This window comes from Ammospiza caudacuta, chromosome 18, assembly GCF_027887145.1.
Source record: "Ammospiza caudacuta isolate bAmmCau1 chromosome 18, bAmmCau1.pri, whole genome shotgun sequence".
Taxonomy (NCBI): domain Eukaryota; kingdom Metazoa; phylum Chordata; class Aves; order Passeriformes; family Passerellidae; genus Ammospiza; species Ammospiza caudacuta.
In genome coordinates this window covers 7603875-7716480 of record NC_080610.1, presented here as the reverse complement: position 1 = coordinate 7716480, position 112606 = coordinate 7603875, and the positions used below count along the sequence as shown (strand labels likewise).

Below are 112606 nucleotides of genomic sequence, written 5' to 3'. Positions count from 1 at the left end.
GTTCAGCCAACTCTCTCATAGGCAGGATCCTGAGCACCAGGACTGGCTGTCACACTGTCCTCCACCCCAGGATAAGGCATAACCTGTCTGCCTCAGTTTCCCTTTCTGCAAAATTAGGGTAATTGTAGTGGACACCTCAAGAGGGAGGGGGTTCAGAGAGATTAATGAGCTCTTTGTAAAGTGCTTTGAATATGAATATTGCTATGGATAGTAAGTGCTAACTATCAATTATTAAGTGGGAGTCAGGTTTCAGGAGCTCTATATCAGGGAAAGGTTAAGGAAGTGCAATAGCAGAAGACATGTAATGAAGCTCAGTACTGCCCCATAGCACTGGCTGTGAGAAGCTAATATCCACAGGAAAATTCCAGCTCTGTAGCCTATGCAGAGTATTTTGCTCTGCTGCTATAATGATGACACTTAGAATTAGACCGACATAACCTAGAGAGCTCTGGGGACTCATCATCTCTGAGATTTCACTTAATTATTGGCAAACTCTGTCATTTAGTATCCCAAGCAGGCTGCACTATGTATAACCAACACATCTAATTTGATTTCATCTTGAATTGCTCCTATGAGTGGTCTTGAATGGGACCGCATCTGGTATCTTGGCAACGTCCCTTCTTCTCGTGGAGAGAGCTGTCCTTGAATCCATAAAATGGATCTCCTGCAGCAGGGGGGGAGTGGGCATGGGGGGGCACCCTCTGGGAGCACACAAAGGGAGGCTTGGCTTACATGCACATTTGAAATGTTTAGGTTTTTAATACATTTTTTTTTTTTGAGATAAATTATATCCATGAATCTTGGTGTAAATATGTTTTTTTTGAGCTAGGGCAGTGGATTTAAGAAGCACTTAGGATACTTGATCCTTAATTTAAGCTTTCAAGAAGGAATTTGTTGCTGCTTTGTGTGGACAAAACATTATTGCTTTCCTCTATGTGATATACAATTAGAAGGTGGTGTGGGAGATCAAGTGTACATTTCAAGGAGTAAAGCAAGCTAATCATAAAAGAATAGTCAGAAGGTGATTTTTCTGTGTAACTGAATGAGGTTCAGAATTCTGGCATGTAGGACATAAGGATCACTCAGCTTCCCACTAACTCAAGATTTCTCTGTCCAGCCAGCCCTCCCTGCTAGCAGCTGTCTTGTGAAGAGGAAAAATCACCCCCAATTTTCATGTACACCATAGAAATGAGAGACAATTCACAACTCGTTTCCTTCTTCAGGGTTTGGATCTTACAGTTTACAGAAGGATAAACCCAGGTGAAAGAATGAGTGGTTTCCATACAGGATGTGTATTCTGCTGTGCTCATGGGGGAAATGTTCAGATAGAGAATATACATATACTTCTGTGCCACAGTTTCAGTAACTTCTCTCAATTTCTATTACTCTGTGATAAAATGACATTTCCTGAATTACAGGAATTTTCTGTCACTTAAGACTTTCTGTTCCTTTTTGCTGCAGCAAACTTAAATCACTGCATTATCCTTCTGGTCAGTAAGACCTAATCCTGTAAAGCTGAAAGCACAAGGACTCTTGTCCTATGTTTCTAGAGGAGGAATATCTTACAACATTTGTGATCTAAATTGCAATACTCTCTCTTTGTGTCACAAACTGAACATCCTTGGGAGTCATGTTTCAAAAGAAGCATGGTCCTTCCAGCTGTGAAAGACAGAGGCACATCAGGAAGAAGCTCAGGACTAAATTGAACAAAACAGTTCAGGTTTTGTTTTATGCTCTGTAACTCAAAGTTACACTTTTTTCAGTCTTCTCTTGGCCATTCCCAGACTACCAAGTTAAAGTTTCAGTAGGATTAAAATACAGATTAGAACCCTGAACATTACCAACTACTTGGTAACTCGGTGAACTACTTTCTTACTTGACAAATTCACAGAACTTTTTATTTTCCCAAAGGAAGATCCAGTCTTATCCTATTCGAAAGAAAGCTTTGGTCATTTCTTGCTTTAAAGACAGACCTTTTACCAGCATCTAGGATTGCAGAAACTCTTATTTACAGTGATAGTGTCTATTTACTCCTTTACCTTGCTCAGTTCTCTCCAGCAGAGTGAAACCACAGTACCACATGCACTTGTGAATATACTGGTTTTGAGTGGTTGGAGTACATTCATCAACTCTAATAAAGTGCTCAGTGCTTCCTGGATGTACAGGATATGAATCACATAATGTGAAGAAGATGACCACATAGCATCCTCATTACTGAGCCGGGGCAGTGCTCTGCTGCCTGCAGAGCAGCTGTGCTGGTGTGTGACTCTGCACACGTCAACAGACTGAGCAGGGAGGGAGGGAGATGGATGCAATTCTCTCCTCAGGCACACAGGAGTTAATTATGAAAAGGTGTGATTTTTGATTGGTATTTTCTTGTGTAATTACATCCCTGACTTAACATGGCTTCTTTCTGACTATTCCTCCCAGTAACAGCATTAAGGTTTCAAGTACAGAGTGATAATTGCTATTAATATTTGCACTTCAGGTTTGGTCAGATGGAGGAACTTCTATGACCTTCCAAAAAATGGATTAAAAAAAATGATGCTAACATCAGGATAGTTGGGGTGATTTATAAGGGGGGCAATGTTTGGAATCAGGATGGAGTTGGCAGTGTTGCTGGGACATCTCTAAGTAACCCCACTGCAGCAGAGCTCCTGCAGCCTGAGACCCACACTGTCCAGTTTGTCCAGACACTTCCAGTTTGTGCACTGGTTCCACTACACTTCAACAAAGCTGGGCTAACTAGCAAAGAAAGCATTTATAAGCATCTATGAAAATAAGTGATGTCAGGATAAAACTAATCAGAACAAAAAGACTTGTGCCTATTTTAAAGTATAAGCAGATCTGGCTTTAATTGCTTTTTTGAAAACTTTTACTCAATGTGGGCCTTTCTTCAATTTAGAGAATAAAATACAATTTTTGGTTACTTTTAGATTCAAACCATTGCTGGCATTGTGCAATGGAACAGTTTTTTAAAAATATTCCAGGGCTGTCCTTTGATTAAAAAACTTGATGACTGCCAGACTAGACAATCTCTCGGGGCCTCTGCCAGGCTTATGGTTCCATGATTTGTCATCACTCTGGAAAAGACTCTGCTCTCATTCCTATCTGTGTAGCTGCACTGTCTTCATTTTACACAATGAAGAGATGTGGAGAGGCTGAAGTAGCTTGCCAAGAACCAAAAGGGGATCAGTGATCACATCTGGGCAGAACTCAGCCTTCTTTTTTCCTCTGTATAAGTAAAGAGCACAGCCTCTGACAGAACTGCCCAGCTCTTGGAACTACCTTCCCTACAGACCTTGGTGCCTGATCCTTCCAGTCAAATGCCAGTTCCACAAGCAATGATTTTCATTAATTCCTTTAGCATTCCTTCATTTCTCCCTCCTCCTTCCCATGTTTTTCCTAATTCCATCTCTTCACACACCCCTGACATCACCTGCATGCCTTCCCAGGCCTCCATTGCCACTCTGTTCCCATCACTTCCTTCCCAATGGCTTTTGGGGTCACAGAAAGAGTGAACACATGTGCAGAGGTGGGAAGAAGAATTGGAGATAGGTTTAATTTGTGGGAAAGGTAAAAAGGCTGAAGAAGAAGATCCAGCCTGTGCTCGCCTTACCATAAACTGCAGTTTATGAAAACTCTCATGAAAGAATTTAACACAGAATTACCAGGAAATGCCAGGAACATTTCAGACTCCCTCCTCCCTTTCACCAACAGGTACAACATGCCAAAGCATATGACACACTCACAGCCGCAAGACTACAGAGTTCCTGTCCTTATTTAAATCAAACCTGCAACAACCCCTCAGTATTTGGCTTCCAAGAAAAATGACTGTACAGTGATTTTGTCTGCCTATTCCTTGTCCCAGTAATGTTTCAATTGGATGGCAAATTTCTAGGAAAATGTTTCAAAGCTATTAAGTTCCCACATGTTTCATGGAAGTGAGTGTCTGGACAGAAGATGAAAGTCTTCGCCATAAAAAGTTCCTATGCCTCATAACAAAGATCTGGAAGAGGTCATGTGGTTGCCCATCCTGCTCTGAGCTAGGCTAAAGCATCTACATTTTCCTCAGTGAAGGATTTTTGAGTCTTTATCTCATCTGGAAAGCCTCTAGCCAGGGGATGCCTCATCACCACCTGACCAACCCAGAACTGCCACCTAAGCTTTTCCTTCACACACTGCTGGCACATCAGCTTGGTATGGAAGACCGTTTTAGGGAAATGTAAAAAAAGAAGGAAAATAGAAAAAGGAAAATACTTCTTGGTAACAGTGGCAATGTCAGCTCTGTATCCTGATACAGATAACACAGCAGCTGTCTGTAGAGGCAGATCCTTTCAAAATTTAAAAGACTATTTGGAGAAATCAGTCCCAATAGTGCCATAAGCACAGAACAAAACAGCAGTGCTGGAAGTTGCCAATTTGTTGCTGACAATGCTTTGTGTCACTACCCTCATTTCAGAACACGAGATGGAAAACACAGTCCTAATACCTACTTATCTCCAATAGCCTCTGCCCCTTGTTCATTTCATTTTTGGTATAAATCTACTCTCCACATCATATCCTTTAGTGAGAGTGAGGGACCTGGGGCTAAGTGCGTGTAAATATCACCCGGACATTGCTCAGCCTTGAATGCAGGTGGGGCAGCGTTGCTCTGTTTGAAGTGTGGGAGGTGAGAGGACAGAGCAAAAACCCAGCTCCACTGAGATGGAGCACACAGCCCCGAACCCACCTCCAGTGAGGAGATGGAGCACACAGCAAACCCACCTCCATGGTGGAGATGGAGCATACAGCAAACCCACCTCCATGGTGGAGATGGAGCACACAGCAAACCCACCTCCACCGAGGAGATGGAGCACACAGCAAACCCACCTCCACCGAGGAGATGGAGCACACAGCAAACCCACCTCCACCGAGGAGATGGAGCCCACGGTGGCCTTGCCCAGGGCTCGGCGGTGCTGAGGGCGCACGGGGCCAGCCACTCACCGAGCTCGCCCCGTGGCCGCCGAGCAGAACCCAGCAGAGGGCACTGCTGAACCAGCGCCTGCAGAGGCTCTCCCAGGGCAAAGCCGCTGCGGGATCTCGCTCCAACGAGATCCTTTCACACACACAGGGGCATCCAGAGCGGAAATCCTGACAGAAAATCCTGAACTTTCTGGGGAAAAAGCAGAGACATTCGCTGGCGCCTTGCTTCCCCGATGAGAGTTTGGTTTGCCAGGGAAAAAGTGATAGTTTTCCATATCCTCCAGCTCATGGCCACGGCTCTGAGTGCAGGGTTTCCGCCAGGTTTTCTGGCAGTGTCTAAGAGCAAGGGGTTGTATTTCAACATGTATTAAAACAAAAGAATATGGGGAGGGGCAAAAAATTATTGTTTTAATGGGAAGGGAGAAGGCAAATGCACAATCTGCAGTCTTTGCTTTTCTTTACATTTTGTGCAAACTTGTCACTTACTGGTTAATCTTCCCCTGTTGCTGCCATCCTGCCAGAGCAGCTCATGTTGCCCTTCCAACCACACTGCAGTGAAAAGGAGGTTTAAAAATCCATCAGCACTCACAGAATGCATTGAGCAGTGCTGCTCAGTCCCCCGTGCCCTCAGCAGCAGCTCCTGTGCTTTGACTGCACACTCTGTGGGCCAAACTGTCCCAGGATAATTTGGAAATACTGAGGGGGTTTAGTTCTGGCTTTCCCATTTCAGAGCTGTCCTCTTCTTGGCTTTCAAGTGCTTATTTTATTTAGCCTGTGTTGAATGCTCTGTGCCTTGACCTTTCACCTTTCCAGGAAAGTTCAGGATTTTGCCAAACATGCCAGGGGAGGGCAGAGGCTGAGCAGGGAGGGAGTCAGGCATTGCCCCTTCTTCCCAGCACCCAGGCTCTGTGCTGTGCCAGCTCACAGTAAATCTGGCTGCCACTTGCCAATGGGCACTGCCTCCACACATAAACATCACAGCAAAGGTGTAAGAAAGATTTTGTTAAACCTTTTGGGAAATAGGATACCATTTAGTGGTAATCCCAAAGATTCATGGAGAGTTGCAGCCAGCAGAGGGGTGTAGGAAAGTGGAGAGGCACTTTTACTTCTGAATGTAGCCTGATTTTATACCTGTGAGAAGAGTTGAAAAACTTCTCTTCCCCTTGTCTAGGAGAGAAGTGACAGGTATTAAAAAACACTCTGTTGACTTTGGGGAAATAAAGGCCCTAAGAATCAACTCTCCATATCCTCCTTTGGTTTCAGGTTTAAGTTAAAATCACTTCTTTCTATCAGTAGGTTTGGTTCTTGTTTAAGTGACAGCAATGTTTATTGTGGCTCAGCCTGGCTGCTCAAAGGCTTGTCCATCTATTGCTGGGTGGTTAAATTCTCAGGTTTTGAATTCTTGCAGGTGACTCAAGGAAATAAGATTTAGTGGCTTTTAAAAAAATTATTACTTCTAAGAGACAGACGGATTGCAAACAAAGGGCTGGTTCCTGCTCCTGTTGAAGGCATGGAGTTGAGGCACCAGAGTTCATTCCTGACTGCCTTAGGTGTTCAAGGAGAAAGAAAGAAATAAGAGAGAGCTGTAAGGCTAAAAGCAAGCACTGACATGCTGTAAGACCTTCATGATTACCTCTGGGGGGAGAAACACAGCCTGTAAAAAAAATTATAAGAGGATAACTGCACCTTCTTCATGAAAATGAGCAAATTCCAGAGTGTTTCTTCTGCCTGCTATGTGATTTGCTTCAGCTTCATTTCACGTGCTGTCTCACACAATAGCCTCCAGGGATTCTCAGGGAAAAAAATTTAGCTGCCTCACCTTCTATGCCCAATTCCTGCCTTCCTGCAAGGAAATTATTTGCTGCTTCCCTAACAAACCTGCTTCAGTTGTCACTGTAGGTAAGGTTATGTCAACACTGCTATTATAAACTCCTCTTGTCAGGAATTTACAAGTCGGCTGTAAAAATTCCCTTTGCACTTAATTCTGGCAGAGATGAAAAAGCCCCAGAAGCACATTAAAAAAATAAAAATCAACATTTACATATTAGATTTTAACACTTTCCAAGAAATGAATACTTCAATGTTAATGCAGACACTGTATGACCAGACAAAGACCTAAACAAATGGGTCCAGTCAGGGAGGGAATTCTCTACTGAAATAAGTCACCTTGGAGTGCCCTGCACACCAGTGCTGCAAATATGGAAATGTCACTCTGAGTGCCACCAGAGGAATAAGAACAAAAGTGCCCTGGAAAACCTCATCTACTTCACTGCAATGATAAAATGCAAGCCATCCTGTTTATTGAGGGACACATCCTGTCAGTTGTACCAAGAAGCTGAGTTTAATGTTTGAAGATTTCACTAGAGGTGAGGAAGGATTTTTTTTTAATCTGTCTGAAGTATTTATCTCACCTTCATCCTCATCGGAGCCCCTTATAATCACCAGCACATTTAGCTTTCCTGGTGCATTACTGCCGTTTATTTTCATTTCAGGAACAGAACAGTGATATGGAGAGAGGTTAAATGATTTGCCCAAGGTCACAGAGGACAAGCCTCTGCTCTGGGAAAGGCACTGGCCCACGGCTGGGACCCCAGCACACTGTCCATCCTCTCGTGGCTTGCTAAGGGGTAAGGACAATTTATTGTGCTTAATACAGCTCTGAGCCTGCAGTTTCTTTTCTCTTCCCTGGGCGTCTACTTGGCAGGATTTAACAGTTACTGGCTTCATTCTCCCTCTCCACTCCCACCCTTGTTTTTTATGGGTTTAAGAGGAACTTGAAATGGTCTGATTTTGGATCTGAGGAAGTGTAGAGAGCCTGAATTGTTTGCATATAAGAAACATTGCTGTGTAGAGGCTGAAACAGAGACAGGGCAGATTTGCTGTGTGCAGAGGTGTGTGCTTTTACATTCTGCCCAGATCCAAATTGAAAAGGAGGACTATATGGCACTAAGCTAAACTCTGGAAGCCTTGAGAGAAAAAAAGGGGAAGGCCAGGAAAAGGAAAAAGAAGATAGAGAATAAGCAGTATGTGGGTTTGATACAGTCTTTAGTTCATTTTCAAATGCTATAGGGGATCAACAACTGAAAGAAATTATAATAATCCAGTTAGAACTAGTGCAGCTTCAATAAGACCACATTTTTAAAAGTATGATTCCAGCTCTCTAAACTCTTCCACATATTTAATGCATGCAAATATCTACACCCATGTGCATGACTGCAAAGTTGTGTTTGCAGCCTTGCAAACCACATTTTAAACAAAGACTCAGATCTCCATCTTTTTCCTCCCCTTAACTGTTCAGGGCACACACAAGGAGTGCTGCTTCCTCCAGTGACACCAAGCAGGACATGCCCTAAGCTGGGGCACCCCAGGCCCAGCTCTGAGTCAACAACAGTGTCAGTCTGCCAAGGAAAGGACCAAATTCTCTGGAACAGAACAGGCCCAAGAAGCACAAAAGGAATTTACAAAGCAAGATTTTGGTAATATGGTCCATTGGCTTTTGATAATAAAAACCACATTGTAAATGGCCAAGAAATTAATCTTTAAAAGGCAGCTGTAGCCCATGTGTATTAACTATTTTTCAAAGACATTTCCTCTGGATTTTTGTAACCTTCTTAATACATGTTTCCAGCCAGCAGAGATGTTATGCTCTGTGGGTGAAATATAATATGCATTTTTAAAACATTTATAAATATGTATACACCCTATGGATTCACACGGCACTGTAGGAGCTGTGCTCTGGTCTGCAGTCTTTAAAAATTAATTACAAATATACTAAGGTGTATATTCAACACAATGCATGGGGATTTAGCCACATAAATTTCATTAAGGCTGATGAGAGGTGTGCAGTTAAAGCCTTGCATATCAAGACATCATGCATAAAGAAAAGCCTGTCTAATTATGTATTTACTTATTAAAGCGGAACAGCTCTGAAGGGCATGCATGTTTATCTAATTTTATTTATTCCTTTTCAAAACAAATGAAATGCACACATGAGTACACACGTGAGCACACACACACACACCCATATTCTGCAGAACACGGAATTTTAAAATTTGATATGTTAATATGTTGAAAAATAAATTAAAATGATTCTTCAGCTATTCTTATTTTTTGTAACAAGCAAGATTAAAACATCCATTGAGGTCACAAACTAGGAACATGTAAGTAACCTGACAATGTGAAATGGTATTTTCCTGGTATTAAAGGCATTGGTGGCACATTTTAGTAGAGCTGCAATTGTGACACACAATACTCAAAGCTGGGAAATTCTCAGTTCCCTTACCTTGTTTCCTCAGGTCTCACATTTGCCATCATAAAACTTCTTTCCTCTTCATAACAGGGGGTAATGTAGATGGCACACAGCCTGCATTAACGTAAAGCCCTGGGTTTAGCACATGCATGTGGGTAGAAACTGGGTATTTTGCATGAATGTTGTTAATTTCTGGACATGAAGGAATGCATTTCATACAACTGTTTAGTTTCTTCTCTAGATTTAAATTCTTCTCTAGATTCAGTAATCTCTAGATTACTGAATGGCTCCAACATGTGTTTGCTGCCAAGTTCAGAATCTGAAGATGTTGCTCCAATGTCTCTTCTGAGCACTTTGATGCCATCTACTAGATCATTGTGTTAGGGGCCAAGTTAAGGCCAGCAGGGTAAAGGCAATTTATAACCCACATAGTGACATCAGTCTAACCTAGCAACCTCCCTAGCAACACTACCAAAGCATCACAATGTGGCCCCATAGATCAGATGATATGAAGATAGCAGCATTGTTAGGGTGGGAGGTTGCCACTTTGGCCTAGCAACAAATAACAGCCTGACCTTGGGATCTATTGAAAGCTGAGAAGCCAAGCAGAACAGAGGGAGAACCACCAAATGAAAGCCCAAGGGTTCCTGTCTATTTATTTTATGTAACCTAAACAAATTCTTCAGAGAAAAATATGGCAATGCTTCCAGACACATTGCATGCTTATATATTCAACATTGCTTTTGCACATGGCTTGTTAAGAGATTTTACATTGTGATTTGGAAATCACAAAACCTGTGTGCAGAAAAAGGATGAATAAAGAAAGCACTCCAGCCAATTCAGAGTGGTGACAAACAGGCTGCATGTTGCTGCAAGTGTGTGCTGATGTGAGGGCTCCCACCCCCAGGTGTCACATGGGGTGATCTGGGAGCCACACACACACACTGGGCTTTGGGCTCACCCAAGAAATCCAGCTGTAACCAGCTTATTTGCAGCATTTTGTCACTGAAAATAATGAAATGGATATAAATCACATCCTCCCCTTCCTTCTCTTTCTTCTTGCTGCCCATTCAAATATGCCCCTTGTCCACAGCATTGTGCCAGCCCTGCAGAGGCAGCTGCTGAGGCAAGGTAACACTTCTGTCTCCCAGATACACATCAGGAGTAGGGCATCCTCCAAAGACACTCTGAGGAGCTGGACCTGATCTGCTTGGTGTTTCTAGTTTCTAGCAGTGATCCCATACTCCTGGTGTTTGTAAGTGAATCCCACGTGCAGCAACCTGACAGTTACAGTGATTCAAAAACAACTGAGACAAACAAATGGCAAGCATGGAAAAAGCAAGTGATGCTTTTGTTTCTGTACTGGTGGCCCTGAGCCAGTGTATGGTGCTGGATATTGCCTGATGCTGAGCTTCCAGGCACCATTTGGCCTTAAGAAAATAGAAAACAATATTAGCCCAACAGTTCCTAGGAGAATCATAACCCTCAGAATTCCAGAGCTGTCCTGTACAGTGAGCACTTCTAAGCCCAGCCAGTGGGGATAATTCACCTCCCCCTGGTTTGCTGGCTCTAAGCTACCAGCTGGCCAGTGCAGAGAGGCTCAAATTGCAGCTGCCTTCACCCTCTGTAGCTGTCAAGATAAACAGATGACTTTGGTTTGCAGCAATGGAACATTGAATATATATTTTCAAAAATGTAATTTCTTTGGAAATATCAATGAAACATGCTTTCACATATGTGTGGCTAGGCATGTGGATGTGTGAATACACACACATTTTCATATAATTACATTTTTTTAGTAGGTATTTTTAAAAATAATTTTAATGCCTTCAATTTTTCTGCATTGTGTCCCCCTTGTATAACACTTGGTATCACTTTCAGTTTATAAGTTCTCTTGAGAGAGGCCACAAATAGCCAATTGTCTACTTGCAGCAGCCTTTTACAAAGGGACTGATAGAGCTGAACTGGACATGGTCTGTCTGTCCTGCCGTCACTGCTGCAGTAACCATAATTGTCATGTGGGTAACATGAAGTCAGGGGCAATTTATCCTATAAAACCTTAGTGCAACTTTCATCACAGAGCACAGCATCTGCCTGTTAGCTCAGTTACTGTTTTCAGCCAAGACTGTGACACATTCAAAGGCATTGTATGAAGTGTGTGAATGTTTACTCCTTTGGATCTTTCTTAAATTACAAGCTTTAAGTACATTGAATTGGGAGAAACCTCTTGTGTTAGTGCCACTTCCTCCATTCCACACTTTTTCAAACTCAAACTGGCAAGCTGAAGCTTTTTTAACTCCTTGGCTTTCCCATAAGAGCCCTTGCTGGAATTGTGTGTATCCAAATGGTGAAGGGGAGGCTGCAGTGGTACCCAAACAGCTGTTCCTACCTCCCAGCAATGCAGATGTCCTGGAAATCCCACAGACATGAGGGAAGAGGAAATTTCAGCTTCTCTCAGTGCTTCCCAGCCACACTGCTCTGTCTCCTTCTGCTGCCACCTCTGCACGAGGTTGTCCCCAGAGGTTAACTTCCAAACTGTAAAAGAATGGAGGAGAATGGGAATGGGGATGAGTTCTTACCAACTGACCATGTTACCTTCTCCATGGATTTCCTGCAAAGCATCTTGGAAAGTGCTGATAAACTTTCTCAAGTCCTAATGCTGGCCACAGGTTTCCCCCAGGGCTCCACATCAGGGTGAGCCCTCTCTCCCTTTTTCATGTCATTTCCTTCCCTCTTTGAACCATGGTTCCTAGAGGAGGGAAGGGAGCAGGGTGGGGAAGGGCTGCCAGGAACCAATGGTCAGTACTGGCTGTGTGTCTTTCCCTCAGCACCATATTTTGCCAATCTGTACAATAAAATGTGTGAAATACACTTGCAAAAATAGCTGAGAAGTTCATTTCCTCCTCCTTCCTCATCACTTAACAGCCCTGTAACTCCAGCCTGAGCTTTCACCAGTCCCAGCCATGGTGTTCAAAAGCTCCAGCCCCAGCTCTGGCTGTCCTCTGCCCTCCCACTGCAAACCAAGCCCAGAGTAAGAGTCTGGTGTAATGAGTAACCCAGAGGAGATTCATTGGGACCAACACCAGGAAAATTACTTGATTTCTGTGCTTACACAATTCAGAGTATTCATTATTTTGCCAGTTCTAAAACTGAGTAACTTTGGCAAATACCAGTCAGTCTCAGTTCCTTAGAGGAGACAAAAGACTTTACCATTAATATTTCCAGAGCCAGCTATATTTTTAGACAATGGAGACTGGGTCTGCATTGTGTGGGTTTCTCTATGTGTATAAATCTAACATTCTGGATACCCATGCTTTTTAAAAAATGTAATCAGTATCTAAAAATAAATGCACCTTATTAAATACTTAAAATTCCTATCCTTCCCTCAAGAGACCATGCATGACTGGCATTGAAGCTGGGTCACTGCAACCAAAAGAAATGAACAGTTCTGATCAGCAGACCTGATTGCATCAGTGAGCTGGTGGAGCTGGAGAGATTGTACCAAAACTGGGATGTTCAGATCTGGGTTTTGTTTCACCAGTTAATGACAGATAAAGAATCTGGGATCCAGTTTAGGTAGACTTCATCTGTGTTAGATGCAAATTTAGGTGCCTCTTTGGTGTAAATCTGAGTAAACCTCATGCACAAGTGCTGGGGAAAACAGTCTCACGCACCTCCTTCATTCTGGTCCAGGAGGGAACAGCAGCGGCCCTGTATTTGTGCGAGGAATGCAGGGATATATACGGCTCTCCAGCGGCTGCCGCTAATGCCAAGGTCAGCCCCAGCTGACACCGTGCCTGGGGACGTGGGGGAAGGGATGGCTGTGCTCTGCGGCCAAGCCACAAGATGTCAGGAGACTGCTGTGCTGTGCTGGGCTGTGCTGGGCTGTGCCGTGCTGGGCTGTGCTGGGCTGTGCCGTGCTGGGCTGTGCTGGGCTGTGCCGTGCTGGGCTGTGCTGTGCTGTGCTGTGCTGTGCTGGGCTGTGCCGTGCTGGGCTGTGCTGTGCTGTGCTGTGCTGTGCTGTGCTGTGCTGTGCTGTGCTGGGCTGTGCTGTGCTGTGCTGTGCTGTGCTGTGCTGGGCTGTGCTGTGCTGTGCTGTGCTGGGCTGTGCTGTGCTGTGCTGTGCTGGGCTGTGCCGTGCTGGGCTGTGCTGGGCTGTGCTGTGCTGGGCTGTGCCGTGCTGGGCTGTGCTGGGCTGTGCTGTGCTGTGCTGGGCTGTGCTGGGCTGTGCTGTGCTGTGCTGTGCTGTGCTGTGCTGGGCTGTGCTGTGCTGTGCTGTGCTGTGCTGGGCTGTGCTGTGCTGTGCTGGGCTGGGCTGGGCTGTGCTGGGCTGTGCTGTGCTGGGCTGTGCTGGGCTGTGCTGTGCTGGGCTGTGCTGAGCTGTGCTGTGCTGTGCTAATATTGAGCTGAGCTGTGCTGTGCTAACACTGAACTGAGCTGAGCTGTGCTGTGCTAATATTGAGCTGAGCTGTGCTGTGCTTTGGGGTGCTGAGCTGCCCTGTTGCACTGCCTGGCAAGGCATTCTGCACTGGGGCCTGGGAGCAGCCTGGAAGCTGCTGACATCATTTTTCAGCCCTTTGTGCTATTCTGCATCCTAACCATGCCACTCTGCTTCTTGATGAAAAGATGTGAGCAAGAAAATGAGGAATTTCTCCCTTTTCATGACTTTTCCCAAGTCCCTATTTTACAGCTTACCAACTCCCTTGCTGTATATCTGCATGCAGGTTCCTCTCTTATATTTCACTTTACATGGTTAATTGTGTTTGTATTCTCCACAGGGTTCTTGGCATTTACAGCACACTGTGAGGTCACTGATTTTGCCACTGTGTTTTCAGAAACCTGCCTCACCATCCCCATGTAAAACTGAAAACGAGAGGAAAGTGAGAAAGCAGCAGTTTGCAGGAACCTCAGGATGAAAGGGTAAACAAGATCTTACACAGAACCGTGCCTGGGCTTGCGTCCAAACACAGTGTGCTACAGCTTTAATATAAAGGGATGGCTGTAAGATGCATTTCATTCTCGCTGCATGCACTCTGCTAGTGAATACTCTGATCACCAGACACTAACTGTGTGTTATGCACAAATCCTGCTGGTGGAATAAATCCTCTTCCCACAATTACAGTACACCCTGCACCAGTTTTTGCATGTCAAGCAGCCAGAGCACAGCCATGTGTGTTTCTAAAGCAGCAATGGCAAATCCATGAGGTCCAGTTCCAGCAGGTGGTATGTGGGGTGTACACAATTGCTGGGAAATTTCATCCAATTTAATTTCTTTAAAATAGTCCTTCAGGTCCAGTCTGGTTCCTAATGACTATCTACCTCATGGATTGATAGAGCACTGTACAAGTGACTCCCATTTTGTTGCCATTGTCAGATCAATCCCCAATGATGTCCTGCTGCATCCCTCTCCCTCCCACACCAATACACTGCCACTTGCCTATACTTGCAGAATGAAACTCTTTTATGGAGAAGTCATTTTTCCAAGTGCAAAGTTGTCACACACAAAGGATACATGTGGTTGAGGTCTGCACAATTCACAAATTAAACTGGAAATTTCAGGGCCCAGTTTTTTATTATTCTTTTCATATCCTTGCTTTGGCTGTCAGTTCTGGACTAGCAGGAATCCCATCCTGTTCAACACCTTATTTTACTTCTGTATCCAAGTTCCTGAGCTTCTTCTGCATAATAAATGGATACAGTAGCCCCCTTTTTGATATTAAGTGGCATCTGCACACCCAGGTCTTGGGTGTCAAGCTAAGAACTAAGAAAATCAGAAGACACCAGAAAAAAAAATACCAACATTATTAGGGTGACAGCTCATTTGGCAAAGTGACATGGAGAAATATAACACATTCAGTGTATCATGGTCCAATTTCAAGAAGATTCAGTGCCATGGGTGTTGAGGCAGAATGCAGAAATGGGTGCCAGATACAATACACACAGGGTGTTTGCACACATTAAACATTGAAATGTTCCGTTTGGAAGTGACTGGAAGTTTTCAATCCACAGATTTGGAGTTGCTGCATGAAATGACATGAAATCCACCAAGTTCCTGTTCACATAAAAAAACCCAAACCATGGACAGAGGGCACTTCGTCTTTCTGGCAGTGTCAGCAGGTTGGGCAAGCTTTAAGCAGGTAAGAGAGTGGAACAGGCTCTGTGGCTGCCCCTGCTAGAACTGACTTGAACAGAATCATGATTCTTTCTGAACAAACTGCAGCCCTGTCCTGTCCCCTCCATGCCCACCCTCTCCATCAGGCCTGCAGCTCATTAGTGGGGCAGCACAGGATCCCTGCATTGTCAACTGCATTTGGCACCTTGGAACCAGAAAATGTCTTCATTCAGCTCTGTCAGCCCAGTGCCCAGCTAGCAAGTCAGTCAAGAAAAGGAGTGCAATGGGTGCTTTTGGAAACAGTGTGGGGTGAGAGAAGGCAGGAAGTTAATGAGTACTGAACATTGAATGCAATTGAAGAAGGAAGATGTTCACAGGTAGGACCCCATAACCCTGTAAACCAAGTCCTCTGTCCAACCTGCTACTGTAGCTGTGCATTTGACATTGAGCAGTGTCTCTGCAAGGCAAGGCTGCAAATCCTGAGCTCCTGTGCAATGGCTCTTACCCTGCAATTCATACCCTCATCATCATCATCAAGTAATCATATTTTAATGAGGGAGTAGAACATGCTAATTGTTTTTCTTCTGCTATTCTACATGACTGCAAATTAAAGGGACACCAGGGAAGCAAGAATTACAGCCCTGTGTTTTAGGATGGTGCACACTTGCTCAATGCAGCTTCAGTGTTTTGTCACAGCCACTCCATCTGTATGATGTGCTTTGTAGCCTATGGCTCATAACAAAAAATAGATGGATTGCTTTTGTCATTGTGGCACCAGATTGGTGAGGAAAATACTCATGGATTTGGTAGCTTAAAGTGAGTGTACATTAGGAAGTTCTGGCATTTTCATTTTATCTTAACAGCACATTTCCTGAGACTATCTGGAGAAAAGCTGCTAGATACCAACTACACTCTCATATTTCAAAAAGAATTGCAAGAAAGTGAAAATAATTCTAAGAGGAGTTGCTAGGTACAATTCTGGTGTATAACTAATATAAATTTGTCTTATGTTATAAATGAAATATTTGGTTCTGTAAATTCTGACTCCTGTTTCAACAGGTCTACAACTGATATTCTGGGACACATTTTAGAATCTTCAACAAAAACTGCTAGGAGTTTGGTAAATCCTGACAATTAAATAAATTCTTGTATTTCAACTAAGACCTTCCTCCCATGCTCTGAGTCCTCAGCACACCTCAGGCACTGCAGCACCTTCCTGTCAGGGCTCTCTGGTGCTTGCAGAGCTCTTAAAAAACAGATTCCAGCTTGAAGCAAAATTTCTGTTAAGGTAGGTAATTGGTCACCTGCACATGGTGGTGGTACCTTGTCTGAACAGCAAAATGAAGGCTGGCTGCTTGCAGGGCTGCAAGCAAGTAAAAAAAATAACATTAATTTCTGTGATATTTATTTCTATGTCCAGGATAAGATAAGGGAAAGAGACAGCAGGGTTATTTTTGTAAAAAACTTCCCTATTAATATTGGCAATTATTGAATAAAATAATTGTTATCACCCAGTAAAACCTTGCTGTCATATATGACACTAAATGTTTGAACAAGTGAATTTTCACACTGCACAGAATGATTTAGCACTTTCTTACTTTCTGGGAAAGTTTTTTAGCAAAGCCAGCAGGCTGGGGCTGAGTACTGGCATGATGGATCTTTTTAGAAATAACTGTTAAAAGAAACTGTGTTCTGTAAGTCCAACCCTTTTACAGGGGAACAAGGACAGCAATGTGTGAGCACTGCTGCGTGCTCTAATGTGGTTTTGTGCCTCGTGTTGGAGGAAAAAACAAGTCGATGGTGGCACAATTTGTAAAGCAATTACTGCTCCTGGAATTGATAGTCTGGCACTGCTAACTGGATCTAAAGGAATCAGGTGTTTGATGGCAGCATTCCCCAAACTAGGACAGACAGCAAATTAAGTGCTGTGCTGAACAGCAAAGAAAACATGACATTTTTTTTGCTCTAAATTAGCAACACTGTAGTTTTTATTTGGACTTCAGAGGCTTACATAGAGACCAAAGCAGTGTGTTGCTCTGTGGTCAGTTTAATTTTTTAAAAAAGTAATAATGTTAGATTGAAAAGAAAACAAAAAGTCACTGAATTTGCTCTTGCATGGAAAAGACCACAAACTCTGGGAGCTCACTGTGCCATGTGACCAACCTTCCCTGCCCATGGATGTGGATTATCATCAAAGCTATTTGGGTACACGCACATGACCTCACAAAAATGTGCACTAGCAAAAATATACTTTTTCTCAAGCCAAAAAGGGAACAAAATTTTTCATGAAAGAGACCTAAGACTTGCTCTTGTGCTAGTGATTGGATTAGGTAATGACTAATTAGATGAGGTCATCACTTTCTATGTCATATATATACAGTATTTATGGAGAATTTACTCATTCTAATTAACAGAGTAGAAATAGTTTCTTGACAAACTTCATTTTCCTGAAACTAAGAGCCTTGAATTTGTTCCACTTTTGATCTTTCTTTGGTGGCTATGTTTGCTTTACATTAAAATAACTTCTAACATTCCCATTAAGGATAATCCCTCCAGCAGCCACAGTATGACATTTCTATATTAATCTTTTAAGCATTTTAGAAAAGCAAGGTTTCATGTTTTAATAATCACAGTGTTTTTCTCTGAGGAGTTGTAAAAATTTATGGGGCTTTTCTATCCTATTTGACTTCTACATCTTTAGAGTTTGGTGCTAATGGCCCATTCAGCCTGCTTACTCTTTGACTCCTTCTTTATTTCTTTTTCATCTTCTTACAAAAGAAAAATTGCTTCCGTGCCTTACGCTGTTGCAGATGCTGTTCAAGTGGTAAGTAATTCCAATTCAACTGGCTGAAAAACCTCAGTTCACCCTCATCTCAGAATCACTTGGGGGTCTCCAACCTAGACATGTGCATACAAATCCTTTAATTCATAATTAAGAACAAAATGTAGCCAGTTGTTTAAAGCAGAAAGAGCAGCAACATCAATATAAATACACACATTTTTAACAGTTTATTGGCTTGTCTTAAAAAGTATGTTTTCCTGCTCTATTTTAGTTAATTCTTGCTGTTTTAGCAGAAAGACAAAAGATAAAGTTAAATAATAGATGAACTATGTTTATTGTAGTTATAAGATGACCATAAGCATCTTATAATTATGCTCCAGTGCCCCAGAAGCATTTTTGTCCCATACTACTCATACTTTGTTCTATGCAGAGCCAGGCAAGACATTGCAACTAATAAAAATCCAGCCATGCCATCACAGTAACAAAACAAGCAAATTCCTCACTGTGTCACTGAGATCTCTCTCACTGCTCTTGCCTTCAAAAAATCTGGGCCCTTTTGGATAAAGTAATTTCCGAAGGAGAGAGAAAACATGCCTGCCTTAAGTCAAGATTGCCTCTGGTGATTTCCATTGCTAAAATCCCTGCAGAAAAGGAGCTGTAGCATCTCAATTAGGCAAGTCTCAAAGCATTTGTGGTTACAGAGAATAAAACAATATTCTCAGTTCCAATACAAGTGGAGACACTTAGTGAGATCAATTTCTTGGGAGAGGTTGCACTTGATTTGCTCAGGCAGCAAACTGTCAGAAACAGGGGCTCTCTCTTTACTGAAGCCACCTCCTTGGCTGCCCCATAGAGAACCAAGGGGGTCAGAAAGGGCTGAGAGGATAAAGAACAGAGCAGTCAGCAGCACATCAGAATGTTTGATAATGGAGCAGACAGCAGTTTCAGGGGCTGGGAACACCCACCGAGGAGAGTGTAGTAACTACAGAGGAGTGGGAAAATGTAGTTTCTATTGCATATTCAAGACAGTAATTGAAGAGATAAGTGCCAAAAGATCTGCAGCATCCAGAAATTGTCAGAGTTGTCTTGCTACAGGTTCCTCAGTGATCTTATCCCGAGTGTTTCATAACAGATGGAAAGATGGCTGGAATGCATGTTTAAGAATAGTCAAGGAAAAAGCAACTCTGTGTTGTACCACAACACTCCAGCCCTGTTCTAAACCAGCAAGGGCATGGTGGCAGCTCAGTCAGCACAGCAGCATCAGCCCTGCTCAGTGCCCTGGCAGCCAGCAGGCAGATGGGTCTCCCTCAGCCCAGCTCTGTGATTTACTACACACACACAAAGCTGCAGTAACTTGAGTGCCTCTGGGTGATTTATAGAGGCGTGGGTTGCTCGTCTAAGCAGAGGAGTGGGATGCAGAAGTGCTTGTGCTCCAACCAGTTTCCGATGTGGAATCCTGCGGCCCAAGGCAGGCCAGGTTGTTTCTCAGCCTCTGTGCAAGTTCCCAAATCTCAAAGTAAAGCCCAAGAGTTTTTAGATGTGCTGTTAAAGGCTCCAGGAGAAGGGAAAGAGCTTGCAGAAGGGCCCATCTGTTCCAGTCCTTTTTCTCCTGTGTATCCAGCTCTCCCCTAATTCAGCCCCTAAGACTGGGTGAGTACCTGCTGTGCATGAAGGTGCAGTGATTTCCTTCAGGAGCCTCTGGGAGAGCGAGTGCAGTGTGTCTGTTGTGTAGGATGCAAAGGGCAGGGTTCCTGTTGTTCATTGGTTTCACAACCACACAATTCTGGTCCTTCATCACACCAGAATCTTCCTTCAGCTCTTGTTTGTCTGAGCACTTGGAAGAAATATTTACTCCTTTGTTTCTTTATTTGTACAATTATGAGTGCAACATTTCTTGCTCTGCATCCTTTTCCAGTGTTTCTAAAGCCACTGAAAAATGCTACATTTTTACTGACAAGATATTTTTCAGCAAATAATGCTGATGATGTCTATTGTTTTACTCTGTGTCAAGGCTGATCTTCAGTGCACATTTTAGATAAGTAGACTGTTACTTAGCAAATGTTACACCAAGGAGTGGGGTTAGTATTATGGATTAGAACATTGAATTTGTCACCAGAATTTAAGGAAAAGTTGAAAATATTTTCCTCTGATTCAGCCCAGAGTCCTGCTAGGAACTCTCTTAGCCTGTGAACACCATATGGGTGGTAGTGGGTGGCCACTCTGGTGCCTTTTGTGTTTCCAGTCAATGATATCTGCAGTTGCCTGTCCCTGCACCATCCTGTCACCCATCACTGGTTAGAGCAGGCTAAAAGCTGCTGTAAATGATGCACTGGCCCAAGGGCAAAAGAAGAGCGCCACGAATTCCACCTTTAACTGGGTTTCTAATATGTTGCCTTTTAACTTGCATTGTCCTTAAACTAAAACAAGAATACTGCTGGAGATTTTTGCCTCCAAGAGAAACAGAAAGAAAAAACCCAATGGAAATACTAAAAAGAGTGAGCAGCAGAGAGCTGGTGAGCAGAGAGCTCCCCATTCCCCATTCCCATGCATAACCTCTGAACTAATATTGGACATCTGTAAAAAGCACCACTCAGTCCTTGGTGCTGATACAGCCAACAATGAAACGAAAAGTGTCCCAAACATTCATAACCAGCCCTCTGTGTGTCCCTGAAAGAACCCCAATCTCGTGTTCTTTGTCCCCTGAACTATAGTCACCTTGCATTACACGGTGGGAAATGACTGGCCAGCCTTTCCATTGCCGCTGGCACTGAGCACAGAGGATGAATATGAACTGACCAATGGTGTTTATAACCTTCTTTAACAATGTCAGGCAGTGGGCTGGAGTCACTCTCCCTTTCTCCCATATCATTCCAGTGGCTTCAGTGCAGTAATTTTAGACTTAGCCCAGCACCAGTGAAGTCAGACTCAAATGGAAAACTGCTTTTAGGACAGAAAAATCCAACCACACTTTTGAAGAGTAAAAAGAATGAGAAGTATCAGAACCCTGAGTCAGAGGTATTACAAACAGTGAATTTCTTTGCTTGGCAGCTCAGATGTACCCATGAAAACAGCACAGTGTATACTACAATGAGAGGGTCTGGCCTCTGAAGCAGATCCCCTTGCCAGCATTAAGCAAAATGCTTCCCCCCTGTATATTTTTATGAACACTTGAAAAATCACAGTAAATACAGTTCATATGGGTAACAAACATGAAAATGTATCTTTGGTGCTAGAGAACCTTTTATCTTGGGTCACCAGTGCCCTACTGGCACTGTAACATATTTATTTTTTAGCATTCAGTGACCTTTGATATCAGTAACTACTGAGGCTGCCAATCTGCCCATGGGCTCTTCCATGCCAGTCTTTATCTGCTTTGTGTGCTGGGCACTCTGGAATTGAACTCTGCCTGTTTGTGAAGAGGTGGGCAGGGGAGGGAGCAAAGCCTCTGGGGACTCTGCCCTGTCAGTGTGTGCCTGCATGTTCTGAGTGTGCCTGAGTGGGTGGCACTGGTTCTGAGGCCCCTGACACTCAGCTGATGCACACCAATGTCTGTGTGCATCTATTCAAGGGCTCTGCAGCTTCTTTCTCTTATACAATATGAGGAGTGGTGTTTGCATGGCTGTTGGAGCAGCCTTCAGCTGGGTTACAACATGCCCAGTATTCTGGTGGCCACTTTGGATGGAAAAGAGTCTTTTTGTAGTTCCTGTGATTATCTTCTCTGCCATGCTAATTAAAAACACTGCTGTGACCTGTCCAAAACCAGAGTGCTCCCTGGGTTTGTACTTTACCCTGGGCAGTGCCAGCTTTTGGGGAGTTTGCACTGCCCAGTTGCTCTACTACAGTTCCATTTTTTTCAGCTAAATTCCCAGGTGGAGGGGCACATGTCACCTTGATCCAGCTGTCCCAGCAACAACAGGACATGGCTCACGTTCATTTAGAACATGTTCTCACTCACTTAGAAAATGCCAAGCTAGGAGAGAGGAAAAGGTGCTTTTTAGTTAGATCTCCACCAACTAAATCAAGCTAAAATTATGTCTGCCCTTTGCTTAAGTGCCACTGCTTGAGAAGCAATCTCATTACGTGTGGTAACACGTAAGCTTAAAAGCATTCAGCTAAAACCAATCCTTCTGCTGTCCCCTGGCCACCAACTGGCAACACAGCTCCACACTGACACCACTCTGGCAACCTGTAGAGTTTGCCCTCTATTTCATTTTGCTTCCATAAGCACAGCTATTATTGGAACTGCTTACTTGACCATATTGCATGCTTTACCTCCATCTGACAATAATTCATTCTTCCAGCTTGCAACATTAATTACTTATGCATACTGTACACACTGCCTCTCTGAGTACATACACATGAAGAAAGCAAAAAGATTTCATGTACAGCTGAATTTGGTGGTGGCTTTCCTACTATTTTTACTGAATGTGAGGACAAGAAGAGATTTCTGTGACCTGAAAGTCATCACCAGAAATACTCAGAAATGCAGCATGTCAACAAATACTGGCTGGCTCTGTGGGTTATTACAGAAAATACAAAATATACCTCTGTGTTTCTATGCTTCCCAATAAAGAATAGAAGGAAAACTTCACTTAAATATGTATTTATGGATGGGTGTGTGTACACACACATATATGTACTTATATGTAAACAAAAACCCAAACAAAACAAAACAAACAAAACCCTCCATAAAAACAAACAAACAAAACCTCCACAAAAAATGTGACCATGAAAAAGCTGGTCAAAAACATGACCAGCAATACACATGTTCTTGATGGTTAACTCTTTCCTATCTGTAACATTAGAAAGATAAGACTGGAAGACATCCTGGCACATCAGAAGTTCCCAGCCACCAGCAGCAAGGTACTGGACATGCCTCACACCAGGGTCAGTATCTGTAGGGCACAGTTTTCAGCCCTCTCCTCTTGTTGGAAAGCTCAAGTCTGTTATGATTACAGGGAGCATCCTGACAGACTGATACCTGTGTTAACACATGTGACAAGATCCTGCAGCAGTCAGGATGGTCCAGCAGTGCCCTGTGCAATGTCAGCAGTGCTGCAAGAATCTTGTCTAGGATCACATTTGTTATTTCTCTCACTGCCTCATGCACTGATGGCTCAGAGGGATCCACTGACAAACTAATATAGAGAATTGTTTCCTTTTTTAAATACTGCAGTCAGTTTTCTTCCTTAAAGAGAATCTACTTTTCTTTATCCTTCTGCATAGTTAACAGAGAGACTGACATATGCACACAACAGTCCCTCTCATCCTAAGTCAAGAACCCAAAAGAGGCAGGATAGCCCTCCACTCTCAGGGAATCTTCCTCTTTTCAGTGCCTGCAGAAGAAGCCCTGGATTAGATTAGCTTGAAGAAGATGCTTAATTTTCAATTGTTAATTATTAAGTGCATCCCAAATGTATGTTTGTCTTTGTATGGAACTGCATCCAATTTCCATCACTTTTACCATCTTCCAGCTCACCAGCCACAAAACTCTGATGCTGTTAATGATGGTGCCTCTTGACTCTTTCATCAGAACATTTCTTTGCCATTGTCCATCTTAAATGACAATAGATCATTAGAGTGAATATTAAACAAATTCAACCTCCAATTACTAGAAATCTCTGTCCCAATAGCAATCTATTGGCATCTCTCCTTCAGTACAAATTCTTACACATTTTACTGCTCTTGTACTAATCCCCATCTTCTCCATCTTAATGAATAACTTCCCATGTGGCATCATAGCAAATGCTTGACTAAAATCCATATAGATTAGATCAACTGCATTTCCCCTTGCTTAGACAATCAAGTATTTCTGCAAAGATAAAGTGTCCAGGACATTCAGCAAAATCAGAATTGTGGTTGCATTTTATCCTATTTACCTTCTCTTGTCATCTTTTAAATATATATATATTATTCATGTTAAATATATTTTTCTTCAATACTTCTGAAAATCTGAGGTGGTTTCAAAACCAATGAACTCAGCGGCTTCTTAGAAAGCTTTCTAATCCTTTTAAAAATAAAAGTATTATATCTACTATTTCCAAATCATGCAAGAACAACCTCCAACTCAAAGATTTATCTCAAATGGTTGCTATCAATCTGTACTAGTTTCTTTGGAGTTCTGGGATGAAAATTATGGTTTCCCTCACTTGAAAATATTAAGGTATTTTAGATTTGCTTTCACCTTTATTGTGATGACTTCCATTTTCTTTCCCTCCTTCCAACTAATCATGTTGGTTTTACTCCCTGTTTCAAATCCACTGTTTCTCTTAAAAGCTATGGCAAAACTTGATTTAGATCTTGGGTACAAAAGTATTTTTAATATTTTCCTTGTCCACTCTTCAAAATAGCACCAGTTCTTTTCCTGTTCCCTGTTTATACATGGCTGAAGAAATGTTTCTTTTCTGTTTTAATCTTTGACATCTATTTGAGACTTATTTTCAGCAAATCTCTCTTTACTTTGAACACTCACAGGTGCTGAGTTTGTTCACCACTTGTTTCTCTTACTCTTATTACCCTCCCACAGCCCAGTGGAGTGATGCTGTTGCACAGACTATTAACTAGCAGGGTAGACACAGTTTAATGCAGATGTTTTGGAGATAGGTACAGAGTGAACATATTTGCAATGAAATTCACAGGCCAACAGAAATCAAAGATCTTGTTATAATGGAAGGAGTGTTTTTATCTGATTAGAGTTGCAAAACCCCTTGCTTCAGTCCTGCCTATGCCAGAACACCTCACAAAAACCTTCAGCTTCTAGCAACAAAAAGAGTGCAAGTTTCTTCTCTTCCAAGGAAATGGAAACTTCTGTCAGAACGAACAGAGGCAAAAGTGGACAAAGTAGTACCTTGTACAAGCACTAAACCACTAGCCTAGATTTTCAAACTGCTACCTTCTGCTGTGGTTTTTGTTTGTTTGTTTGTTTTTGTTATTGGGTTCTAAGCTCCTGAGTTTGAGCAGAACGCTCACAAGGCAAAAGAGTGCAGAGCTGAGGGAACCTGTGACCAACCACAGCATAAACTTGCTCTGAAATGGGGACCTTTGTGGCAATTTTTTATACTAAAGATGCAGGTTACATTTACTGTTTCTTGATTTTGCTTTTCCAAATTTATTTCCAAAAATATTTTCTTTCCCTTTTCAGATGCAGAAAAATTACTTCTCAAATTTGTGTTCTATCAATTTCTGCATTAGTAAAACCAGGAACAGATAGGATAAATTAAGATATAATTACACAAATGTCATAATGTAATGCTCTGTGCATCATCCACTGACTGCAGAAGTAGCAGAGTAGGGAACCCAACTAATCCAGTGAATGATGAAGGAGCTTTTCTGAGGATGTACACTCAAGCACAACACACTTGCAGATAAGAGAGAAAAGATTTTCCAAACCTATCTTAGCATAAAATTGGAATCTCCTCCATGGGCACTTGTGAGTCTGTTGGACAAAACTTCCCAGACACATATGTCTGACTGTAGAGGAATATTTCTATGGAGGGGACAGTGAAATAACTGTTTCATTTCATGAGCTATCCCCAGCTGTTCTGATACTATTCAAGCACAGTTTCCTGGGTCATTGCAATGCCTTACACGATGCCTCTCTCAGTTCTACACTGACATTCTGGCCCTCAGCATTTTTCGTGGAGCTGTCAGGAGTACTCCACTGCAGAGACAATGAGTGCCAACCTCTGCTAGGAAACTTTGTCTCAATTTATGTTTAGAGGTAAATCATTATCTATTCTTGAGAAGCAGGCTGGTTAACCCTTGCTTTAACCTTGCTTTCAGACATAAGCCCTAAACTGGCATTCTCTGCTCTGTATATTTTGCTTCGTTCCTTGAATTGCAGTTTTTTGCTTTTCATGTGAGATTTTCTGCCCAGCTCTACCCATGGGTTCGCTACTGTAAACAACAGTTTGCCTGCTAGATGGCACTGGCCATCCACCAGCGCTGGGACTGAAGGCAGGTGGCACTGAAGAGCCGTAAGGGCACACGGCCACCCTTTGGTCGTTATTCTGTTTACTTTCTGCAATGGCATTTTCTTTGCTCAGATGACTTCACTCCTCACACACAGCACTCGCTTGCCACCACAATAATTCTATCCATGCTCTCTTCCTGTTCTAGGATGAGTATAAACTTGCTGTTAGCACTGCTACAAAGGGCTGGAGCTGCTTCTGGACCCATCAGTTTGTTGAAAACTGAAATGAAACCAAAGCCCTAAAGTTCCTCTGGGTTTCAGTCACTAACTTGAGTCTAAGTATTTTGCAAACAATAACTTATTGGGGGGTGATACAATTAATTAAACTTGTCTGCTTGAAAACAGCATTACAGAGCTATTGTGAATAGATACTAAGGACTAAGATACAAGAATGGTGTACAATCTGCTTGTTCTTTGGATTCTGTTCTAAATTCCTTGTGTATTGTTAGGGCAAAAATCTGTTTGTCATAGCTACCTTGGATGTGCTGCATTCAATGTATTCATCAACACAGCAAGGAGAAAGTTGAAGCTTTCAACTGTGTTTGCAGAGCACCCAGCACAATTCACTGCTGCCATCCTCTCCATGCTCTTTTCAGTAAAGTGCTAAAAACCTCAGAGTCAAACAAAACTAGAAAACAAAGTTAATGACAAGTGTCCAGCTGGAAATAGAAGAGCCTCTTTCTTCAAAATATTCACAAGCCCACATCATCCTCCAGAACATGCCCATTGTGCCACAGTGTCTGCAAGCAGAGTGCCACCATCACCCTTCTAATCCAGCCTTTCATCTGAGCATGCAGCTCTCTGCACCTGAGCAACCCGTTTGCTTCTCACACACAGGGGCACGTTTTACCAGTGCCAGATGTGCCCACAGTGGGTGTGATTTCTCAGAACTTGAGGGTGTACCCTCTGTTTGGATGGCAAATTCCCTGGCTGTGGTTGCTTGGAGACATTACAGGTATCATGGTATCTGCCTTGCGTGCCTGAAGATGTTTTCCAGGTAGGTGTGGCCATACTTCAACTTGGCTCATCAGATTCTCCACAGATGTCCCTGGTTCTAGTGACAGTGCCAGGTCTAACTTTCTCATTAGCTCTGTTCCAACCTTATAATTATCACTTATATATGAAGCTGAATGCAGTGTTGTATCATACCATATCATTTCCAGGTGCCAGACACCTAATTTCTATCCTTTTTTTTTTGTCTCCTCTCTACTGAAAATGTGTCCATTTCTCAGTTTGCAGAGGAGTGCTGCAAACTGATCATTCCCAAACCTAGAGAGGATCCAAATACAAGTAAAGATTTTTAGACTAAACCTTGTGGTCACATTTTAGGATATTTCTGTCCATCTTCCCAACTTTCTTTCTCCCTTTCACTCTCAAAAGTTAACACCTGCCTAGCAAAGTTGGCAGACAGGCTGAAATGCTTGTGCCTCAAGCCATTCCTGTGAAAAACCTGGCACCTTTGTTCAAATGTCTGATGAAAGCGGGTTTGAACAAAGATGTTGGTTTGTGAACTGGCAGGGGCACAGATTGTGCTGGGGTGGAAAACTGCAGCGGAAGGAAGGAAGATGAGGGCAGATGGTGGCATTGTTGAGGTCTGGAAATGCCACACTAAGATTCACAAAAGTGGGTCTTTCTAAACCCAAATGTCTAAACTTATCTGATAAAAAATCTATGATGCATGTAGCCCCTGTTTAGATAGTGCAAGGACTTCTGTGTATTTGCCTACCAATTCCTCTGGCACAGCATGAAACAAATGGTGTGAAACACCTCCCTGGCTATTTGCAAGGCCACTTAGCTTTAAAATACAGCTCAGAGCAGCACCACCGATCTTAAATTAACTTTCCTGGTGGGGGAAGAGTCTTGAATTGATCCTTATCTACTTCACTGGGTCTTGTGCTGACAGTCAGGTTTGCTGTTCTCACCACTGTTAGTGTTCTGCTCTTTATTGGGTGTACTGTGAACAAACCACCAGTCCAGACCCTTCTGATATGGCTGTTGTGATTTGCCTTATCTTTATTTGCTCCTCAAGCCACTTTGGTAAAGCTGAAGAAACCATGTCCTGCAAAAACTTTGAACTCTGGATGAGCAACTAGAAAATATCTTTATTATCAGGGATGGAGAGCTTAGGCTGCAGCTGGGATCCAGCTGAAGGGCATGCAGACTGCAGGGATCGGCACAGGAAGTGGCTGAGAGAGTCACTGGCATTGTGGCTATTAGGGAATTATTAGACATGTGTTAAACGTAGGCTTAGCTTCACTAATGAATCGCCTTGCTGAGGTTACAGAGAATTTTGGTTATGGATGGCTGTGAGGGCACAGAAGGAAAGGAAATATCATCTCATACTTGGAGTTAATACAGTGATTCCTACATGGGATAGCGGAAGTACTCCTGTGCATGATTACAATAAAAATGTTTATGTGCATTTCTCCAGTTATTACAGATTAATTAGCTATGGAAGGGAGAGAGTGCTACAAAGGGGTAATTCAGATTTCTGCACAGTTGTACTTTGTGGCAATGGTCAGTAAAATTAAGATGTAAAATGTTATGTGAACTTAACATTTTACAAACTAATATGTTGAGTTTGCAGGCTGAGCACACTCAGTGTAAGCATCTGAGTAGCCCTTCTCACTCAGTGTGATCACTGGTGGGCTTTAAGTTAAGTGTGCAAGGAAATGTTGCAGGACCAGGGATGCATAATACAAATAACTTTTCCCTCCAATATACTTCCTCAGGTAAGTAACTAAAAAAGAAATGCACAACCCAAAACTTCAGATTCTGTGGGTGCAAAGGCCATGTCTGTATCTGTGCCCTGAATGATGCAAAATGCAGTGACAGTCCTTAACACACAGATATGAGTGACAAAAAACTAATATGCAAGTAGTGCTATGCATGATGTTTCCTAAATTTGTGCATAAAACTCATTTCAGATTCCAACACATGTACAAGCTATAATCTATATAATTTCTCTGAACACACACTTAAGAGCTCATCAGTGATGGGAGAAATAATCTTAATAAATGCCTTTTTCATTGCTCAAAACCTGGGAGGGAGCAGCAGTATTTGGGTTGCCGGGAGGCAGTGGTCAGGCTCCGGGCTGGGTTTCGGGGTGTGGGTGGCAGGGAAAGGGGGGCGGCTCGGGTGGGGGAAGCCCTGGTCCCTCGGTGGGAATTGCTCAGATCCCCGTCCCTGTCCCAGCCCCGCCGCGGCAACATTTATTGCAAAAGCAGGAAATTGCTTATTACTAAACTAGCTGGCAAGGGAGCAGAGCCGATGCTGTTCCACACTGGCACAGCACTTGCTTAGCTGCTGCTTCCCCTGCCTCTCCTTGTTCCGCTCTTTCTTCTTCTTCTTCTTTCCCCTCTTTCTCTCCTCTCTCCCTCGCTCTCTCTTCTTTTTTTCATTTTGGCTTCTATTCAAATGTGGGTCAGGGGTGAGCGGCTCCCAACGTCACAAGCTTGCAAGATGGCGCTGGGAGGAAGGCTGTGAGATGAGGAACAGGCTGGTATAAACCGAGAGGACAGGAGAGGGAGAGGAGGAGAGGGGAAAGGGAAGAAAAGCTGCTGCTCCAGATGCAATAAGAAGGTAACGCGGCGCGGGGCGCGGGCGGGGGCGCGGGTCCCGCGGGGCGGTCGGGCGCTGCCGGGCTCCGCGGTGCAGCCCAGCCCCGCTCCCCCGCTCTTTATTTGCAGCCCCGGTGATCTGCCCATCTGCACGGGTCCGCTCGGGAGAGTCGCCGGGGTGGCGGGGGTGTCCCCTTGTTCCCTGCCCTACATCAACCGTGCCCGGCACCGGCGGTACTTCCATTGAAAAACCCGAGATGGTTTCTCTGCTCTTGCCCCCCTCTCTCCGTGCCCCGGGCCCCCTCCCCTCGCTCTCCGGGCGCGCTGCCCCGTTGCTTCGGGGGCCGGGGCGTGCATCGGTGTGCCGGCCACCGTGCCTGTCTGGAGCTTGCAAATGTTGGTTATTTGGTTGAAGCGGCTGGAAACTTTCCCCTCCTCCCGTGCCATTTGTGTGTGTGCGCACGGGTGTGCGCTGCCCCTTCCCCGGCGGCAGTGGGGTCGGGCCGGGGGGCCGCAGCTGCTGCCCGCCAGGGCCGGCTGGCGTGGGGCTGACCGGCCCCGGAGCAGCCGCCTGCTCCCTATCCCCACCCGTCCCTTCAAGTGAGCCGTATTTTATTTTATTTGATTTTATTTTTTCACCGAAAGGAGGGAGCGGAGCCCCGGGGTGCCGGGGGGCGTGTTTGTGCCGGGGATCTGGCCGCATTGTGGAGGAGAGGGCAGGAAAGGGGCTCCCGGGACTTGCATCGCCTCCTTCCCGCCCCCCGCGGTCCATCCGCCGGGCTGCGAGGCGACGAGCCAGGCCGGCATCCCCCAACCCCAGCGCCGGCCCCAGCCCCACCGAGCACCCCCTGCCCTACCGGGACCGCGGTGAACTTTTGCCCTGGCTCCCCCCTTCCCCGCCGCCCCCCTCGGCCGCTCGGGATCGCGGAGGGAAGGACCCGCCGGCCCCGCTCGCTCTGCCCGTCGCTGCGGGTCTCTGGCTTTTGTTACGGCCCCATCTCGGACGCAATGGACGGAGCAGGATCGCGCACCCTCCCGCGGCCAGGGGCTCCCCGGACCCTGCCCGCCGGCTTTGTGCCCCGCAGGAAATGCACGTCCCCCGGCCGCGCTAGCCAGCGTAGAGCTGTCCACTCGGTTTGAAAAAAAAAAAAAAAGAAATTGTACGTCCAGGCTGGCAGAATTATTGCCGAGGCGCTCGACATCGCAGTTGAGGGAAGCGAGAGGGCTGGTTGCTGCCCGCGGCTGCCCGGTCCCGGGAGCACGGCGCCGCGGAGCCGGACCGGGCTCTGCATCTCCCGGCGCGCCGGTGCCGGTGCCAGCTCGGCGGCGGGGGGAGCCGGGCTTTTTGTGTTTTTCTGGTTGCATTTAAAAGCAAAGCGAAGCCGGCGGGGGGAGTGGGGGCGGGGGAGGCGGCGTGCCGGCCCCCAGCGCGGTGCGCGGCCCGGGAGCCCCGCGGTGCCCGCAGCGCCCAGCCCGCGCCCGGCCCCTTTGGTACGGGGCGAGAGCCGGCGGGGAAGTCAATTATTGACTTCTGCTTGGCCGAGTCCCAGGTGGAAGTGGGCACGGCGGCGGCGGGCGGCTCTCGGCGCGCCCCCCGTTATCGGGGCCGCCAGCCGCGCTCCTCCCGGGGGCTCCGGACACCGTGCCCGGCCCCGCCGCCGCCCGGGGAACGCGGATGTGCACACGGGGTCTGGGCGCTCGAATCTTTCTACTGCGAAATCCGCAACCTTTGAGAACTCGGGTGGCCTGGGCGCTTCCAAAGACGGGTAACTTGGGGTTAGAATCTGCGAGTGGGGCGGGGGTATACACACCTTTACACAGAATTAGTGAATTACATATGGAACCCAGTGTTTTAGCAGACGGCTACCAAAATCACTCAGGGTATACTCAGTTGTTAGAATAAATCTGAGAGAGCAGCCAGGAACCAGTTAGGAGCATCAGAATTACATTCTGCTAATGAACTGTCCTTTGACCAAAACTGGTTTAAATTTGTTGCGGAATGCTGTTTATATTTGAATGGCTCCCATGTTTTTCCAGAAATTAAGGGGAAAACAATATGTAATAGTCACTTTCATTGGAAAATGTCAGAACTATGAGCAGATGTTTGCTATGCTTGATAAATACAGTGTATAAACAACTAATATTTCAAGATGACTTATTGCTATTTTTTATTACTCAGAACTATTGTATATCCTACAGCGGCTCTGGAGAGAAAGCTGTAAATGACTCCTTAAGATTTCACAGCAAATCTACATGAGGAAAATGACATATGGAAAGAAAATTGACTTATTTCCACAACTGCAAATGGCCTCCTTTTTGTGCCTTTTCATTAGCAATCTAATCCTAAAAGCATTAGGAGCAATTATTTGCAGTGGTGCCTGACATTCTAGGTCTAATTATTTAAATCAGTTTAACTTTTGATGGTTGACCCATTAGGTCAAATCTGTGTGCCCTTTGTTATATTTATTAAAAAAAAAAAAAAAAAAGAGACGAGGGGAGGGGGGGTCTTCAAACTTGACACCTGCTACTGACATATCATTTTAGCTCTGGAGGAGATCAGCATTAAGAATAAGCAACCTCTTACATTTGTTACTTTCCATTCTAACATGGGTAAGGACACCCTGTGTAAGTGCCTTGTTCTTTGACATCTAAAATCCATTGCTTAATCACGACAGACTTGTGTGGCTGCAGGAGCGTAAGCAGGAGGAATGGGAGAGTATGAGGATATGGCAGGTTTTCCTTCTGTCATGCTTCCTAATCTACGTGAAATGCAGATGAGACACACACATAAAAGGGATGATTTTTCAGTATTTCAGGGGACAAGCTTCTTCCAAGGATCTGGGAGAGCTCTAAATCTTTAATGCATAAGGAAATAGCTCATGTTAGTATTCACATTTCTGGGTGGAATGACTTATGGATGTGTAGATAGTAATAAGTATTGCAAGATGCTTGAAGCACTTGGTATCACGTGATGTGCTGTAGTGTCAGTGCTGAATTGTTTGGCAGAAGCCAATGTGTGACAAGGGGTGGGGGGAGAGAGGAGAGAAAGAGAAGGTGAGAGGCCTTTTTCCAGAAGGGTACATGTTCAATTTATTTTGATTAGTTGTTTAAAATAACTAGAAAACAACATAATGCTAAGCAGTTTGGCTGTGTAATGGATTTAAACTCTCTAAAACAGCCACCACAGCCCAAAATTGGTGATCACAGCATGAAGTTTGAAGTTGTGAACAGCAGATCTTGCAATGAGAGTTGTCGTTTTCTAGCATCTTTACAGCCCATAGTAATTAAGAGCTGCCAAACATAAAGTGTATGTTGTGCATTTCTCTGACCTTGCAGAAAATAGTATGTGGTTATTCTTTGAGCCCCTGCTGCCTTTTTTGATGATAGATGTAGGGAAATGGGATGATGTTTGAAAACCGAGGTGCGTTTGCCTTCCTATCAGAAGTGTTTGTGCTGACTGCAGCATTTAACCCTGTCATCCAGTCTGATGAACATATCACAGCTCGACAGCCAGAGCTATTGGTAGGAAGAGGTTGCCATGTTTTCTCTACAGAAAACCAGGATTCCCATACCCTAACCAAATCTGACTGATAAAGTGCATGAACCACACTGCAGCTTCTGCCAACAGCCAGGGAAGAACATTGCCACAAAGTGACATTTCAGTGCTGCAGCAAATGTGGTGTTGGAGTGGAAGAAAGCAGAATCACATTTGTGCCATAGCCATTATATTGGCTGCATTGTGACAGGCGAGGCTCAATGGGAAGGCCCATTTCAGCATCAGCAGACATGCCTTCCCTGCTGGGCTTGGAGAAAAATTAACAGGGCTCAGCTGTGGCATTGCAACAACAGAGTGTCAACCCAACCATAAGCAGGAGAATATATTTAAAAAAAAAATAAAGATGACTTCTTTGGTTTGGTGTTATTGAACACCAGCGACTGAGCCATTAGGCCTTCTTACATTGGTTTTTGCCTTGCTGTACTATCAGGAGCAAGGACAATGCATTGCAATAGGGATTTCACTCTGCTGTGCAGGAGCTCATTGGCAAAGAAACCGCATTGGTTTGTTCAGGTCTCTTGCAATCAGCAGTGACAGTGCTTACTTCTCTCAAAAGCAGCAGGACAATGTTAAAAAGATGTTCCTGAGAGTTGTATTTTCTTGTTCAGTTAATCTCCAGGTTCCAGCTGGGTTTAAGCTAGGTTTCTTTCCTTGAAGCATACGTGTATTGTGCTAGCTGTCCAAACTTGTAAGTTAGTCACGCTTGTTTGTAATTCCTGGAAAGAAAATTCACCCTCCAGTGCTGGCTCCCACAAAACAAGGAAGAAATGAAACAGTGAGGTCAATCCTGAATTTTAAGCTGATACAAAATGAGTTGTTACAATAGCTGTAAAGGATGAGGCTACAACACAGCAGTAGCTGTACCTGCTGTAGAGTGACAGGTGGGAGAAATTCTGTTCTTTTTCATCTGTGTTTGGATGATGGCCCAGTGCTGGCCACAAACTGCAATCCAGGATTAATCCTCACATAGTGTTTTCTTTCTATGTATCAGATTTCTCATTTTGTTAATAAGCACAGCCTAGCATGCACTTTAAGTCAGCTGTTCTGGAGTGGAAGCAACAGGGTTTTGCTTTATTGAAATGATGGCTCTCATGCTTTCCTAGAGCCCGTATTGTTTGACCAGGGTAGGGCAGACTGTGATCCTTGTAATCACAAATCCTAAACAGGGATTCTAGTTACTGACTTTACTTAATGGAAAGGGGTGGGGAATGGAGTTTATCCAGGATTACATATGTATTATATCACATTTTCGGATGTGCAACCTGCGGATTTGAAGGGGCTAAAGAGTGATCTTTTCAACTAAAAACCTCAAGCAGGCATTTGGAAATGGACCAATTGTAGAAGCTTCCTTTACTTACTCTCTCTAATGGAGAAAAGACAAACTGAGCTGTCCTGCAGAAACTGTCAGAAGACATGCACTGATTGCTAAGCTGGGAGAAGAAGGGTCTGAGTCTTCAACTGGCACTAAGAAAAGTTTAAAGAAGTGCAGGGATTGGTTTCCTGCTCAAAACAGTCACCAGGGATGCCTCACAAAGAAAGCATCCCTGAAAACAGGGCAAACTTCTTGATTCTATTGCTAGGTGTTCTGAGGGATCTATGCAGGAGTTAGGAACAGCCCCTCTTGTTGTTCCAGCTTTAGATACTGGATGGGAAAATGTGTCAGTGTTGTCCTCACCCAGGTTCTGGATGGGAGGTAGGAAACATTTCATGTCAGTGTGCTGGCCTGAGGCATTCGCTGCCCTTCAGTCCCCTGGGTAAAGGAAGAGGGGATGGCTTTCCATAATACATCAGTTTGCCCTATCCACTCCCCTCCCCCACTGAACCAAACACTGTGCAAGATAAAATTGCCTTCAAATCAGTCCTTTGCCATGGGTGTGAAAAGAGATACACGATGGAGTGACTGGGGAGAGGCCTCATGGTAAAAACCTGACTGCTCTTCATGCTGGGCTGGTCCCATTCATCCCTGGACCCGTTTAAGATGACAGGGGTGCACAGCAGATTCCTTCCCCTAAATGTGTGCTCATTTCCTGTTGGAAAAAGAGCCATTCAGTGAGGGGATTCAGTTTTCTTGGAGTCACATAAAGACACTGCCATGTAGTGGCAGTAGACACTGCCATGCACTTACTGCATTTCCATCTGCTGTCAAGATGCCACCAGCAAGTTTGACAGTTTGGAAATCTTTTCTCTTGTTTGATAAAGAACAGAATAGAGTAATTTGCATTGCCAGTTTTACCTGAGAATTGAATTCGGCCAACAAGAAACCTTATTTTAAAGCTTGCTTGTTTGTCTATGTGGTAGTTACTCTCCAGCAGAAAGACTGGATCTTGCTGCTCTGTACCTATTAAAACATGTTGATGTGCAACTAAGATAACTTTAAAGTAAATTTCATGTTAAGCAGAAGGACAGGGTTAACACATTCAGGCTATGATTCAACATGCAAATCAGAAACAAAATTAATTTTCTATGTTATTGTTTCTGAGAAGTGACTCAAGAAACTTCTTATATAGCATTAAATTCAATGAAATGTTAAACCTGAAGATTTTGAAGTGTTAAATAAAAATATTTGTAAAATACTTTCTGATCAAAATGCTTTCTGATGACCTCCTGAAGTCGCTTCCTTTATGACTTACTCTGTGATTTTTATTCAGCTCCAATTTAAATGCAAAGCAAAGGAAGTGTTCTTTGAGCAAAAGTGAACAGATTATTTTCTACTTTTGTTGCTCTTTTCTGAGTCTGGAACTAGCAGATAGTAGTTTCTAACACCTAGTTTTCATTTGAAGGGAAGTCAGCTTTCCTGCCCTTCTGCCCCTCCTCAAATCTCAGTTGCTTTTTGCAGTCTGAAAGAAGTGGTTATTGAACTAAACTGAAAAAACAGCCTCTCTGTCCCTTTGCAAGAGGCTCCTGGTGCATAGGGTTAGTTAACTGCCCAGAATAGTAAAGTAGTGGCTTTTTCTGTGGAGGGACAAATTGTCCTCAAAACTTCACCAGGAAAGACATATAATTGAAGAATGCTTTTTGGAAACAAGACCTGTTTAAAAGAAGGTTTGTCAGTGTATAGTGAGACAAACTTGTGCTGGTTTTATGTAATGTTGTTTCCCCTATCCGTCATGGGTAAGGTGCTTTGTTATTCCTAGTTTCTGTTTACCCATATAAAGTATCCAGAACAGTCCTCATGTGGATCAAACTCCTCAAGTCCTTGGAAAAAGCTCTTTGTTCTTTTCTAGGCAGCTCAAATGTTCTTTGATAATGTGATATTAATGACATGATTATGCCCAGTCTTCAAAGAAAAACATGGATGTCCTTCTAGGCAGGGAATATATCTACCAAAGTTGTAGATTGCAAGGAATCCACTAAAAATCATAAATCTGTGTGCACAGCTATGAAGTGTACATAGCCAGAACCATACTACCAGAATGCTCAATAAAGGGAATTTTGGCATGAAAGTGACAGTTCTCTTGAAATTCTTCAGATGTCAGCAGAGTGATGTTTGGCTGAGTGTTTTTTAAAACTAATGTAAAGTATGACTTGAAAAGTTTTACCCAGAAAGCTTCGTTATATGCGTTTCCTTTTATTAATTGATGCAGTGATTGAATATTTGCCCACATTTAATTCTTCTGGCTGAGCTTGTCTTCCAAGGAACTCTGCTTCCGTCCCTGATTTAAACTTACCATGCTATGGTCATGAAGGAAGTTAAGCAAGTTCAGTTTTCTTCATCTTTAAATATGAAGAATATGATGTCCTTGGTTTGTTTTGTGTATTTATCTTATAAATGCTCATCATATTTAAAAGTTTGCATAATGGGTCCCTGACCCTAGCAACACTCTTTAAATGCTGTCATCAAACACATAATTCTAATAAAGCTTCAAAATGTAAAGTTGCCAAAGGACTGATGCTTTAGGATTTTGCAAAACCCAAGACCGGGGAGGGAGGCTAAAGAAGAACTCTCTCTAGTCATTCAGAAATGCTACATTTCTTAGTCTCCACTGTACCTTATCAAACAAGGCTTTCAAAATTGCAATGAAAATTGAAACATGCCAGCTATAAAAATAACTCTCTTTTTGCTACAGCACTGAAAGTATTAATGAGACTATATTCCCCTGCAGGGAGCACTGGGAGTTTTTGGAAGGTCTGTTCTGCACTGTCAGTCTCTTCCTGAAAATAAGTAAATGCCTCTAAATAATTCCCTTCAGGATGCACCAAGCAGCAGCTTGTATTTTTGTGTCTTCCCTCCGCGCTGCATGGTGCAATGCCAGCACACGACGTGACGCAACAGTCTTGGAAATTCTTGGAAAAGCACTTCCGTTTGCTCTAGGTAGAAATTGTGTTGGCAGCAAAACTGACTCTGCTGTTTACAAGCTGGCTGCATTCTGAAATGAACTCCAAGAAAAGCAGTTTAATGTATGCGGTTCTGCAAATCCATCCAAATGCAGAGGTGTTTGAGACTGTTGGCCTGTTATTATGGGTGGTGCCTTGGAGAAGGAATGTCTTGAGTATTTGCCCAAGTGTGGACCTCTTTTTAGCAGCTGTAGTCAGCTGGTTTATTCCAGTCAGGCTGGGTCTCCCAGTTCCTGGTTGCTTCTTATAAGGTGATGGGTTTAACTGTTGTATTGATATTCCTCAGCTCCTGAGTGAGGGAAAAAGTAACCTGAGTGCAGAGAGAGGACCATCAGCATCATTCTGACAATCTCTGTTTTGGTGGCTAAAACAGACCTGAGTACGAGAATTTGTTTGCCACTGATGGGTTGTTTGAATCTGGAAAAAAAATATGTGTCTGTACCTCTTCACCTCTGCCTGTGTAAAGCCATGGTATTTTGAAGATGGGTTGAATTTCCACTAGCGTTTAATCAACAGAAAATAACAATAATAACTTCTATTTTCTAATATTTCACCCTGTTAGTTGTGCAAGAGCATTTCAAGTTGAATGCCATACTAATAATTCAGAGTCTTGCAAGTGGAACCAAATGCAGAAAAAACTAGTACTTCTGATGGAGCTGTAGTACTTGAAATCATGCATGGAGGTGTAACTAACCATAGAGGACAGTCATGGAAGGCAAATATATTTTAAGGGTCCTGCTGAAACACTGATCATTGGAGTATGGAATTAAAATATCTGCCTATCCAGAAAGGACATCCTTTCAACTCAAAGATCTCACAATGCTTTCATAATTACTAATCTGTGACTTACAGTTGTGTCTCTGGTATGTTCATGTAACCTTTTCTGAGATGTTTATATGGCTTTCTGAAAGCTGCAGAAGCCATATAAAGGAACAGAAGCCATGGCCACAGCCCAGCAAACCCTTACACTCCCATTAGAGGCAAAGGACTGATTAAGCACCTCAGTTTCTCTGTTTCACTTGTAATAAATAAAACTGCCTTCTCCTTTCTAAATTTTGAGAGTTCATATGAAGTGGGTCCTCTGCTACATGACACCAACTGTTCCATTTCAAAAGACTTATCAGTTTTCTACCTAATGCCCAGAGCATCTAATACCATATGCCAGAGGCTTGGGATGTTCCCTATCCTTTAACTGGTTGGACAAGAAAGGGGGAAAGGAGTCCAAGTGAGTTCAAGCAAGTTTCCAGGTGCATCTGCACTGCCATTATTGAGAACATTTGCCTATTTGTGCTCGCTTCCTCTGTGGTTACACATGGACTCCTGCTACCTCTGTGTTTACCTAAAACAGCTTGGGTTGTACCCTCACCAAAAACTGCAAAACCCAAAGCACCCTCCCTAAAACTTCCTGGAGCAAAAGCAAAGCACATCCCCTTTTGAGGCACAGGGGAAGTCACTGCATTTCAATGGCTTTGACCATCAGAAGTGGTGAGTGGGAGGGTATCTGACAGCATTAGTGCTGTAGATTGACTGGCTGGGGTCACATTTTTGTAAGTGAGAAGGTAGCAGCTGTCCTTTGAGGCATGCAGGATGCAGCATTTCAGGGGAACTTGCAATTATTTTTTCCCCATAAGAACTGCTCCATGCTGTGCCAGGCCTCCTCTGTGTCTTGGCAGGGGGAAAGGGGCTGGGTGGCCATCAGGAATGCTCCTGATGGCACAGAGGAAACAAGTCTGCCTCTGCTAAACTTACACACTACTGGAGACTAACCAGTCAAGTCTGTTGCTTTAATTTTAACTTCAGGGAAGGAAGGATGGCAGCATCTCAAGTGAAATCCATGTAATGCCAGAGTGTGGGATTTCTGTAATTCAGTGCCTGTTGTACTGTATTTTAAGAAAAAGCTTGAAATTAGAGAAGTGGAAAGATAAAATGAACATGGTGGTTTTGTAATAAAATAAAAATACAAACAGTGCAAACTGGTTGTTGGTCAGATCAGTCTTCAGGGCAAAATGTCTTTAATAGATGTCATTGTGAGGCTAACGCTGCACTTGGCACCAAAAATTAAATTCAATGCTATAAATGGAGATAAAGCCCATTGCAGCTGACAATATACTTCCAGACCATGTCCCCAGCTAAAGAGCTTGCAGTGTAAGGCCCAGGTAGGTGCTGTCTAGATAACTGGCTGGGGGGGTCAGATTCTGCAAATGCTTACTCAGGCACTTTGCTTGAACTTGGTGTGACTGCTGGAGTAAGAGCTTGCACAACCCAGCCCTAGGAGTGGGGCTTGGGCCTTAAAGCTGTTGGGTAAAACAGAATTGCTTGGAGGGTTTATATATTTTCCAGCTGCCTGGTGAGGCAGCTCTAAGTAGAAGCCCGCTTCTGACCCTGACTTGCATGCCTGTTTATTTGCTGTAATCACCTGTAACCTAAAATTGCAAAACTCCTGTGGGTACACTAATGATGCCTTTGTAAAGTTCTCCTAGCAAAAATTCAACTGGATTTTAAAAGCACATGCTTCTTTCAAAACCCTTAGCTGTAAAGTTCAATCCTGCCAGCCTGGTGGGCTGAGAACATTTTGGAAAAGGTCAGAGGGCCACATTGAATGCTTTGGGTCCAATTTCCCAGGATGATTTGTTGCCTGCACTCTTTGAAGGGAGTGCAGCACCTGCAAATCCCCTTCTGGGGATTCCCTTAAAATGTGGGGAAGCCTCCAACAGGTGTGTGGAGCTGGCATGGCCTTGGCCCAATGTGGGAGAGATGTGGCTGGGACACGTCTGAACCTGCACTTGGGCTGGAGCAGGGAAGCAAAGAGGCTGGAAGTGATGGCTGTTCTCAGCTCCTCTCATTCCCCTGAGCACAGGGAAGGGATGCTAACCTTCCCCAGCCAGAATTCAGAAGCTGTTCTCTGTGCTTTTGCAGCCTGCTTGGAAGTAGCAGTGGGCAAGGGAGTTGCAGCTGCCTGTCCCCCCCTCTGAGAGGCAGCGGGTTGGCTGCCGGGCAGATGCTGACTAATTGTATCAGGAAAGAAGTGGGAGGCGATATAGCTGATTCAGATCCCTGCTTTAAAAACCCAGAGCTTGGCTCAGTGAATGCCTGATTAATGTATTTTCTTCTCAGATTCATTTGCTTTGAGGTCACAGTTCAGAGGCTCAAGAGAAAACAGGCAAGACATTCTGAGCCTCGCTGGATGTGTCACACACTCGCTGCCTAAGTGCTCTCCGTGTAAAAGGCTCTGACACAGGGAAGTCCCAGACACACTGCGGTGTCAGGGAAGGCTCTGGCTGGCAAGTCTGCTTGGCTAGAGGTTTGAATCTTTATTTTTCTTAGGAGGCAGTTGCCTGGTTGCTATTAAGAAGTTATTCCTTCTGATGGGTCATTGGATTTCTTTGTAAGATCTTTCTAGCTTATTTTAAACTTAAGGTTAACAAGGCATTTCTTTTGCTTTCATTGAAAAGAGTGTAAGCACTTCATCTGAGTAGGAAAGAAAAGCATGGTTATTCATAGTAAGTCAGTCTCTACAGTGAGTAACTGAACAAAAAAAAGTCCAACTGAAGAGTACATTAATGCTACTGAAGACAACAGACTTTAAAATTCTGTTCATCCCCAGAAGTCACAGAGAAAAATATGTTTTCTTGTCAGCTTCTTGTCAGCGGATTTGTCAGAAAGAAATCTACCTCCTTCCCAATCTAGTTTGCAGAGTGTATTTGCTCTTCAAGAACAAGTCAGCACAGTAATCCTGTTTCACGTTAACTGTTATGAAATATGGTGTTAACATTTTAGCCCTATACTGGCAGGAAATGGGATTTAAGATTTTTTCTCTGAGTAAAAAAGAATTCAGGAGCAGGATTTAAAAATAAAAGACCCTTACAATCCTCTCTTTGAGTCAATTTCCATAGCTTAATCTTTCAATTCATCTCATTTGCCTATTGTGCAATTTGGCTTATGATTTTAACTATGGTAGTCTTTAAATATAAGTTGACACTTCAGATCCCTGTGCTGACTTCAACTCCTAGTCAATAGTGTCTGCTTATTGAAATTTATGCTTTGGTTATCCAACCTGTGGGATTCTTTTCTTCTTCCCCAGTTGTGCACATACTTGCTTTTTCCAACCATTCCTACATATTTGTTGTATCACTGTAATCTCCTTGTTCCCTGGGCTGTGTTTATTCCTGTCTGTTTTCTCTGTCTCCTTCCACACAAATTTTACACCTTGCTTTGGGCTGTCCTTCACAAATACAACAGTAATTTCTTCACTGTAAGCTACTGCAGAACTTCAGAGAGCCACCAAATAGTTGCAAGTTACATCCATGCATGTGTTGTTGTGGCATCTGTTTGTGCATGGAGACTCTCTTTAGAACAGGATCTGTCTTTCAAAACTCCCTGCAAATGCTCTTCCTTATTATAATACTTCAAGGTCACTTGCCACAAATATTTTTTTTCTGACTTGTATGAAACTGAAATCCCAGTAAATGAAGTATCACTGCAGAGGCATTTAGGAACAGGGAAAATGAGGAACTTCCACTGTTAATTGCAGGAAAATCTGGCTGTTCTCTTGACAATGGCCTTCAGCTTCCCTTAGTATATTTTTAAATATTTGATTAATTCTTCTGGAGCAGAAGAGTCATATGACAGAGTTTTAAAGAATAATTCAAAAGAGACAGACTTCAATGTATTGCTGCCTTGTCTTGCCAAATACCAGTGGTTAGATTGAAGCCCCTGATTGTACAATTCCCACTTACTCTTGACATCAAACCTCCAGCCTATGTCAAAGTCTTGCTTTCTAGAACTGCATGTCCTTACATCTAGGGAAAACTTGTGACTGATGGAAGGTTTGATATCATATCCTCTCAAATCCCACTGAAATCAGTAAGCTGAGGGTGCTGATTGCTAAGATCAGGCCCAAGATCAAAAATGCAATTTAGAGATCATATCCCTGCAGCTGGGTCACAGAGCCTTGGAGAGATGCAGTAGTTTCTTTCCCTGCCAGGGACAGTCCTGAGCCATCTCATTAAATTGTTCATTATTTGTTATACACATATGTGCATTCTTTCTCTGTTTAAAATATCCATGCATAATACCAGACATGAGTGTTTCTGTGTGCAGTAGCTGTCAAGGTACACTTGACATTCAGTTACAACAGGAAAAAATGGGGTTTGGTACTTAGTGCTTAATAGCAGAGGCCAACTCATCAAGTTTTTCTCTTGCAAAAATGCTAGGTCTGAATTTCTTGAACAGTGTGTCTCTAATGCCCCAGAGACATGACAGCACATGTGAAGGACATGAAGGGGAAGACACAGGACATGAATTTTTCTGCAGGTTTTAACAAAGCCAGAATCTTCCATGCCCTCTGTGCTCTGCCACACAGAACAAAAGCCCCAGGGGTTTTGTTTCTAAAGTCATTTGAGAGCTGCCAGCACAAAATGAAAGCCCCAAGGGTTTCTCCAGTCATTGAAGGGGCACCCACCACCTATAAATGTGAAAATGCAACTGAGCTGCACTTTGAAAGTGAGAGGGCACAGTGGCCTGGCACAGTCACTGTGGGAGTCACTGAACTAGCAAGAGTGACACAGTGTGGAACGCCTGAACTCCTGCTTAACCAAGTAATTTGTTTAAGCACTATGTGACTGACTGCATGCTGCTGGGCCCCACATCCTTAATGTTCCCCTCCCACCTTCCCTGTCCCTGTGCCTAAGTCAGCTTTTGGGGATGCTTGATGTGCCACAAAACCTGCTGGAAAATCCTGAAGTCAGGCTTCATTTCACACCTGGGCATGTAAAATGCCTGGCTCTAACAAGAAACCTGAGCTTTCCTCCACTGATTTTTAGGTGGGACTGCCACCACGGTGTCTGGAGGTGGGGGTTCCATGGCTCTGTGAGTGTGGGCTGGTCCCAGCATGGGCTCCAGGAGCAGATGGGCCTTGGCAGGGAGCAGCTGCTGTCCCAGAGACCTCGGCTGCAGCTCCCCCTGAGCCAGCAGGGCTAAGGCACCATGGCAGGAGCGGGAGGGCAGCCTGGGCAGTGCCAGGGCTCGCACAAGAGCAGCCTGGGCAGTGCCAGGGCTCGCACAACAGCAGCCTGGGCAGTGCCAGGGCTTGGACAAGAGCAGCCTGGGCAATGCCAGGGCTCACAGAAGAGCAGCCTGGGCAGTGCCAGGGCTCTCAGGAAGGCAGCATGGGCAATGCTGGGGTTCTTGCTCCAGCCCTTGGCTGCCTGATTCCCGGCAGGCAGAGCTGCTGCGTGGCCGCTGTCACGGACAGTTGCACCTGATGTGTGGGAGTTACTTGGCACATGGTGGATGTAGTTTCCCATTGATTTTTGGTGGAATTGATTTATAGAGCTATTTAATGGAATTGATTCTTTTTACAACTTTTTTCCCCTCTTAAAGACCAATTGTTTTTCTTGAGTGATGGCTGCAGGTTTGTGTTTATGTATTAATATGCTTGTGCACCCACAGTCCCAACTGTGTTCTCTCTACTCAAACTGCAGAAGAAAGTCTGAATCTCAAATGCCATCTTAAATTTTAATATTATGTTTGATGTATGACCTGGGATAAATTAAACATGCTAGCACTTGCAAGATGAAATCCTAGTGGTGGGTATAACCACAAAGCAGTGTTCTATTAAGCCAAGGACTGTCGAGAATGTCTGTTGTGGTTGTGTCTGGGTTACGAGTGGCTCCCTTTGGTTTAGTGTAGGTGGATATTTTTATTCCGCCTGGCTTGTGAATAAGGGGATGAAACTTCAAAATTTACCTACAAGAGAAGTAAGCCTCTGCTGACTTTTCCTTTACAAGCCCATAGGTTGGAACCACATTTTTATCCTAAACCCAGTATTTTTATTGTATTTTAATGTATTTCATTGATTGTTACTCCAAAGTGGTTTGTATTAAGGAAACATTATATGTTATACCCAGAGTAGTACTATGAGAAAGTGGGAATATCATAATTCTCTGTTACTGTTTGTACTTTGCAGGTCAGTTCTGTCAGTAAGCTTCAGTGGCAAATTTGTGTTGTGGTTTTGGGATTCTTTTTTATTCCCTTCCTTTCTGTCTTTCCTCTTTCAAGAACACTGAAATAAACATGGGCAGGATCCTTACTGTGTGTGGGACTCCTGAGCAGATATGCCACCCAGATTTCCAGATCAGAGAGACTTTAAATGTGTGTGCTGAGGGTTTAGGGTCCGGCTAACAACTGCCTGTCAGGATACAACAAAATAATCTCTGAACTAGCCAGCAGCCAAGTCATAAAAGAAATTAGTAATCCAAAAGTACCTCCTTGAATGGCAAAGAAACAAACATTAACTGTCACCGTTGTTGTGTGTGATCCCTGTGTGAAATTTAGCTAAGCAATCTGACAGCTGTATGGAGCACTAACTGGATCTTCCAAGTGCTCTGATGTGAGCCCAGTACATTTGGGTGACCTAATTATCACCACAGAAGTGAAAGGGATAAGAGACAGTAGTAGTCAACATCCTATTTGAATTGAAAAACTCTGAACTTCATCACTGCTTATGAAAACTTCCACCCATGGCCAGCTGTAATCTGGAGCCATCTAAAAGCTGCTGAGAATCCAGCAGGGCTCACTCCTGTGCATCTACCTTACACTGTGAGTTTAACAGGATGGCCAAGAATAATATCATTAGGATGCTGAGTGTGCAACTGCTGCAGGAGTGGGCTGTCCATGTGAACAAAGATTAGCAGGAAAACTGTAGATGGTGGATGCATGATGCAGAGCAGATAATAGCAGAGTATCCTTGTATCTGCAGCTCCAAATACCACGCACCATTAATTTTGGGAAAGGACTCCAAATGTAAGCAAATTGCTTTGACCCAGATTTTAAACTGGTAAAGGAAGCTGAATTCACAGGCAAGGCAATATGGGCCCTTTTGCAAAGCATGGTATTTAAATATGGCTTGCTTAGAGAAACTTCTAACAACAATCTACCTTCACCCTGTTCCCCAGAGGACTGCCAAGACTTTATTCAATGTCAGAGTGATCCTAAATGCCAGTCTTTGAGGGAGAAAACTGCATCCTTGCTTTGTAAATGAAACTGCAGCAGTTGAATTATACTGTAGTTTTACCGAGGTGTTTTATATACCACAACCACATTGTAAACTAGATTTTGTTTGCTTGGAATCGTCCTAGTGATTTGTAGTCTGTCTCTGGCAGATGTGTCTCCCCCTAACCATCACATGCCCTAAGCAATTATGCAGAGTTAACAAAACCTAGAGAAGGCAACTGCTCTTATCTGTCTTGCCCCATGCCAAGTCTTTGCCTTCTACTCTCTGCTGGGAAATAGTACAAATTCCAGGCATTCTTTGGAAGGGAGAGGGTTAAATTTAAAGAGAAGGATATCTTGTCTTTCCCCACTACTGGGATGGAAAGATTTTAACTCTGCCTGTTCCCCAGAGGTGCTTTGTGTGATGATATGTCCTTGTGGGATGGGTTGGACATTAAGGATCTGTACTGCCAAGTTTCTTCGTTGTCATATGGACTGATTCAGGACATCAGAAGAAGCATTTACATGAGAATACATGATTTCATAGTTGGTGTTATGTAAATTGGACTATCTTTGGCTTAGGAACTGCAGAACCCTAAGGCTGTCACTGGGCTGTACCAGCACAATCTCTTCCCTGAAGAATGTTCCAGTCTAAATAGTAGATGGTAGTAGATAGTAGATAATAGTAGATAGTAATAGTAGATAATAGTAGATAGTAGACAGTACAGCTAAAGGGGAGAGAGGAAGCAGAGACACAAACAGATGCATTATTTGGCCAAGGTGGTGTGACAGATGCAGAGAACTAGGAGGAGAACCTAAATTCCAGTTACAGTTTACTTTGCTGCCAGAACAGGCTACTGTTATTATAGCACTCTCTTTTTCATCCTTACTCTTCCAACTAAATTAACTTTCCTTGCCTCAAGGACTGACACAGTCCCTGTACAGTCTTCTGGCTATCTTAGCTATACAGAGAACTGGAACAACAAGCATATAAACAAGTCACTGCACACTGACTGATCATTGCTTACTCTCTGTTCTTGAGGCTTTAGCTCATGGCAGTGAGAGGTAACCAGTCACAACCTAGGACAAAGCCAGCCACACAGGTAGCAGTTGCTTCTGGATTTGCACAGCTACTCATCAGTCCTCTTGTTCTAGAAATGCCTACCTTGCATTTTGGTCTGCAGGCTCCTGGTGCCAGCCCACATGGGGTGAGGCCAGGTACCACCAACACCACCTCAGGCTGCTCTGGCTCCACTTCAGATCTTCATGGACACCTTGCTAGTGTTAAAGATTCCTTACCAAGCTTCTACCTTACAAAGGGACTGCATTTCTGTAATGCCTGATTTGGAATGCTATGAGATGGAAACAAATATTCTCCAGAAGATGATAAACAGGACCAAACAGTTACTTACTTTTTGTGTGTTGCCTTGGTAAATTTAAAAACTTCCATGTATTAAATGATGCAATTGCAAATTCCTTACAAAAAATAAAATGTCTGTAATCAGATAATGGTTGCTCTGGTGCTAGTGGTAATGTGGCATAGAATATCTCTTGGTTTGGCTTCCACGATTCAGGAGTGAGGGAAACTGGAATGGTGTTTACTGAGCCAATAAACTTCTCACTAAACATAATTCATGAGCTCTAGCTGGCTAATAACCAGGACCTCAATGCTCTAACAGTTGGCCCCATACATATTAAAACAAAGCTTTATTTGAAGTGAAAACTTTTAGAAAAATAAACTTCAGGATTTAGTGGCCTCTAATATTGTCCGCCCCCACAGGCCATGAGAGATCCCATAACTAGAGAGAAGGTTTTAAAATATTTCTATTGCAGTCTCTTTGACCAATGCTGAAAGACTGCTTGCTCCAGAGATTGCCTTGGCATATTTTTTTGTTTGCTGTTTCCAAACTTAGAGGAATCCATATGCTTCTTTTAAAATAGCACTGTGCAGACATTTTTCTTCCCTATTTATGTTAAAAAGAGTTTCTGCTGGCCATTTGAGTGCTCTAGGCAGTCAGCATTCTTCAGCTCTATGAAAAAGCTGAAGAGCTGAAAGAAGGTTTACTCTCTCTAAAATGGCATTTAAAAATTACTTCCATAACCTTTCTTACAGTCCTAGTTTTTCTCTGGAGAGGTCTTCATCTGAACAGGTTTATTTAAACACTTGCTACAGTATGTATCAGGATTTCCCTTCCTCTCCTCATGAATGAAAACCTGTGCTTCTGCAGGTTCACTCAAGGAGTGCTCCTCCTTGGAGCACTACAGAAATTCAGATCTGGATTGGCTTCAGATCCTCATCATTTCCCTGTGTGTAGAAGAGTATTCCTGTGTTCTGTGTTTGTTTAGTTTCTCATGAATTAAATTTACATTCTTAAAGAATCCTGAGCAGTGCTCAGAGGGGTGTGGGTGAATGGTGGCTCTGCTCTCTGGGGCACGTGTAATTTGTACTGGGGCAGAGTAGTTCATTTTTAAGGACTGGGAATCACTTCATTTAGATTTCTGCTAATGGTTTTACCTTCTGGGGAAGCCTTGCCACTCTGTGCTGCAGCTTCTTTCTTGGATGGATGACGAAACAAGGCCTGCCTGCCTCCTGTCAGCTGCTTTGAAGTCTGTAGATGAAAGATATCATATGAATGCAAAGTACTTGCCAGTTAATGTCAGCAAGTCATTTTGCTTGTACCTTGATGAAAAAAGCTTTATTGTCAGTTTACAATGAATTGATCTGCATATGCACCAATAGTTCTTTCCCTTTTACTTAAATCTTTTGGAAAATTACATTGACTACCTCTCAGAAACATAGAGTGAGGTTAAATAACAAGCAATAAAGATTATCAAGGAAATTTCTCATCCTCATCATGTGATACCTTGAAGATAATAATATTTTGAAAGGGAAAGAAAATAACAACTATGCACAAGGATTTTCTACTAAATACTGTTTCGTTCCATGTCTTTCAGGGATTATTTTCTCATGCAGAGCTAAACCTAGTTCCATCAATGCATAGAGAAGTTCTATTATTATACACTGATTTGATAAGATAATATAATTAGTGTCTTGGTCCATTGAGGCAGACCTCTGCTGTCCAAAACCAACATTAGGTTATTAAATCAATTCTTGTATTTGTTACAGTAATAAGATAAAATAGCATTATTTAGATACCGCTTGTCTAAACTCAGATAAGTCATTCAACCGTATCTCTGTTTGCTTATCCACATTCTTCTTCTGCTTTTAAAAACCAGCACAAATTCATGAGGCAGTTGCAGGCTTTGGATTTCCTGGTCTTTATTGTTTGGTGTGGCAAGGTCTTCCCTGTCAGTTATTTGTGTCTTGTGTGTGTGGCTCTGCCTGCCCTGCAGCAGATGGGCACTGAGGAAATGAGGGCTCCCGTGGATAAATGCAGCAGCAGCAGCTGCTCTCAAGAAGGGTATCCATGAGCAGCCCTCAAGTGAGATGGTGTCCAGGCAGCTAATCTGGACAGATATCTACTGGCAATTTCTGCTGACACACAGACCAGGAGACCTGGAATTGATGGCACAGAGCCAAAGTCAAAAGAGAGAAGACTTTTTAGGTAGAAAGGCAGGTCTGAGTTTCCCAAATTACAGTTGTCTTGGGGAGCTTGGGAGCCTTCTGGCTCCAGAGCAGAAAGAAAGAGGCTTTGCCAAATGCCCATTTCAAGTATAAATGCTCTCTCAAGCCCCTAGATCATAGACTGATACAGTTATTTAATATTCTGCTGGAAGTGGGTTGACTGACTCAAAGTTTGTACAAATTGGTTTTGTAGGTAACCTTTGATGAGTTTTGTTTCCTGGTTGTGGGTTTTTTGGGGGTCTAAAGGCACAGATCCTATAGGACAATGACTGATCCAACCTGATGTTAAGGGACCATGGTGTCTGGTGAGATCTGTTGTTTTTAAGTATTATATTTTGTATTAACTTGTGCTGCAGACCACAATTCTGCTCTGTCTCCTTGTTTTGTAACACATTTATTTGCATGGGAACATCCTGCGTCTTGCACATGTGAGGACTTCCAGGATGAGGGCTGAGCCCTGCTCAGCTTTGTTCCCAAATTCTGTGGTGGAACACAGGACTCTTTGAGAGTGCAAAGGGCCAAGTTGTGCTGCTGTGTGCTCCTGGTGTGCTGCTGGCATGGCTGTGCAGGGCCAGACAGGGAGGGAAGGCTGTTTAATGGGGCCATGTGTTATTGGAACTTGCCATCTAACATTCCTCTCTTTCCCCAGTGTGTTCTCCCCCTTCCAAGCTGGAATGCAGTAATTGCCATACCAGAAAGAAGCCATGATATGTCTGTCTAGCCTGGCATCCTTTCTGTAAGACAGGCAAACACCAGATGCTTGAGGGAAAGGTACAAGAACTCCTAAAACAAACAAATATGGTATAACTTGTGCATAGAGGAAGTTGGTGGTTGGTTTATACCCTGAGGTGAGGGAGTTCCTAGCCTTTACATGAGTGTGTAGCTGGGTATTCTCTTCATGTATGACAGACTTGCACTCAAGCCACTCCCTGCCTCTGGAGCTGGGTGCCAAGGAGCACCAGAGCTCTTCTGCATCACTGCACTGTGCTGGTGTGCTCCTCAGTCCCCAGCTTTTGTAGCAAGGGGTCTGAGCTCCCACAGTATGTTGCTGATACCAGTGTCTGCAGAGGATGCCAGGAGACTGTGTTCAGGCAGTATTGCCAAGGGACAGGATTTACTGTGTTCAGTAAGGTCTGCCCTGCTCCTGTCTTGTGAACACGAGTGCAGGATGGTTGGCTCCATGGGTGCTCAATCAGGGCCACCATGGGGGACACTGAACCTCGATCTCAAGTCACACAAGCGCTGCTATCTGCCTTCCTCCTTCCTGCTGTTCTCCAGTGGCCAAATCTTTCATCACAAGCTGCACATGCAAACAGCTTGTCCTGCCACACAGGGACCTTTGCAGGACAAGCTGTGAAACAGCCTCCAGCACCTGAAAGCATGAGGGAGAGAGGCCTGGGGAGAAAGGAGAAAGACCTCAAGTGATGGCTTCATCGTCTGGTGCTGATGCAGAAGTCAGTAATGTGCAGGACCTGTGCTCACCTCAGGGATGAGGAAGGGGAGAGTGCTTTTTTAAATTATGCATTGCTAATTCTTTCCCAACCAGCCAGCCTGGGATTTCCTTGCATTCTGAGGCAACGCTTTCATCTGTCTCCTGTTTAACAATCTGAACTTGCTTGAGAAGTTGTTTTTCTTTCTTGTGGAAGATTGCATTGGAGTCAGAGTGTTGTTTACCTAAGATCTATAATAAAAATTCTTTATCCTTATTTTGCTTCCTCTCCAGCTCGAAAAGGGGTGTCATGGAAAGCAGCACATATTCTGTAGGGAAGATCTTTCAGGTTCAGCCTATTTAGTAACCACAGTTACCAGACTGCTCTCACTTCAAGCAGTTGGTCAGTCTCCCTTGTGCTACCTGGACTTCTACAGTCTATGGTTCTGATTTGCTGCAAGCTCTCCCAGCAGTCCCAGGTAAACTGAAGCAGAGAGGTTGAGTCTGTTCCAAGATGGCAGCTAGGGATTGGCCATTTCCTGTCATGTCTCCATTTTTGCTGAGCCTTTTGATGAAGAAATGTTCTGTCCTAGCCACTATCTGGGTTGTGGTGTTTTAAGACCCACGGTGAAGCTGTAAGAGGTCCATGCCACTTAGTGAGCTGGAAACAGACCTAGTTGCTAACAAACAACAATCTCAATTTTAAAACTTGAGAATTATCCTCTCTGTTAGGTAGTCAAATCAGTAGCCCAGGGAATGGTCTAGATCCAGGTCTGTTGGCAGACTGCAGCTGATGTGTCTTGGGTCTGATGTCTGGCTTCTTTTTAGGAAATGCCATGAATATTTCTTATGTGTCTTTTCCAGATTTTTTATAATATCAATATTCTTTTTTCTTCTGATACTTTAATTTTTAAACAATGCATATGGTCTGATAGATTGAAACAAAAGACAGATGCAGAACCAGAGGAATGTTTTTCTAAATGCAGCTTTAGGTTTGTAGGCATAGGAAATTAGAAAAATAAAATTTATAATTTTAGTTAGCTTATTTTTAAGTGGTGGGAAATGAGCATTTTTTAGCATGGAAGTTGGGAGACTTCCTATGCCACATTCAGCTCCAGCATAGCATGTAACTTCATCATTTGTGCAACCCACTAATCCCTGCATGGGCATTCTAAGAATGAAAGTGCTCTTAATTTAGTAGAATGAGATAAATGAAATAAAGTTCCTTTTAACACAGAGTGAGGGTGTCTGTACAGAGATACAATGTGGTTTAGCTAATTCACTTTAAATTCACAACTTTAGTTAATCTGAATTAAGTTTCCCAAGTGCTGCGTGTAAAGACATCTTTATTTAGAAAAAGCTGCTGTTGTGGAAGGAGCACTGGGCTCAGCCCTGGCCCGAGGCATTGTGGCATGCAGCTCGCTTGTTCCAGACAGAGACTTTCTGGCCATTAGCAAATTGTCTACCACATCCTTTTCTTCTCCTCTCAGAATGCCTCTGTGCCACCTCCTAAAATTGTGGTTTCTGAGCCATTATTCTGAGGAACTTGCTCTGGTTGTATTTGCTGTGCAGCTGAGGAAATAATATTTCAGCAACTTGTACCATTTTGGAGCAGGGAAAGTTAAACTTGTCCCGAAACCAGCCATGAGCACACCCTTTGATCTGAAGGGCCTGTCCAGTGGATGTTCCCTGCCCGGGCCAGGTACAGAGCAGGGAGAGGATGGGGGATCTCTGGTGCAGTAAATCCAGACTTGTGCTGCATATAATTCAGAAGCCAAACCATGAGAACAACTGTCTTTTAGGGTCAGAACTTAGCTGAGAGGCTTGCTCCTGAAAATATTTGTTTTTCTGCTTCAAAATGATCTTGTGGTCATGTTACATTTTTCTTAGTAAAGGAGAAACTGGTCACATGGGTCAAATAACAACCATTTAGGACAAACCCCTAAATGAAACTTACTGTTTGCCACATGCAAGGAGTGCTGGACCACGTAACTCTCACTGCAAGTTTCACCCAGTTCACTTTCTATAAAGTTTGTTTTCCAACCCTTGCCCTAATGGGAAATTCTTCATAGTTGCATTGTATCACGAGCTGCTGGTTTTGGTAAGAAATCAGCTAGAGGGGGATCACTTGGATTTCTCTACATTTTTTCAACTGGTATTTCTAGTATTTTGATCATAGATGTTATGAATAATAGGTAAGAAATAATGGAGTAAAAATTATTTTATAGCACTCCATCTTTGAGTTGGGGTACATGGAAGGACAGTGAGGAGGAGATGGTTTTCCATGGCCCAGCTGATGAATTCAAGTTCCTTCCACCTGGCAAAGTTCTGCCTGACACGCTGAAGTCTCCAGAAGTCCTGAAAGCATCATGCACTCTGCGTGTGTACTATAAATAAACTTTTAAAGACATAATTTAAAAACACCTTTGGCAAAGCACATGTTTAACTGAAACCTGTCTGGTCAAGGTTGACTCAGTGGTGTAGGAAGAAGATGGGGAAAGAGCAAGTGGGAGCACATAAATGAAACCTGCTGTCAGAGAAAAGCCACTTGTTTGTCATTTTCAGGCTGTCCAAGCTCTTGGCATGTGAGCTGTGGGAGATCCCTACTGACTTTCTGGATATTTGCCCTTGGCATGCGTGTTTGTGAGTGATCTGAGACTTCATTAACAAAGCTGCATGGACAAGGTTAGTTAACCTGTTAGAAAAAGATCAGCTGGCTGGGAATCATAGTTGATTCTCCAGCTCTAAGAATCCAAACAGCTCTAGCTGAATGTCTCCAATCAATTTGACAAAGTAATTTCAAGAACTCCTCTTAATGAATTCTTATGTGTTCCACCCACAGTTCAGATAGCTGCATCCTTTTATTTTGAATGGACAATTCTTTTGATTTGCACAGAACCAGAGGAGGTTTAGGGAGATTAAACTCTCTGAGGGTAAATTGCCCTGATAGTATTTGTGGAGGTATATAATCTATATAATCTGCACTGCTGCTGTCTCAAAGCACATCTGACTTACCTGCTTGTTTTTTAAGTTGTATGAAAACATGATGCATCGTCAAGCAACAAAAAGAAATCTACACTAAGGCTTCTTTAGATGGGGCATTAAGGGGTTAAAGGCATTGCCAGTCCCAAGGAAGCCTGTTTCAAGGCAGGCATCCACTGGAATAAGGTTTTGCTGCAGACACAGGCTGATGTGCTTGCAGCAAGGATTGCAGCCTTATCAGTAAAGATAAACATGCAAAGGCTTCCAAACTCCTGTGTCCCTGCCACTTGTTTGGGATCCTTTTCCAGAGACCAAAAGAAAATACAAGATCTTCACCAAGATAGATGCTACTTCCAAAGGGGGCAGCCAGCAGACTTTGTAGACAGAGACCATGTATTACTGTGTGGTTTGGAACAGGTACAGGAGATATTACTTTACCTGATTCAAAATAGTACTCGAGACCTGGCAGTAGCATGTGGGGTTGGCCCTTTCCCCTCACCCATCAGTCTTTTGCTGAGTGTTCAAAGGCTGGAAAACTCTGGGTTTTGTTGCCCTCACTGAGTTACTTGCCATAGCTGTTTTCTGCTGCCAAGCAACCTCCAGGCTTTACTACCCATTTGTTTGCCATTTCCCACAAATACTTTGAATGTTACTTTATTTTAATCCTGATGCTGAGAGAAGGGGAATAGTGTTTTTATTAAAAATGCACAGGATCAGCTACAGAATTTTTGGGCACAGAACAGGCCACTTGAGTTGCCTGAAAAAACAGTCATTATGGTACTATTGGGTGTAAGAAGCGTGTAACCTTGAAACTAATACACTTTTCTTATTTCTCTCTCCTCCTGTTCTGTCACAAAACACAGCAAAGCAGGAGATGCAAAAATCAAGCACCTGGCTTCTTGAGGTCAAATTCCAAAAGTCTGCATTAAAAATGCAGAGATTATTCCAGATGGGTGAGAACTGGCACTCTTTTTTCTGTCCAGGAAAGTTTGTGCCATTCTGCAGGCTCAGCCTGGGTCCCTCTGTTTTGCCACTGAGCCTGATTGACACTTACATGTGTGTGGCCTTTTTACACAGTGGTGGACTTAAGTTTGAAAATCCAGACATTTTTGGACTGTGACAACAGTTGGTATGGTGTTTCAATCTGTATTTTATTTTTTAAAAATTATATATACTATTTTAAAAGGGAGTGTGGCAACTTATTGCAAAAATTGAGAGAGGAGAACAGTTTACAGAAACAATTTAAAAGTTGCTCCCAGCTGAGTGAGTCTTTGAGTGTGGAAAAAGATACTTATTTCAAAAATTTCTCTTAAACTTGCAGTGTGATAGATAAAGCTAGTTCTGAGAATGTGAAAATGTGGGCTCCATGTGCTAAAGCTATTTGAAAAGAGGTGTGAGTGAAGGGGCTGAGGTTGGTGTGAACGTCAGACTTCCTGCCTTCTGCACTTTCTGTGTCGCAGCTGTAGCACGTTCATGGTGTGGCACTTCTTTTAAAAGGGACTCTGAACTAGCCCAGCCTTTCAGGGAAAGACAAGCTGCAGCCAGAAATTCTGGCCCATCGCAGGATGACAGGAGGAAGAGCTTTGTTACTAGCTTGTGTTTGATCTTAGCTGCTTTTTTTCTGCTCTCAGTAGCATGCTAATGATACCTGTGGGAGGTGAAAAATGGGTGAATTCCTGCTAGGGTGCGGACAGGTTCGCAGTTTAGTTCTTGTCCTCTTCTTCCCCTCTGGTAAAATTTTGGGGGCTGTCCCAGATACATAAAAAGGAACTTTTTCCTAGAATAATTTCTGTCCTATACCTGCTGAGGCATCTGAATCAGAAAGGCAGTAAGCAGTTGACTCAGTTTGTTTTGTCTCCTCTCCCCCTTTCTTATGTTTGAAATTATGAGTATTTATGGGAAATGACTGGCTTGAAAGTCTAGGACAAGTCTGAGCTGCCCATAAGCCATTTCTTTTCTACAGTTCAGTTTTGCCTCGTTTACCTTAAACTTTAAAGCAGAAATGCCAAGTGCTAAATCCCCTTTTGTTTCAAATGTCAGAGTTGCCAGTTACTTACTCTCTACCTGTTATGTCCCTCTTGGTATCAGAGGACCCAGCGGGGTGGGCAGGCTGCAGCCTGGGTCAGAAGAACATGGAGATGGTGAAACAGAAGAGTGCCAAACCTGGAGGCAAATACAGCCCAGTTTGTGCTGCTGCCCAGGGAGAGGGTCTGCAAGGCTGTGATAAGGGATGGAAGGACACCAAGAGGGATGGGTGGGCCCCCAAAGGAGGTGATCTGGATGCCAACATATCTTGTTCCAGCTTTGCAAGGAGGAGCATGCAAGTGCTTCAGAGGGAGGGCTAGTTGTGGTCTGTGGTTTAGGGAGTTGACACAAATAGTCTCTGAACCCTTTTTTATGGGCCTGCAAAGGAGTGCTCTCTCTGGGGAACTGGAGCCTGTTGTCCTTGGTGTAATCCTTTCTTGCTTAGCAGGTTCGAGGCTGTGCTCAGAGCAAGCAGCCATGGCTGGCTGACAGAAGGGCGGGTTTAGCATCCTACAGAGTTTGTGCTGTGTTAGATTAGAATGGGAATGTTGGTAATTAAACACTTGGGTCTGGGTTTCTGTTCCTAAACTGCTGCTGTAAATCAGCAATTGATTTCTGTGGCAGGCAACCTTTGACAAAATTTCTGTGCCCAAGAACCGTGTTGGCTAGGCTATTTTTAAACCTCTTTCAGTAAGTGCACTGTGTAACATTTTTGTGGACAGAAACACAGAACAGTGTGTTGCCCTTCATTGCTGATCAAACTTCAGTTGCATCCAGATATAACTGATAGCAGGTCTTACCTGGATTTGCTTTCTGTCAATGCATGTAGGTGGTCACATGGAGGAAAAGTGAAATACTTCCATAATATATGTATCACAAATACCTGGATGGAATAAGAAGAAATAAGAATAAAGTGTGTCCTAGAGGAAAATGAATTGCATATCTTTCAACTTCAATGAGAAAACATTCCCATAGTTCAGATATTTCATTCTACATGAAGGCTGATGCTGAACCTAATAAAAACCAACCACATGGAGAGAGATCACTACCTAGTACTAAAATATCAGCACTCCTATTGACATGCACTGTGCTCCTTATACCTGGCAAAGCACTGGTTACACTGATCTCCCAGCCTGCTTCCCTCCAACTGGGAGTTCTACAGGGATGACCAGAGGGAATCTTAGTGATACTACAGAGAAGCCTGTTTGCTTAAGAGGGCATATGTACATCTTTTAACAATCTGGTTGTGTACCTTCTTTGTGGGAGGATCCCTGACCTTATACAGAGAGGAACAAGTGCTAATTAACTTAATTCTCGGAGCAGGAGGTGGTATGACCTTTTCCAAAGTGATTCTTTTGGGCTAGAGTTTACAGAGAGGTATTTGCTAGGACTGATGCCTGGGTTTGCTATGAAAACATTATTCATACAGAGGTGTAAAATTCCCTGGTGTGGCCAGGGAAGAAATTAACCTCCCAATCTTTCTGGTTAGGGTTCATGGTTCCTTGTCTAAAAATTGTTGGCATGGTGTCCAGATTTATGTTATTTGGTATCAAAACAGTTACATTTTCTATCATATCTTTTAGCGCTGAGCACACCAAATAGATCCAAGTTATTATTAGACCATTGTTTTGGACACCACTCACTGGGTTGTGAACAACCCATCTTATATTGGCAATGCAGAAGGAAATTAATTTCTGAGGAATTTTTTTTCTGAACTGTCAAGGGGTTATTTATTCTGAGCATCTTCCAAATTTCAATCTCTTTTGCCAGAGAAGTGGTATGGCCTCTTAATGCCATCTCTTTGCTGTGCCCCCTCTGAGCAGCTCGGGGACACAATTACAAGCACTGAGTGTGGCTACACCATCCCATTTTTGTTCTTAATACCAGCTCTAAGCAATCAGTCCCAGTTGCTCCAGTGTAGACAAAACCAGAGGCAGCTACAGCACTGGAAATGTGCCTGATGTGAGCAGGACAGAGGGCCACTGCTGTGACTCGCTGAGAAAATGAAACACAGCCCCAGACTGGAGGCTGCTGTACACCCCTGGCCACGTGTCAGGCTCACAAAGCATTTAGGATGCCTGGCTGCAGAGAAGTGGGCAGAAAGGTGTCCATGGTGTTTTACAGCCAGAGAAAGGTAGAAAGGCAGCTGATAAAACTGAATTTTCCTCAGGCAAAGAAATATCTTCGCTCGCTGTTGCCTTCTAATGTATTTTTAAAATCCCCAACAAGGCAACTCTCCCTCATTCCCCACCACCACCCCCAATAACAAAAAAACACAGGCTTGCTGGACCCTAAGAGAAACAAACCCAAGCACCTTTTGGAAAACACTGCCGAGGCCTGCGGCCATCCCGCATTCCTGAGGCGGCCCGAGCCTCCTCCCCGGCGTGCCTGCCCGGCCGGGCCGCGCTCCGCAGGCCGCGGCTCCCTCACGGCTCCCTCGCTGCTCCGACATGCCCCTGCACGGCCCCCGCAGGGGCTCGCTGCTCTCCCCGCCGTGTCCGTAGCCGCGTTTGGTGCTGCTGCTGCTCAGGGGAACAGGAGCAGCGCCTTCACCATGCGGCATTTTCTGCCACGTTCATTCAAAGGACAGCTCCGTGTCTGAAGTGCTGCCAGACTGAGCTAAGGGCACCGCGAAACAAACAACTGCCACATCCTCATCCTGCTTCTTGTCACGGCACTGCGGTGGAGCTGGAAGCTTTTCAGCTATGTAATTAGGTAAGGGGTATTTATTTTGATGAAAATAAAGGTAAAATTCATATTTCCCAGTTGGTTTGACCCCTATTTACAAAGATCTAGTAATGCATGTATGTAGAAGAAATATCTACGTGCACGGTGGAATTTTGCCTAAGGATAAAATGTCATTTTAATTGAAAGCTGCTGTAACTTGATAGGGCATATCCACAACAGTCTTGAGGATCTACTTTAAAATACAGTTAAAGACAGAGACTACTCACACCACTCTGTCTCTTAGAGCTACATGTCCTCTTTGATCCATCCATGGTGCTTACGATTCCTAAGAGACACACACACTGCCAGTAGTCTGAGCTCATTAATATTTATATGATACGTTTCATCTGAAGATGTGTGCTTTGCAATTATTAATTAAAAACCATTTCACAAAACCCTAAAATTTAGCTCCATTTCATAGCTTACAAAACTAAGACTGAGAAAGTTTGTGTCCTTTACGTGAGACAAAACAAGATTAGGAATGTGGAAGTTTGTCTGCATGGACTTCTACTGTGCTGTACTTCTTTATTTTTCTTTTGTCAGTAACTTTGGACAAGGCAGCACAGGTTTCCTTTGACAATAAGATGCACCATGAGCCTGTACTACCTAGGCAATTCTGAGAAGAGCAGTGGAGGGAGCCTTGTCTTTCATTCTGGTTCTTCACACAGTACTTGCTTGCTTTTTAGAAAGTTTCTTTAAAAACACAACCTGCAAATGCTTTGTCAGCCCTGCAGACCACATCTCAAGTGAATATTTTCTTGAATATGTTAAACCTTTCCCTTGCTCACTGTAGTTCAGGTCCCATGTTAGAGCAGATAGAAGGGATGGTGGGTTATAATCCACAGCAGACGTGGGCTCTCTCCTCTCAGTCTTCTCTGGTGCTTATGGAATGAAGGAGCTCAGCTCAGTGTGAGACTGATAACGGGAGGAAGGGCTTGCCATGCAATTAGACCAGTTCACTGTAAACACCTAAGTTGCACAAGTGGCTCAAACTTTGATCTTTTTGTTGTGGAAAAGAAATCTGACTCTAATACCTGCCCTCAGTCACAAACAAGGAGGTGGACATTACTCAAGCCCAACTGTGGAAATGTAAATATAGTTAAATGTGATCAAAATGGAAAAAGCACTTCTTTCTTCCCTTCTCCCCAGTGCACTGCCTACTTTTACCAGGGGCTCCTACTCTGACTTGCCTAGCTCTGTTTGTGAATGCAGGCCCCAGTCTCACACCTGAAACACCCAAATCCAAATGCTCCCAAGTGCTGTCTGGGATAAGGTTTAAGCCACAGGTGTAATTAAGCTTTTAAGTGGTAAGCCTATTTGGTTAGGGGCACACCTAGAGCCTACAAGAAGCTGGGAGAAAAGTGATCAGGTTTTCAGACTGACAGGTGGTTCCTGAAATACTGCTGGAAGGGTTAAGAAGAAGCTACAGCATTTGTGATTCTCCTAGTATTTAGTGTAACAACTCTCAGAACAAGGTCTCTGTGGAAGCATCTGGCTGTCCTAGTGAGGTGGGATTTGATTTTAATTACTAACTTGGTAATGGATTATCAAAATTATGGTTTTGCTGAAGCCTTGGGCACACTCTTCATATTCCTGTCTTCTTTTTCTCTCACGCCCTCCTTCCAAAATCTGCCTGTGCAAACACTGGAGCAAAAGGATAAGTTTTATAGGAGTGTGGGCTGTTAGCCTGTGATCTCTTTTACTATTGGCATTTAGGTTTTTGATTAGATTTTTAGAGGAAAAATGTAATAGTAGGTTGTCTGGTAAAATGCTGGTGAATATTTTAAGATGCAAATGTTCCTAGGCATTCAATGAGCATAACAAAAATGGGGGATGTGAGACTTCAGCAATTCCTCACCATTCTGATTTTTTTGCACTGTGTCATAGCTTTAGTTTTACAGTCATTAGAACAGCATGAGACCTTTGCTTTGCATAGCCTTGAGTTCTTGGGCAAGTATTTAAACATAGAACATTAAGACATGTTAGTGAACATGTCCTAATTAGTCTCTTCCTTGGCTACCACATCCTCAAAGGCCATGAGCCTTACCTACATTATACCTCTCAAACACCCTCAACAATACAGCATTTTATCCTAGTCTAGACAAAGTCTTAAAGGTTATGTTGTCTAGTCAACTAATCACTCCTTTTAGTGGGAAAACTGCTTTTCCTTTAGGATTGTTTCTCTGTTTTTTCCTTCTTGCTGTGTCTTTTCTCCTCCTTCCCTCTGCATACCTTCCCTGCAGCAACTCCTGTTCTATCTGCTGTAATGGAAGCATTAACTATTTAATTGCTGATTAGGAAAATCTCATCACGTGGGCTTTGCAACAATACTGGAGTGGGAGGCAAGAGGAAGGAGATGTGTGAGTTCCCAGTTCTGTATCACAAGCTGACCTGGGAGGGCATTAGTCATTCTTGACGCCATGAGGGTGTTTAACATCTCTTCAGTCTAAGGGTACCACAGTTGAATGGGATTTGGATGTACCTGAGCCCTTGTCATCTCTTGCTGCTGAACTTGCTATTTGACCTCGAGCAAACCAGGCTGGGTCTTTCATCCCTTAAGTGGATAGAGGGCAAGTACTGTAGCTAAGTGCTTTTTGATTCTTAAATGCAGAAAACGTATTCATGCAAAGGACTAGTTGCTTTTCTTGTATAGTAAAAAGTACTGTGAGGTTTTGAAATGTTTTCTATGTGCTCCTGCACTAAGTTGCAGAGGGTGAGATGAGAAGCTGGAGATCTGCAATTCTCCAAGCAGTGAAAGCCCTTTTAGCTCTGCATTCCCAAGCAGACATATGGGGCTTTTGCCCAACTGACTTATTTCCTTGTGTGATGCAAATTCAGCTGGTGGCCCCCTTCTCTCCCCCTGGCATCTGCTATTCTAAGCATTCGCGTGGGTTATCAGCTCCTCTTTGCACTTCCAGCACCCAGTTGCCACAGTGGGGTGTAGTCTGTAGTAGGATACTTGTGAAAACTCGGCAGACTCGGAGGGGCTGTGGGTGATGTGGTAAGAAAAGGTGTGCAGGTGGACTCTGCAACCCACGTAGTCAGTCTCTGCCCTCAGGGCGTTCTGTGGCTCCTCATAATTGCCAGTTTCTCTCTTGGTTTTGCAGGACTCTGAAAGTTGCGTTGGAGATGGGAATCGGACCTTTTTCATTCTGTTGGGAAAGAAAAAGGACTAAAATATTGGGATAATTGGAGAACTAATGAAATTGCCATTGTAAAAGACAAGAAAATTGTATTCTTAGCAATTAGCAAGGGAAAGCATTTCAGTCAGACTGAAACTATCTTCTCGTTCGTTTGGGGAGTTTATTGTTGGCAGATGTTTAATTTCCATAGGCAGTTAATATTTGGAAAGCTTTAAAATATTTTTATATATGTAAAAACCCCTTGTATTTTACTTCAGTGATGGAGCAACCACTCACACAATGTCTCCTCAAAGACCTCACAAAGGCCAGAACTGGCCTTCTTGGCTCTTTCAAAGGAAACATGGGTGTATGTGGAGAAGAGTGCAGAGGAGAGGTAACTTTATGTATGGGCACAGAATGGAAATAAAGGGACAAAATACCTTTGAGGGAAGGGACAAAACATGCCAAAATACTTGTCTTGCTGTCTACCTCTGTCACTAACAATCCCCACTTCCTCTCCCCCAACCCCGTGTCAAAAAAAAAACATTCCATTTAGAAAACATCCTTGCAGATCACGTGGCAGCTGGCAAAGGCTGCTGCCCCTTCTGCCAGAGGCAGTGTAGGCTCTTGAAACAAAGCAAACTGGGTTGAAATTCTAGGCATTAAAAAACTAAAGCAGCTGCCTCCCTGACATCCTGGGTTGGACTCTGATTTCAGTTTCGCTTCTACTAGATCTTGGGTAATGTCATTGCTACGGTGTAACTGAAATGAGAACTGGGGCTGCTAATCTTGACATTGGGTCACCCAGTGGTAATCCATTTGTTATCTCTGTTACATTTGTGAGAGCACACACTCCCACTCCCTTTAGACTGCAGTAAATTATTTGGCCTATTTTGTGTCTGATGGTCACTTGAAACTCTACCTCTTGCCTGTCAGCAGCTGGAGTTGTTTTGCTAAGTGACGATCTAAAGTGAGACTTCCTTGTGCAAATGTGTATTTTAGACACTGTCACCAGAAATCCAGTGGCTCTCCTCTCTCCCTACCCCTCTCTCCCTGTCCCCTTCAGCTGTTTAGCTTTCAGGACACATGGCTTAAATGAGCGTATGCTTGGAGTTTTCAAAATGGCTTGAATGACAGGAGAAATCGGATCACACAATGAGAGTTCAGAACCCAGCCACCAATTGGTACAGCAGGAGTCTGCAGCTCTCTTACGCTCATTATTGTCTCAGCATAACATCCAGCACTGTGCGTTTCTCACGTCCCTCTGAAAAATGGGCCTGCAGTGGAAAGGAGTGGGCAGAGGAATGTCCCTCTCCCTGCCAGCGGGGCTGTCAGCCTCTGCTCTCTGGTACCCCCAGGCCTGTGGGGAGCGGCTGGAGAAGGGCCTGCACACCTCATTGTGCCTTCTTTGCTTACGCTGGAGAATCTCCAGCTTATCCTGCCAGTGCAGTGACTGCATGTGGAGGAGGGGGAGAGGTTGTGTTGCAAGCTCTGAGAAAATTAGTTGTCTCTATTTTATCTTTTGCAGCTGCAGCACTTTTTTTTTTCTCCCCTCATCATTCCCCCCCTCCCCATGCAAGTGGTATGTCTGAACCATATCCTTCAAAACCAGTTTTCTAAGCAGATTAGATGGGCAGCAGAAACAGCTATGCAATCAGGCAAAAATGTGCATTCAAGCCTTCATTTCTCGCAGTGGCCAAAGCAGTGTCTACCACCTGCATTTTTTTACTTACTTCTCTCCCTTTGCTGTTATTCTATAGTGCTGTTGTGTGTCACTGTTGTAGACTGAAACAAAATGCTTGTTCTGATCCTTAATTATATAAAAATTAGGGAGGGGAAGGAAGTTGGGTTCCACACAAATACTCATTAACATGAAACATAGAGCATGCTCCTGAGCTGGCATGCTTCACCATGCAAAGTGACGTTTGCTCCCCGTGAGCGTGGGGAAGGGTAATCTGGGTATTACCCTCAAGTCCTCTAAGACCAATCCTCCCCTGACCAGTCTGGAAAACCAGTGTCTCAGTTTAGTGCTCCTTTGAATTCAGTGTACTCCCCTGGACTGCCACTGCAAGTGAATTTGGTCTCTTGCTACCCCATATCTTTCAGTGCTCCCTATCAGCCTTGTTGCATGCTAGGAATCTGACAATAATGGTCTTCACCTGCTTTGAGATATCATGGGAACTCTTAAGCACTAGAATTGGTTTCATGTCTGGTCCCTTATAGGACAATGAGCTGAATTTGGGACTAAGCTCTCCAGACAAGTTTGGAAACCTTGTGTCTTGTTCAGTGTGGGTGGAAAATAGGGATAGGTTAGTGGGCTGAGTGGCAGACCTGAGGAAGGGAGACTTGAGTAAGCCTTGGCTGTCTTCCAAGAGAGGAAACAGAGCAAAGTGTCCCAGGAGCCAATTGTTGCTCCTCTAGAGCAGAGGCAGGAACCCAGAGCAAGGTGATCAAGTAATGCTTCTTATTGTGAGTCTGGAGGAGCAACTTCATGCTTCTGAGGGAAGAGAAGTTGTATGATAAAACTAGAAAAGAGAAATTGGGGGTTGAGGTTGGGGGTGGAGGAAGAGAGAAGGAGAGAAAATAAACCTTTTATTTTCTATAGAGGATACAAAGAAGGAAAGAAAGAGAAACTAAACTGAAAACTTCGGTGTGTTTTGTAGGGTAAGAAAGAATCTACTATAAACCCAGACAAAGAAAATTTTATTTGAGATACTGGTAGAAAATGGCTTTAACATGTTGGCATGATGCCCTTACTTATCTTCTGCTGGTCCCTCAAAAATAAAAAATTACTTTGAGAAGAGTTAAAAATTGCAAACAAGAGACTCAATCTTGCTGGCAAAAAGAGGGTGAAAAAGTGGGTGGAAAGCTGGTTGAATGTGTCAACCACAAAAGTGGTGAGATATGGTTGTAGAGAATTCAGGTTTTTAAACACAAGGAAATTGTGCAGAGATATTTCTCACACTGACTTGTAAATAGCATCTTTGGGTGTGCAGCATTGCCAAATTTACCCTTGTTACAGGGGCACCTTACAGTAAGTTCCCACCATAGCCATACACCATCTGTTTGAATTGCTTAGAGGAAAAGTTTGTCTCCTTATTCCCCTTCTATTAGATGTGACAGATTAATGTCTTTGAGGGCAGATCACTGTTAGGCTAAATCCTTCTCTGGTTATGATTCCTTATAACTATAAAACAGTCACAAGGTTATGGGGTTTAAAAAGAGAGGTTTATTGCAGTTTCCAGCTCTGAAACTACAGGCTAAGTGTCTCTCTTTTTTTTTTTTTTCAAGAGCAAATCAAATCCATCCACACAGACACACACTGCCTTCTCTCAGATACACAGACCTGGGGGAAGAACACACACTGCAAGAGCTGCATTATAGAGTCTACAGGAAAATTACTAAGATAGCTTTCTGTGCATACTAATTCATACTAATCTTCCCTCTGAGTTCTCTCCACTTGTTTTAAGAACTGTTTGCTGAGCATGAGTTGGTAGCATTCCCAATGTTTGGGGCAGAACTCGGCGCCTTCAGCAGCTCCACCAGCAGTTGTTTCTACCAACTGCTCATAAAAGCTGTGCCTGTGCCTTGGCTGGAAGCAGCAAGGTATTGACTGGTCAGACATCTGTTGCAAACCCCCTGGTTCAATACTTGTCAGACTCTAAACTAGTCGTTAAACTCTGCTGATGAACTAAATCTTACAGTCCTCAGGTCATGCCAGGAGCTGTGCAGGAGGCAGAAGGGTGCTGATATTGCTATAATTTAAGTTCCCGGCTAAGGAAGTTTCTGCAGGCGTGAGATTTGTTCATGGTATTATTTTTAAGCCAGTTTGTAAGAATGCTGCTATGGTCAGTAGGAGACTGATCTGAATTTTCCTTGGAGTGGCTTTTTCAGAGAACAGTGTAGTTTCTTTAAAATGGAAACATTGTTTTTCTCCTAGAAAAGCACAGTGCTAGATTTCTGATCACCTGTAAAATTAATAAACTAGCTTTTACCAGAAGCATTACATTGACCTGTCTATGCTGCCTGAATGGGAATACATCTTTGTTTTGCTTTTCTCTAACTGATCTAAAAGGCTTCACTTGGGATTGGTTCAAAACATTGCACTGGATTTCAGGTCATCCTTGACTGCTGAGAGAGCTGTTGACTGAAGTACCTGTTCTGCTGGGCTCCAAGGGCCCTGCCTTGCCATATGGCCCACAGGTCTCCCAGGGGCCGTGCTGTGCCACAGGACACCTCAGTGTGTGCTTTGGGAATTCCCTTCCAGCATGGGAGTCTCGCCCAGAAGTGGGGCCAGGGCTGCCAAGCTGCAGTGACTGGGGCAGTGCAGCACTGTGGGAAGAAGAGCAGCTCAACATTGTACTGACTCAGAACAAAATTTCTCAGGTCAGGTCACCAAACCAAAATGAACTAACTTTGGTTTCAGTAATGTAAAATATTCCATTTCAAATGACACAAAATGCACTGGTGTTCATAAATAGGTTTCCTTTTTTTGTTTCTTTCTTTTTAAATTTCTTTTTAAACTTGTGAACTTCCATTCTGCATAGTCTCTAATTTCAGTTTTTCTGCCCGAATTGGGATGAGAGTAAATGCAGAAATACTGGAATTTCTTCCTTTCTGGGGAGGAGGCAGCTGGTGAGTAAGAGTAACCAGTTTCAGGGTTGGGACAGCTGACTGAAGCCCTGTACAGTGGAGCAGAGCAGGCCATGGAGGGGAGGGGAACACACGGCAGAAGGAGGGAAGTAGGAGACAGGAATGAGAAACAGCAATGAGGGCTAGAACAAAAGATAAGGAGGAGGGAGCAGAAGTTTCTGCTTAGCTCCCTGGGCTATAGAACAGCTCTGTTCTGTGCTATAACACTGCTGGTGGTGCCTGGCTCAGCACCCTGTGCTTGGCTGAGTGTCCAGCAAGTGTGGGGAAGGTGCCACTCCCAGAGCTCCTGTCCCAGAGCACAGGAGGAGCTCCTTGGAGAGCTCAGGGGCTGGGTGAGGTGGGGCTGGGGGGTCACAGCAGTGCATGGCCAGGCAGTGCTGCAGGGTTTCACTTCTGCTTGCAGAGCAGTTGGGTCCCTCTGTGCAAATGGAGCAGGGGTGAGTGCAGGATCAAAAGCTGAGCACTGCTGAGTTCTCATCCCAGCTCTGAGCAGGGCACTGCAGACTCTCTGCCCCTGAGTCTTCTTCTGCAAAGTAGAAAGCAGGTATACCCTTCTCTGGTGGGAATAGGAAGGAGCACTAGTGACTGTTCCTAGCACTGCAGAGTATTTATTTAGCAAGTTTTTTGACTTTTAAAAGTAAACCAAATTGATACACTCCATCCATCAGCAGTGCCCTCGAGGAATGAGTAGCTAATTAGAGAGCAGGACTTGTGAAAAGACAAACCTGGGTTATGCACAGAACAGGTTTCTCCAGTATTTATTGCCTACCTTACTGGCCAAGCTTCCTTGTAAGTAATAGTCAAATAATCAGCCTGGGTCCTTTTGTGAATGGCTTGAGTCTGTGTGGTCCCTCCTTTGTTAGAGCAACTCATGGCTTCTGAAAGCTTCTGCACCCCCTGTTCTGAACAGCAGAGCCTGGTGGCACCAGCTGCTTCTGCCTGGAACAAACATTTGCATGTGACATTAAAAAGAAAAAAGCTAGTTTCAAAATGTATTTTCTTTTCCTTATCCCCTCATTTTTTAGCCCTAGTTCAAACTCTGGAAATATTTAAAAGATTAAATATATTTAGCTTTTGCTACAAGCATCTTTTAAACGAGTGAAGCTTAAAGAGGAAAGAGGAATCTTTCCTTCAGAAATAAAACAGCAGCCAGTGTTTGGAAATATTTTAACAATAGACCATATGGGAGTCCCAAACTATTAAGCTTTATTATTCAGAAGGTGGAAAATGTGGTTTGATATTCAATTGATATACAGCATAAATGAGAGCCGCAGACTCGGCTCCCTTGAGCTGCGATTCAGATGTTCTCTTGAATATAATAACCCATGCTTTGGCCTAGTTCCACAGAATGCATCCAGCCTGCTGATCACAAGCCAAGGAACTGTAGGCTTTTTTTTTCCCTTCCCCTCTCTTCTCCAAACTACTTTCCTCTCCTGCCAGCATGAGCTTTTGGCCTGAATATAAATCTCCTGATACTGGATGTGTATAGAAAATGGGGAGGATGCTAATGGTGCACAGCAGTGGAGCTGTGTGTGTGCATGTGTGTGTTTGTTTTTCTTCTGCTTTCATGGTAAGGTTTTCCCCTCAAAATGTGCTCTCAGGGGATTACATTGGTCATCCTAGGTGGGAGCTTCTTTGTTCATGTCTCACTGTTTCTTTCTTAGTGCTGTGGGAGCAGGTGAATATCTTTTGGGGTTACTGTGAAGTGGTGCCAGAGACCATGAGAGTGTGGAATTTATTGGGGGGAGAGACTGGAAGTGGTTTAAGTTTCTTTCAGCTTTTTTTTTTTCCCTGGTTTGATTTGGAAATATTTATATTTGCCCTTACCCCTTTCTATCATGTCTCTCTTAACTTTCTCTCCTATGGGGAAAAGAACCCATAAAAGCTGCTTATAAAATATTATGTACTGTGCTGGTTTTGCACACATGCACCACATGTACATGGACTAAGATTGCCCGTATGCACAAGAAGGCTGAAATATTGATACTGTGATCAACATGGCAGACTGGATCACCTATTTTTTGACACAGGATCCCTTTGGTACTGACATCCTCAGCTGTCTTTTCCATCCTCTCAGGATCTCTGTGGTTTGTGATTTCCCCTGAGTAGGCAGGAGACACCAGCATTAAGGTATCTTGCATTTTTCTCGAGAAGTATGGTGTGCCCAAGAAAAAAGACTCCCACTTTACATGTGAGTCCAGGAATGCCTCTCATGTAGAACACTGAAGAGAATATAAATTATGCATGCTGAATATGAAGTTTAGTTTTGGCTTCTGTCTTTTCTCCATTTCTTTTTTCAGTTGTTCATGATAGCTTAAATTTTCCGTATTTTTGTCTCAACCCATACTCAAATTCTTTCCTTTGGGGAAAACTGGAGCAAAATCAATTTTAGTGCAATTCTTCAAGACTCCTTGACTTGCACTTACATCTGTTTGGTGTGGGGGAGTGGAATTTTATCATAAAACGTTTGATTTATTTAATGTATTCAATAAGCATCGAAGATGTGCCAGGTACTTTCTCAGCTCTTTTGGATGAGAAATCTTGCAAGCTAAGAACTTAATAAACAAAGAAGTTCCAGAACTCAAAATTTCCCTGCTGTTAAGGTCTCCCTATATCTAAGGAATAAACCAAGTTTGAACAAAGCAGATGCTAAGACTAGTAAAGTACAAAATGTCACAGGCGGTACTGATGAGATCTGTAATTGAAACAACTATTTTTTTAAACATATTTCCTGATCCTGTTATCTGCCCAACTTAAAACAAACTCAGCTGAGATGTGCCCATGCAGCAGCTCTACTTTGATTGCAACTGTGAATCTGTTTCTGTTGGTGAAGCCAGTGTTAGGGGTGTGTGGTGCTGCACCAAGGGCTCATCTAAATAGGATCATTGATTGAGACCAAGGTAAGTTACAAATTGAATGGAGGAGCTATTCTCAGTGAACTTCATCATCCTAATGAAGAGGCCATTTGGAATAGTTAATGAGGAATAGCTGTTCTGGAATAATCCCTTTTTAAGACAAACCCTCACTGTTTCTGTAATTGCATTCCAGGGAGCTATTCTGTTCTGAATCAGCATGGGATAGAGTGCCTAGAAGACGTTCAGACCAAGCTCAGCTAGCGGTGAGTGGGCAATGCACACCGGCTGCCCTATGCAGCCATTCTGAGTGAGCAGCAGAATAGCCTGGCTGGTTGTCTGTACATCTCTCTAAAAGGCAACTGAAAGTAAATATGAAAATCATGGTACAAAGGCCTCTGTCTTAGCAGGGATGAAGTCTGAGGTGCCTGTTGCTGTCTGAGCGCTAGCCTGGTGTTACGGACAGAACGCGTGTCTCAACCCGTAACTGATCACGATTTGATTAAAAGCTGGGGTGTGGAAAGGACTTGTGTGCTTTTTCCCAATGTGTATATTTACATCATTATGTGGGAGCAATCAATTTATCAAACCCATCTGATTATTCAATAGTGGGGAAAGACAACTGGTTGGAAGAAAATGTGTATTGTTTTTAAGGTGGATAGAAAATTGGTTTAAAAGAAATTCCCACAATCCCTTTCTTTTGAGGAGAACCTACACTAACAAATTAATCAAGGTAAGGGAAATCCAGTAATTTATAATTGCCAATAATTTAAAATGCCATGAAAATTTTCCTGCAGCATAAAATGTTGTGCTTGTCCTTCCCAAGGAGGATGGGCTGGAGCAGAGGTGGTGCTCTTGTGCTTCACTACATTGTAGTTGTGATATAGCTGCTGTTAATTCATAGTTCTCTTGACTTTTGGAATTCCTCCATTCCCTTAAAAGGGAGGGTGGCAGCCTGGAGTGGAGAAGCTCCAGTGCAGCCCTCTGGATGTTAATCCACCCTGACTTTCTTAAGCCTCCTACTTAAATCATTATCTTAATGAATCACCATTGCTGCTGTCTTCAGTGCTACACAGGAACATGCAAATTTAAAACAGCCTGGGGGAAAGCCCTTTTTGTCTGTAAAGTGCTCTGATACTTGCATTTAGATGTTACCATGATAGGTACCTTGGATACTACTTTCTGCCTAAGCCCATGGATAGATCCCGGGGTGTAGCTCTCCCAGGGCCTGCTGGGCAGCTCTGGGCTCCCTGAAAAGGATGGATGTGATGATTCTGCTGCACTGGGAGCAGCAGCTTGAGCTCAGGTGGTTGAAGCCAGATCACTCCACCACTGTCCTTCAGCTGAGGGCCTCTTGCCTGTGCTTTCCTGTAGCTGCAGAATGGCAAGGAGATAGGGGAGTGAGGATGGGGGTCCCTCCTGAGCTCTGCAATTGCCAGTTTCACTTTGGGCAAGTTTCTTCATCTCTTCACTTGAATTTTTCACAGCTAAAATAAGCCATGCAAATGTTCATGGATCAACTAAATTTTCTCCCAAGTACGTATCAAGGAATTTGATACAATAGGAAAATTACCAGCTTGCTAGAAAAGCTTTGTTTAAGGAAAAACTGAACATAGTGAAGCCACTGCAAACTGTCTCCAAGACTTTCAACATTGTTGTCCAAATTTTTCCTTGATGATTCAGTTTGGCTGCACATTGAGCTCTGCCCACTTCAGCTTTCCCAGCTGATCACTTGAAAAATCTTTATTTGTAAATGGTGGATATGGAAAGAGAGCCATGTGTAGCTGTTTCAGATGGCAAATATGTGTGGTTATTTACAACATGTTTTGAGAGATTTGATTCCTTTATTCATTAAACCAAGAGCTGGAAAAGCTGTTTCATGCAAATGTCCTAGATGATAAGAAGTACCCTTCTCAAATTGCAAAGTCAATTCATCCATTGTCCCTTTTCTGAGGCTGAGAAGTAGAGCCCATTCCCTTACTATGGCTGACTTTTCCTCACTAGTAGAAGTTCTGCTTCTGGAGCAATGGCAGGATAAATGTAGAAGATACCAGGTGAACAGAGAGCCTTTAGTTTCAACTAGGAGAGGAACTTATTAACAGAACTGAGCTTAAATGCAGTTTCTGTGATAACATTATCAGTTGTCAATTCCTGCTGGGAGAGTTATGCCCAGAAGAGGCCAGAACATTTATCTCAAGGAGGGCATCCTCATTCCTTCATTCTTCTCAGTCAGATATTCTATGAAACAAGTTCAACTGGAGCTGGATACTTTCATGCTGAGAAGAATGCAGCTTCTCAGTTGGTTACCAAAGAAAACATGCATGCTGACTTTTTGTAGCTCAAAGCCTCGACAGGTGTCCAGGTATAAGGCAGGAGATATGATCTCCTTCCTCACCTGTTTGTGCACTCCTTTCTGGAGAACAGCAAAGAACTAGCTCTGTGACTCAAGTGACTCAATCTTTTTTCCCTGCTTGTTGTAGCTCTGAACAGACTGCCACTTTCTTGTCATAGTGTTTAACGCACTCTTTGCAAACTGCTTTACAGTGATAACTTTTCTGCTTACTGTGAGCAGACTGTTGTGTTCTCAGGCTGGTTCTGATCCCTCATGGGATGGCAGCATTTTATAATACAGTGGGTTCATTAACTGGGGAACTATCTCTCAGATTCAGCACCACAAGAAGGGTCATAGTAGGGAGTTAGAAGAAATATTAGAAGAGAGCTGTACATGTGTGTATAAATGTGTGTGTACATTGTGCATATATTTCCAAGGAGAAAATAAAGATGACTGACATTTGAAGCTGAGTGTGAAACTTAAACACAACTTTTTCTCATTCCAGTCTTGGAAAGTCATGGTGATGGGTGTGGGCAGGTCTCTGGCTGACTTTCTGAATTGCCTTTATGTCAGAACTCCAGCAAGGGATTTGGTGCAATTTCTCATCCTATTGAGTAAAAGGATGCTCTATCCCTCATAATTTCCTTAGGAAACTGAAGGAAAGAGATTCTTCAAACACACCCAGTGTAGTTTTGCAGGCACTATGTGCAAAATATTCAGTAAATGAGATAACCAAAAGGAATGTTTCAAAATGTTGAACTGGACTAGTTTATTCCCCCAGCTTTTGCACACTGTCTTATACTCGTGGGTAGTTGTAGATATTTCAATGTACAAAGGTTGTTATTTGTATAGTTACCTCATTCAAATGCAGAGGTTTGTAACTGTGGAAGTAAAATATGTCTGTTGCTATTATTTTGTTAATGTATCTTGAGCTACTTTTGTTAATTGTGTGTTCATAAGAGTCTGTTTGCTCAAATTACCTGATCTGTTTTCTGGTCAGGTATGCTGAGATTCAGTATTTCAGTTTATAACTGTGTTTTTTGTTATTTTTCTCCTGATGTGTTACAACTGCCTGCCAGAAATTCTGAAACTGTGGTCAAACAAACTGCTCTGATGTTTCCTCCCAGTGTTTGCTAATTCAGCAGCACTTGAGCTGTTTATAAGAAGCGCAGAGAAACCGCAGCTGAGGCCTGTGTATGGCAATGCTGTGTGAACAAGTGATGCACACAGCACTGCACAGGTAAAGGAGGTTAAATCTGCAAGCATAGCTGTCATTAATTTTAAGGCCTTTAGGAACCATGGTAGCTCAGCTAAGAGAGGGGAAATAAGCCAAGCAATTATATGGAGCAGCTCTGTTTGGTGAAGCACATCTTTTGGGATTAGCAGGGGCTCATGAGGCAGGGTAGTGATTTGTGCATTGCACTGCCAAGTCTGACTGATCCCTCAGGACAGTCACTGTTATGTGGGGCCTCCTGGGAAACTTCTTAGGACTGGGATATTGGCTGGGACAAGACTGAGAAAGTTTCCTTGGTTTGTCAGTATAGACTTAAATGCAACAATGCTCCCCCTGCTTGCTGGAGAGAACCACGTCCTTTCTGCTTCTCTGCTTTGGGGACCTTCTTGCTGGGTGTACAAGTGATAGAAAGTAGCCATGAGCTTTGAGTGACTGCAAACTGCTGTGTTTTTGGGAAGACTTTGAAAAATGGCAGGGATTTGAAAGCTGAGATTTTGACTGACTTGAATTGGATAAAAAATTTGACAGAATTTTGGCAGCAGTTGTTGGGAGAAGAAAAATGTCTCCTGTTACCTCAGCAGATTACTTAAGAGCACTCTGAAGTGAGTCCCCAGAAAAGGCTTGCAGAGAGACGAATGGGCAGCTGGGAGGAAATGCTGTACTCCCTGAAGAAACAACAAACTCTGGATGTTTACCCAAGCTGGTAAACCAAACAGAAACCATCAGTGTGCTGCTGGGTATATCCGTGGTGTGCCCATGTCTTAGGCACTGTGCAGTTCTAATTGCCACCTTCAAAGGTGGTGGAAGGCTAGGGAAGGTCCAGAGAAAAAAGTCAGCCCCTCTGATTTCTCTTTGCCATAGAGAAGAGATGACTTATTACAGAAACTGCAGATGCATTGTATTGTCATGAATGGCAAGGGGAGTAGGGAGTGATCCTTCACAGTTCCTGTGTTTGCTAAATTGATTCAAAGCAGGCAAAGAGGAGGCACTCTGTCAAGCAGCAGTTACCACGTGAAACTCATTGCCACAGGGTGTTATGGATAGCAGAAGTCTAAACAGATTGAAAAATCGATGAAGGACAGATAAGTTCTTATTAAAAGTGATGGCCTGGATGCAACCTCTGGATCAGGAGATCTTTAACAATTGCACAGGGTGTAAGAAGGAAAAAGACTGCCTGTATTCTATGCCATTACTTTTCCTCCCTCTCTGCCATCCCTCAGCTTTTTTTTTTCTTTTTGGCCCTATTCTGGCTACTGCTGAAGAATAGAGAGAGATAGACCTTTGCTCTTATAACTTGGCTATTTTTGTAGGTGAAAACTGGAAAGGAAACCAGCTACCCTGCAGTGCAGGGAGCTAGTTTTGCCATGCAGCCCACAGGTAATGTAAAGCACACTGAAATGAAGAGCATTAGGAGTCAAATGCCTAAAAATGTATGTGTGTTATAAAATGCCTCTGTAGCTGGCATCTTTTTAAAAATTGAGTTGACAGGAAGCTGAGCTTGTTAATGAAGTGTAAGTAACTACAATGTTTCCAGTTACTTTTCACACTTTCTCCTTTCGGTGCTACAGTCACTGAAAATGCACCTAATGACTTGGGCCTAGCACCTTGGGTTGGAAGCTGAGGATGGCTGCCCTCCACAGAAAGGACTGGGAGGAAGCAGAAAGTTGGGAAGGAGGCTGAAGAGAAGGTACTAAAATCCCTTGTATGTGCACCAAAGCAGGAAGGTGTAACACAGAAGAGGGCTTGTAGCTGTGAGTGCAGCAGCAGCAGTCGTTTGATATTTGGGAGGTGCAAGAATCAGTTTTACGTTTTGCTAGATGACTGTACTGTAATACAGCAGTGCCTCCTGGCAGGGAAAGCAATGTAATGTAAAGCAACACCGCGTGGAAGAGCAGTTGGAGAGCTGTCAGAGGCTGAGTAGCTTGGAATGCTTCCACGAGGAGCTGGGCTGAGCTCACTGCAGCGTGGCATTGCCCTGCCCCAGGAGGAGGGAGAGCGGCTGCAGCGCGGGCGTCGCTGCCCCCTCCCAGCACGGCTCTGCTCTCTGGAGGAGCCTTTTCCAGGCAAAATAGCAAGGGTTCCTTTCTTCTCTTGGGAGATTTCTCTTCCAGCTCACAGAGCCTTGTGGGTTCACGTGCCAGGCAGTCCTGGGGCAGATGAGTTTGTACCTGTCAGCTGGCATTGCCTGCCACACTGGAGTACTCCAGGGCACAAGGCTACCAGAGGGGTAGCAAAGGGCAGGAGCTCTCCAGAGTGGGCTGCTGGGTCTCTGGGTCTGACCTGATGGGGTGAACAAGGAAGAAATTACCTTTTTTTTATTTTAATATTTGTGTTTCCAAAGGGCTTTGGTGAAGGGCATTGGCTTTTATTCTAGTTTTTAGATTTTGGATATACTTGGTAATCTTACTTGTGGTTTTTACCTCCCCTCTCTCCTTGCCCCCAGCATTTTCCTTCCCTTCAAGTCCTCTGCCTCACTCTGTGTGTTGCTACTATAAATTGCTTGGTATGAAGGGTCCTGTTTCTTACTTGAAGCCTCTGGATGCTATTAAGTAATTGGTGGAAAAGCTTGTTTAAACATCACAACCTTATGTTATTTTTTAAATAACCCTTTGAGGTGGCTGAAATGCTACTGAAAGACTACTTTCCTTTAATACTGGACAAGGAACTTCATTAGGGAAGGGAAATACTGTTCTTATTAGACTCTTTCAAAGGTTCAAGTCATCTTTCTTTTAAAGAAGGGATGTGCAGTTTTATTCCCCCTCCACAACAGCAAAATCTCTGTTTATAGTAAGGAGCAAAGGTTTTTTTGTTTTATTCCTTCAATGCATCCAGACTTTCTTTTGTCAAAAATCTGCAAGAACAGAAGGATGCATTCTGTGCATCTGCTCTCTCTAGGCACAACTTGAAAGCAGCAATGCTGGTGAATTATGCAGGGGGATTGTCTCAGTGTCCAAGCTGCACACGTGACAGTGGTCCAGCATGATGTAGGACCAGGGCACTGTGTCCAGTACAGTGCTATCTTTCCTGCTTTATCACCTCAGCCAGATTAGTGGATGATGAGCATGTGACCATGGGTGAGCTTGAACAGCATCCTCCACCACAGAGCTGGCAAAAGGAAAGATTTCATTTCAGGTTTCCTTAGCTCAACAGGTCTGTGCAAACAGTTAAAGTGTGAATTTTATAAATGGAAGTGCTATTGTGGGAAGGAATAAACAAATAAGGAACTTAGTGCATAAGTGGTTTGAGAAATATAATGGATTATGAAGGCAAAAATGAATTTGAAAGTAGCATGGGAAGGTTTCATGAAAATCTGTTTCTTCTGGACTTTGCACATAACATTGTGTATGATCAGGTGAAGGTCACTCTTGTGTTTCTCTGCCATCTTTCTGGTAGCAAATTAAGGTATATCTTGTTCTTTTGGCATGTGTATTTAGATTTTTCTCTAATATAAATTGCTAAACAAAATGTGGACAGAAGCAATCACAGCGTCTCAGTACACAAGCCAAGAAAAGTGAAGCAGAACGTGTATGGTAGGAAGTGGATGCATCATCTCTTGCTTTTGTTGGTTTTAGTGGTATTTGATGGCAGTTTGTGGGGTATTGCACAAAAGTCAAATCCATTGTAGATGTAACAACGAAGAGCTACTGAATTGAACAATCTCTTTAATAACTAGGAAGGGAAACTTGAAATTACAATGGCTGCCTTGAGCAATTTTCACAGATCTTAATGAGCTTAGATCAGTCTTTATTTAGGCACTGCTTGTGTTCTGCCAAAGGTTTAAGGAAAGACAGAATGCTCAATTGCAGAAAGTCTGTCCCTGTACATGAGGAGCAAGAGATCATTCTGGCTGATGAAGCTGCCTTTGCAAGGCAACCTTTAGGCCGTTTTTGCAGATTAAAAAACAAAATCAGTAAAATATTTCAGTTGAGAAAACAGGGAAAGCTTAAGAAATTCAGGATGCTTGTTCTCCTTTTCTGAGCTGGTGAATAAGAACTAGATCTAATGGGAGGCCAACATCTGGTAGCTCTAGATTTTGAAGGACAAGGCAATGTGAATTCAGTTTTAAATCATTAGCTACAGCTTACTTTTCTTTTTGAAAGAGTTTGTTTTAAATGTTCAACATGTTTGGACTTAAGTGCTTAGTATGGTAGATATAAGAATGAAGTAAAAAATTCTCAATGGATCATGACTTTTTGAATTTTCAAGCATTATGATTCAAATGAGAAAATGTCTAATGAAAGTCATTGGCTGTTTATTAAAATTATAAGAAGAAGAAAAATACCAGCTGCATAAATACCTGTGAAATGAAATAAATGTTTCAGCTGGAGACAGTGCAGCTCTGGTTAGCAGAAAATAAGACCAAATTGAGAGCAGATTATATTTGGTTTTAAATCAATATGGCTTAGTAGTTACCAGCCACTGATCATCCTTCATGACCTAGAGTGTAAACGTAAAACAAGACTAAAATTGGTAGCTTTCAATTACTTGTATTTAAATCCAGTCTCCTCTACCACTGAATGTTCTCTGAATAAATAAGTAAAAGCACATTTAGTTGCTGGCATTGCCCTGGCTGTTCCTGCATTTGCAGTGGTTTGATACACAGATAAAGGAAGCTCCTGCTGTGTGCTCATATATGAAGTCTCTAATGGAACAGCTGATCTCTTTTTTCCCCCTCCCCTTCCTCTCTCTCATCTCCATTACCCTCCCCCCAAATGGAGGCAAGGGAATTTTGAATTTTTTGTATTTTAAATACTTCTCAAAGTATGTAAGGCTGAAGATATCTTTGAACATAAGTGCACCTGGCCTTCTATTTTCCAGTATTCTGTATTGTTAATACAAACTGCAAGAGAGCCCTAAAGAGGTGTTTTCCTATTTTATTACTGGTCACGTGTCCTTTCACTACAAATTTGAACATTAAAATTAATTATGGCCTTAGAGACAGAGAGTCCAACAGTGAAATAGCTTGCAATTTATTTGAACTCTGAAATTCCACCAGTTAAAGTTGTGTAAAACTTTCCAGTAGTTTATTTATGTATTATTTTAAGAAAAAAACACCTTAATTATGAGTCTGGTTGTTCAATAAAACAGAATAACTATCTGGCTAATCACTGCCGTGCTCTAGATCATTAATTTTCTTCTTAATAGCAGTAGGATTTTTTCCATTTTCTCCTTTAAAACCTTTTCAATTATATAACAAATGTGCTTGATTTATGGGGACACTCTCTAGGATTTTATGCCCCAAGACAGGCACGTCATGAAATAGCTGGAGGTTGGTGAAGAACCTCACTTGGATTAAAGGCTTGCAAGTACTGACAGGAGTGGGAATTGGTAATTTGGATGGAGGCCTGTACAGAGGCACGTGGACAGCTCTGTTCTCAGCTACTCCCACTAAAGGAGTTGTTTTGTTTTGGTCTCACCTAGAAATTCAGATTTTCTCTAAGGGAACACACAGCCCTGGCTATGCAGAGGGTTGCTCATAAGAAGGCCTGGTTTTCCCAAAGTCTGAAAAATTTTTGTTTGTGGAGAAATGAAGTGAATAATTGCACTTCTGTACTAAATCTAGGGATTTTTAAATATGGGTTCTTAAGTAATCATTTCTGCATTAGGTGTCTCAAGGTTCCTGGAAGTGCACATTTTCTATGTGGCACAGTTATGAAATACAGCTGGGCCTCCATTTGTCTGTTTAGAGACCCAGATCTGCTCTGTTAACTTGGTTTCAAGTTGCTTGAGAAGTACAGGACAGTCTGTATTCTAAGATTTCCTGACAAATGTGTGAAGTTCAGAGCTCTTACCAGGCTGGCTGCTAACTGGCCAGGAAGTCCCTAACACTGTGGCTGGCAAAGAATAAAGAAAACATAAAGATGCTAAATTTTGGTTAGGGGAGACTGTTCAGAATTTAAAGTCCTGGTGTCTGAGAGCATGGGGTGGCATTTGCAGCTGATGTTTGCCTGGTAGTGAAGGAGCCAGCATAATAAATAGTTGGCTAAGTAGTAAGAGTTCACCTGGCAGTTAATGCTGAATTTTATGGCTGTGGACTTGAGGCCTCTTGAAACTGAGTAATGGCAGTAATAAGAAGGTGTTTGTAGGGGTAGATGGATTTGTGGGGGCTTTGAGTCCTGCTCACATGTTTGAGAATGAATTATAATGGAGTGCCCTTATTCTAGATTTATTTGAACAGAAATGGCCAGTGAGATGAAGAGATGAATGCAATGTAAAGTATGTGAGAGTTTCCCTTTGCTTCCAGCTTGCACTGGACTGATGAGCTGGGTCCATTGAACCCTCTGTTTCACCCAGTCCTTGAAGGGTTATAAAGCAGAGGTGGAAAGAAAAAGCACTTGAGGAGAATGTTTAGCTTGGCAATGCCTTCATCCCCAACAGCTGACTGTGATGCCTGGAGCCAGTTACTGTAGGGATGAGCAGATAAACCTGATGTGTACTGGAACCTGGAAATTGGAATTAATTAAACAGTGTAATATTTAATGGATGTGATGAGATTCCTTGTAAGTTGGGCTTTTCACCAAGATTGGTCCATTCATTTCTACTCACATACTCTCTCTCCTAAAAGCTGTTGCAAGAATTTTCTCTGGAAAATGAAAGCACTTGTGCTCTAAGGAGGACTAGGAAGGGCCCTACAGGGCTCCACCTCTTAGGCCCTCGTGTGCTGCTCAGCAGCTTCTCACATCTGCTGGTGCTCTGGCTCCCTGATCAGTACTGCAAGATCCCTTCATGATGGGTGCATTTGGGCAGATCTTCATGCTGAAGAATTCCTTTGAATTGTGATGCAGAGCTACAGCTAAAACCAGTAGCTTCCTGTTGTATTATCTGTGCCACTCATGACACAAAAAATGTCACTAATGTGTTTGCTGCCATAAAAATTTTCTTAGTATCTCTTTCAGCTGCTTAGGCCAGCAGCCAGCATGCTCCAAGGTTAGTGATGAATTAGCTTGAAATTGCCAAGGGGTGTCTTTCTGCACTGACTTGAAGATGTATGAGGCTCGCTCTCCTTTGTTCCTCCTCCATCCTGCTTTAGCCATACCTGCATTGTGCCCCGTCAGCGTTTTCTGCTTGGGAATGGCTGAGTGGACTTTGCTCTGTTAGCCGTGCATCTTGTTTTATTTAAAGGAGGTCTTCAGCGTGTCTATTTGGCATGAATTGCTTGAGAATTTGCTGGTAAAAAGCGCAGGGGAGGGAAAGAAAAGGATCCTCGGAGCCTGGCTCACTGTCTCCCGGCAGTGCCCCCTTCCTGCTCTGGAGGAGGGCTCTTGCTTGGGCCGGCCCCTGGAGCACAAGTGCTCGGAAGCAGCAGTGGCCGGGCCGCTGTCTGTCCGTCTGTCTGTCTCCGGGATCATGTGGCAAAGGGGCCGTGCCTGCGGCCAGAGCGGCTCCCCCCGTGCGAGGAGTCACAGGACACCGGCGGGGGTAGCTCCAGCTGGTATGCCCTGGTACTAATATAATCCCCAGCACCGTGGCCATGGGACACAAGTGTGACATGGGAGGTATTTAAGGAGACACACCTGTTCTAGGCACAGGCTGGCTATTGCATGCCTTGGAAATGGAAGGCTTTGGTGGAGCAGGGAAGACTCATTTTATCCTCAGGAGGGCTTTGCTTTCTTCTTTCTCCCCAGTTGCACATTATTTTATAGTTCCCTGATATGAGGCAGCCCTGTGGCCTGTTAGCACCGGGCTGTTTCAAAGGCCAGGCTGGGGTTTGCAGGAGGGAACAGCCTCTGGTCTGAGTGATGGTTTGGGTGTAACAGCTCCCAAGAAAGGGCAGAGAATTCGGAGAATGTCATCTATGTGTGGGGTTGGGTTTTTCGGTCCTTTAGATAATTTAGATTTTGTGTTGTGTTTACCAGTATTTTTATTGTAAAGTCTCTGTCTTGCAATTTAGAGCAGTAAATCAGATGAAATTCATATCATCTTACAAATTTTGTACAAAAATATTTTGTCACTTTGAGATCTGAGTGTATTTCTCTCTCTTCTTTCCCTCTGCCCCCATCTCAAAAATTACTGTGAAACAGTTACTCTCCATAAGAAGCAGCAAGTAAATACAAACTAAATCTCATGATTGCATAGCATAAAGAATTAAAATGCTTAGATTTTTATCTCTCTTTTTGAAGTTTATCTGACACTTGTTTGGCAGAGGATAATTTTTTCTCTGTTGAAAAGGGGATGTATTAAGATGAGGGAAAAAGAAATTGCAGGGTCTGTCATATGACTTGATTCCATCTGTCTGTCATGTCTTTCAACTAGAATGGAATTCTTCTCTCAAATTTGATATGCCTTTTTTTGATGTTAATGTGAAATCTCCTAGTTTGCCTTAGTCTCATTCCACATGGCCCTTCTTTCCACGGATTCCTGCTCTTGGTGAGGTGTTAAGTGTTTGTTGGTTTGGGACAGCTCCCAGGATTGGGGCCAAGGCTTCTCCTACATTTGATAGATTGTTGTGTGGAAATAGTAGCAACTGGACAGTCTTTCTCTCCCATCTTTGTTTTAAATAAGATTTTCAGGTAAACATCCAGTATGTCAGTTGTTTGCAGACCTGAAGTCATGGCTGGTGGAAATAAGGAGGAGGGTTGTGCTCCAGGCCCTGGCTGGTTTGGGCAGTCAGGTATTTTGGGGGGAAGGTGTTAATTCTCTTCTGTAACAGCTTTGCACTCTGAGTGTGGTGGTCTGCAATAACCAGTCCCTGGGTGGATGACAGACTCTCCTTCTCAGAAACTAAAGGTTGTTGGAAGGGGAGGGGATCCTGGGAATGGAAACCCCTCAGCTCCAGCCTCACCTGGCCCATGGGGTTATTGATCCTTATGACAAGGGGGTGTAAATATATATCTTTTTAATCCTAACCTGAAAGAGGACTGCAGCTTTATGCCGGTCTTCAGACCAAATCCAAACCCTCAAATAGTTTTCCTTCTTTGTGGGCAGACACATTTTTGTACATATGAATGTAAAAATACCTTTTATTGTGCTACAGAGAAGCAGAATATCTTGTTGTAAGGAAAGAATCATCCCTCTTTAGCTGTGATGCCTCCCAGGCTGGCTTTGGGCCTCTGTAAATCACATTTTGCTGCATAGCCTGAGGTAGACACAGCCTCACTATCCCTGCTAGCTGGTAAAAATGGGCTCTCCCTCACCTCTGTTCCTACTGGATTCTCCCAAAGTTATGATCTGTGCAATCAAAAACTGAAGATATTTATTCTGGGTTGTTCTGGGATTTTTTTTTTTTTTTTTGTGGGGGGGTAGGGGGGAATGGTTTGGTTTAGTGGTGTTTTTGTTCCTTAACTGCACCCTGCAAAATGTCCTGGCTGAGTTGTTTCTAAATACTGGCATCTCCAGGGAAGGGGTTATAAATTGCTAATTTAAAGCCTGCAACAGGATAATTAACTAACCAGTTTGATGTAAATGGCTTAATGGGGCTTTACTAGCCCCTTTGAACTTAAAGTAGCACTAAAAAGTAAACTGTAAATACCTTCAAGGAACGTAGTGGCATGTTTGAATGTGGGGCTGCTTGGCTGCAAGGAGCAAGCCTGCTCAACTTGCCAGAAATCCACTGGCCTGTGTGACAGCAAACATGCCAAGGGGGTGAGGGGACCAACCAGGCACCCCTTGGGGAAGGCTCTGCAACTGCCTGGGTTCTCAGGAAGCACACACACTCTGATATATCAGGCTTTCAAACCTGTCCTGCCTGCTTTGGAAAATTTAAATCACAACCTCAGTTTAAATGCAACTGTAATGAATTTCATCAGGAATGAAGGGGGAAAAAAAAAACAACAGAAAACCCAAAACCCTGAGGGGGAGGCAGCCACTAGAGTCCACCCTAATTTTCCTGCAGTTCTATTTGCATTAAGGTCTTTTGGCAAGTCCAGGCAGAAACTCTGATTGCACTTTGTTTCAGAAGACCTCGTTACTGAATCTGCTGAGACAAGGTACTGCAGCCCTGCAGCAGATTCCAGTTTCTGATGCATTTGGGGGACTTTGGGGAGAATGTCCAGACTTTCATTCTTGCTGGGCTGCTACAAAGTTCAAAGGAGGATGTCAGCAACAATTAATCACCTAGAAATGAAGGTCATTACAAATTGGAAGTGTCTTGTGTAGTTAGGCATTGATCTCACTTCTGACTATGGAGGCAGGGGTGTTGGAGAGGAGAATTTCAGGCCCAAAGACCCACAGGAATATTCCCTTGAAGTTCTTCCTGGTCCCAGTGCTGCTCTGCTGTGCCTTCTCACTGTGCATGCACCACACAGTGTCAACAACAATTCCAAGAACCTTTTCTTTATTGTTCCTCTGTCTCACAACCATCTTTCACCTATTTCCAGCAGTCTTCCTGGATACCAGAGGATGTTTTGGGGGTTGAAGCACAATCCTCAGTTACTGCTGTGACCTCTGACATGTAGGATTTGGCTTTACAGCCAGATGTGTTCAAGAGTGTTCCTGGTCCTTGGCTGTGCTTTGCTGCCTGTTCTGTTGTGCTGCCCTGAAGACCATGGGGTTTGTGAGGCTGAGCCAGACCAGCGCTGATGCAGAAAGAGGGCAAGATCTGACCTTTTAGGTGGTGGCTCTGACTTGGATGCCCTAAAACAGATCATGATGCCTCATCCTCTGTAATGATGGCTCTATTTTTGTGTGGTTTGGTTTGGAATTTTTTTTCACCTGGTAAGTAACATATTATTGGCAATGTTAATGCTGGCCTTTAAAAAGCAACATAAAAGCACTGAGATCTGTTGTAGAGGGCCATGATGCAGAAGTGCTATGTCTTATTTTAAAAGCCATGTCTGCCAGAGGATTCAGCCCTGCACTCTAATTATTCAGGTGTCTGTTGTATGCAGGGATCAGAATGCTCTGCTGTGGCCTTTGGGAGAGTTAATAACGTGGCACTTTGCTCTTACCTGCTGACTGAAGCAGTTGGCACCATGGTAGTACCTGCTTGCTGTGTGTGGGTTGGGAGCAGAGCACAGGATTAATTTGGGGCTGTGTTGGCAAGGGTCTGTCAGCAGAGCTTGCCTAGCTGCCTGTGCCATGCTGGAGCTGTTAATGCTTTACTTTTATAAGCATTAACCTAGAGCACATTTTAAAAAATTCAAAATACTCACTGTTAGAGAGAGAGAGAGAGAGAGACACTTGCAAGCAGAAGAGCTCTGTACACACAGTGTTCATGGCTGGAGACTCCCTTCAAGGAATGCCCCAACACCTCAGCCTGCCAGCTTTGCTATCTTGGCATCTGACTGGGAAATGCAAATACTCAATCTTAATCCTTCATTCCCACATGCTGACATGTATCCAAGGCGAACTTCTGTGAATGTTGTTGTTATTTCCATATAACTTCAGCTGCTGCTTTGCTTCCCAGAACCTCCCCACCATGTGTCTCAGTGCAGTGTTTTCCAGGTCTTTTGGATTTGTTTCCCTAATGGAAGGCAGGTTTTAGTGTGCATGTTCTTATCAGAAATCTGGGCAAGGGAGCTGAGGGCACTTTCAGTGAGCTCACAGGTGACACTAGGCTGGGTGGGAGTGCTGCTCTGCTGGAGGGCAGGAAGGCTCTGCAGAGGGATCTGGACAGGCTGGATCCATGGGCTGAGGCCACTTGGGTGAGGTTCAACAAGGCTGAAAGGATGTTGTAGCCAGATGGGGGCTGGTCTGTTCTCCCAACAAGCAACAAGCAATAGGGCAAGAGCAAATAGCCTCAAGTTGCACCAGGGGAGATTTAGGTTGGATATGAGGGAAAATTTCAAAGAAAGGGTCATCAAGCATTGGAACAGGCTGCTCGGGGAAATGGTGGAATTGCCATCTCTGGAGATTATCCAAAGGATGTGTAGATGGGGCACTTGGGGATGCAGTTGAGAGGTGGACTTGGCAGTGATGAGTTAATGGCCGGACTTGATTTTAGGGGTCTTCTCCAGCCTAAGTGATTCTATGATTTTGTGTGGAGAAGAGGAACAAGCCCTGTGGCTGGGTTGTTTTTATAAGGCTCTTCTCTTTCTAATCCCCCTCCAACAAACCCTTACACAGATTTTTAGATTCCTCACTAAATCCTTTAAATAATGTGATAATAAAAAATCCCCCTTCTAATACACATTTCATTTTGAAACCCACTAAACCTGACAACAAACTGTATTTGGTTTGTTGGCTTAAGAATCACAGGGAAAATAGAAGTAGAAACCCTGGGCCAGGACTCTAGACTCTCTCCTCTGCTTTTAGTAAGATGAAAAATTTCATCTGGCTATTGCTAATGTTAGAGAGTTGTGTAAAAATTAGAACGTAATGAAGACAAATTTTAAAGTGGTGTCTGCTGCAGTTCTTGGGTGTGTTGTCTCAATTGCCTCCTACTTAGAGAGAGCAGCTGAAAAATCCAAGTCCTTTTCCAACATGTCAAAACCAACTTTTTCAAAGGATTCAGTAGCTGTGCCAAAGCACCTTGCCTATTTGTAAGCAAATGCCAAGGGTTGGGATTGTCTCTGCCAGGGCCAGCATTCACACAGGCAGCTGACTCTTTTAAATCAATTTGATTAATTACTATATACCTCCTAATTTTTCAATAGGCAAGTCCCTGCCATTTCTTGCCTGCACAAGATTAAACTTTCACATTACATACCCTGTTATAAGACTTAGATTGTCTGGAGTAGGTCTGGGTGTGCAGTGACTGCTTCTGGAAGGGGCTGGGGATTGGGCATCACTGTCAGGCTTCTTACATGAGGTTCCAGAGGAAGCAGGTGTGTGACAGCCATGTTAGCATCTGTGATGGAGGATACCTTGTGATAAGAAGGATGTGATTTATTCAGGTTCTTCAGAGGTGTTGGCTTGTTTGGTTTGAGATTTTTGAGGTGGTTTTCCTGCTGTTAAAACATGTTCTTTGAGTGAAGTACCTCCCAAGAAAATGCCTGGAGAAGGGAATAGATTAGGCCAAGGTGGACTGACTTGGTGGGTCAGGGAAAGCTGGATGGCATCAGAACATCCCTGTGGCTGGGCAGCCTCAGGATGAGTGTGTTTCCGAGCACCTGCACTGTGGGGGAACAATGCCACAATTTATTCTCTGTGACAGAGCTGCATGTGGCTGAATAATGTGCAGCCAGGGGCTGAGAGCAGCTGGATCCTAGGTACAGGTGTTTGGGAATGCACATTGCCAAGAGAGGATACATTATTGTATCCTCACTAAGAGAACTTTCTGCCTCCTCTGGGTGTCTCTTGATGCTGTTACATCACTGGGCTCTGCTGGAAGTGGTAAGGATGGAAAAATTTTACTTTTTCCTTCCACTGTAAGGTGTGGTATCGATGTTTGTTGTGGCTGTTAGCAGAAGTTTGTATGTGTATTACTCCTTGGGCCAGATTCTGATCCTATTTATGTAGCTGTAAAACTGCTGTGTTGTTCCATCTGTGTCAGGGAAGTTCCAGCCTCTCTGGTTGTTTTTAGGATTTGGTTCTGCTTGGATTTTTGGTTTGTTTTCTCCTTCCTTTAACCACTTTCCTTTCTGAGAGGGGAGAACTCCATGGGAAGTGATCCAGCAAAGTTTTAAAATAACCTTTTAGTGTGGGTTTGGTTTTGGTTTTGTTTTTTTTTTAAAACTCTTGCTCAAACTTTTAAATATGTGAATTCTCTCTGTGAATTCTGAGTGCCTCTGAAACCTGCCAGCCAAGCCTAAATCTTGCAGGAGGTGTGGCCACATTTGTGTTCTCAGAGCTCTCTGGCACAGACACCTGGTACACCTGTGTCTCCTGCTAGTTTCAGTACTGTCATAACTTCACCCCTCATGCCTGTTTCTCTGGTACCTCCTGTTTTTCCCAAGGTTATCTTCTAAAAATAGAATGTGTTACAGATTTTTCACTCCCCCACACCCACCTTGAGGACAGTAATTACCAATGAGATGGTTTTAATTATGCTGAAAGAAGGAGGGTGATGCATTTGGCTCTGCTCTTTGAGGCTTTTTTTTTTTCTGTCAGAGAAAAAAATTGCACAAATTGCTTAGTAATTTCCTTAGGTGACAAATATAAAGTGAGTAGCTTTTGAAATACTAAAGCTTGAGTATTTAAACATTTGATAAATCATGGGTTAACTGAAGAATAAAATTAGGATGTTTTGGCACCAGCAGAATTCAATGCAAAGGTCTCAATCTGAATAGAAAATCTCTTAATTTCCTTAATTGTTAAACTGGTAGAGATAGCTGTGGTATCTGTGGCATTCAGCTGTCCAGAAACCAAAGCCATGCTCAACCCAAGTGAGCAGGGATGCTTTGGATGATGCAGTTATCTGTCAGCAGCCAGAAATTAAAACATTCATAAGACAGAAAAACACTTCTCTAAAATGAAAAAAAAAAACCTGAATGAAAGCATATTAGTGTTTGAGTGGATGATGCTGACTTTACTGTCCTCTAAACTATGCCTGCAGCAGCCCAGAGCTTATTGTCATATAAACCAAGAGAAGTAAAAGGGAAGCTGTCTCTATAGGCTACATGATGGAGCTGGTGAGCAATTGCTGTGATAGTAGGGTGCTCTGTGTGTGCTAATTGCCTACAGATAGAAATGCTGTGTAAAGGAGTCATTGCTGGCACACTGACACAGGCTGGCAAACTGAACTGTTTGGTGGAAGGATAAGAATCTACTACAGCTCTTTAAAATCACCCTCATTGTGATCACCTCATGTTCAAACATTACTTTCTCCACTGTGAGTAAAGGCATAGCACATTTCACAGATCATCCCTTAAAATAAAACCAGATTGGTGCATAAGAGACCAAGTCAGCACAAGCATGCACTGTGCTATACAAGTAGCACTGCACATTCTTAGGCAAGAGTGTGCTGCTACACAGAGCTCAGAATGAAATGGGAACAGGGATGGTGCTTCAGGTTTTACAGTCACCTCTGTGCTCGACTTTGACAATTATTTATTACCACTAATATTGTGCTTTGTAAACTTATATAGTGCTTTATGAAGTAAGACATGTTTCCTATTTTAAAGATCTTATAATCTTGTGGGCTGATAAGGGGTGCAGATTATCCCTTGGATGTTCATAAATAGCATTAGCACTAAGAGTTTTATTAGCACTGGGTCCTTTCAAGCCTGTGGCTCTTTATTTTTCTTAACAACACTTCCCTATTCAGGTGCTGAAATAAGGATTTCTACAGCATGATGTTCCAGGCTGGAATAATGTGGGCATTCTTTGGTTTTGCTTGTAGTGAAAGAGCAAAACCCAAGCAGAGTCGCAGCACAGTGGCTGTAGCTCTGCATGGCTTTAATCCACAGCCTTTGCTCGGCTCTCTGAGACTGCAGATCTGGAGTTTGGGGGATGGCAGCAGAGAGCAGGCTCGGGAGGTTTGTGTGTGTGTGTGCTTGCGCGTGTTTTAAATAAACAAACAATGCAACAGCAACTTCAACAAATTGTGAGCAGTGCTAATTTGTTATAGGGCTGTCTTGCCTTCTGGCAGTGTTGATGTAGGAGAAGCTGAGCAGACTGGAACGGATGCAGGGAGCTGCCAGTTTCCTTGCTCTGTATATGGTCCAGCATAAAATACTTTTAAGGGTCCTGTCCTGAGGAGCTTTCAGATTACAGGATAAAGCACATACATAGGCTGTCAATCCCTTTTCAAAACCAAATCTTAGGCAAAAGTACCTTTCCCCCTGCTTTGCTCCACCCCTTCTACTTTCTTAAAATGAAGAGAAGTTTTAAGTCTTAATTCATGACAAAAGGCTATAATTTGTGTACTTTGAGGACTGCCAGGAAATCCTTGGCCTTGACAAGAATAGAGTGCAGGGAAGGAAAGGAGGCAGATCCTGTGCTTTGGACTGTAGCAAAGTTTTCAACACCCCATGACCTTGCTGGGCTGCCTTTCATAACACGCCTGGGGCTGTAATCCCCCAGGCTGAGAAGCTGTCTGTCAGGGAGGGCTGGCCAAATGTGCCCCAGGTATCTGCAGCCCTGGACCACTGCTGTGCAGGACAAACCAGCAGGATGGGAGCCTTGCTGGGAAAAGGTGGATTTTGGAAACATACATAGAGTGACCTCCCTGCAGTCTGTGAGCTGAGTTTAAATAATGCTTGAAGTCCCAAATGAAGAAGACAGGAATAAAACAGTCAAAATAAGAAGTAGGGGTTGAGGAAAAGCAGCCAAAAAATTAAGAATCTTGAAAGTGAGTAAACTCTGCTTTCCCATTAGGTCATTTGGATGCAATACAGGCATTTTGTAGAACTTTGAGTCTGTTAGGCCTTCTGCTTTCACAAGCAATAGTGGCTTTCTGGCCTTCTCTCAATTGCCAGGCTCAGATGTGCTGAGACTTCTTGGTGGCTGCACAGAATCAAATACAAAGGATTCAGGGTGATGGGTTAAGTATCTGATTTGGAGGGATGTTTAGTAGGCAGTACAGCCCTAATACTGCTGGGACCAATTCTTAGAGTGGCTTGCTTGAAAGACTTCAGCAAAGTAAAACTTAGAAAGATTTCTTTGCTAAGTACAGGCCTGTGTATGGTCAGTTTTGGGGGAAAAGCAAAGAAAAAGCAATGTGGCTAAGTGCTAAAAGTGCTATTTTTAAGGTATCATTCATATTAAGAACTGTTGCTGGATCTATTGATATGGGTAAAGGGAATGAGATTTTTTTCTTACTGGAAAAAAACAAGACAGCAATGCTTGTTTTGTGCACACTGTGCTCACCACTGCTCTGGCTTATGGTGAGAGAGATGACATTTTGGTCCAAGACAGTAGCTACACCCCTAAGCATGGACACTTGCTGTTAACTATTGCAACTCCTGATATTAGAAGTATTGTGAGTGCAGATGCTCCTGTGCAGACTGCTTCTCTCTGCAGAAACGTTTGCAGAGTCCACACAAGAAATGAGAATAAACAGGCTGATTGGGAGGATCTTTATCAAACCTATTCCCATTTTTCCTGTGCTCTGAGGCTTTGTTTGCTCTAACAAATCGTGTAACTAAGGAGTCTGAGTCACAGTCACTAGTTCCAGCTGCCTGCCTCATCCCTGTCCTGGAGATCCCTCCCCAGCTGCAGGGACAGTTGAAAGGGTCATGCATTTGCTCCAGTATTACTGCATTTCACAACCTGCTATCAGCTTGTACCTGTGGTGACTCAGAGCCCTAAAGCAGTGCTGCAGCTGAGACTATCCTGTAGGACAGTCTTGGTTGGAAGAGGGTCATGACATTTCTCCTCCTCCACAGTGCTGGGTGTGCTGCTGCCCTCAGAGCAATGCTCAGCATGATGCTGCCACCCCATGCAGCCCCTGCCAATGGCCACCTTACTGAAGGACAGGGCCCAAGACTGGCACTCTCTAGGATTAACTGGGAGGTAGCAATGATCCTTTATTCATGTCCTAAATTCTTGCATTGTAAAGGGAGAATTCTGTACAGGCTCAGAGGTGGCTGGGAAACAGAAATTTTGCATACCAAAGGGGCATTTGAGATACTTCATTCAATATGTTGTTGTTGTTATTTTCATGCAATAGGGAGTAAATAAATGAATTAAATGAGATTAGCATTGGACATTGGAGTTGCTTTTACTACTTGCAATGTAGGTACAACTAAAACTGAGTTTGCTCAGTTGTAGGATGAGAAGAAGAGCCCAGAGTCTACTGCTGGTTACTAAGTGGTCACGAGCTTCTGAAGCTTTGTTTTGTGTCACTGCTCTGCTCCTGAGATCAACTGTGCTCTGTGGATGTGGAGGAGTTTTTAATGCTGGACTCTGGCTGACAAGATCTGCAATGTCCATGCCTCTCCCCTTCTCCTCCCAGTAGAGGTTTGGGTAGCCCTAGTCTCCTATGTGTCAGCAGTGACAAAAAATGTGTAATATACAAGCACTCTGTTTAGGAGTTGGCAGGAAGCTTCATTTCTGACTGCAGTGAGATGTTCTAACAGTAGGAAACACCTCTGGTTGGAGCAGTTCTCTGCTAAACTCTGCCCTAGAGGGGAATACAACTATGGAGAAGAGCCCTTGCTTCACAGTGGCGAGAAGTAAATTGATGTAATCCGGGTGGGAAAAACCTCATGTTTGAGCTGCTGTTAAAGAAATACCTTTATGCAGCATTCAGCCTCTGTTAAACTGAGAATTGCTGGTATTGCTTATGGTTGAGATGCTGGGAGATTCAGCCAGAGTTCAGCTTGCTCTAATGCTGTGCAGAGCGTGATCTTCTGGAGAGGGGGGAGCTCCAAATTCCTGGAGCTCTGGCCCAGGGTGCTTCAAGTGTGGTAGTTAACTGTGGGTTGGCCTGTTCATGCTGGCAGTGGTCTGTTCAGACTAGTTCAGCAAATGCTCTTGGCTGAGCACAGCCCAAGTCAGTAGGCAAACAGTTGCTTACATTTCACTTCTTCATTGAATTGACAAGATTTAAAAATCTTCAGCCTACAGCAGTCAAAACAGGGTGATCTGAATACAAAAGATCTATTATTTCAGTGAGAAAGGGGTTTGGTTACAGAGTTGTGGGGATAAGTATGCAGGTGGGAATGATGGGAACACTGTCCTGGGCCGAAGCCCAGCAGATGTTCAGGAAGAATGAACTATCTTCTTATACTCTGTCCTTGTATAACAACCCATTCCATTTCTCAGGCCTGTGTCCTCCTTCATGCTCTCTTTCATTCAACATTAAATATTGTAGGTCTTTTTCATTTGGCCTTTTATCTTTTAAGGCTGATAATCAATAGTATTCTCACTTTTAAAATGTAAGATTTCTATCTCCAGAAACACAGCTGGAGACATGCAGCCATCGATGTGATAAAAGCTGTGCATGTTTCACTTTACCATCAGGGTCCAAAACCCCATGTTAAATCTCTACCAGGCTGCAGGGTTATTTCTGTACTGGTTTTTGGTGGATTTGGGCTTTGTTTGTTTGTTTTCACTGGGGCAGCATCACCACTTGTAGAAAGGAACCTGTTCTTAGCATCTACCCTGAGACTGCTCCACGATAATCCCACTGGAGCTGATTAGAGGAACTCCATGGGAAGGAGATGCACTGCAGAGGATACAACCAGCCTGTCAAACCTAGGGTAGCTGTGCTATGCGCCTTTTCCTGACATGGAAAAAATGATGTTGCTTTTTCCTTTGGGCAGGGGAGGGTGGAATTACAGACCTTAAGTTTTGTGATGCGCATACAAGCTGCAGTTCACCATGAATCAACATGATCTCCAGTCTCCAAGAATGGAGATTAAATGATCACTGAAGCATCATTATAAATAGGAGAGGGTACACAGTGTCGTCTTCTCCCACCTTGCACCAAAGTATCCAGCCTGGTCCAATGCCATAACATCTCTAGAAGATCTTTTCAAAGGCTTGGGAAGTGGGCCAGGGAAATGGGGACAACACAGTGGATCAGGTTTGAAGTGTTTCTTCTGCTGTACTGTGTTGGGAATGAGACCAAAAGCTCTGGCACCAGGCTGTTCTTGTCAGAGAGGCATTTCTAAATGGTGATGATATTTCATTGCCTGAATTTCTGGGCAGAAGGAAGCTGGTGCAGACATCCTGGGATCTGCTGGTTTTGGATACATGTGACCTGGTCCCCCTGAAGCTCAGTGCTCTTGGGAGTCATGAACACAAGTGGCCAGGGAGCATCAGTAAGAAACTTGCAGTCCCGTTCTGCTTCTGTCACAGTTCACCAGCTGTGGGAGATGGGTGGAGGGGAGGTTGTTCTAGCAGTTGCATATTTAAGGCAGGTGGCTGTATTAAAATGTACGTTTCAATTTTGATTGCAGTATTTTAATTGCATTTAACAGCGTCCCTGCTGGTTCTCCATTCTGCATCCGTGCAGCCACGTTCTATTGATGGCCTGTTGTGATTTCAATGGAACATCATGGGATGTACCTGGCACGTCGGGCAGCACTGGATGGAGGTGCCTTTAGCCCAATGTACCTGGCATGGTAAGCGGCAACCAAGTGGTTAAATCTGCATTCTACTGCTCACAGTTTCAGCTTGTATAGCAAGGTGTTCCTGCTTTGCTGCAGCCTTGCATTGACTGGAAATCACTTTGCTCTTCTGATTTTAGTGCTTTCATGCACACAGAGCCCCTTCCCTTTTCACCCACGGAGATTCCCCTTCCCTGGGAAGTTTGCCATACAGTGGAGAAGGGCCTAGCCATGTCAGGCTCTCCTTGTTGTTCTAGAACATGAGAGAAAGGACTGGGAAATCATCTCCTTTTTTTCCTCTCCTTTTTGGGCCAGGAGCTGGTAGCAGTTGAGCAGGTATTGCCCACGTTCCAAATATCCAAATGTTGCCGCACAGAGGTGCCAGACAGGTGCTCGTGTCCCTAAGCAAAGCTGTGCCATTTCTGCAGGAGTCCTGCAAGAGCTGCCTTGGGGAGCCAGGAGGGCAGTTCTGCCTGGCACTAATTGGAATGTAACAAATTAAACAAGGGCCACTTTCAGTTTGCTGATGTGGTATCCTCTGCAAAATGATCCTCCATCCTCCATTTCCCTTCTCCTTTCCATGCCCACACCTGCAAAATCAGCTGCACATCCTGATCTGTCCTGCATGTTTTCTCTACCTCCCCCAGCTCTGCAGACCTCTGCCTGAGTAACTTCACATGTTGGTCTTAGCTATTTTAGAGTGCTAAATATTTGTGTGAGAAAAACAAGGGTGCTGCATCCTGTTTTCTGCTTGAGCCTTCTTCACAGAGCTTTTGCTGCTCCACTGCCAGTGATGAAAATGCATGTTTGTGCCTCAGCTTCTGAATTCTGCTATCTGACTGCTCCAAGGGGCTGGGGATAGGGAACCATTTGGACTAACACAGTTCCAGCACTTCTCCCCATGCTTCTGCTGTTCTAGAATGTGAATATCTTTAAAAGTCATGGGCTAATGACCTGCCAAATGCAACTCCTGGGGGCAGGTTAGTGGCTGTGAAGCACCCACTACACTGACACCTCTGAGGGTCCTGGCTCTGTTGGGATGTGGGGAAAGGAAGATCAGATAAGCCAGTGGGGAACAGGAAAGCTCTCTTCCCAGTGGGGTCATCAAGTGCTCAAAAAAAAGTTGGTTCGTCTGAGACTGAAGGGTGCAGAAGTCATCTGTTTCAGTTTCACTCAGTTCCAGTAGCAGCTGGACACAGCATTTTTAATGTCGTAACTTGGTAGGAGAGAGCTATGTAGGAGACTGTGGATTTCATTTTGTCTTGTTCTTCCCCATGCTCACTGCTGCAGTGTTTGCTCAGTGCAGCCCAACTGCTTGGGAAGGTGGAGAAATAAGTAAGCAGGCCACTGTCTTTTTCTGGGTCTATTATAACATGCACAGTAGGCTGATGTTTTAACAGCATCTAATTTGATACATCACATCTAATCTGTTTGTTGGTTTTTATCTGCAGTACTGTTAACTCACTGTTCAGGTGCTTGGTGTCTAGCCTTCTCATCCAGCCACAAATCCTCTACGTGAAATGAGTGATTCCTTAGATCTGTTTATGATTGATTCTTTGCTTCACTGGTGTTGCTTCTTAAAAGGTAAACAATATTCATGTGCTGCGATCTATAACTCAGAGATGAAATCAAAGAGCATCTCCTGCCAGAGGTTGCTAAGATAACACATTTAGCATTCATTCAGCGATTACTTTTGGGTAGAGATTTAGTGATATTAAAGAGAATCAAACCTGTAGTGAATATGTAGATTTTATACTGTTGAAAGAGGTGAAGGGATTTCTCTTCTCCTCTGTTTAGCAATTTCATTTTCTGTGGTGTCCAGAGTCTTTGTGCAAATTGAGAGCAAATGAAGTTTTTTCCCTGCCGTGTGGTGAGAGCAGCACAGCTCCAGGAGCAGCCTGTGTGTTGTGCAGAGCCCCTGGGGTCAGGGTGTGCCCCAGGCTGGGCACAGCAGCTCGCAGATCCCAGCTCCTGGGGCAGTATTGGGTATGAAGGTGCTGTCGGCTCTTAGCTTGCAAAGCTTTGTTTGATATGTGGCATCTGCTTGCAGCATTACTGTATTCTGTGATTTGTGCCCTGTACTTCTCATGTCTCTGCATGTGCTGTGTCTCAGTGTCATGGATATGGTGGAAGTAGTGGAGAGCCTTGGCCTTGTTTCATTCCCTTCTAGCATGGGAGTATTTGAGCAGGTTAACTGCTCTGAATAAAGTGTCTTGAAAGTGAGAAACCCAAGCTGAATCTGGGAAAAGACCATCACTGCTGCCATTTGTCCAGAGCTTTCTGTAATCCCCTTTTAACTACAAATGGGTGAAATTTTGCACACCACATTCAATACTTAAAGACTGTGGCCCCAGTGAGACATTTATGTATTCTTGAGGTCTGGGGAGTTGGGTTTTTTACTAGAAATGCACCTGAGCCTTTTCTGAACCAGGGCTCCTCTGAACTGGGAGTGTATTTTTTTCTGGTGTTTTGTTTTTTTTCTTTCCAGAAAACAGAAAAGGAAGGGTTATTAAAAATGATACTGAAATACAAGAAGTATAAACCACTGTGATTTTAAAGGGCTTTGGAGGGTTGTGGTGATGTTAGTCAAATGTTATGGTTTGTTAAGAGACACTCCCTGCAAACTAATGGATAGCAAGGCCTTTCTAAGGCTGCACCTGCCATTTGTTTGGGTAAATAATTTTTAAACAGGATTTAAACTCACAGTTGTCCTAGGTCCCATGCTTTCAGCTAGAAGTGAGATTCTAGGAATGCCATAAGTTAAGGAATAATGCCTGCTTCTCTTTTGCTAACAACTTTTCCAACACACCTTTCTTCCTCCACCTCTGAAATTGCATCATGGTCAAAGAAGGGTTTGTAACTAGACACCTCTCTGAAATATCTGGACTGGATTTATTTTTGTTGAGGACTGCACAAGATACACAAGGCAGTTGCAATAAGGCTTTTGTCAACAAAGGGACATCAGCCAAAGGAGTGTTCTCTGAGCCATACTCCTGTCCTGGGCAAAGCCCTTGGTGGGCAATTCTGACAATGTTTTAAACACAATGCTCTAAGCTTGGTTGAAGGTTTTGCTGCCTTGATTCATTACATTCATTTTTTTGGGGTTGTTAAATCCACGTTAGACTTCAGCTAACAAATTCAAATTTGATAGGCATGGTTATACTGCTTACACCAGACCACTGCATTTGAAATCTGCTGAAGGTAATAGCCTACCTTATACATATGTCCTACTGAACATGAACAGTCCTGTAAAATTTGATATGTGAGATAAATAGAGGTAATTTAAACAACTTGTACTATGCTAGTTTTTATGCAGCAGAACATACTCAGTAATAATATTATCTTTCTCATGAAGGTCAGTAGCAGAATTAGAATTCTAACTCTCTTTCCAGGGCTTTCTCTGTTGGCTCATTACTTGGTTTCAATATCATTTAAGGCAGAAAGTAAAAAAAAAAAGTAAAAAGAAAAAAAAGGTAAAAAGCTAAAAATATTCTGCATTAATAGCCGTTTTAAGTCTTAAGGCTTAGACAACTTGAATCCAGTGATTTCTAGGCCTCTGCTCTTAGTGCTACATCAATGGGAAATAAGCCTACTTAAACTTCAGTAATATTATTATTATTATGACTACTACTACTTTGTTTAGGCAGAAAATATTGGCTATACTGTTTCCCTTCCTTTCCCATATTTGTTCCTTTATGGAACACTTAAAAATCACACCCAGGGATTTTGTGTGTTACATGCATGGAACAGCACCATGATGTTTGCAGTGAGATTGTAGTGCTAGGCTGTTTCCTGCTATCTGTAGTACTAGGCTGTATCTTGCTGTAAATGCAGGATGCATTTATATAGCAAGATGCTGTTAAGTTGCAAGCCATGTTTTTGTCCTCCCCTATCGATGTATCTCAGTGACCCAGAAGTAAGGGCTCTTACTGGCCTGGCTAGATAAAAGTGGGTATTTTGTGCCTCTGTGCTGCTGCTTCTTCCCCTTAATCAGCAATTCTGGAAGCAATCCACAAGAACCAGACATGCTGCATCCTCTATCCTGCAACTCTGATCAGACAAATTACATCAAAACTTGGTTTTTAAATGCTCAGCACTGCTCAGGGGAGGACAGGAGCCCCTGTTCTATCACATTTTTCTGATTCTGCAGGGTGAGTTTCTATTACAGAAACACTATGGGTGGAACTAGCACCACGGCAAGCCTGTACTTCCTCCTTTTGGCTGCCACCCTTTCTAAAGGCATCGAGCTCTGGGAACAATGTCCGTGTGCACGGAGGCCCCGTGGTGAATCCACCGTGTTCTTGGGTTGCCATCCATTGCTGAAACAAAATCAAATGGGGAAGCAGAGCAGCCTTTTTAGATGTGGGTCAGGGTGATGAGCCAGAGGGATCTGTGTGGATGCTAAATTAGGTGCTGCTGCACTGAAGAGCCACCAAGAAATTCCACCAAAAGCATAAGCAAGCACCAGGCTGACCAGCAAACAAGCAAAGAGCTGTGTCCTGTGGAAAAAAGGAGGCATCTGCTTGGCAGATCTGTTAGGAAAAGTACCAGGGTAGTCAAGCAACAATGCTGGAGGAAATATTTAATTTTTTATCTTTTTGGTAGCTTTTTTCATAAAGCAAAACCTCTCTGTTGTGCGGAAATGGATGATGTAAATTTACCACCTTTCTGCCAAATGCAGTCTTTCTATTTATCATCACATAGTAAGAATCAGGTTTGAGGGAAGCAATTTTTTATACTAACTGCATCACTCCTTATTTCTTTTTGTTGTGTACCTATACTTGGCACAGAGGGAACATAATGAAGTCTGATGCTTCATCATTTGAACTCTGATGGGACAGAGTGTGGTAATGGAACACACAAACAATAAAAAAATTAACTGATGATGTTTTTAAGAGAGAACTTAAGCTCTTAATTTCTCTATTTATGGCTTGCTTCTCCTTCAATAAGAGAAATGTTTCAATAATATGATGAACTGGGAAAGGAAGAAAGGAAGTAGAAGGCTAAATGGTGGTTGTTGTTAATTTGATATTTAATTCCTCCTTTTGAACCTCAGAAACTATTTTAAATTAACTTTAATGGATAAATGCAAGTAGTAGTTGGCACTTTCAAACAAACGCACACGCACCAAAAAGCCTTCCAAAAAACAAGGAAAAAAAAATTGGTCTTGGATTCCCAAATGCAGTCCCAGATTGAATTCTGGGTTTGATTGTAATATCTACCTAACGTGCAACTGCAGTTAGTTCTGACATATCTCAATGTGGCTGTTTCCTACAGTCCATACCACTGAGAATGCCAATATAAACATCTAAACTAAAATACATCATGACTACTGTTTGTGAAATGCATTAACTATATGCAGGTAACCACAATTTTCCTCTCTTTAAAGTATTTCAGGATAGAGAAACTGTGACTTGAGATATGCTACTTAACTCTATTATTTTAAACAAAATTATTCAAAAATTAAAGACAGAACAAAATTAACTTGAGAAAAATGTTTCAGATTTGTGAAGACATTTGGTGACATTTAGCTAGCTCAGCATCCTGAATTTCAGCCAGTTGAGGGCTGATTCTAACCCTACGTGTTAATGGATTGGGATATGGACATAGCCAGGGAAGTGGTTTTTAAAGCAGCTTTTTATTCTCTTAAGGAGGCTTCCCATTCACACCTCAGTGTGGGTAATTCCATCTTCAATGGATTTAGTTGCTACATGTCATTTTCTCAACCCCAGAGCAGCTGGGTGTTACAAGATTTCAACATGTAACGGCCAAGAAACAAACTCCACATTAAAGCAGGGAAGCTGCAGTTTATGCAAATTATTTTACATGCTCAGATATGCAAATGACAGTGAAGTAGATGCTTCTCTTTTCTTCCTCTTTTTCTCACTTCTCATACTCCCTTCAAGTCTGTCAGGAGAGAAGAGCTTTCCTCTGTACCTAATTGTTTTCCTATTGTTTTCATGCTGATATCTTTTGAATAGTGATTCCAGCCAACGACAATTACTTTTGTAAAAAGATAATTATAAATCTGATTTTTGAAAGATTTGAATCAAGTCTTAGCATGAAAAATATTTCTCTCTGTATTCCCAGCAGGATCACACCTTGCAGGGCTCAATGTTCTTAGATCTCCCAAGTCAGTGTCAAGCCTAACATAGTCTGCACTGTGTTAAACAAGTCTATTAAATGTAACCTGCTCTAGTGGAGACAGCACGCTCACACCTCTCATCCTCGTGTTTTTCAGGTGGTAGGGTGAAGGTGAGAGGACGAGAAGGTGGAGATGGAACTGCCAAATCATGCCAAACAACTGCTACTGCAGCTGAACCAGCAACGAGCCAAAGGTTTCCTCTGTGATGTGATCATTGTGGTAGAAAATGCCCTGTTTCGTGCCCATAAGAACATCCTGGCAGCCAGCAGCATGTATTTCAAATCCCTTGTCCTGCATGACAACCTGATAAACTTAGACACGGACATGGTGAACCCCACCGTGTTCCGGCAGATCTTGGACTTTATTTATACTGGCAAGCTCTTAACGACTGACCAGCCTGGTGAACAGAACTTTAATGCTCTCCTCACCGCAGCAAGCTACCTCCAACTGCACGACCTGGCAGCTCTCTGCAGAAAGAAGCTGAAGCGGAACGGCAAGTCCTTTGCTGGCAAGGCCGGTGGCCTTGGTGTTGGGAGATCTGCCAGGAGTCAGAGACTTTCCACTGCTTCAGTCATCCAAGCTCGCTATTCAGGGTCAAATGAGGGGTTGAAGGGCTCGCACTCAAAGGAGCTGTCAAAGGGAAAGCTCTCTGATGACGAGGTCTTCATCAGCAGCTCCAACCAAGAGAACTGTCACTCCTTAAACAGGGGAACCAGCAAGAACGGCGGTGGGAGCAGCAGTGCGAACGGGAGCACCGGTGACCAGGAACTAGGACTTGACCTGTCCAAAAAAAGCCCCTCGCTCCCTGCCGCAGCCTCCCACGATGACACGCAGCACAGCGAAAGCCAGCACGGCTCTCCCCAATCTGCCTCAGCCCCTGCAGCCAACAGTGCCTCATCGTTCGACGAGCCTGGCGTCGGAGCCCCCCACAGCATGGCGGACAGCAGCGACCCCATGGAGATGGATCTGAGTGAGGAGTGCCACCACTCACTGACAGAGAGCAGCCAGCGCAAGGGCCTCCGGCACTCATCCCGCAAGAAGGAGTGGATCAAGAAAGACAACGCCTTTGACCGAAAGGAAGGGGGCAAAGACAGGGACGAGGGTGAAGGGCTGCCCAATGGTATCCTGCTGGGGCCCTTGTCCAAGTCTGTGGAGAGGAGTCTGGCTGGGGCCTACGGGGCAGACCTGCCCTACCCGTGTAAGGAGGAGGTAGAAAACGGTAAGGAGAACAGTGATGACAGTGGCCAGAGCGAGAGCGAGAGCGGCGGCCATACCAGTGCCAACTACGTCTACCGGCAGGAGGGGTTTGAGCCGGTGGCCTATGGTGACAACCTGTATGTCTGCATTCCCTGTGGCAAAGGCTTCCCGAGCTCTGAGCAGCTCAATGCCCATGTGGAAACGCACACCGAGGAAGACCTTTACATCAAGGAGGAAGGCACATACGGCAGCAAGGATGAAGCTGAGGATTTGTCCAACCCCAATCAGTCCTACGCTGCGGAGTCCCGGCCCTTCAAGTGTTCAGTGTGTGAGAAGAGCTACAAGGATCCGGCCACGCTGCGGCAGCACGAGAAGACTCACTGGCTGACGCGGCCCTTCCCTTGCAACATCTGCGGCAAGATGTTCACACAGCGTGGCACCATGACACGGCACATGCGCAGCCACCTGGGGCTCAAGCCCTTTGCTTGCGAGGAATGTGGGATGCGCTTTACCCGGCAGTACCGACTAACAGAGCATATGCGTGTCCACTCAGGAGAAAAACCTTACGAATGTCAACTGTGTGGTGGGAAATTCACCCAGCAGCGCAATCTGATCAGCCACCTGCGAATGCATACCTCTCCCACATAAGCCAAAGACTCCAGAATGAGCTTCAAGCCCATCCGCAGTGATTTACCTTTCTGTAGACTTGCTGCTTAAAAAAAAAAAGAAAAAAAGAAAAAAAAAAAAGGGGCAACTCCCCATACTCTGTTCAGTCATGAGAGGCCTAAACAAATGTAGCTTTAACATTTAAAAAAAAAGTTCATTTTTTTTCCTTTTTTTAAGAAAAGAAAGGTCCACAGCCAAGCTGATGCATTTAGTCCCAGTCTCCCTTCAAATTTTGATGACCTGGCAAGAAATGCCTCTTCTTTTTGCACACATCGACTTCATTGCCACATTGTTTATCTGGAGCAGGTAGGGGGACCTTGGGGAACTTTCAGTCTCTGCTGGCTCCCCCTCCCTGCCTCTTTCTATGTTCCTGTCACTGTACTCATCTCCTCTCCTAAAACCAAACTCAGTAGGGGTATTTCTTGCCATTAAAAAAAAAAAAAACAAAATACACCTTTTCAGTGGCCTAAGTAGCTGTGAAATAACAGCATTCTCAAGTGCAGAAGCTGAGTCTGTGGACCATCTCAGGGGGTTGGCAGTCCCTCCAGAGACTGTGGGAAAGCCACAGCAGTGGTGGAGCCCACCCCTGTCCCCCTGGGCTGGTGATGGTGAGGAGCAGCTCTCAGGGCTGCACCAGTCCCAGTACTTCATTTAACAAATGGCGAAGCCTCCCTTACCATCCCTCCCCATTTTGGTTTTGATCTTTGTCCTTGGCACACATAACCACGTGCCACCTTCTCCCATAAAACATGCAAACCTCTTTTGCCTTACCCATGACTGAACAGGGACTGGATGCCCTGGGAATTTCTTTCAGTGAGCAGGGGGTCGTCTTTACTTTTCTAGTAGTTTCGTATGAATATTCTTTGCTTAGAGGTACTTGTTTTATTAAAGGAAAAACCATTGTAACGTTTATGTGAATGTTTGAACTGGAAGGTCTGAGGTTAATTCTAGGGTGGGTGGGTGGGGAGGGGGTTTGATGTAGGCTGGACTTGCTACAAGTTCCATAGGTACTTTTTTATTATTTTTTTATTTTATTTTTTGTGTGTGTGTATGTTTTTAGCTTTCCTCCCTCACTAAAGAGCAAGTCTGTGTGGACTGACTTGTTACCTTTGCTACCTCTTGAATTCATGAGAACAATAAGATGGTTAGTGAAAGATTAGGCATTTTTTTTTAATTGTAAGTAATTAAATGTATAAAAGTAGAAGCTAAATTAAAGTTAAGGGATTTTTACCACCCCGTCCTTCCATCAAAAGTCAACTAGAGAAATGTTAAAGCAAAGCTTGGCCAAAGACAAAGCAAAAAATACACTGAGCTAGAGGCTGTGCTGGCTGCTTGGACTGGCTCAATTCGCAGTCTCTTGGCTGTCTGTAGTCACTTTTAGATAAAAGCAGAAAACTTCTGAGCTTTTTGGGCCCTTTCCAGCTTTGTTTATTGAGTCTGGATACTATGGGGAGGGGAAAATGTCCCCCTCATCTTCCACTCCCCCAGCACATCTGGGTCAGTCTGTAAACACCTGGCAGGACAGAGGGTGAGGGCATAGCAGCCTATAATTTACTAGAATCCAGAGTGCAATAAGGTGGGGGAGAGGAGGAGAAAGCAAACCAAAGTGTTTCATATCCTCCCTTTTAGACAATTTAACACATGCACACAAAAAAAAAAAAAAAAGAAAAATGAAAAGAAAAAGAAACAAAATGTTCTTGCAACATCTGCCTAAGACATCACAGCCAACAGCTGCTATTGGTTTAGGAGAGAAGACAGAGAACTTTGCCCACCGATTCTTGGCCCCCTTGACTTTGTTGGCGTGACCTTGTGGAAAGCTATGGCTTATTTCAAGCCTCCCGTGACTGTGGTGGTAAAAATTCACAGCCAGTAGAATCATCCCTTCTGAAATGACTAAGGTTTACACTTGCATTTTTTCATTTGTTGGTTTTTGGTGTTTTGTTTTGTTTTTTTTTTATTTTCCACTCAAACCAGTATAGTCTCTATGCGTAAGTTTTACCAAACCTCACGTTTTGTCTTTTTTTTTAAAAAAAAAGAAACAAAACGAACAAATTTTTAAAGTTTTGACCAAAAAAAAAAAAAAAAAGGAAAAAAGCGAGCATGTTTGACTAAAACAAAGAAATATAAGCTTCATTTTCTATTGGGGTTTTTTTGGCTTGGTTTTTTTGTTTTGTTTTGTTTAATTTTTTGTTATTTGGGGTTTTTTTTAAGGTAGACTAGTCCATGAGAAGTTTTTGGGTCAAATGACTGAACTGAGGAAACTGGAATCCAGGCTCCAAGCAATAGACAACCCAAAGGCGCTGAGCCTTGGCCTGGTGTCACGTTACAGGGAACACTCGCCCCTCTCGGCCGCTCCCGTGTGCTTCTCCCGGTGCCATTGTCCGCTCGCTCCCGGACGCCTGCGAGCCCCGGAGCGCGGGAGGGGTGCATGGACTTTTGCTTTTGTCGATTTGTGCTCAGACGCGCTGTTTATTTTTCGGGGCTTAAGTGGGCTTCTAGCGTCTTTAGCACTTCCACATTTTTGAATATATATTGATTTATTTTCTCCTTGATTCTTTGTCAACACCGCCGCCCGAGAATGTCCCCAAAATAGTCTTTGGGAAGGACAGGGAAGGCCGTGCCATCTACCTTGCTCTGAGGGGGAGTGTGAGCAGAGCCCGGGGACAGCTGTGCAAGATGAGTTCTGGGCACTGTCACCCCGCCTTTGCCTCCTCTGCAGCCACCCAGGGCGGAGCTGCCCCCGCTCCGGCTCCCCTGGAGCCCATTCCAAAGCCGGGTTTAGCTCCCTGTCGTTGCAGTGGCGCTGGGGACAGCAGCTGGAGCTGCCAGGAGTCACCCTGGGACAGCGGCATTCACGGGGACCGAGGCAGCCGAGCCCGGGAGCAGCCCAGGCACGGAGCTCCTCAGCCGGCAAACCCCTGCTCCCCTCTCTTAATTCCATTTCTACATGTGTGTGGGTGATGTAGCTTCTCCCCTGCCCCAGGCCCCTTTCATTTGTTTCTTAAGCCTTGAGAATTATGTTGAACTTTCAGGACCCAATGCTATTTTTTAAAACTATTTTTTGGAGCATCTTTTTTTTTTTTTTAATCCCCTCCCCAGCACTTAAAACAGTACGACATAAAGTCTGTGTACAGCAAGAGTATTGTACAAAAGGAAATTATGTTCTTTTTTCAAATAGCTGTGTAAAGTTGTGTTCCATAGATTGAGTATAAACAACGTTTTCCAAATTGTGACAGTAATAATTAATAACTAATAATACTCAAAACTTCAGGGACTGTTTCAGGCCTGCTTGGGGCCTAAACACTCAACTGCATTTGTACGACATAGTATTGTATCAACATTTTTCTGTATTTTAATGAGAAAGCAAAACACTAGTTTCATATTTAAGATTTTAAGAATTTTAGGGTGGGGGGGAGGGAGCTGCGTTTTTGGTTTTTTTTAAATTTTATTTTGAAATTTTTTTTTAAATACACAAAGAGCCTCAAGAGGAAAAAAACAATTTAAAAGGAAACAAAAAAAAGAAAAAAAAAGAAAAAAAAAAGAGGCCAGGCAGCTTAAGTATATGCTTTAGTCACTTAGTTCCAGAATGTTTTCGGAATAACAGGAAAAAAAAGATAAAATAGCAAAAGTTGTATAAAAGAATAAGAAGCTCATACCCAAATTCACAAAACTATTTTTTAAACCAAAGCACATTTGAATGAGTATGGAACCTCACTTGGCTCAGAAAAGTACTAATATATTTATCTCATTGTTTACATAAACTTTTACAGTTTCAGACCTCAACAGATCTAGGGGCCAGTCAAAATTAATCTTTGCTTTTTCCATTGGTTTGTCTCTGAAGGCTACGCAGTGTTCCCCAGCTTGGGAGGGGGAATCTGTGTCCCAGCCTGCATTCCAGCCCTGCTCCGGGAGGGTGGGGAGAGGGTGGGCAATTAGAAATATGGCATGTAGAATTTTTTTTTCTTTAATCCATGAGATGTTGCTGGGAGTGAGACCCAGGCACTATTGTAGGGGCATTTCAGCCTCCCTTCTTTCTCAGAGGAGTCTGAGGGAACCAAGAGGGCAAAGGGAGATGCAGGAAGCTCTGGAGATAAGAAAGAATGTTAGAAGATGTTGGGAGCTGCTGTACCCAGCACATCTCCTGAACTTTAGCCACAGGGAGCTGGGCTGTTTTCCAGTCCATTACTGCAAAACTTCCAAAAACAAATTCCTGACAGAAAATCCCCAAAGGCCCGGCTCTGTGCACTTGGGGCTGTTAGCAGGAGCCACAAAGCTGACAGAAGACACCAAAGAGCTATTGGCACCCAGCTTCTGTGAGGCTTTGCCCTCGGGGCACCGAGCAGCTCCAGCCTGGGCTGGGACCGAGCCTGGGGCTCCTCTGGGCCCCCTGAAGGGAACCTGGATTGATTCACTCCAGACCCTACAGTCCTGCTCAAAGAGCCCAACCAAAACTCCTAAGGCTGCCTAGGTGGAAACCTAAGTCCATCTGCATGGTAGAACAGTTTAAAGAAGACCAATGAGGATGGTTTGCTAAAATAACGCTGAAGCCAAAAATAAACAGGTTTAAGAAAGGCTCCCCATCATTAGTCTTGACCCTTTGTAGCTTTTATCTTCTACACCAAAGCCACCTCAAACATTTGAGGGGGGGCTGATGGAAAATGAAATATTAATTTTGCCTGGTCTTAATATCTAACGAAGATGGTGCAAACACTATTTGACAGTGTTGTTTTTGTATCAATATGTATGTGCAGTAATGAATGTATTTATTTCTCAGATTCTGTATGCACAGTTTTGCAATGTAATTCAGAAAGTTGCAAACACAAAGATGTGTCCGCAGGGTCTTCTCTACAGGATTTCAAAAAAATGAAAAAAATATATTAAAAAAAAAGAAAAAAAAAAGAAAAAAGGAATCTCAGAGACTCAGCATAGCCATAAACCATAACCTGTGAAGACAATACAAAGACTGGACTTTTGTAGCTTTGCATAGAAGAGGAATTTATGTTTTGCTGTATTTAAATGTTTCAATTTACAGTGTCACTCTTTTAAGATTCCTGTTTTGGTTTTTGTTTTCCTTTCTCTTGTGTGTGGAAAGCATTGTTTTCAAGCAGTGCAGGTTCAAAGTCTGGGTTAGCAGTATTTTACCATGTTGCTTCAGTTCTGAAAAGCAGGAATATGGGTCTTGACCAGAGAAACATCCAGTACACTTAATGAAACAAAATGAAATTTGAGGTGACTGCTGGCAAAATCCAGAGAAGGTCAAAGTCACTTGAGGAATGGCTGTGTGCTTCTGATGGCAGCTTGTGGCTGAGACAAGTCTGTTGTCCTGCCTGAAGGACAGGATGTAGCTCCTTTTTAGTGTCCCTCGTCCCTCACGTACTGTTCGCTGTGGTAGCAATAAGAATGTCAGAAGTGGGGAGTGGAGGCCTGGGATGGGCAGAGGGAGCTCCGTGCCAAACCCCACAGCCTCTGCCCATCTCATGGTGGGCCTTGCAGACCATACTGAAACATCAGGTTCAGCCAGCACAGGGCCTGGAGCCCCTGGGAGAAGCTGTGCTTTCCAAAGCCTCTTGTTCCAGTATTGGTGGAGTCAGCACCTACTACAGCCTTACAAATCAGCATGAAGAAAGGATGTGTGCTGATTTCTGGATATTTGCCAGATTCTGAAACCTTTGCAATTAACAGTTCTGGAGTTAAGGGAAAAGCAAATAAAAAACAAAGAAACAAAACCTCCCTACATTTTAATTGGGTGTAAGAGGCTCTGGGTAGCAAACATTGAGCTGTCCCCAGACAGCAGAGATGCTCATCATTGAGATGGCATGTTTGGATAAACATTTGTTTAAGCAAGAATTAAAAATCTAAATGAACCCAGAGCTGTAATTCTGGAAAAAATAAAGAGACTTAGGGCATTTTTTTTTCGTTTTTGTTTAAGTAATTACTTGCTCAACATCAGTGAAGTCTCCATTTACTGTAAAATCCTTTCTTTTTATAAGCTTATTCTTGCACTCCAGAACTGGCCATATTCTTGAAAAAGAAAATTTAGGGGTTGCTTTCAATAGCTGAAAGCAGCCTTTTGCAATGTTTTAAGTCCCATGGTACTTTATGATCCTGATTTTAGTGCAGGAAACAAGCAGGCTAAAGGAAAAGCTGTTTCTCAGCCCCTTTCCACTCCTCGTATTTTGCATTTTTTCAGAATAGGGTAAGAAATTTCAGCTTTGATTATTTCCTGTTAGACTCACTAAATTTGCTGCTTTCCTTGGAAAAGGAAAATATTTGGGAACCCTTGTGAGGCAGTTCCAGCTCTGCTGTAAGATTCCTAGCTGGTCCTCCAAGTCAGGAAGACTCCTTTGTTTCAGCCCTGGTTCATCTTTCCGCCACATCAGAACTGCTGTTTATTCTGCTTTCCTTGTTTTAACTAACAACTCAAAGATCCTGAAACAGAAGTTCAGAGAGAGAAATGCATTTTTGTTCAACTGTCTCCTATTGCCACCATCTCCTTTCCTTCCTTCCCTAATTTTCCTGAGCATTTTGAAGGCCAGTGTTGGGCACAGGGATGAGGGGATCGGTGTTTTTGGAGCAGAGCAGCCCCTGTGGCTTGTGGTGGGGCAGGTCTGAACCCCCACACCTGATGTGGCATTTGCTGCACTTAGGGACCCACTTCATAGTGCTGCTTCCCCCGAGGAGCGGGGCTGGTTTACACTTCCTCTGTCACAAGTTACCAGTCGAAGCACTCTCAGCACAGCTGTTCCTCTGACCTTCCACAGGACTTTTGACTGGCTGGGGATAATTTTTCTATGAGGAGAGGATCTTGTTCTGGCTGGCTGCATATTTTTCCCCATTTTATTTTCATATTTTCGATACAACTGAAAAAGGGATGTTGCATCACCCCTTTTGGTTTTTGTTTTTTGTTTGTTTGGGTTTTTTTCATTTTAAGCCTTAACTATCAGTCAGTCTGGAAGCCCTGGATGTTTCCTGGGGAGGGGGGAAGGAGGGAAGGTCAAGGGAAAGGCCAACATTCCTGCTGCAATGTTCTGTTCATTTCCTTCAAGAGCTTGAATTCAGGTCAGAGCCACAATAGTTGTGGCTTCAACTCAAGTGTCATATAAAAAGATACAGAAATTATAATATGATCTCAGCATTCAGAAATTTGCAGTCTTAATGTACAGTGATGAGAAACTGTTATTTTATGATCTTTTCATTAAAAGCTTGATTGAAAAATTACATATCTTGCTCTAGAGTTCACCTTGTTCCTATAGCTGACTCTCTCCATGTTTTCTCTTCATTTATTCTTGCCCAGGGATCTGAACCAGCTACTTCACAAAGAGACCCCCTCTCCCCACACACACAGTCTAAAAAAGACACTCAACCTCACATTTTATGCACTTCTGCACTTGGGTCATAAGCCAAAATCTGACACTTGTTAGAATATAAGAAAGGATGAATTGAGGGGCCAGGTGGGCACACAGAAATGGTGCAGGCAATGGATAATGGACCAATCATAATTTCCCTTTTTTTGTTGTGACCCTGAGCAAGATGAGGCTGATTTTGAAAAGTTACTCCTGTTTTGTCCTAACCACAGTCTGAAAGCAGTGTTTGCCAGAGACAGGAGATGGTAGATGGACCTGCCAATCCATAAATCCCTCCAGACTATTTGGGCTCTAAGTGTATCTATGAGGAGCAGCGAGGAAGCTGAGGCAGAAAAGTTTCCTATAAGAAATTTTAGTCCTCCACCAACCTATGGTGCAGGTAAAAGGAGTAAATGCTTCCAGGGAAGATTAATGTAACTGATGACAGAAGCACCCACTGCAGATTACAACCCCTCCAATGTTACAATTCAGTCATTTTTCCTTGGCAAGGTTAAATGTGACCCTAGCAAAATTCATTCACATTTCCAGAGCCTGGGTTCCAAATGGTATTTTTTCAGGCTCCCAAGCCAAGATTTTGGATTTAAGAATTCTTTAATAAAACACCTGAATGAAACAAATAAAGCATCTTCACTACACTGCAAGAGCCAAGCCTGATATTTTGCAGCCCTTCCTTTGTAACACTATTCATCAGCTCAGTTGTGCTGTTTCTCCCAGAGCATAGGAGAATGCTGTAATATACAGCAGAGTAACCCTGCTGTTGAATTCATATAGTTCATTTTTTTCTTTAAACACAATGCTGACTATATTTTAAAGTGACTGACTGAAGGAGCTTCAAGTTTAGTCAGTTTTCTGACAGGTTGCAAAGTCAGCAGCACTGGCAAGAAAATAATTTTTATTTGTCCTTGGAGATGTGTTTTACCCAGCAAGGTTAAAGAGAAGGACAAAAATGAACAGAAAAACAGATGAAGAGCTACAGAAAACCAGAGGCTGTTTTTCAACATCTCGGATGTGGTAATGAGCCTGCAGTCTTTTCCCAGCTACCAGTGATTTTTTCTGTTTTTTCCCTTTTATTTCTAATTTCTTCTGGAAGTTTTTGCTTCCTGGCACCCATATCTCTGTGGCATAAGTGGTTTCTAGCATAGTTAAAAGATTGCATGTTCTATTTTACTTTCTTTGCCGTGGTCAGCTCCTTTTCATCTCATAAGATCCTGTAACAACTATACAAAACTCTTCATACAGTAACTCCCAACTGAAATGCAGCTGCCTCTGCAGTGGAACACTGAAATATGTACAACTGAAGTGCAGAGTGCAGGATGTAAAGGATACCAGATATGTCTGGAATGCCTGGGAATTTGTACTTTCTTCCCTCTGCTTTCATTAGCCCCATTTATTGGTAGGATTTCTTTTCTCCCAAACCCACACTCACTTGCTTCCTCTCCACCACCCTTCTCCCTCTTGAAGAGCAGACATTGGGTTAAACCTTTGAATGATAGGTTTGGTTTTTGCTTTCTTGCAGGAAATATTTCATCAAAATTGGAACTTTTCCATGGGAACAAATTTTATTTTAAATGAGATTTTGTTTCAGCCACTGTTGAGATCCCATTTGGACTCTGCTGAGTGGATACAGATGGAGAATATTTGTTTGTTTCATAAGAATTATCATGACTGGTACCACAATGAGAAGTTAAAAAGGAAGGACAATTTTTTAGTAAAGAATAATTTCAGGTCAGTGAAGGCTGAAAGACTAGCATCTCACTTTGAAAATTATTTCTAAAATATGCCTTCATCCTGTTTTGTGCTGAAGATAAACTGAAGCACTAGAGATTTCATCTGCATGAAATGCTACATTTTCAAAAGGCCTAAGACTGCTGAAGCAGTTTCTAACTATTAATTTTGTGTGTCTGAGTTTTGTTTGTCTGGATATCTTACAAAGTTGTCCAGGTTTCAGCAAAGTGATTTTGTGTGCACTTGTGCAAAGCCTGCTGTGTACCAAGTTTAGTGTGACCTGGCTTAAAGCAGTAATAGCTAAAGCAGGTGCACTGCCATAGCAAAATGCATTGTTCTTTGTCTTGTTATTTCCCTATGCTGTGGGAGGCAGCTCCTGCAGCCCCCTGTAAGCTGCACCTCAAGAATCAAACTGCATCTCCCACAGGAGAGGTTGGCTGCTCTCAGCAGAGCTTTAAGTCACTCACCCCTTCCATGGGCTGTTTTTATGCTCATGTTCAGCTCCCAACTCAGAACCATAAATACTCCAAGGTTTGCTATTTGGACCACAATTGCTTCCCTCTGCATCTCCTCTGGGCACTGTTCCTGCCTAAATTCTGCAGTTTCCTCCCTGCTACAGGTCACCATACCACACCTTCTTTCCTTCCCTTCATGGCAATGATCAGTTTTGGGTTTGCTTTTTTGCCCTGCAGTTACAGAATCACAGAATCACAGAATCACAGAATTTTCAAGACTGGAAGAGACCTATAAGATCATCTAGTCCAGCCGATGTTGTGCTGTCTTAGTGATGAACACTGTTGGAAGCTGCTGCAGAGTGAGTTTGGATCCATATGTTTCAGCTCAGTAGCTGAGCCAGTTGTAAGAAAGCACAATCTCCCTGCAGTTACAGCACATCCAGAGCTCCAGCACTGCAGAGCACAGAACATCCATCACACTGGCTTCTGCTGTTCCAGGTGCTAAGAAGGGAGACCAATGGAGCTGGCATGTATCAGCCCAGGAGGTGATTCATGGCCCTGCCTACTTCCTGTGCTTCTGCCTTCTCATAATTTTGTCCCTTTCTTTTTAGTAAGGAGAGATGTTGTTGCAGGGCTCTCTCAGCAGAAGAGGGTAATTTTGGGGATAATTTGGCTCTGAAGCAAAGGCCTAATTCTCCCTCTCTGTTCTTGTCCATTCTCTCCTTCTTGCACACAATAATTAGATTTTAAGAAACCAGACAGAATCCTGCACCCCTTGTCTCTGGATCCAGCTGGTTCCTTTACTTTTCATTAGAGATTTTGAATTTGATAAAAATCAAGAACTCTTGCAGAAGCCATGCTTGAAGCAAGCAGCATTTTAGGCTAGTAAAATTAAGACATAGCTTTCCCTTGATTTAAGAGGACAGCAGTGGCACAGCAAATTCCAGCTCTAAGATCTTTTGGTCAGTCTCCCTTCACAGTCCCCAGTCAGGCACTGGGGATTCAGACACAGGAACCTGGCCAGACGACATAACCACATCCCCTGGCTCTGGCTGCACAGGGAGCACTTTATGAGCATTAGGCAGACCTGAGCTTCACACCTGGGTAGATGCTGCTGCTCTGCAGCCCTACAGAGATCTGTGCCTTTGCAGTAACAGGCTTGGCCATTCAAACACCATCTGGGACTGGCCAGACAGGTCTGACTGCAGGACAGTGGCGAGAGCAGCATCACCAGATGTCAGTTCTCAGCCTCCCAAGGATCTGTAAAACGTGCAGAACTAAGCTCTGGGTTTCTAGCCTTGTCACCAGAGGCCCTTGCTACCCCCATCACCAGGCAGCAGCCTCCTGCCAAGTCCAGCTGGTCCCCTTGCCACAATAGCAGCCAAAGGCCAGCCAGAGAAGATTGCACAACCAGGCCTTGATCTGTATTTTCCACTGCTCAGCCAGAAAACCCCTCCTTTTTTCCAGCACAGCTGTTTTCCATCTCTGCTCAGGAAACATGCCCTGTTTTTGATTCCTGGTCTTGCTTTATGAAGCAATCATGGGCAGGCTGTCTGGGTGGAATGGGTCACGAAGTGGTGGATAACTCTGGATTCTGAACGCCAACACAGAACAAAGGGGAGCTTTGCCAAGGCTCAGGTGAGCCTGGGGTCAGCACACAGACAGGCTCCTGACGTCAGCACAAACGCAAGGTTTTCTTTCTCTGGGCTGTAGGGTTTGAAATCCCCCCTCCCTTTTCCTCTCCTGCCTGCTTGCCACAGCCTTTTCCTGGTTAGAGCCATGTTTCAGTAACAACATGTATGGGTGATGGTGTCACTATTTTGCTACATCTTACTCACACTAAACTCCTGGACCATGGTGGCTATTGTTCCTAAGCTGCCAGCCTTGTACAGCTCTGTTAATGAGCTGCCTGTTTGTTCCCTCCTAGGCATTTTGGGTGACAGTATCAGAACACACAGCTGCAGCTGGGTCAAGGCAGCCCTGCTGTCAGAGACACTTCAGCCCTGTGCACACCGAGGGTGGTGGGGTGGCAGACAGTGGCTGCAGAGCCAGGATGAAGTGCAGACCCGGATGTGGTCCACTCAGGAACACCAGCAGCCAGGAACACCCTGGCATTGCACTTCTTGGCTCTCTCCCCAAAACACTGGAAATTAGCCAGCTCCCTGGCCATATCGACCTGGAAATTAGCTAGCTTCCTCAAGGGTTAAGGCATTAATGTTAACACCATCTATATTAACTAAAAATAATATGTGTGCAAAAACATCTGAGTTACAGCTGTTACAGGAGTCCTACCTTGCCTTTTCTGAGTCCTTCATGTGCGAAGTGTAGTCCTGTAGAGCAAAGGCCTATAAAGTGTCTTTTATGCTGGAAGGGGTAGAAGGAGAAGTTACAATGGACTTACCTGGAGCTCACACAGAGGTGCTTCAGGACAGACTTTGTGATCACAAAGGGCAGAACAAATGATAGAGGAGGCTGACCACTTTTTCCTTTTTTAATTTATTTTTTCCGTGTAGGGTTGAGCTAACAACCAGCTGGGTCTGTGCCTCCAGGTAGAGGAAACACAGAAAAACAGAAGGGAAGCAGAGTTCCACCTCCATTTCTTTTATAAATTTTCATTGATCAGTTCCTGGCCACTCTAACTGGTTTAAGAGTGTCCACACAAAGGACTTAGTGTCATAACAGGAAGGATTCAAAAATCATGGGATTGAATCCTTGCTGCCATCACACATCAATCCTTGCTGCCACAGCCTGCAGGAGCAGCAGCAGCTGATG

At 43.6% G+C, this 112606-nt stretch overlaps 1 protein-coding gene across 7 annotated transcripts; it reads left to right on the top strand.

Moving 5' to 3' along the window:
* Nucleotides 1-29554: 29554 nt before the first annotated feature.
* Nucleotides 29555-100394, top strand: HIC2 (HIC ZBTB transcriptional repressor 2). Of its 7 annotated transcripts, none has more exons than XM_058816761.1 (4): nucleotides 59636-59780; nucleotides 69096-69165; nucleotides 92154-92297; nucleotides 98524-100394. In XM_058816761.1, the coding sequence occupies exon 4, from the start codon at nucleotides 98560-98562 to the stop codon at nucleotides 100270-100272; it is 1713 nt and encodes a 570-aa protein (XP_058672744.1). In that variant the 5' UTR covers nucleotides 59636-59780; nucleotides 69096-69165; nucleotides 92154-92297; nucleotides 98524-98559; the 3' UTR covers nucleotides 100273-100394. The 7 variants fall into 7 exon arrangements, with proteins under 7 accessions (XP_058672741.1, XP_058672746.1, XP_058672742.1 ...); XM_058816760.1 differs by having other exon boundaries at nucleotides 59658-59780; nucleotides 92133-92297; XM_058816758.1 differs by lacking the exons at nucleotides 59636-59780; nucleotides 69096-69165 and adding an exon at nucleotides 29555-29662.
* The last annotated feature ends 12212 nt before the right edge of the window (nucleotides 100395-112606 follow it).

Excerpts from the sequence above, each read along its gene's own strand:
- HIC2 (XM_058816758.1), top strand. The coding sequence starts at position 98,560 with ATGGAACTGCCAAATCATGCCAAACAACTGCTACTGCAGCTGAACCAG.